This window comes from Hylobates moloch, unplaced genomic scaffold (genome assembly GCF_009828535.3).
Source record: "Hylobates moloch isolate HMO894 unplaced genomic scaffold, HMol_V3 SCAFFOLD_1, whole genome shotgun sequence".
NCBI lineage: Eukaryota > Metazoa > Chordata > Mammalia > Primates > Hylobatidae > Hylobates > Hylobates moloch.
In genome coordinates this window covers 230269504-230413022 of record NW_026652276.1, presented here as the reverse complement: position 1 = coordinate 230413022, position 143519 = coordinate 230269504, and the positions used below count along the sequence as shown (strand labels likewise).

The window sequence follows — 143519 nt, the reverse complement described above, 5'->3', positions numbered from 1 at the left end:
CCACAAACTCACCCCAGAAAAGTCCATCCCCAATTCCCAAACCCTAGCCCCACTCACATGCCTGCACATCTCCCTGCTCTCCCTCAGTCCGTGGTGACAGGAGCAGCTGGGAGGAGTGTTTCCGTTTCCTGCTGGAACAGCCTTTAGGTCTACATGTTTGATGTCTTCTTGTTTACACTACAAAATAGCAGTTTGGAGACACAAATTGAGACACATGCAGTACTGACATATAACGATATCTCTCAGTCTGGGATCTTTGCATTAAATCCAGTTCATGAAACAGTTGGTGAAGTTGGGGAAGTTCCCAGGCCCTGACATGGATCAGAGAGTAGTCCTGGGAAGCATCATGGAGACAACATAGCATGAGGACCACAGAGCTCCTCCAGGTTTTGGCCAGAAATCTCTGCTGCTAGTGTGGAAGCTCTACCCTGAACTACACCCCCATTCTCAGTGCAAGGCTATTTTAAACCTTACATATATTTTTGTTTTTATCTAAGTATCTTGTGCAACTATTTTTGAAAGTCAAATATTGCTTTTAAAGCTTATAATAAAAGAAACCTCAGTCCTTTGTATTTTCCTCTTGCCACCCAGAGGCAGCCACTCGCCACCCTTTTGGCTGTTTCTTCTAGTCTATTTGCCTCTATAATTTTAAGTAATAGAAATACGTCATAATATGGTATGACGTAATTAGACATGTCTAATTTAGACATCATTAGCTGACTTATTTTTGTAGGTGAGGATTATCACTCATGTGCCTTCTTTTCTGTTTTCCAGTATACCTACTATATATCAACTTCTTAGATAAAATGCTATATATTTACTTTCTGTTCAATTTTATCTTCCATGTTTTAATTATTATGATTAGCTAATAGTGTTTATGGCCAATGTACTTAATCCTAAGCTGAACTAAGAGTTCTGATGGAACTTTTTTTTCCCCTCAAGTTGCTGATAGCCTCACAGTTTCAACTGCTTGGTTTTCTTGGAATAGCTATGATTTTCCACAACCTTTCATTGCTCCATGAAATGCCTGTCAAGTCAATTTACCACACTGTAAAAGCTGTTAGATAATTAACATTTTTCACTTCTTGTTTTCCAGTAGCTCTCCAGCTTCCTGCTCTGTTTGTTCTGGTTGCCCTGGAAAGCCTGCTGCTCAGCCCATGCCCCGGGACTTCCTCCACCCTCACCAGGACATTCTTTCCATCTCTGTCTCCTGTGTGCAAGTCCCGTTTTCCTGGATTCCGTGTCTTGAATGTTTCTTCATTTGCTTCCTCATTTTGGCAGAGGATGTCCTCCAGTTGTTTTCTGGGAATGGTGAGTAGAGGTGAATTTTTTAAGACCTTACATGCCTCAAAATGTCCATAATTCCACCTACACACTTGATTAGCAGTCTGGACAGACACAGATTTCTAGTTTCAACTTATAATCCTTCATATTGTGAAGGATTGTTTCTGTTGTCTTCTGGTGTCTAGTATTGCTATAGAAAAGTCAAGTGCCATTGTGATCCTCTGTCTTTTGTATATCACCTGTTTCTTTCACTCTTTAAGTTTTGAAGATCTTCCCTTTTGTCCTGTATTCTGTAATCACACTATGATGTACTTGATGAAGATAATTTTTTATTCATTTTGTTGGGCATTTGGAGAATATTTTCTAATGCATAGCCAAGTCCTTTCATTATGAGTAATGTTCTTGTATAATGTCCTTTCCATCATGTTCTCTTTCTGGGACTTTTATTAGTTTTTGTTTGTTTTGAGACAGTGTCTTGCTCACCATAACCTTGAACCTCTGACCTCAAGCAATCCTCCCACCTTAGCCTTCTGAATGGCTAGGCTTACTGACACACCCCACGATGACCAGCTGATTTTTTTTTTCTTTGTAGAAACAAGGATCTCACCATGTTGTCCAGGCTGGTCTTCAACTCTTGGCCTCAAGTGATCCTCCTACCTGGACCTCCCAAAGTGCTGGGATTATAGGTGTGAGCCACAGCACCAAGCCTATTAGTTGGTTTTTACATATCTTGGTTTTAACCTCTAACTTTCTTATTTTTATCTCTCTTACTGTCTTTTCCTTTGTCTTTTTGTTTTATTTTACTTTCTGGGAAACAGCCTCAGCTTTATTTTTCAAACTTTCTATTTAATTTTTTCTATCTTCTATACTTTTTTCTTAATTTCTAAGTTATCTGTTCTATAATTGACCCTTTTATGTTTTTGTTTAACAGATGGAATATTTTCTCATATTTCTCTCAGAATATTAATTAGTTTCTTTGACGTTTTCCTCTCTTTCCAGCTAATATACAAGTGAACAGTGACCTGCAGTTCTGCCCACACAGGGTTAATGACCAATCAGATTCTCTCTTTTCAAGATGGTTAACATAACAGACACCAAGAAAGGGAAGAGGAGCTGACAGCAGAGGGGGAAGCTGAAAAGATGCACAAAGAATGGCCATAAAAGATATGAGTATGTTGAGTGATTAATGATCGGAAACTACGAGTGATATGGTACAGGTGTTTGTAGAAGAACAGTAAAGCCATTGATCAGGTCAGCTATCAATGAACTCTTGCTAGAGAAAGAGTGGTCTAGGCCTGAGTCCTAAAGCTTTGTTAGTGATGTCAAAAGTCACAGTCCTTTTGAGGCTTCAAAGGCCTCAGTTGTCTGATTATTTCTGTATCTCCATGCAAGGCCCATGACTCCTGTTTTACTCTCACCCCTACCTGTGATGAGCCTGAGACACTCCATGCCTTGTAACCCAGTGGCAATATCATCAGGGTGGGGGCTGGCTGGCTGCTCAGGTGGGCCCCCCAAGCAGAGTCTCAGCATAAGTACCATGTTTAGGTCTAACCTTTCTGCAATGTTTGAATTTCACCCAAAGCCACAATTTCAAAAAATGAACATTATTTCACAACTCTAGATCTTCCCAATTATAGGACTATTCACACTCCCTAATCAGGACCCCTTCCCACATCAGCACAGGCAGGGGGGTCTGCAGCAAGGCTGATGTTAGGATGGAGGTGGCCTGCAGCCCCAGAAGTGTTTGCTGCACTGGGCCAGAGCATCCTGTCCTCTGCCTGCCCAACAGCAGAGCCCCCTCTCCAGGGATTATTCAGGTCCTGCTGGGAGGAACAAACACCAAGTCACAGTACCTTTCCCCTTCATATATGTTTGTAGGCAACCCCAGCTTTCCAGACGGTCGCTTTTCCCAGTGGTCATATCTGGTCTGGAAGATTCCCCATCATCTCGAATAAAGGTAAGCACTTCCTAAGTCCCCTTCAGCAACACATGCACAAACTGCCTCTTAGAGCACATACCTTCTGCAGAGAGACACGCCCAGCGGGTGAGCTGATTTTTAAATTACAGTAGCTCCCTAGCTACCAGAAAAGCCCAAGTAAGATCTGAGGAAGTGGTTCTAGCTTCTCTATCCACCCGCCCTCCAAGGAGCTGAAGACTTCAGGCTGAGGAGGGCTGGCTGAAATGGCCAGAAGAGGGGACTGAAAGGGAAGCAAGGTGTCCTCTTAGCAGGGGAGCAGGCCTGCTAGTAAACCAAAGCCACTCTGGGTGTGAAGAAAGAGCCGCAGGCAACAAGAGTGTGGGGCTCAGCTCCCAGAGTCAGAGATACTGCTCAGCCAGCCCAGGTGCCAGTGCCAGGGTGCAGTAGCTGAGTGCAGACCAAGAGGCCTTGCTTCCAGTTCAAGCGCCCTTCATTTGGGCTTGCGTTTAGTCAGCAAAGATGGTTCTGCACTTCTCATTGCTTTGACCCAGGAAGCCTGGTCCTGAATCTGTAAAGTCTGTAAGTAAAACTACAGTTGACTTTGAACAACACAGGTTTGAACTGTGGGTCCACTTAACAGACAGATTGTCTTGTGTCTTTGCTGCCCCCAAGACAGTAAGACCAACCCCTCCTCTTTTCTTCTTCAGCCTACTCTGTGAAGATGACAAAGATTAGGACCTCTATGATGATTCACTTCACTTCTACTTATTCTATAGGAAATAAATTTTCCCTTCCTTGTGATTTTTTTAATATTTTCTTTTCTCTAGCTTTATTGTAAGAATACAGTATATAACACATAGAACATAGGAAATATGTGTTCATTGACTGTTTATGTTATCAGAAAGGCTTCCAGTCAACAGTAGGCTATTTGTAGTTACATTTCAGGGGAGTCAAAAGTTATATCCGCATTTCTGACTGCAAGTTGGTGGGCAGAGGTCGTAGGGGAAAAAGAAGTCTGGAGAGCTGAAAAAGGATGAAGGGTAGCTCTGAGCTGCATTCCATGGAACCAAATTCTGTGTGGTGACTACAAAGCCCTTCCATCTTTAGCATCCGGTTCCCCTGCTACTCCCTGCCCCACCTTCCCTGCTCCACTTCCCAGGCTCCCCGTCCTCAGGCACTCCAGGGCCCGCACTTGATGCTGGCCTCTGCTGAGGCTCCTTCTGCCTGCACGGCTCCTGCCTGTAGCTCTGCAAGAGCAAGGCCCGGCTTCCTACATGAGGCTCCGACTTCTGCACTCTTCAAAACTTGAAAAGAAATTGACTTGCACCTTAGAAAGTGGCAGTGTTTGTCTCAGGCTAATATTTTATGGGAGTAAGCAGATTGCAGCTACAATTATGTTATTATGGACTATTATACTCTTGTTCAGGGAGAAAAAATCTGCTAGGGATTAAGCAGAATTGGGTTCAGATCTTTGCTTTTTTTTTCTTTGTTTAAAAATTAATTATTATTTTTTGTTTGTTTCAAATCTTTGCTTTTAGCTGTTGTTGCTTTTAACTCCATGGAGAGACCGAATGGAGTGAGACCAACAGGGCATGCTGGGCAAGAGAGGTCTCCCGAGTTCCAAATAAGAATTGCAGGTAGTATAAAACGAGGCAGCAAACCCACACGTGGAAGTCTGATACCGCTTGCAGAAGGGAATTGAATAGATGTCTCCCAATTGGTAAGGATATGGTTTTATTGACTTGAAAAAAGAAAGCCTGCAAGCAACAACAGATCATCTGTGGGATACTGCCACAAGGAATAATTGAGCACTCAGACACAGGGGAAACCACTGCCTCTTTCAGTCTTTCTCCCAGATTCCAACAGTCAGTGTTAAAGCATTTCACCTTGTTCACCTCCCTGAGAAGACGTTGCAGCTCACTCACCCCAGTGGGCACTGGGAGCCTCTGCTCAGGTGGGAAACAGATGCCCCCCACATGCACATCTGGTGTTTATGAAGCAGATACTGGGGCTTCATAAACACACAAGGGGCAGGGAAGTATCCCCAGGGCACAGTGTGGGGCCTCCTGACTAAAAGTAGCTTGCAAACCCCTGCCTATAACAGCCACTTCCTGGCAGTCATTGTGCCACTTATGAGCGCTCCTCACCGCTCTTCCTTTAGTTCCTTCACTCTGTATAGACCCTGCCAGAGCAGCTCAGGGTGGAGCAGCTGCAGCCATGGGACCTGCTCCAGGCAAGGCCCTATGCTACACAGTCCCTGGGGGTGAGGATTCCAGAGGAGTCAATTCCCTACCCACCCTTCCAGGGGATGGCCCTGGGTGGTGGAGATGAGTGTTCCCACAGCGAAAGTGAAAGTTGCAAGGCTGTTACGGAAACACCAGGGGTTCCATCTAGGTCTTGCTGCTCATCTCACAGAAAGCCAGTCACTGAGACGAGTATTGTCAGGGAAGAAGGCTTTATCCAGGTGCTACAGACAGGGTGAACAGGAGATCAGTCTCAAATTCATTGTCATCGACTGACTAAAATTAGGGGTTTATATAACAGGGAAGAAATGTAACTACATGTGGGAAAACGGATTAAGGAGGGGCAAGGAAGAGGAGTTGGTCAACAGGCAGCAGGTGGTCACCTGGGCAGTCATGATGGGTAAGGGGTCTGGCTTCTCACTTTCCAGATGTGGGGATCTGGTAAATTTCAGTTTCTTGATACTGCCTGGGAGGATTGCTGGCTGGTTTCCTGAGAAAGGAATTCAGATAACACAAATGTAAATTTCCCCTTGGTTTTCAAAATTGAGAGGGTCAATTTCTAGCTTTATTCAAGAGAAACCATAAACATCAGTTCTATGGGACAATTGGGCCCATTTCAAGGCTCTGAGGATAAGGGTTAATGAGGGGACAGAGTCACCTGGAGACGTTCACTGGGGCCTACAAGAAACTAGAGAGGCGGCCGGGCGCGGTGGCTCACGCTTGTAATCCCAGCACTTTGGGAGGCCGAGGCGGGCGGATCACGAGGTCAGGAGATCAAGACCACGGTGAAACCCCGTCTCTACTAAAAACACAAAAAATTAGCCGGGCGTGGTGGCGGGCGCCGGTAGTCCCAGCTACTCGGAGAGGCTGAGGCAGGAGAATGGCGTGAACCCGGGAAGCGGAGCTTGCAGTGAGCCGAGATTGCGCCACTGCACTCCAGTCAGGGTGACAGAGCGAGACTCTGTCTCAAAAAAAAAAAAAAAAAAAAGAAACTAGAGACGCTTCCTGGCAAGGCTCTATGCCATCTATTCTCTCTTCTCTCCTTGCAGGAAGATTCCAGTATAATAGACCCCAGAGGTGAAAAGGCTTTTGTTCAATAAGTAGAAAACTGAAGGGGGGTGGGAGGCACATGGATTTGAACCAGAGACCGCTTGGCCTGCAGGCAAATGCTGTAACTTTAGTTGCACCCCTCACTTGTTACAACTGTTTCTGAGAAGCACTTGTGCAGCCCCATCAGCACCTGGATTTCTTCTTGGTGAGTCCATGGGAACAGCCCCACTGCAAACAACCCATTCCTGCTCTCCTCTTTTCTCTAAACCCCAACCTCCTCCCACCTGGCAGTCCACAGGCCTACAGCTTCTCCTCAGTGGGAAAGACATCAGCTTGAGAAACCACTTGGAAAGCCAACGTTATTCTATAAAAGCTTTTTAAATGACCCAGCAGGACAAGTCCCCGGATGGCCTTGGCCAACCCAGTGCCTCCCTCTTTTCTTGGTTGTAGTTCTCAGAATAACTAGAGAATGTACTGGGAGTGTTGTCCTGAGATAAGGAGGAACTGTCCTAAACCCGGACTCTGTTCCCATCACACCTAGTACAGGATGTCCTGCAGCGCTTTAGCCCAATGATCCAAATTGCCCTTGGGGTATAAAACTGAGAGCAGAGGGCGTTCAGGGTCCCTCAGCTGCAGTGTGAAGTGGGACACACAGGTGAGACTCCATCTGCCCTGGGCAGCTTCCTGAGCCTTAGGGGAGCAGCTCACCCTAAATCCCAGGCTTCTGTTGTCCCTTGCCTGCCTGTAAGGAATAAAGTTGCTTTGCTTAACTTGCTGTGTGAGTGTTCTGCGTCACTGGACTCGAGCAAGTGGTACAAACTGCAGATTAATAACTGGTACATGGTGAATCTGCTTCATAAGTGTTTGCTGAATTTTGCAGCCCAGGAGATCATCTGGTGTTTCTGTGATGTGGGAGGATGAAATGAAAGAAAAATGAAACTTCTCACACCTAACAAATCAGAATCTCGAGGTGGGACCCAGGGCATCTGTATACTTCACCACCCTCCCAGGTCATTCTGGTTCTCAGACATGTTTGGCAACTTTGATTTTAGTCTATACTTGCATGTTATATGCCTGAAAGAAAAAACAAAGACTAATTAAAGGCCTGCCTAAGTTCACACATCACCTTAATAACAAGATCATAGCTAGAACCACATTCCTGGTTTTGGGACTTTCCATTGCCCCAGCTCAAAAGATGACTAGATTCCTTTCCATCTCTTCTCCCTCCACTTCCCTCCCAGGAACCTCCCCTCAACCTGCCATAGGACCTGGGACAACCTGAAGGTACCAATTGGTATGTGGTACTAAAAAGAGACTCTTTCCAGGGGACATCTGGATTTGAACCAGGGACCTCTTGATCTGTAGTCAAGTGCTCTACCCCTGAGCTATACCCCTTTGGCTTCTAGGAGTCTCTACTAAATACCTTTTCACCTGTGTTGCAATACTCACATCTATGCACTGAAATTTACATTGACTCTTAGAAAGTTTTAGAGATTTGGACATTTTGCCTCACAGCAAATTAGCCCTTTTGGCCCTCTTCTTCCTTATTAATCCCTCCCTACTTGGTCCCCTAGAAGCCTCCTCAGCTCACTTCCATCTTATCTTCGGACCACTTCGAAGACACCTGCTTGAAGAATCATTGCCAAGAGCAGGGCCACTCCTTTCTTCTTTCATCTCCTCCTTGAAGTCCACTAACTTGAATGTGTGCCCACATCCTTTCTTTCCACCCTCACCCCTACCCCAGTGGATGGATTTAGGGGCTTTTCTGCTCATCTCTTTTTTTATTCTCATCTCAGCTATTCTTGGTCTTTTGCGTGGTCTTGACTGAACCCGGGAAAGCCCATACCAATAATTCGAATTATTTGAATCCCATCATGGAGCTCAGGAAGCTTCCCCAGCTGTTCCAAGGGGCCTCAGGCTAGAAGCACAACTGAAGCAGCAAGGACCAGAAATGTCTCCTCTGCTGGGCAGACCCCTGCCCTGAGGCACAGCACCACAGGTCCTGCAAAGTGAACCTGGCCCTTGGCCAACATCCTACATCAGGGCCATTTATGGCCGGGCGCGGTGGCTCATGCCTGTAATCCCAGCACTTTGGGAGGCCGAGGCGGGCGGATCACGAGGTCAGGAGAGCGAGACCATCTTGGAACACGGTGAAACCCCGTCTCTACTAAAAATACAAAAAATTAACCGGGCGTGGTGGCGGGCGCCTGTAATCCCAGCTACTCGGGAGGCTGAGGCAGGAGAATGGCGTGAACCTGGGAGGCGGAGCCTGCAGTGAGCCGAGAGCGCCACTGCAGTCCGGCCTGGGCGAAAGAGCGAGACACCGTCTCTTAAAAAAAAAAAAAAAAAAAAGAAGGCCACTTCTGACATTAAAAGGCCATACAGATCTCAAAAATGTAGAGAAAGGACACCCACCCAAAGGGTCACATGAGATGGTGGCAGTGCCTGTGATAACCATCACGGAGACCAAAGCCCAGAATGTACAGAGGCTCACAAAGGAAAATGCAATCTCTTTTTGTCTTTCTACAGTGCCAAACACAATATTGAGCATAAAAGTTGGGATGCAACAAATATTTATTGGGGGGAAGTAAAGACAGCAAAATTGGCAAGGTTAATAACTAAGGATAATTAATATAAATTACTTGAGGTAGCACCAGTCAAATGAACTCTGTTGCTATTTTGGTGTTCAGTTCTCCAAACCTGAGCATGCATACTCTTCTGAGCTCAGATTCCATCTTTCTTGCTGGAGGAGATAAGTCAATTCACAGACACGTGGAGCTCTGTCACTGGCTACTCTTGTTGGTCTTCTGGCTCCCCCAGCAATGGTCCTCTCTTACTGAAAAGGGAAAAGACAAGGAAGGAATTAAAGAAATCCTCATGTTAAAATTCTTCTTGTTAAACAATAAGACTCTAAAAAGTCCAAAAGTCTACAACCAGCCACCGTCATACTTAATGGTGCAACGTTAGAAGCATTCTCTTAAAAACTGGAAACGACAAAGATGCGTGGTAGCTTTGTTTCTATTTAAAACCACCAAAAGCTAGAGGTAGTGCATTTAAGACCAAAAAAGTAGGGTTTTTCAGTGGAATAGAAGAAACAAAACACCCATTATTTCAGTGACACTGTGATTATATAGAAAACACAAAGTAATCTACAAATTATCTGAATTACTAATTTTAATAAATTCAAATTAGTTATACAATAAACTTATTTTAAATCAAATATATTTCCACACACCAGTAACAAATTTCTTAATAGAGTAAAAAAAATACAGGCTCCCTAGGAATAAATACAAGGTGTACAAGACCTTTGTTTAGACTGTTTTACAGCTTCATTGAAAGATACTTAAAGGGCACTTAAATAAGTAGAGAAGTATGCTTTGTTTTTGGATAGGACAAGACAATTTTGTAAAGATACTGCTCTCCAAATTTACAGATTTAGTGCAATTGCAATCAAAATCCTAATAGTGATTTTTATAGTAATTGACACACTAATGTTAAAAATTATGTGGGAAAAGAAAGAGTTGGGAATAGGTAGAGTTTATCTGAAGAAAAATAACTAGGCAAAGAAACTAGCTCTACCAGATATAAAGACTATTATAATGCTATAAGACCGCGAGTATTGGCACAAGGGTACACAAACAAAGCTAATGAACAGAATGGGGATTCTAAAAATTGACCTATCCATAGACAGAAACCTGATATATGAGAGACAGCATTGTAGACCAGTGAAGAAAGGGTGTACTTTCTGATAAAAGGGTGCTAGGACAATTAGATATTCATTCACAAAATAAATTTCAAGAAGATTCAAGACCTAAATATAAAAAAATTTTAAAAATTTAGAAAATATGAGAAAATTCTTATGATATTGGAGTAGAAGAAGGATTTTCAAATTAAGACACAATATAAAAAAATTTGATAATCCATGTATTAATCCATTCTGGTTCATTGCAGTTAAGAAACATCTGTGTTCTAAAAGTCCTCAGAGAGTGAAAAGGTGAGTGACATAGCAGGAGGAGAAGTTTGTGAATCATTGTATCAGCCACGGTAGAGTAAGAAATCAGAAACTACACTCGGCATTTCAACAGAAAGAATTGATTATAAAGTATTGGTTAAATAGGCATTCATGAAATGGAAAGGCAAAGAGAACCCCAAGGTGATGCAGAGATAGTAATGCCTGGAAGCAGCTTTCTCCTTCTGCTAGTTTTGAGAGAAAAAGTGAAGAGGCTGCAGTTATCAGAATGGAGAAGTGTGGAGCAGGGGCTCTGAAGAGTTGGACCTCACACTTGTGAGGATGAGGTGCTGCCCAGCTGGTGCCAGTGACTCAGGAGCTCAGAGGGTGGGTCTTCCAAGGTAGAGCACTGCCAATGAGGGTGGTTCCAGGAGTGCCATAAGAAAGCTGGCACTAGACCCAGTGCTTCCAGCATTAAGGGTCATTGCTGGGGCTGTGCTGATGGGAACAACAAATGGAGCAAAAGCATGTCCTGTTCTCTTTCTGCCTTCGCATCCTCATCTATTGCTTCAATCAGCAGAACCTGCAGGAAGCCAGCAGGTAGATGAGAAATGTGGTTTGCAGAGTGCCACAGCCTCAGTAAGCAGGGTCAAGAAGGGTGGGCTCAGAGCTAAGAGACAATATAGTTTAATTTCTGGCACAACCAGGTAATCAACAAAGGACTTCTATCCAGAATACAGACTATATTGATAAGAAAATAGCCAAAAGGAGAGGAGAAAAATAAGCAAAGAACTTGACAAGCATTTCTTAGAAGTAACAGGAAAGACCAGTAGACATATACAAAATGCTTAGCCTCAGTGGTAATCAGGTAAATGCAACTTAAAATGGAATACCATGTTACAGTCATCACCAAATTGGTAAGAAATTAAATTTCCTGGCACTCTGTGGTGTCAGAGTACATTTTCTACTCCAATGATGTAAACCAATGAGAGCTCTTCTACACTGCTAGTAAGAGCATACACCTGTATAACTTCTTTGAAAAACAGTTTAGCATTATTTAGTAAAGCTACTCATGCATATACCCTCATTTCTGTCTTGCTCATATGCCCTATAGAAACTCTTCTACATGTGCACCAGGAGACACATTCATAGATGTTCATACTCTGTATGATTTAAAGCTTTTAAAATTGATTCAGACTTGTTTTATGGCCCAACATATGGTCTATGTTGGTAAATATTCGATATGCACTTGAAAAAAAATGTGTATTGTGTAGTTGTTGGATGTTGTGTTACATAAGTGCAATTTAAATAAGTTGGTTAATAGTGTGGTTTAAAGCTATATTCTTACTGACTTTTTGCTTGTTTGTGTTACTTGTTACTAAGGAAAGTACTAAAATCTCCAGTTATAATTGTGAATTTGTCAATTTTCTTTATGCTTGGTTTTTGCTTTATGTGTTTTGGAACTCTGTAATTAGGCATGTACACATTTAAGGTTCTTACATCTTCTTAATGAATTAACTGTTTTATCATTATGAAATACCCATCTTTATCACTGGAAATATTTCTTTCTTTCTTTTTTTTTCTTTTTTTTTTTTGAGACGGAGTCTCACTGTGTTACCCAGGCTGAAGTGCAGTGGCGCAATCTCAGCTCACTGCAAGCTCTGCCTCCCGGGTTCATGCCATTCTCCTGCCTCAGCCTCCTGAGTAGCTAGGACTACAGGCGCCCGCCACCATGCCCGGCTAATTTCTTTTTGTATTTTTGGTAGACACTGGGTTTCACCGTGTTAGCCAGGATGGTCTCAATCTCCTGACCTCGTGATCCACCCGCCTCAGCCTCCCAAAGTGCTGGGATTACAGGCGTGAGCCACTGCACCCGGCCAATATTTCTTATTATAAAGTCTACTTTGTCTGATAATATAGCCTCTCTATCTTTCTTATAATTAGTGTTTGCATAGTCTTTATTTTTGTATTTGTTTACTTTTAACTTATCTGTATTTTTATGTTTAAAATGCATCTCAGCCTGGACAACATAGTGAGACCCTGTCTCTTAAAAAAAATACAATAATTAGGCCAGGAGCAGTGGTTCACGCCTGTAATCCCAGCACTTTAGGAGCCCAAGGCAGGCGGATCACGAGGTCAGGAGATCGAGACCATCCTGGCTAACATGGTGAAATCCCATCTCTACTAAAAGTACAAAAAAATTAGCTGGGCATGGTGGCGGGTGCCTGTAGTCCCAGCTACTCGGGAAGCTGAGGCAGGAGAATGGTGTGAAGCCAGGAGGTGGAGCTTGCAGTGAGCCGAGATCACGCCACTGTACTCCAGCCTGGGTGACAGAGCAAGACTCCATCTCAAAAACAAAATAAAACAAAAATTAGCCAGATGTGGTAGCATGCCCCTGTAGTCCCAGCTACTCAGGAGGCTGATGCAGGAGGATTGCTTGAGCCTGGGAGGTTGAGGCTGCGGTGAGGTATGATCATGCCACTGCACTCCAGCTTGAGTGACAGAGCAAGACCTTGTCTCAAATAAATAAAATGCGTTTCTTGAAAGTAGCCTATTTAACAAAGAAATGGAATCAACATACGTGCTTATCAATGGTGGATTGGATGAAGGAAATGTGGTACATACACAACATGAAATACTACACAGCCATAAAAAGAATAAAATCTAGTCCTTTGCAGCAACATGGATGCAGCTGGAGGCCATTATCCTAATCAAATTAATACAGAAACTTTTTTACTGCATGTATTTAGAATCTCTGTTAATAAGGGGCCTCAATTTTTAGGATTGTTATGTTCTCTTGATCAATTGACCCCTTATCAATATGGAATTACTATCTTCATCTATGGTAATATTTGTTCGTCTAAAAACCAATTTTTGTAATGCTAATGTAGATAATCCAGCTTTCTTTTGATTACTGTTAGCATGCTATATATTTTAGTTTATGTTTTTATATTAAAAGTGTATTTCTTTGGAGCAGCATGTAGATGTTTGATTTTTTTTTTTTTTAAGTATCCATGTGCCATTTTTCCTGATCTTAATCGTCTTTAGATTAGGTGTATCTCCTGGTGTCCTCCTCCCCCCACCCCACAATCCCCTTCCTGTGTCCATGAGTTCTCATTGTTCAATTCCCACCTATGAGTGAGAACATGTGGTGTTTGATTTTTTGTCCTTGCGATAGTTTACTGAGAATGATGTTTTCCAGTTTCATCCATGTCCCTACAAAGGACACGAACTCATCATTTTTTATGGCTGCATAGTATTCCATGGTGTATATGTGCCACATTTTCTTAATCCAGTCTATCGTTGTTGGACATTTGGGTTGGTTCCAACTCTTTGCTATTGTGAATAGTGCCGCAATAAACATACGTGTGCATGTGTCTTTATAGCAGCATGATTTATAGTCCTTTGGGTATATACCCAGTAATGGGATGGCTGGGTCAAATGGTATTTCTAGTTCTAGATCCCTGAGGAATCGCCACACTGACTTCCACAATGGTTGAACTAGTTTACAGTCCCACCAACAGTGTAAAAGTGTTCCTATTTCTCCACATCCTCTCCAGCACCTATTGTTTCCTGATTTTTTAATGATGGCCATTCTAACTGGTGTGAGATGGTATCTCACTGTGGTTTTGATTTGCATTTCTCTGATGGCCAGTGATGATGAGCATTTCTTCATGTGTTTTTTGGCTGCATAAATGTCTTCTTTTGAGAAGTGTCTGTTCGTGTCCTCTGCCCACTTTTTGATGGGGTTGTTTGTTTTTTTCTTGTAAATTTGTTTGAGTTCATTGTAGATTCTGGATATTAGCCCTTTGTCAGATGAGTAGGTTGCAAAAATTTTCTCCCATTCTGTAGGTTGCCTGTTCACTCTGATGAGTTTCTTTTGCTGTGCAGAAGCTCTTTAGTTTAATGAGATCCCATTTGTCGATTTTGGCTTTTGTTGCCATTGCTTTTGGTGTTTTAGACATGAAGTCCTTGCCCATGCCTATGTCCTGAATGGTATTGCCTAGGTTTTCTTGTAGGATTTTAATGGTTTTAGGTCTAACATATAAGTCTTTAATCCATCTTGAATTAATTTTTGTATAAGGTGTAAGGAAGGGATCCAGTTGCAGCTTTCTACCTATGGCTAGCCAGTTTTCCCAGCACCATTTATTAAATAGGGAATCCTTTCCCCATTTCTTGTTTTTGTCAGGTTTGTCAAAGATCAGATAGTTGTAGCTATGCAGCATCATTTCTGAGGGCTCTGTTCTGTTCCATTGATCTATGTCTCTGTTGTGGTACCAGTACCATGCTGTTTTGGTTACTGTAGCCTTGTAGTATAGTTTAAAGTCAGGTAGCGTGATGCCTCCAGCTTTGTTCTTTTGGCTTAGGATTGACTTGGCAATGCGGGCTCTTTTTTGGTTCCATATGAACTTTAAAGTAGTTTTTTCCAATTCTGTGAAGAAAGTCATTGGTAGCTTGATGGGGATGGCATTGAATCTATAATTTACCTTGGGCAGTATGGCCATTTTCACGATATTGATTCTTCCAACCCATGAGCATGGAATGTTCTTCCATTTGTTTGTATCCTCTTTTATTTCATTGAGCAGTGGTTTGTAGTTCTCCTTGAAGAGGTCCTTCACATCCCTTGTAAGTTGGATTCCTAGGTATTTTATTCTCTTTGAAGCAATTGTGAATGGGAGTTCACTCATGATTTGGCTCTCTGTTTGTCTGTTATTGGTGTACAAGAATGCTTGTGATTTTTGTACATTAATTTTGTATCCTGAGACTTTGCTGAAGTTGCTAATCAGCTTAAGGAGATTTTGGGCTGAGACAATGGGGTTTTCTAGATATACAATCATGTCATCTGCAAACAGGGACAATTTGACTTCCTCTTTTCCTAATTGAATACCCTTTATTTCCTTCTCCTGCCTGATTGCTCTGGCCAGAACTTCCAGCACTATGTTGAATAGGAGCGGTGAGAGAGGGCATCCCTGTCTTGTACCAGTTTTCAGAGGGAATGCTTCCAGTTTTTGCCCATTCAGTATGATATTGGCTGTGGGTTTGTCATAGATAGCTCTTAATATTTTGAGATACGTCCCATCAATACCTAATTTATTGAGAGTTTTTAGCATGAAGGTTGTTGAATTTTGTCAAAGGCCTTTTCTGCATCTATTGAGATAATCATGTGGTTTTTGTCTTTGGTTCTGTTTATATGCTGGATTACATTTATTGATTTGCGTATGTTGAACCAGCCTTGCATCCCAGGGATGAAGCCCACTTGATCATGGTGGATAAGCTTTTTGATGTGCTGCTGGATTCGGTTTGCCAGTATTTTATTGAGGATTTTTGCATCAATGTTCATCAAGGATATTGGTCTGAAATTCTCTTTTTTGGTTATGTCTCTGCCAGGTTTTGGTATCAGGATGATGCTGGCTTCATAAAATGTGTTAGGGAGGATTCCCTCTTTTTCTATCGATTGGAATAGTTTCAGAAGGAATGGTACCAGTTCCTCCTTGTACCTCTGGTAGAATTCAGCTGTGAATCCATCAGGTCCTGGACTCTTTTTGGTTGGTAAGCTATTGATTATTGCCACAATTTCAGAACCTGTTATTGGTCTATTCAGAGATTCAACTTCTTCCTGGTTTAGTCTTGGGAGGGTGTATTTGTCGAGGAATTTATCCATTTCTTCTAGATTTTCTAGTTTATTTGCATAGAGGTGTTTGTAGTATTCTCTGATGGTAGATTGTATTTCTGTGGGATCGGTGGTGATATCGCCTTTTTCGTTTTTTATTGCATCTATTTGATTCTTCTCTCTTTTCTTCTTTATTAGTCTTGCTAGCGGTCCATCAATTTTGTTGATCTTTTCAAAAAACCAGCTCCTGGATTCATTAATTTTTTGAAGGGTTTTTTGTGTCTCTATTTCCTTCAGTTCTGCTCTGATTTTAGTTATTTCTAGCCTTCTGCTAGCTTTTGAATGTGTTTGCTCTTGCTTTTCTAGTTCTTTTGTGATGTTAGGGTGTCAATTTTGGATCTTTCCTGCTTTCTCTTATGGGCATTTAGTGCTATAAATTTCCCTCTACACACTGCTTTGAATGTGTCCCAGAGATTCTGGTATGTTGTGTCTTTGTTCTCGTTGGTTTCAAAGAACATCTTTATTTCTGCCTTCATTTCATTATGTACCCAATAGTCATTCAGGAGCAGGTTGTTCAGTTTCCATGTAGTTGAGCGGTTTTGAGTGAGTTTCTTAATCCTGAGTTCTAGTTTGAATGCACTGTGGTCTGAGAGACAGTTTGTTATAATTTCTGTTCTTTTACATTTGCTGAGGAGAGCTTTACTTCCAACTATGTGGTCAATTTTGGAATAGGTGTGGTGTGGTGCTGAAAAAAATGTATATTCTGTTGACTTGGGGTGGAGAGTTCTGTAGATGTCTATTAGGTCCACTTTATGTAGAGCTGAGTTCAATTCCTGGATATCCTTGTTAACTTTCTGTCTCGTTGATCTGTCTAATGCTGACAGTGGGGTGTTAAAATCTCCCATTATTATTGTGTGGGAGTTTAAGTCCCTTTGTAGGTCACTGAGGACTTGCTTTATGAATCTGGGTGCTCCTGTGTTGGGTGCATATATATTTAGGATAGTTAGCTCTTCTTGTTGAATTGATCCCTTTACCATTATGTAATGGCCTTCTTTGTCTCTTTTGATCTTTGTTGGTTTAAAGTCTATTTTATCAGAGACTAGGATTGCAACCTCTGCCTTTTTTTGTTTTCCAGTTGCTTGATAGATCTTCCTCCATCCCTTTATTTTGAGTCTATGTGTGTCTCTGCACGTGAGATGGGTTTCCTGAATACAGCACACTGATGGGTCCTGACTCCTTATCCAGTTTGCCAGTCTGTGTCTTTTGATTGGAGCATTTAGCCCATTTACATTTAACGTTAATATTGTTATGTGTGAATCTGATCCTGTCATTATGATGTTAGTTGGTTATTTTGCTCGTTAGTTGCTATAGTTTTTTCCTAGCCTCGCTGGTCTTTACAATTTGGCATGTTTTTGCAGTGGCTGGTACCGGTTGTTCCTTTCCATGTTTAGTGCTTCCTTCAGGAGCTCTTTTAGGGCAGGCCTGGTGGTGACAAAATCACTCAGCGTTTGCTTGTCTGTAAAGTATTTTATTTCTCCTTCACTTATGAAGCTTAGTTTGGCGGGATAGGAAATTCTGGGTTGAAAATTCTTTTCTTTAAGAATGTTGAATATCGGCCCCCACTCTCTTCTGGCTTGTAGAGTTTCTGCTGAGAGATCAGCTGTTAGTCTGATGGGCTTCCCTTTGTGGGTAACCCGACCTTTCTCTCTGGCTGCCCTTAACATTTTTTCCTTCATTTCAACTTTGGTGAATCTGACAATTATGTGTCTTGGAGTTGCCCTTCTCAAGGAGTATCTTTGTGGCGTTCTCTGTATTTCCTGAATCTGAATGCTGGCCTGCCTTGCTAGATTGGGGAAGTTCTCCTGGATAATATCTTGCAGAGTGTTTTCCAACTTGGTTCCATTCTCCCCATCATTTTCAGGTACACCAATCAGACATAGGTTTGGTCTTTTCACATAGTCCCAAATTTCTTGGAGGCTTTGTTCATTTCTTTTTATTCTTTTTTCTCTAAACTTCCCTTCTCTCTTCATTTCATTCATCTTCCATCAGCGATACCCTTTCTTCCAGTTGATCACATCTGCTACTGAGGCTTCTGCAATCTTCGCGTAGTTCTCGAAACTTGGCTTTCAGCTCCATCAGCTCCTTTAAGCCCTTCTCTCCATTGGTTATTCTAGTTATCCATCCTTCTAATTTTTTTTCAAAGTTTTTAACTTCTTTGCTATTGTTTTGAATTTCCTCTTGTAGCTCAGAGTAGTTTGATCGTCTGAAGCCTTCTTCTCTCAACTCATCAAAGTCATCCTCCATCCAGCTTTGTTCCGTTGCTGGTGAGGAACTGCGTTCCTTTGGAGGAGGAGAGGTGCTCTGTTTTTTAGAGTTTCCAGTTTTTTTGCTCTGTTTTTTCCCCATCTTTGTGGTTTTATCTACTTTTTGTCTTTGATGATGGTGATGTACAGATGGGTTTTTGGTGTGGATGTCCTTTCTGTTTGTTAGTTTTCCTTCTACCAGACAGGACCCTCAGCTGCAGGTCTGTTGGAGTTTACTAGAGGTCCACTCCAGACCCTGTTTGGCTGGGTGTCAGCAGCGGTGGCTGCAGAACAGCAGATTTTCGTGAGACCACAAATTCAGCTGTCTGATAGTTCCTCTGAAAGTTTTGTCGCAGAGGAGTACCCGGTTGAATGAGGTGTCAGTCTGTCCCTACTGGGGGGGTGCCTCCCAGTTAGGCTGCTCAGGGGTGAGGGACCCACTTTAGGAGGCAGTCTGTCCGTTCTCAGATCTCCAGCTGCGTGCTGGGAGAACCACTACTCTCTTCAAAGCTGTCAGTCAGACAGGGACATTTAAGTCTGTGGAGGTTCTTGCTGAGTTTTTGTTTGTCTGTGCCCTGCCCCCAGAGGTGGAGCCTACAGAGGCAGGCAGGCCTCCTTGAGCTGTGGTGGGCTCCACCCAGTTCGAGCTTCCTGGCTGCTTTGTTTACCTAAGCAAGCCTGGGCAATGGCGGACGCCCCTCCCCCAGCCTCGCTGCCACCTTGCAGCTTGATCTCAGACTGCTGTGCTAGCAATCAGCGAGACTCCGTGGGCATAGGACCCTCCGAGCCAGGTGTGGGACACAATCTCCTAGTGTGCCGTTTTCCAGGCCCATTGGAAAAGCGCAGTATTAGGATGGGACTGACCCGATATTCCAGGTGCCGTCTGTTTCCCCTTTCTTTGACTAGGAAAGGGAACTCCCTGACCCCTTGCGCTTCCCGAGTGAGGCAGTGCCTCGCCCTGCTTCGGCTCGCGCACAGTGCGCTTCACCAACTGTCCTGCACCCGCTGTTAGGCACTCCCTAGTGAGATGAAACCGGTACCTCAAGCAGAAATGCAGAAATCGCCCGTCTTCTGTGTTGCTGGGGCTGGGAGCTGGAGACCGGAGCTGTTCCTATTCGGCCATCTTGGCTCCACCTCCACTCTTTTTCGATGTTTGATTTTTTAAAATCAAATCTGACAATCTCTGTCATTTATATGAGTGTTTAGACCATTTACATTTAATAAGATTTATGACATAGTTAAATTTAAATATATTATCTTTGTACTTTCTGTGTGTTTCATGTGTTTTTTAATTCCACTTTTCCTCATTTCTACCTTCTTGTATATTTATTGCGTATTTTTAAATGATTTCACGTTCCCCCTTTGTTATCTTATTAGCTACAACTTTTTGTTGTGTTATTTTAGTATTGTTTTATGGTTTATACTATACACCTTTAACTTATCTCAGACTATCTTCCAGTGATATGATACCATTGCATGTTTGGGACCTTCACAATGTTATACTTCAATTTCTCCCCTCCCAAACTTTGTGTTATTGTTATTGTGTATTATACTTTGATATGTGCTACAAATATTACACTACATTGTTATTATTTTTGCTTAAACAGTTGGTTATCTTTCAACAGATCTAAAGTTTAAGAAAAAGTATATAGATGTACCCACATAGTTACCATTTCTGATGCTCTTTATTTCTTTTTATAGATTCGTATTTCCACCTGGTATCCTTTTTTTGAGATGGAGTCTTGCTCTGTCACCCAGGCTGTAGTGCAGTGGTGCATTCTCAGCTCACTGCAACCTCCAACTCCGTTCAAGAGATTCTCCTGGCTCAGCCTCCTGAGTAGCTGGGACTACAGGCACACACCACCATGCCCAGCTAGTTTTTGTATTTTTAGTAGAGACAGGGTTTCACCATGTTGGCAGGGATGGTCTTGATCTCCTGACCTGGTGATCCACCTGCCTCAGCCTCCCAAAATGCTGGGCGTGAGCCACCGCGCCTGGCCTGGTATCATTTTTAGTCTGCCTAAAGAACTTTAACATTTGGCTCACTGTGAGTCTCCTGGTGGTGAATTCTTTCAACTTTATTATGTCTAACATGCTTTTATTTCACATTTGTTTTGAAAAGGTGTCACTTTGGGAGGCCGAGGTGGGCAGATCACAAGGTCAGGAGATTGAGACCATCCTGGCTAACATGGTGAAACTCCATCTCTACTAAAAGAAATACAAAAAATTAGCCGGGCATGGTGGCAGGCGCTTGTAGTCCCAGCTACTCAGGAGGCTGGGGCAGGAGAATGGTGTGAACCCAGGAGGCGGAGGTTGCAGTGAGCCGAGGTCGTGCCACTGCACTCCAGCCTGGGCCACAAAGCGAGACTCCACCAAAAAAAAAAGAAAAAGAAAAAGGTGTTTCCACTCAGTATAGAATGAGGTTGAGAGTTCTTTTTCTTTCACTATTCTAAAGATTTTGCCCTACTGTTTTCTTGCTTGCATTGTTTCCAATAAAATATTTGTCATTATTTTGGTTCTCCCATATATAGCATTTTGCCCCCCTCTGGCTGCTTTTAAGATTTGCTTTATTACTGGTTTTGAGTAATTTGACTGTAATGTAATTTGGTGTTATTTTCTTCACATCTCTTGTGCCCAGGTTTCATTAAGCTTCTTGAATATGTGGGTGTAGAGTTGGTCTAAAATTTGGAATTTGGGGAGCATTATTTTTTCAGATATTTTTCTGCCCTACACTCCAACTTTCAGAAATTCTTTTCTGCTCACTATGCTGTGTTCTTTTTTCTTTCTTTTAAAATTCTCTTTTCTCTAGGTATTTCACTTTGAATAGTTCTGTTGCTATGGTTTCAAGCTAATATTCTTCTACAATGTCTACTCTTTTGTTAATCAAACAGTGTCTTTTTTACTCACCATTGTAGTTTTCATCTCTTTCATTCACTTTTAGTCTTTGTGACATAATTTAAAAAAATACATATTTGGTTTCTGCCTCCATTTCCTGGCACACAGCTCCTAAAATCGTTGGGATCTCTGAAGTGATAAGTGTCTGATGAATATGGTAGTAAGAGGACTGATGGCTGGGGGGTCCTGGATAGCCTCAGGATCAGGGATAGTTGCCAGGAGAATCAACTGTGATTAAAGGGTTGGAAATTTTAGCCCAATCCCCCTACCTCCAGGGAGGGGAGAGGGACTGAAGGTTGAATAGAATACTATTGACCAATGATTTAACAATGAAGCCTCTTTAAATATACCTGCATAAAACCCCAAAAGGATGGCCTTCAAAGAGTTTTCAGATTGCTGAACATGTGAAGGTTCTGGAAAGGTGGCATGCCTGGAGAAGGCATGGAAACCCCATGCCAATTCCCATGTACCTTGCTCCATGTACCTCTTCATCTGGTTGTTTATCTACATCCCTTGTAATGTCCCTTAAAATAAAGGGGTGAGTTTAAGTAAGTACTTCCCTGAGTTTTTTGAGCCATTCTAGCAAAAGACCAAATATGAAAAGGAGGTCATAGGAACTCCCAGTTTATAGCCAGCCTGTCAGAAGTACTGGAAGTTTGCACTCAAAATCAGCAACTGAAGTGAGGTCAGACATGTGTGACTAAGCCCTTAACCTGTGGCATCTCATTCTAACTCCATTTAAATAGAGTCAGATTAGTTGAATTGTAGAACATCTAGCTGGTGTTTGTAGAAAATTGGAGAATTGCTTTATGGGGAAAAACAGCCCCGCATTTTCCTGACGAGAAGTGTTTTATGTGGAGTGTTGAGAGTATAATAGAAGAAAATAGTTTGGTTTTTTCCCCTATTATATACTATTTTTTTTAAAGCTTCAATGAAACTGCTTGGTTTCTACAACACACTACTAGAGACAGAGTAGTTTATAAAGAAATGTATTTCTCATGGTTCTGGAGGCTGGGAAGTTCAAGATCAAGTCACCAGCAGATTCCATGCCTGGTGAGGGCCCATTCCCTGGTTCACAGACAGCCATCTTCTTGCTGTAACCTTACATCACAGAAGGCACAAGGGTCCTCTCTCAGGCCTCTTCTATAAGGGCATGAATCCCTCATGATCTAATCACTTCCTAAAATTCCCACCTCCTAATACCATCACCTTTGGGTTTAAAATTTCAACATACGAATTTGAGGGGGATACAAATATTCAGTCTATACCACTACTTAACTTTTTGAACATATAGAATGCATTTATAATGACTTTAAATGTTCTTCCCTCTAATTCTAACATCTGTGTCACTTCTGGGTCAGTTTCTATTGGTTGACTTTTCTCTTAATTATAGGTGCTGTTTTCATACTTCTTTCATACCTAGTAATTTTTGGCTGCAGGCATTGCGAATTTTATCTTGTTGGCAGCTGGATATTTTAATACTTGCATAGATATTCTTGAGCTTTGTTCTGGAATTTAATCAAGCTGCTTGAAAACAGGGCAAGGCACTTGTGTATTCTCTACCCAGTGCCCCATGAATCATGAGGTTTTCCAGTCTGGCTGGTGAAAATAGGTACTATTTCCAGTGTGAACACCGTGCATTGTTACCACTTATCCTTTCAGATGGTTCTTTCCTTGGCCCTGGAGAGTTTCCTCGTGTGCATGTGCTGATCAGTGCCTAGCTGAGCATTTGTGCATGATCCTCTGCAGAGCTCCAGAGTTCTCTATCTCTGGGCATCTCTCTTCTCTCCAGTATTCTCTTTAGCAAACTCTGACTGCCTTTATCTCTCAAGGCTCAGAGCTCCATCTATTTAATTCCTGGAGTCCACAGGGCTTGGCCTGGGTTTCTCTTCTCTATTCTGTGTCCTAGAAGCTTTCCCAAGGCAGTCAATTGCAGCATTCATAGGATTTATTTTCCATTGCTCAGGGATGTCCCTTGCTGCTTGATGTCCAATGTCTTAAAACTGTTGTTTCCTATATTTTTCAGTTTTTTGGCTATTTTAGATAGGAGGATAAATCCAGTCACAATGAGGATAAATCGTCATCATAAGCAAAAGCCCATTTAAAAAATATAGTAATATTTTTGGGTCCTAATGTATATCTTCACTTGGAAGCCCCACCACCTTCTCAGAATCAACATGGGCAAAACTAAATGCCCTATCTTTCTGCAGCCATCATCTCCACGTTCTCCATCTGGGTCTTTGCCTCAGTCAATGGCACCATCACCCACACAGCTGTCTAAGTTAGAGCCTGAGGGTCATTTTAGATTTCGCTTTCCCTCATTATTCAAATCTAGTTTATTAACTAATCTGATCAATTCTAACTCATATACATCTCCCTAATCTTTCTCCTTTTCTCCATGTCAACAATCACTGCTCTAAGACTGTTATCATCTCTCTGGTGGCAGTTTGTACCGTGTCAATTTGGTATAGCTAAAACTACTTTCCCAGAATTATTTCCTCGTCGAAATTTAGGTTAGAGTTGGACAAAAGAATTTGAGTGATATTTGGGAGGTAGAAGAGAGGCCACAGCCATTACTCTCTGATGGCTGTTGTTGCTAGTTGTTATGACATACAAACAGATACCAGTGGATTCCAGCTCATTCTGCTCTCCCTCACTCTGTGTTCAGCCCTTCCCAATGGCCAGCCCTGTCCATTAGCAGTAGCCCCAATGCCACCACCAGATACTTGTCTGAGGACCTACAGAAGTGGTAGCTAAATTTCTTTGGAGTTTTTCTCTAGATACTTTGTAGCCCCACCCTAGCAGCTGAATATGCTTGGATTCTCAGGGTCCCCGGCAATCTCAGTTTGTCCACCTTGCCATACTTCAGAAAGGTTGGATAGTGACTGCTCTTTGATCCTCCATCTTCCCTAATTCATCCTATAATTGTGCATGGTCTTAGTCCTATAACAATTCCTGATTCAATAATACTTAAGTGATTCTGCTTCCCTAATTGAATACTGACTGACACATCTCATTGGTATTTTTAAACTTTTTCACTGTGAAGCATACAAAAAAGCACAAATAATAAGTGATCAGCTCTAAGAATAAGAAGAAATAAATGTACCTGTGTAATCTCACCTCCAGATCAAGAAATAGAACATTACTCATGGATAGATGCAAATGAAATGCAAGGAATGGAGCAGGGAATGACTATTCTCTAAGTATACATTTTTATATAGCCTTGACAGTTGAATCATTTTAATATTTTACATTTCCAAAAAATAAGTATGAGGAGATAAACCTAAAAATAAATATAAATAAAACCAATAAATCTAATGATATATTACATTGATACAATGCCTACAAAGAATTAAAAAACTCTCAGTGGTGTATATTCTAAGGAAAAACTTGAGACATTGAAAAAAATTAGATATTGAACTTAAGTTCATTTGATACAGCTTACAAAACCTATATGTTGATATTTTGGGGTGCTAGTGTTCCATTTGTGGAAGACAGGAAATATAAACATGGGATGGAGGTGTTGCAGTCTTGTTGTCTGAGGTATTACCCGAGCTCTTTGTCTAATGACCAAGAAAATTAAGGACCACGGACACCAAAGGTGAAGCTGGGGCAAAGGTTTAATAAGCAAAATAGGAAAGCTCTTCGCAGTAGAAGAGGGACCTGAGAGGGTTGCCCTTTTTTCAGTTCAATACAGGTGCTTTTATTAAAAAAAAAAAAAAAAAAAAAAAACTTCCCCTATCTGTGTAGCTGTCTGTGTAATTGCCCTTACCTGTGCAGCTGCAGGCATGTCTCAGGCAAGCCTCCTTCCCATGCAAGTTTCCATGGATCCCACTGTGTGCATGTTCACAGAAGAGGAGGAAGCTTTTCCCTGGGAGCCCACCAATTACACAAAAAACAAAGGTGTTTCTATATTGGGCCTTGCTCCCTTATCTGTGCAGCTGCAGCTTGATTTTTCAGGTTTTTTTCTCTGTTTAAAAGAATTCTACTGAGGACTGGCCTTAACTGTCTGCTTACCTGGGTTTTTTTTCCTTTTTCTGCTCTCATTTCCCCACTCAGGACTGGAGACCCCAAATGCTTTTAGGGAGGTTGGGTGATGATCTTCCTGGCTAATTCTGGCTAAATAGTGGCATCGTGTGGGGGACTATACCAGTCAAGGCACCTCCTGAGGTTAATTTAAGGGTCCCCAGAAGAATGGTGTGGCCATGTGTGGTTCCATTTGCATTACCATTTGAAATTCAATGGCCTGTAAGTGAGAAGAAACAGTTTGGATTATTAGAGGACATGTATCAAAACAAAACAAGGTGGGGGTAAGGACAGCTCAAAAATCCCAAGGCTGTCAACACTCCCAGTAACTGGTGGCTATAGTTATGCCTGTTAAAATTTGGGTGCATGGGACTTGACTTTGGTTAGTTTCTTGGTCTTATTCTCCCAAACAAACAAACCTCTGAGTTATGGGCACCCTATCTATTCCAATCACCTGGTAGGATTTGCAGGATAATTGCTCAGAATTAAAATATTGATCCAAATTATTTATATTACCTATCCCTTTTGCTTCTTCTGAGCTGCAGCCATAGATCACTGGTTGGTTTACAGGAATAAGCAAGGTGAATCTATGATGTAGACAAAAACTTAAAAACAACTGAGATTAGAATTAATTGACAAGTGTATATGTCTTGAAACATAATTTTTCTCCATTCAGTCCTCATTTTTTCTAAAACAAATCATGATAAGACTTAGTTGTTTGCAAAATAAACTTTAGTTTTATACTTGGCCTGATTATTTGTGTAAAGTGCAGCAAGAATACCAATCCTTCATAGAGGCTTTTAAATTGGCCTTGATGGAACTCTGCTCCACAAAAAAATCTAAGATGAGACCTTTTAAACCTGAGCCCACCCATGGGTTTGTACCCTTAAATATCTATGAGTTGGGTAAATTGCTCTCTTCTTGAGGTCCCAAGAATATGGGGCTCCTGCGCCTGTTAGAAAGTGACATTCTTTACTCACCACAGGTTAGGAACCCTGTACAGGGACTATGTAGACAAGGTATGAGGTTAGTTTTTCCAAGGGGCTTTTATTGACTCTGCAGGTGAAGCTTGATTCCTTAAAGGGAAGCACACCATTCTGGTCAAAGCCTTGGTAAAATGACCAGTATCTCCAGTTGTGTCTTGTTGCAAAAGAAAATGGATTCTTATTGCACTGATGCAAATAAGTATATTGCCATAATTTAGGAATACTCACGAATAGTTTCCAAATTCTGGAGATGCCAGGCAGAGATAAACAAACATGCTTCAAATTTTGTTTACAGGAATATACCTCACTCAATTATTAAAGGCTGTAAATAGCTCAAGATAAGTTTTCTTGACTGAAAAACAAAACAAGGATCAGTAACGTTTTAAGCAAAAAGGCTAAAAAGGTTACTTCAGTTTTCTGTTAGTTCAGTCCCTTCTGTTAACTCTTGTTTTGCTTAATATTCATGAACATTTCAGCTCATCATGAGTCCTGTACATTTTTACTTTATTCCAATGTTATAATCTCCAAAGTTATCAGATACTTGCATTTGAGAGCACCTGTCAAAGTCCTATAGCTGTCAAAGTCCCATCTTTTGAAGAGGATCAAAACAAGACATCAATTGTCTGTGAAATGATAAAATGTCCATGTTATTTACAGTCAAGAACATGATTGACAAAGAAATTTGGTTATTTCTGTGGTTTTCAATAACTTAACATAATATCCTTAATTATAGTTGGTAGCATATATTCAGACATTATAATTTTTAAAATCCCATACAATGTTGAAATATATATTGATATTATTTACTAAAATATAACCTGAAGAATACTAAACATCATTTTGACAATCCCAGCTGGGCACGGTGGCTCACGCCTGTAATCCCAGCACTTTGGGAGGCCAAGGCAGATGGATCACCTGAGGTCAGGAGTTCAAGACCAGCCTGACCAACATGGAGAAACCCCATCTCTACTAAAAATACAAAATTAGCCAGGAGTGGTGGCGCATGCCTGTAATTCCAGAAGGGTGTCCCCCTTCTCTTTCTTTTTGTCTCCTCTGGGTCCCAGCAACCATCATAGGTGCTGCCCATGGATGCAAGCATGACCTTCACCCATGAATCTGTAAGAGCTAGTCAGCATGAGTAGTCATGCTTACCTACTTGATGCTTTAGCTCTCTGTCTGTCTCTGGGTTTCCCAAACCTACTCGACCCAAAAGGCTTCCAAGGTACCCCATGAGCCCAGGAGAGATTGTGCAGTAACTGGATTTGGGCAAGACTCTTTAATGGAGGGAGTGTCCTGACTCTATACCTGGCTTCTCTTACTGTGGCTCTAATGAAGTACTGAATTCCCAAAGAATGGAACTGATGGATTTCTAAGCATAAAATCCCCTTTTTGTTTAAATGGCAATGTAGCTGGATGTAGAACAGGTGCCTCAAAAGAACATAAGGATTAAATGTCTGTCATCCCTTCTATGGGGACAGTACTAAGCTAGAATTTGTCTCTTTAGGGTGGTTTCCTCCCAACTATTGAAAGTGGAGTTTACCTGCCTATAAATAGGGCATGGGGTCTGACTACTGATAGAGGGATGTAGGAGGGAAAGGATTTGGGGAACTAGAGGTTTGGGCAAAGGGCTGATAAAGCCCCCTATGAAGAAAAATTCCATTTCACTAGGTGGCATGGCAGGGACTGAAGTGTTTGGTTAAAACTTTGACTCCAAATTATTTCCAGGCAGAGGTTAGAGAGGTGTGAGGCTTGGTAGGCTGTCCCCACAATATGCCTACTGGCAGGAAAAAAAATGATTTGTCTCATGGAGGAACTTTTTGAATTCATTGGGCAGTGCTGAGTTCTTACATGGAGGGAAAAAAACAACCCAAATGGAGAAGAGGGTATTCACTCAGGGTGAGATATCCCCCTATACAGTACCATGAATGACTACCACTGGTGGACAAAAAGGCCCTTACTAGGTGAAAGTTTAGAATGAAATCTTGAAATCACCCCATCCCAAGAAAGTCACAGAAGCAGCAATTCTTTCAGTTACATTCCTGGTTACTAAGACATTTGCTAACTTTACCCAACAAGATTATCTCCCCAGGCTGTAAAAACTCTCTTACTATAGCATACGAAAAAGGGATAGGAGACATGAAAGCCACAAAAAAGAAAGGAAGAAAATGTGATAAGAAGATCTGGAAGTCCTGGTGCCAATATCCTGATGGCCTGCTGAGGACTGTAGTTAGTCCAGGGGCCTTCAGGTAACACTGAGGTGTAGCCTTGGCCAGAAACCTTCAGTTGCCCCAGGACCTCCTTCCAGCCCCACGCAATTGCTAGGCCCTCCATGAAAGGAAACTGGATTGGAACAGAGCCAACATTCCCACCACCTGAGGGTGATTGGGGATTGACAAAGTCCTCTCCAGCATGTCTGTCCCCTTAATCTTGTAAGGCTGGCAGCCACATTATTCATCTTTAACTGGCTGACAGGGTTCCAGTGTTTCGTTTGATTTTTAAAAACTGAGAATGAGAAGTCTCAGAAATGAAAGTAGAGTTGGAAGTCAGCTCCTACTCACCATTCCAATATATCCTTTCCTGGCCAACACACCACAATGTTGCAGTCTTGTTGTCTGAAGTATTACCCGAGCTCTTTGTCTCACAACCAAGAACATTAAGGAGTGTGGACACCAAGGGTGAGGTTGGAGCAAAAGTTTAATAAGCAAAAGAGGAAAGCTCTCCACAGCAGGGGGTCCAGAAGCATTGCCATTTTTTCAGTTGAATACAAAGGCTTTTATAAGAAACTTTCCCTATCTGTGTAGCTGTCTGTGTAATTGCCCTTATCTGTGCAGCTGCAGCATGTCTCAGGTAAGCCTCCCCCAACATGCAAGTTTCCACAGAGCCCACCATTTGCATGTTCATAGAAGGGGACGAATCCTTTTCTTGGGAGCCTGTTGATCATACAAAGAACAAAGGCATTTCTTTATTGGGGCTTGCTCCCATATCTGTGCAGCTTCAGCTTGATTTTTTTTTTTTTGAGACAGAGTCTCACTCTGTTGCCCAGGCTGGAGTACAGTGGCGCAATCTTGGCTCACTGCAAGCTCTGCCTCCTGGGTTCACGCCATTCTCCTGCCTCAGCCTCCTGAATAGCTGAGACTACAGGTGCCCGCCACCACGCCTGGATAATTTTTTTGTATTTTCAGTAGAGACAGGGTTTCACCTTGTTAGCCAGGATGGTCTTGATCTCCTGACCTTGTGATCCACCCGCCTTGGCCTCCCAAAGTGCTGGGATTACAGGCATGAACCACCACGCCTGGCCTGCAGCTTGATTTTGCATGCTATTTCTCTGTTTGAAAAAATTCTACTTAGTACCTGCCTTAACTATCTGCTCAACTGGGTTTTTTTCCTTTCTCCTCTCTCAGAGGGAGGCAAGGAAGTACCACAGTGTTGGACTGACATTGTAAGTAGTGGTGTGAATACACACACACACACACACACACAATTTCATAACTGCCTTCTGAAAGGGACCAGAAACAATCATTTAGTTGCAATGAGCACTCTTAATGCCCATACTTTAGAATTAAATTCCCTTAAGAGGAATCAGGAGACCAGGCATGGTGGCTTACGCCTGTAATCCCAGCACTTTGGGAGGCCAAGGCAGGTGGATTACGAGGTCAGGAGATCAAGACCATCCTGGCTAACATGGTGAAAACCTGTCTCTACTAAAAAAAAAAATACAAAAAAAAATTAGCTGGGCATGGTGGTGGGCACCTGTAGTCCCAGCTACTCGGGAGGCAGAGGCGTGAACCCGGAGGGTGGAGCTTGCAGTGAGCCGAGACTGTGCCACTGCACTTCAGCCTGGGTGACAGAGCGAGACTCTGAAAAAAAAAAAAAAGAGAGAAAAATAAAAGAGAGAAAGGAAGGAAGAAAGAAAAAGGAAGGAAGGAAGGAAGGAAGGGAGAAAGGGAGAAAAGAAAAGAAAAAAGAAAAGGAAAAGAAAAGAAAAGAAAGGGAAAGAAAAGAAATCAGGAACTCCTGAAGCAATGTCTGATTCCAGGGCTGGACAGGAAACCTAAAAGGTAAACAATGGAACATCTTGTGCCAGAAGAAAGTGCTTAAAAACTGATGGAGTTATGTCAATAGAACACAGGAGCCAGCCTGAAGAGACTCACTCCTAGCTAAATTTAGGGCAATTTAAGCATTGCCACAAATAAAGATAGGAATATTTTATAGCTCATTAAAGAGTCTGCCAATCCATATTAGTAAATTTATTTTTTTATTTAAGGTAAAGAGAGAAAGAAAATCTCTTCCTTACCAAAAAAATTAACTAAAAAATATAGATGGAATGATGGAAATATAAAACATCATTTTATAAACATCATTGTAGTAATTGACTTGGGTAACAATCATTATCAGATGCTAAATTTGTTAGTTGAAAATTGTTGGAGAACAGAATTTTTAAAAATGTGTCAAACACCATTTAAGTTAAATAATCAAATTCAACTCCACCAGTCGTGGGACAAACTGACTTCCTTGCCTCCTGATGTGTTGCATTGAGAAGAACACAAACCCATCTCTGTAGTAATTTTACCAAAATACTGAACTTTATTTAAATAATGAGAAAACAATCAGACGAATCCTCTCCAAAGAAACTAATATACTAATTTTAGCATATTTTGGGCCTATTTTTGACTTTACATACCCTTATGTTTGTGAGATCCAGTTATGCTGCTGTATGGATATTGAATACAAGGACATTCTGCAAAACAGCTGGCTCAGACTCCTCAAAAATGTCAACATCATGAAAGAAAACAGAAGTCTAGAGAACTAGTCTAGATTAAAGTGATCTTAAAATGCATGGCAACCATATACAAACGAAAGCCTTGATTGGGTCCTGCAGTGGAAATAAAAGACTGTCAATGATATTATTGGGATAATGAAGAAATACAGAATGTGCATTGCATAACAGCTGATTGTGTAATTTATAAACTTTCTGAGTATATTGTGGTTATATAGGAGAATGCCTTTGTTCTTAGAAGATATATGTAGAAATATTTAGGGGTTCCAGGATTTCTCCAACTAACTTTCAAATGATTCAGAAAAAAAAAATATATATATATATATATATATCTACATGTACACACACACATACACACACACACACACGTGTATATATAGAAAGAAAGAGAAATAGCAAATGTAGCAAAATGTTAACAATTGGTGATCCTGGTAAAAAGTATAAGGATTTTCATTATACTATTTTTATAACTTTTCTACAGGTTTAAGATTTTCAAAATAAAAATAAAAAATTGTATTTTTATTTTTATCTATTTATGTTTTCAAGACAGGGTCTTGTTCTGTTGCCTAGGCTAGAGTGCAGTGGCATGGTCACATCTCACTGCAGCCTTGACCTCCTAGCTCAAACAATCCTCCTGTCTCAGCCTTGTGAGTAGCTGAGACTATAGGCACACATCACCATGCCTGGCTAGATTTTTAAAAAATTTTTAGGGACTAGGGCTCACCATCTTGCACAGGCTAGTCTCAAATTCCTGAGAATTTTTTTTCTATCTATCATCCCATCTCAGCTATCCTCCCATCTCAGCATCCCAAAGTGTAGGGATTACAAGTATAAGCCATTGCACCTGGTCTAAAAATTATTTTTAAAACTAAAAACAAAAAAACCATTACCAGCACCCCAGAAACCACTCTTGTGCCTCCTCCCATTTATAATATCTCTCTCCTAAAGTAACCACTTTTCTAACTTCTAACACTATTTTTGAATTTTATGTATCTTTTTCCTCATATTATTTTTGTGATATCCAGCCATACTAATGTATGTAAGAATGGTTGACTCATTTTGTTTGCTGTATAGTATTCTACTATGCAAATGCATCATGACTTATTCACCTAACATCCTGTTGAAGTATTTGGGTTGTTGCCAACTTGTGGCTATTAGGAATATTAAGGCTATTCATAGCAGCTATGAATATACTCATATGTGTCTTTGAGAAACACACGTACACATTTCTATTAAATATATGCCTAGTAGTAGAATTGCTGGATCATAAGTATGCAATTGTTCTGTTTTGGTAGTCAATAAAATACAATTTTCCAAAGTGGTTGTGTGTATCAATTTATGGGCCATTTGGATATGATTTTTCTATTCCAGTCTCATTTTTCTATTGGGTTTTCTGTCGTTTTTCTTATTGGCTTGTAGGTATTACCTTTATATTTGAATGTAAGTTTTCTCTTAATTATGTGCACTTCAAATATCTTTATTTATTTATTTGTTTATTGAAACGGAGTCTCAGTCTGTCACCCAGGCTAGAGTACAGTGGTACAATCTCGGCTCACTGCAACCTCCACCTCCCGGGTTCAAGCGATTCTTCAGCATCAGCCTCCTGAGTAGCTGGGACTACGGGCGTGTGCCACCATGCCTGGCTAATTTTTTGTATTTTTAGTAGAGACGAGGTTTCACCATGTTGGCCAGGCTAGTCTCGAACTCCTGACCTCATGATCCGCCTGTCTCGGCCTCCCAAAGTGCTGGGATTACAGGTGTAAGCCACCGCACCCCGCCCAAATATCTTCTCTTTGACCTTTAGCTTTCTTAGTGGTGTCCTTTAATGACCAGAATTCTTAATTATAATGGTCTCATGAATCAGTCTTTTCCTTTATGTTTAGTGTTTTTTATGTTCTCTTTAGTAAATCTTTACCTTTACACCAGGACACAAGGATATTATTTTATGCTTTCTTCCAGAAGCACATTGTTTTATTTTTTTATATTCAAGCTACAATGCATTAGGAGTCAATTTTATTGTACAGAGTGAAAGTCTAAACCTTTTTTCTATACAGTTATCTAGCTAACTCTGCATCAGTGACTGGAAGAACCATTCTTCTCCCCAAACTCTGCAGCACAAAGCTTGTTATAAATCAGGTGCCCACATAGGTGTGGGTCTGTGTCTGGACCTTTTCTTCTGTTCCACTGATCTACGTATTTACACAAGCACTAATGCCACACCAATTATTGTAGTCTTTTTTTTTTTTTTTTTTGAGACGGGGTCTCGCTCTGTCGCCCGGGCTGGAGTGCAGTGGTGCAATCCCGGCTCACTGCAAGCTCTGCCTCCCGGGCTCACGCCATTCTCCTGCCTCAGCCTCTCCGAGTAGCTGGGACTACACGCGCCTGCCACCACGCCTGGCTAATTTTTTGTATTTTTAGTAGAGATGGGGTTTCACCGTGGTCTCGATCTCCCGACCTAGTGATCCGCCTGCCTCGGCCTCCCAAAGTGCTGGGATTACAAGCGTGAGCCACCACGCCCGGCCTGTAGTCTTAATTACTATATAGAGTGTATCTAGTAAATTCTTCCAACTTTGTTCTCCTTCTTCATGAGTGTGTTACTGTCCTTGGCCTTTGAAATGTCCATTACAATTTTAGAATTAGCATGTCAATATCCACAAAAAAATGTGATTTCTGAGTCTATAAAGATGAGGGAGCAACTGATATTGTTACCACACTTAGTCCATCATTCCACTAATTTAGTATATCCTATCATTTTTTAAATAAAATATCATGTTCAATGACATTTTATAGTTTTCTGTGTAGAAATCTTGCACAACTTCACTTTCATTCCTCTGTAGTGGATTTTTATGTTGTAAATAGAATTGTTTGAAATTTTTCTAACTTTCATATTTCTGTCATACAGAAATAGGACTAATTTTTGTGGCTTCATCTTGTGTATAATGATCTGCTATGTTCACTTATTAATTCTAATAGTTGATCTGTATATTATTTTGGATTTTCTGCATGCACAATATCATCTGTGAATAATGACAATCTTATTTCTTCTATTCTTATCATTCTTGCTTTTCATTCCCTTTTGAATATAAATCGTAACCCCAGGTATCAGTTCCTTTTTCCCACTCTCAAAGAATACCTTTCCAATATTTCCTCCTTGAGTGTGGTACTTACTATAGAAGTTTTATAACACCCTTTATCAGATTAATAATGTTGCCTTCAATAGTAGGCTGAGTAATGGCCCCCAAAAAATCAGGTCCTAATCTCTGGAACCTCTAACTGTCACCTTACACAGATAACGGGTCTTTGCAAATGTGATTAAGTTAAAGATCTTGAGATGGGGAGATTATTCTAGATTATTTGGATGGACCCTAAATGCAATAAATCAAGAGTATTTGTATAAAAGACAGGCAAAGAGAGATTTACAGAGAAGAAGGCAATATGACCACAGAGGCTAAGATTGAAGGGATGTGGGCACAAGCCAAGAAATGCCAACAGCCACCAGAAGCTAAAAGAAGCAAAGAGTGGGCTTTCCTCTAGGGACTATGGTGGGAGTGCAGCCTGCTGACTCCTTGATTTAGGCCTGGTGAAACTCATTTTGGACTTCTGGCCTACAGAACCTGTAAAATAATAAATGTGTACTTTTAAGCCACCTAGTCTGGTTATTTGTCACATCAGCCATAGGAAACTACAACTTCTATCCATATTATGCTAATAGTTTTTAATCATAAATAGATGTTGAATTTTTCAAATGCTGTTTGTGCATTGATTAAGAAGACTGTGTGATTCTTCTCCTTTATTCTATTAATGTAATGAATTATATTGATTTTCAAATGTTAACCTTTAATTCCTGGAATAAATCTGATCAGTCATGCTTTACCCTTTTAAATATTGTTGGATTCATCTGTTAATATTTTGTTTAGGATATTTTCATCTAGTTCACAAGATAGATTTACCTACAATTTTCTTCTCTTGTCTTTATCAGGTTTTAATATCAATGGAATATTGGCCTTATATAATATGTTAAGAAGTATGTCCTACGTTTCTAATTCCCTGAAAGGTTGTACGTAAGATTAATATTAGTTCTTCCTTACATATTTAGGAGAATTCACCAGTGAAGCCATCTGAGAATCAAGTTTTCTTTCTGGGAAGGCTTTTAGTTAGAGAGTTTATTTAACAGATATAAGTGAATTCAATTTTTTATTTCTTCTTGGTGAGTTTTAATAAATTATGTTGTTAGGAATTTGAAAATTCCTTGAAAATTACATCTATTTTTTCAGATGTATTGGCATCAACTTGTTCATAAAATCTCTCTTTTATCTCTTTGTTGTCTCCAGGATCCGAAGTGCTCTTCCATTTTATTATTACTGATATTAGCTATATGTGCCTTGTTTTTTTCTCTCTCAGTCAGTCTTGCTAATGACTTATCAATTTTGTTAGTCTTTTTCACTGACAAACATTGGCTTTGTTGATTCTATCTATAAATGTTTTGTTTCTGTTCTTCATTATTTATTTACTTTCTAAATCTTTTTTACTGATATATAATAGTTGTACATATTTTTGGGTACATGTGATATTTTGACACCTATAAATAATGTATAATGATCAAACCTGGGTAATTTCACTATCCATCGCCTCAAACACTTATCTTGGGAACATTACAATTCTTCTCTCATAGCTATTTTGAAATCTATAATAATTATTGTTAATTATAGCTTCCCTATTTTACTATCAGACACTAGATCTTATTCTTTTGATGTAAGTGTATTTTTATACTCCTTAACAAACTTCTCTTCAGCCTTCCCTTCCTTCATCCCTCCCCAACTTCTGGTCATCACCACCCTACTCTCTACCTCGAGATTCACTATTTTAGCTCCCACATACGAGTGAGAAGATGCAGTATTTGTCTTTCCATGCTTGGCTTATTTTACTTAACATAATGACCTCCAGTTCCATCCATCCTGCTGCAAATGATAGGATTTTATTCTTTTTTTAATGGCTGAATAATATTATGTTGTGTATGTAGGCCACATTTTCTTTATCCATTCATATGTTAATGGCCACTTAGGTTGATTCCATATCTTGGATATTGTGAATTTTGCTGCAATAAAGATAAGAATGTGGGTATCTCTTCAATATACTGATATCCCTTCTTTTGGATATATATACAGAAGTGGGATTGCTGGATCATATGATAGTTCAATTTGTAAGTTTTAGAGGAATCTCTACACTGTTCTCCATAATGGCTGTGCGGCTTCACACTCCCACCAGTAGTAGATGAGGATTCCCCCTTCTCCATATCCTTGCCAGAATTTTTTCGTTTTTTTTGCTTGTTTGTTTGTTTGTTTTTCGAGACGGAGTCTCGCTCTGTCCCCAGGCTGGAGTGCAGTGGCGTGATCTCGGCTCACTGCAACCTCCACCTCCCAGGTTCAAGTGATTCTCCTGCCTCAGCCTCCCGAGTAGCTGGGACTACAGGCGCAGGCCACCATGCCCAGCTAATTTTTGTATTCTTAGTAGAGACGGGATTTCACCATGTTGGCCAGGATGGTCTCAATCTCTTGACCTCGTGATCTGCCTGCCTCAGCCTCCCAAAGTGCTAGGATTACAGGCGTGAGCCACCGCGCCCAGCCCTTTTGTCTGTTTTATGATAGCCATTTTAACTGGGGTGAGATAATATTTTATTGTGCTTTTGAATTGCGTTTTCCTAATTATTAGTGATGTTGAGCAGTTTTTCATATACCTTTGGCCATTTGTACCATTTTTATGTCTTCTTGTAAGAAATGTCTATTCGGGTCTTTTGTGTGATTTTTAGTTAGGTCATTTGGTTTTTTTGCTATTGAGTTGTTTAAGTTTCTTACATATTCTGAGATATATATATATATAGATGATTGATAGATAGATAGATAGATTGCAAATATTTTTTCCCATTCTTTATGTTGTTTCTTCATTTTGTTGATTGTTTCCTTTGCTGCGCAGAAGCTTTTTAGCTTAATGTAATCCCATTTATCTGTTTTTCCTTTTGTTGCCCATGTTTTTGAGTTCTTACCCAAAATCATCTTTGCCCATACCAATGTCTTTGTAATGTTTCCCCAATGTTTGCTTTCAGTAGTTTCATAGTTTTTGGTCTTACCTTTAAGAATTTAATCCATTTTCATTTGACTTTTGCACATGGTGAAAGATGGGAATATATTTTCATTCTTCTTCATATGTATATACAGTTTTCCCAGCACCATGTATTAAAGAGACTATCCTTTCCTCAATGTATGTTTTGGTGCCTTTGTCTAAAATGAGTTGGCTGTAAGTGCATGGATTTATTTCTGGGTCCTCTATTCTTTTCTTTGGTTTACATGTCTGTTTTTATGCCAGTATCATGTTCAGGATCTTTTTTGGTTCCACACAAATTATAGGATATTTTTGTTATTTATGTGAAAATGTCATTGGTATTTTGATGGGGATTGCATTGAATCTGTATATTGCTTTGGGTAGCATAGACATTTTAACAATATTGATTCTTCTAATTCATGAGTATGGGATTTCTTTTCATTTTTTGGTGTCCTCTACAATTGATTTCATCAGTGTTTTACAGTTTTCCTTGTTGAGATCTTTTACTTCTTTGGTTAAATTGAGTTCCAAGTATTTTATTATTTTTTGTAAACTGTTGTAAATGGGATTTTTTTCTTGATTTATTTTTCAAGTTGATTACTGTTAGTGCATAAAAATATTCCTGACTTTTGTATGTTGATTTTGTATTTTGCAACTTTACTGAATTTGTTCATCATTTCTAAGAGTTTTTAGTGGAGACTTCAGGTGTTTCTAAATATAAGATCATATCGTCTTCAAGAAAGGATAATTTGACTTCTTCCTTTCCAATTTTGATGCCCTTTCTTTCTTTATCTTGCTAACTTGCTATGCCTAGGACTTACAGTACTATGTTGAATAGAAGTAGAGAAAGTGGGTGTCCTTGTCTTTTCCCAGATCTTAGTGGAAAGGCTCTCAACTTTTCACTATTAAGTATGACATTAGCTGTGTGTTTGTTATATATGGCCTTTATCATGTTGAAGTACATTCCTCTATATCCAATAGATTTTATCATGAAGAGATGTTGAATTTTATTGAATGCTTTTCAGCATCTATTGAAATTATCATATGGTTTTATCCTTAGTTTTGTTAATGCAATGTGTTACATTCATTCATTTACATATGTTGAACCATCCTTGCATCCCTGGTGAATGATTTTTTAAATGTGTTGTTGAATTCCATTTGCAAGTATTTTGTTGAGTGTTCTTGCATCTATGTTTATCAGTGATATTGGCCTATTGTTTTCTTTTGTTGTTATTGTGTCCTTGTCTGGTTTTGGTATCAGAGTAATGCTGGCCTCCTAGAATGAGTCTGGAAGTATTCTCGCCTCTTAAATTTGTTGAAATAGTTTGAGAAGAATTGGTATTAGTTCTTCATTAAATGGTTGGTAGAGTTCAGCAGTGAATTCATCATGTCCTGGGATTTTCTTCAATGAAAGAGTTTTTATTACTGTTTTGATCTCATTACCTGTTATTGGTATGTTCAAGTTTTTTTGTATCTTCATGGTTCAACTTTGGTAAGTTGTATGTGCCCAGGAATTTATCCTTTTCTTCTAAGTTTTCCAATTTATTGGCATATATTTGTCCATAGTAGTCTCTAATGGTCTTTTGTATTTCTGTGGTATCCCTTGTAATATTTTAATTTATTGATCTGGGTTTTCACTCTTCTTTTTGTAGTCTAGCTAAAGGTTTGTCAATTTTATCTTTGCAAAAAAACAACTTTTTTTCATTGATTTTTTAAATATTTCTTTTTAGTCTTAATATCATCTTTTTTGCTCTGATCTTTATTATTTCTTTCCTTCTACTACTTTGGGGTTTGCTTTGTTCCTCGTTTCTAGTTTGTTGAGGTGCACTGTTAGGTTGTTTATTTGAAGTCTTTCCATTTTTTAATGTAAGTGGTTATGGCTATAAACTTCACCCTTAATACTGCTTTTGCTGTATCCCATAGATTTTGGTATGTTGTATTTCCATTTTCATTTGTTTCAAATTCTTTAACAATTTCCTTCTTAGTTTCTTCATTGGCCCATTGGTCATTCGGGAGTATGTTGTGTAATTTCCATGTATCTGTACAGTTTTCATGGTGCCTCTTGTTATTGATTTCTAGTTTTATTCCATTGTGGTCAGAAAAAATACTTGATATGATCTTCACTGTTTTGAATTTGTTGAGATTTGTTGTGTGGCCTAACACATGGTCTATTCTGGAGAATGTCCTATGGACTGATGAGATAAATGTATTCTGCAGCAGTTGGTTTCAATGTTTTATAAATGCCTGTTAGGTCCACTTGGTCTACAGCAAAATTTAACTCCAATGTTTCTTTGTTGATTTTCTGCCTTGATTATATACCCGTTGCCAAAAGAGGGGTGTTGACGTCCCTTACTATTATTGTATCGCAGTCTGTCTCTCCCTTTAGATATTTTAATGCTTGTTTTATATATCTGGGTGATCCAGTGTTGAGTGCATATGTATTTATTATGGCTATATCCTCTTGCTGAATTGATACCTTTATCATTACGTAATGACCATTCTTGTTTCTTCTTACAGGTTTTGATTTAAAGTCTATTATATCATTCTCAGTAAACTATCACAAGGACAAAAAACCAAACACCGCATGTTCTCACTCATAGGTGGGAAGTGAACAATGAGAACTCATGGACACAGGAAGGGGAACATCACACTCCGGGGACAGTTGTGGGTTGGTGGGGGGGACATACCTAATGCTAAATGACGAGTTAATGGATGCAGCAAACCAACACGGCACATGGATACATATGTAACAAACCTGCACATCATGCACATGTACCCTAAAACCTAAAGTATAATAATAAAAAATAAATAAATAAATAAAGTCTATTATATGTGATACAAATATATGATATACACTTTAGTTACTCCTGCTATTTTTTGTTTGTTTGTTTCCATGGCATATCTTTTTCCAACCCTTCACTTTCATTCTATCTGGGCTTTTATAGATGAAGTAAATTTCTTGTAGGCAATATATACTTAAGTCTTGTTGTTAAATCTATTCAGCCACTCTCTGTCTTTTAATTGGAGAATTTAGTGCTTTTACTTTCAACGTTATTATTAAGGACTTACTGCTGCTATTTTGTTACTTGTTTTCTAGTTGTCTTCTAACTCCTGTCTTCCTTTGTGGTTAAGTGATTTTGTCTAGTAATATGTTTTAATTTGTTGCTATTTATTTATTTATTTATTTATTTATTTATTTATTTATTTTTGAGACAGAGTCTCGTTCTGTTGCCCAGGCTGGAGTGCAGTGGCAGGATCTCGGCTCACTGCAATTTCCACCTCCCAGGTTCATGCCATTCTCCTGCCTGAGCCTCCTGAGTAGCTGGGACTACAGGCGCCTGCCACCATGCCTGGCTAATTTTTTTGTATTTTTAGTAGAGACGGGGTTTCACCATGTTAGCCAGGATGGCCTCGATCTCCTGACCTTGTGATCCGCCCGCCTCAGCCTCCCAAAGTGCTGGGATTACAGGTGTGAGCTACCACGCCTGGGCTGCTTTTTATTTTTAATGTGTCTAGTACACATTTTTGTTTTGTGATTACAATTAGGCTTACAAAAAATTCCATAGTTATAACAAGTTTTTTAAAACTAATACCAGAATGGGGGTTGAAGATGGCAGATAGGAGGTGAGACTAGCTTGCAGCTCCCACTCAGATGGACAGAGCGGCATGTGGAGAATCACCTTGTGAACTTTTGCTCCAAGAGCTACCACATAAACATACCAAGAAAGCCAAGAGAATCCACAAGCCCACTGAAGGAACTGAATCAGTGCCGCAGACTCCCTGAGATGCCAAAAAACTGTAAGTCTGCTTGCTTTCTCAACAGGGAGGCTTGTGTTCTGGGGAAAGTTCTCAGCCCTGGTCACTGGCTGCCTTGAAATAGACTTGGTGCTGTTGGGGGGCACGATGGGAGTGAGACTGACCTTTAGGACTGCAGGCTGCATGGGAGCAGGGTGCAGGGTGAGGCCTGTGACTGCTGAGAGAATGCTGAGAGAATTTGCCATTACCAAGCCAGCACTAGAAGAACTGCTAAATGTAGCTCTAAATCTTAAAACAAGTCTTCAAAATACATAAAGCATAAATCTCACAGGACTTATAAAACAATAGCACAATTTTAAAAACCTAATAAGGTATTAAGGTAACTAATAGCACAATGAATAGAATAGTACCTCACATCTCAATACTAACATTGAATGTGAATGGCCAACATGCTCCGCTTAAAAGATACAGAATGGCAGAATTGATCAAAATCCATCACCCAAGTTTCTGCTGTCTTTAGGAGACTCACCTGACACATAAAAACTCACATAAGGTAAAGGGGTGGAAAAAGATATTCCATGCAAATGAACAGCAAATGCAATCAAGAGTAACTATTCTTATATCAGACAAAACAAACTTTAAAGCAACAGCAGTTAAAAGAGACAAACAGGGAGATTATATAATGATAAAAAGACTAGTTCAACAGGAAAATATCACAACTCTAAATATATATGCACATAATGCTGGCACTCCCAAATTTATAAAACAATTACTACTGGACTTAAGGAGTGAGATAGACAGCAACACAATAATAGTGCAGGACTTTGATACTCCACTGACAGCACTAGATAGGTCATCAAGACAGAAAATCAACAAACAATGGACTTAATCTATACCCTACAACAAATGGACTTAACAGATATTTACAAACCATTCTACTCAACAACTAAAGAATATACATTCTTTTCATCACCACATGGAACATTCTCCAAGATAGACCATATTATAGGCCACAAAACAAGTCTCATTAAATTTAAGAAAATTAAAATTATATCAAGTACTCTCTCAGTCTACAGTGGAATAAAATTGGAAATCAACTCCAAAAGAAACCTTCAAAACCATGCAAAAACATGGAAATTAAATAACCTGCGCTTGAATGATTGTTGGGTCAACAATGAAATCAAGATAGAAATTTAAAAATTCTTTGAACTGAACAATAATAGTAACACAACCTGTCAAAACCTCTGGGATACAGCAAAAGTGATGCTAAGAGGAAAGTTCATAGCATTAAATGCCTACATCAAAAAGTCTGAAGGAGCACACATAGACATCTAAGGTCACACCTCATGGAACTGGAGAAACAAGAACAATTCAAACCCAAACCCAGGAGAAGAAAAGAGATAACAAAGATCAGAGCAGAACTAAATGAAATTGAAACAACAGCAACAACAAAAATACAAAAGATAAATGAAACAAAAAGCTGGTTCTTTGGAAAGATAAATAAAATTGATAGTCCATTAGCAAGATTAACCAAGAAAAGAAGAAAGAAGATCTAAATAAGCTCAGTAGAAACAAAATGGGAGATATTATAACTGATAGCACAGAAATACAAAGGATTATTCAAGGCTACTATGAACACCTTTACATGCATAAACTAGAAAACCTTGAGGAGACAGATAAATTCCCGGAAATGTACAACCCTCCTAGATTAAACCAGGAAGATACAGAATCTCTGAGCAGACCAACAACAAGCGGCAAGATTGAAATGGTAATTTAAAAAATTGCCAACACAAAAAAAAGTCCAGGACCAGATGGGTTCACATCAGAATTCTATCAGACATTCAAGGAATTGGTACCAATCCTATTGACACTATTCCAAAAGACAGAGAAAGAGGGACCCCTCTCTAAATCATTCTATGAAGTCAGTATCACCCTAATACCAAAACAAGGAAAGGACATAACAAGAAAAGGAAACAACCAATATCCCTGATGAACACAGATGCAAAAATCCTCAACAAAATACTAGCGAACCAAATCCAACAGCATACCAAAAAGATAATCCACCATGACCAAGTGGGTTTCATACCAGGGATGCAGGGATGGTTTAACATACATAAGTCAATAAATGTGATATACCACATAAGCAGAATAAAAAACAAAAATCACATGATCATCTCAATAGATGCAAGAAAAAGAAAAAAGCATTTGATAAAATCCAGCATCCCTGTAGGATTAAAATGCTCAGCAAAATTGGCATAGATGGGACATAACTTAATGTAATTAAAGCCATCTATGACAAACCCACAGCCAACATTATACTAAAAAGGGAAGATCTGAAAGCATTCCCCCTGATAATTGGAACAAGACAAGGATGGCACTTTCACCAATTTTCTTCAACATAGTACTGGAAGTCCTAACCAGAGCAATCAATCAGACAAGAGGAAGAAATAAAGGTCATCCAGATTGGTAAAGAAAAAGTCAAACTGTTGCTGTTTGCTGATGATATATTTGTATACCTAGAAAACACTAAAGACTCATTCAGAAAGCTCCTAGAACTGGTAAGTGAATTCAGCAAAGTTTCAGGATACAAAATTAATGTACACAAATCAGTAGCTCTGCTATACACCAACAGTGACCAAGCTGAGAAACAAATCAAGAACTCAACCCCTTTCACAATAGCTGCAAAAAAATAAAATAAAATAAAATACTTAGAAATACACCTAACCGAGGACGTGAAAGACCTCTACAAGGAAAATTGCAAAACACTTCTGAAAGAAATAATAGATGACACAAACAAATGGAAACACATCCCATGCTCATAGATGGGTAGAATTAATATTGTGAAAATGACCACACTGCCAAAAGCAATATAAAAATTCAACACAATTCCCATCAAAATACTGCCACCATACTTCACAGAACTAGAAAAAACAATCCTAAAATTCATATGGACCCAAAAAAGTGCCCACATAGCCAAAGTAAGACTAAGCAAAAGGAACAAACCTGGAGGCATCACATTACCTGACTCCAAACTATACTATAAGGCTACATTCGCCAAAACAGCATGGTACTGGTATAAAGGCACATAGACCAATGGAACAGAATAGAGAACCCAGAAGTAAAACCAAATACTTAAGGCCAACTGATTTTTGACAAAGCAAACAAAACCATGAAGTGGAAAAAGGACACCCTTTTCAACAAATGGTGCTGGGATAATTGGCAAGCCACATGTAGAAGAATGAAACTGGATCCTCATCTCTCACCTTACAAAAAAATCAACTCAAGATGGATCAAAGACTTAAATCTAAGACCTGAAACCATTAAGATTCTAGATGACATTGGACAAACCCTTCTACACATTGGCTTAGGCAAAGACTTTATGACCAACAACCCAAAAGCAAATGCAACAAAACCAAAAATAAATAGATGGGACTTAATTAAACTGAAAAGCTTCTGCATAGCAAAAGAAATAATCAGCAGAGTTAACAGACAACCCACAGAATGGGAAAAAACTCTTCACAATCTACATATCTGACAAACGGCTATATTCAGAATCTACAAAGAACTCAAACAAATCAGCAAGTAAAAAACAAATACTCCCATCAGAAAATGGGCTAAGGCATGAATATACAATTCTCAAAAGAAGATATGCAAATGGCCAACGAGCATATGGAAAAATGTTCAACATCACTAATTATCAGGGAAATGCAAATCAAAACCACAATGCAATACCACCTCACTCCTGCAAGAATGGCCACAATCAAAAAAATTAAAAAAAAGATGTTGGCATGAATGCAGTGAAAAGGGAACACTTTTACACTGTTGGTGGGAATGTAAACTGGTGCAACCACTATGGAAAACATTGTGGAGATTCCTTAAAGAACTAAAAGTAGATCTACTGTTTGATCCAGCAGTCCCACTACTAGGTATCTACCCAGAGGAAAAGAAGTCATTATACAGGAAAAAATACTTGCACACACATGTTTATAGCAGCACAATTTGCAATTGCAAAAATATGGAATCAGCCCAAAAGTCCATCAATCAACAAGTAGATAAAGAAAACGTGGCATATATATACCATAGATTAATACTCAGCCATAAAAAGGAAAAAATAATGGCATTTGCAGCAACCTGGATGGAATTGGAGACTATTATTCTAAGTGAAGCAATTCAGGAATGGAAAACCAAACATCATATGTTCTCACTCATATGTGGGAGCTAAGCTATTAGGACACAAAAGCATAAGAATGAAACATTGCACTTTGGGGCCTTGGGGGAAAGGGTGGCTGGTGGTGATGGATAAAAAACTACACACTGGGTACAGTGTACACTGTTCAGGTGATGGGTACACTAAAAACTCAGAAATCACCACTAAAGATCTTATTCATGTAACCGAACACCACCTATTCCCCCCAAAACCTATTGAAATATAAAAATTTAAAAATTTTAAAAATAAATTTAAAAAATAAAAATAAGTAAATAAATAAAACATCTGAGGTAAACTATTATCATCCTAGCATGTAGACTTCTGGTGGTCTAACTTGATCCAGGACAGAATTTGGAAATCTGAAAAAATGAATGACATGAACCTTGAAAATTATGCTAAGTAAAAGAAGACATTCACAAAGGACCACATATTACAAAATTTCATTTATAGAAAATGTTCCAAATAGGCAAATCTATAGATAGAAAGTAGATTAGTGATTGTGTAGGACTGAGGGATTTGGGTAACATACGGTGATGGCTACAAGGTATGGGTTACTTTTGGGAGTAATGAAAATGTTCTAAAGTTGATTGCAGTGACAGACGCACAAGTCTGTGAATATATTAAAACCATTGTATACTTTAAGTGAGTGAATTTTAGGGTATGTGAATTTAATCTCAATAAAGACATTTTTTAAAGTGAAAAAAAAACTAATACTCTATTAGTTCATTCTACCCAAGACAGGGTAATTTATAAAGAAAATAGGTTTAATTGACTCACAGTTCTGCATCTCTGGAGAGGCCTCAGGAAACTCACAATCATGGAGAAAGACACCTCTTCACAGGGTGGCAGGAGAGAGAATGAGTGCTAGCAGGGGAAATGCCAGGCACTTATAAAACCATCAAATCTTGTGAGACTCAGTCATTATCATGAGAACAGCATGAGTGAAACTGCCCCCATGACTCAATTACCTCCAACCAGGTCCCACCCTTGACATGTGGGTATCATGGGGATTACAATTCAAGGTGAGATTTCGGTAGGGACAAAGAGCCAAACTACATGAATACCAACTTAACTTTTATCAAAAAAAAAAACAAAACTATACACATTAACTCTCTCCCTTTTTGCCCCACATTTTGAATTTGTGATGTCACAATTTGCCCTTTCATATTGCCTATTTCTCAACAACATGTAGTAGATATCTTTTTTTTTTTTTTTTTTGAGACAGAGTCTCACTCTGTTGCCCAGGTTGGAGTGCAGTAGTGTGATCTCGGCTCACTGCAACCTCCTCCTCCCAGGTTCAAGTGATTCTCCTGCTTCACCCTCCTGAGTAGCTGAGAATACAGCCACCTGCTACCATGCCTGGCTAATTTTTGTATTTTTAGTAGAGACAAGTTTCACCATGTTGGCCAGGCTGGTCTTGAACTCCTGACCTCAGGGGATCCACCCACCTCGGCCTCCCAAAGTGCTGGGATTACAGGTGTCAGCCACCATACCTGGCTTAGTAATTATCATTTTTAATAGTTTTGTCTTTTAGTCTACTTAGTAAAGATATAAATGGTTTATACACCACAATTACAATATTAGTGTAACAATTACATTAGCATCCTTTCCTTTCAGTTTGAAGAACTTCCTTTAGCATTTCTTAGAGGACAGTTCTGGTAATGATAAATTTCCTCAGCTTTTGTTTGTCTGGGAAAGTATTTCTCTCTTCTTCATTTCTAAAGGACAGCATTCCTGGGTATAACATTCTTAGTTTATGGCCTTTTTTCTTCAGCATTCTGAATATATCATTCCACCCCTTTCTGGCCTGTAAGTTTTCTGCTGAGAAGTGTGCTTCCATGCATACTGCATCTCCCTTACATGTTACTTGCTTCTTTTCTCTCACTACTTTCAGGATCTTCTCTTTTTCTTTGACCTTTGAGAGTTTGATTATAACAAGTCTTAGGATATTCTTATTTGGGTTGAATCTCACTGATGACCTTTGACTTTACTGTACCTGAGTATTTATATCATTCTCCAGGTTTGGAAAGTTTTCTGCTATTTCTTTGAATAAGCTTTCTACACCTTCATGTTTCTCAGTTTCCTCCTTAGCTTCAACAACCTGAATGCTTGCTCTTTTGATGTTGTCCCATAGGACCTGTCAGCTTTCTTCATTTTTTCAAACTTTTTGCTCCTCTGATGTGTACTTTCAAATAGTTGATCTTTGAGCTTGATTCTTTCTTCAGTTTCATCAATTCTGTTATTGATGATCTCTATTGCATTTTTCATTTTATTCACTGTGTTTTTCAGCTCCAGGATTTCTGTTTGGTTTTTTAAAATTATTTCAATCTCTGACAAATTTCTGAATTGGCTCTATGTGCTTTCTCGAAGTTCATTGAGCTTCTTTTAAATAGCTGGGGTTTTTGTTGTTGTTGTTGTTTGTTTCTTTTTTAGATGAAGTCTCACTCTGTCGCCTAAGCTGGAATGCAGTGGTGCAATCTTGGCTCACTGCAACCTCTGCCTCCCGGGTTCAAGCAATTCTACTGCCTCAGCCTCCCAAGCAGCTAGGACTACAGGCACACACTGCCATGCCCAGCTAATTTTTGTATGGTTAGTAGAGACAGGGTTTCACTATGTTGACCAGGCTGGTCTCGAATTCCTGACCTCGTGATCCACCCGCCTCAGCCTCCCAAAGTGTTGGGATTACAGACATGAGCCACTGTGCCTGGCCTAAATAGCTGTTTTAAATTCTTTGGCTGAGAGATTACATATCTTCATCACTTTAGGGTCAGTCTCTGTCACCTTATTTTGTATGTTAGTAAGGTCATATTTCCCTGAATGTTCTTGATGCTTGTGCATGTGTGACAATGTCTTTGGATTAAGGGGTTAGGTATTTATTTTAGTCTTTATAGCCTGGCTTTGTTCGTGCCTGTCCTTCAGGTCTTCCAGGGATTCTAAGAACTAACTGTTGAGTTTCCTTAGACTGTGACCACTGCAGCCATCTCAGCAACAGAGGATACTCTAAACTCAGGCTTACCACAAGTCTCACAAGGACTTCTAGGTTGATGTGGCTTTCCAGGTCCGATAAACCTGGGTAAGATCCAGCATTCCTGGAATGCTGGCCAGGAACCTGAGTCCACAAGACTGTCCCGGTGGCCCAGATGGGCATGCTTCCCAGCAGGCCTCTGCATGGGTAGGATGGGTCCCCAAAAATAGTGAGATGGGCTGAAGTTGAGACTGCCCCCTGCTCAGGATCTTCTGTGGGACACAGGCTGGTCGGCCTGTCTCATTGGCTCAGATGGGCATGCATCACCCAGCAGGTCCCTGCACAACCAGGGTTATTCCTTGACTACAACAGGAGGGACCAGAGCTGAGACTTGTTCCCCTCGGGATCTGCAGTGGAACAGAGGCTATCACACTGGCTTATAGAGGCAGGCATCTCCCAGCAGGTCCCTGCATAGACAGGATAGTCTCTCAACTGCAGCAGGAGGGGATAGAGATGAAACCAGGCCCCCTGAGGATCTGTTGTATGGCAAAAGCTGGAGAGCCTACCCTCACTGGCTTAGGGGAGTATGTGTGTCCTGGAAAGTCCCTGCACAGACAAGATAGTTCCTTGATTGCAGCAGGAGTTGCTGGGGCTAGGATTGGGCCCCCTTGGGATGTGCTGTGAGACAGAAGCTGGAGAGCCTGTCTCGGTGGCCCAGACAAGTATAGGTTTCCCAGCAGATCTAAGCACAGAGAGGATCATTCTCTGATTGCAGCAGGAGGGCCAGAGCTGAAGCTGGATCCCCTTGGGATCTCTGGTGAGATGGAGGTTGGCAAGCCCAACAAGGAGGCCCAGACTCCTGAGTTGTGAGATATGGGCAAGTCTCCCTCCAGATCCTTGTGTGAGCAGCTCTGAGCTGGGATTTTAGCTAAGGAGAGCTGTAGCTGAGTTACAGGGCAACTTTCAGGTTCACCGCCATAACCAATGTCAGTGGGCAGATGAGCTTTTCCACCGAGGCAGTAGTGTATGCAGTTCCTCCTGGCCCCTTAGCAGATGGTTTCTGTTACAGGCTCAAAGCCAAATGGAGCTATAGCCAGGACCTTGGAGGACAGTCATTTCAGAGCTTGAACCCAAGAGCAAGTTTGATGAATCAGCCACCTGGGTGTTAATCTGTACTCTCAAAATGACCCTCCAAGGTCTTCGACTCCACTGAGGTTTCACAAACACCTACCTGAATCCTGAGGCTCCCACAGACAGATTTCTGACTGTTGATGCATGTAGAATTATTGTTGTTGTTTTTGTTGTGGGGGTATATGAGTGGATTACCTTCTGTTCTGCCATCTTGGTGATGTCGCTCTGTTTTTGTCTTTATTATTTCATTTCTTCTACATTGTTCAGGTTTAATTTGTTTCTTTTTCTAGTGTAGTGGTATGGCTACTTATATGGTTTTTTAGCCTTTCTTCCTAATATGTCAATTTAAGGATTTAAATTTCCCTCTAAGCATGGCTTGAGCTGTAATGTGCAAACTTTAGATATGTTTGATTTTCATTTTATCGTTTTCTTCAAAGTATTTTCTAATTTCTGTGAGTTATTTAGAAGCGTATTGTTTGATTTCCAAACATTTGAGGATTATCTCATCATGTTTTTGTTATGGATTTCAAGCTTATTCTACTGTGGCCAAGAATATAGTTTATTAGTTCAGTCTTCCAAAATTTGTTGAAGCTTGCTTGATGACCTAACATATGGTCAATTTTGGTAAATTTTTCATGTGCACTTAAATGAAAGCTTATTCTTCAATCATTGCATACTGTTTTATACTTGTAAAGTAGATCAAAATTTTTTATTTGAGACAGGGTCTTGCTATGTTGCCCGGGCTGTTCTCAGGCTCCTAAGCTCAAGTGATCCTCCCAACTCAGCCTCTGAAGTAGCTGGACTACAGGCATGCATCACTGTGCCCAGCTTAGAAAAAAATTATTAACTGAGATTTTTCAGGCCCCCCATCTTTTCTAATTTTCCCCACTGTTTCTATCAGTTATGGAAAGAGGTTGTTAAAATCACCCACTCTTCAGAACAACTGGCTTTGAATATCTAATTTTGAAACAAATAAAATAAAATAAAATCACCCACTATGATTATATATTTAAACACTTTTTCTTTTAGTTCTCTTAATTATTGCTTTATCTATTTTGAGACTGTGATATTCTGTGCACTAAAATTTAAATTTGTTTTAATGTTTCTGATGAGTTGACCTTGGTATCATTATGAAATATCTCTATAGGAATGCTTCTTGTTTAAAATATAATTTGTGGACTATAACTTTACCTACTTCCTTTTTGTTAGGTTTGCATGGTACATATTTTCCCCATTATTTTATGTTACATATCTTCATCTCTAAAGTATGTCTCCTATAATTTCATTTTTTGGAAATTACATTAATGCTAATTTTAGAAATTTTTGTTTTTAATTACTTCATTTCACTTAATTACTGATATATTTTCTTTTATATCTGTTATTATTATAATTTGTTTTTCATTGTCTCAACTCTTCTATATTCCTTTTTCTCTACTTTTTAAAATCTTCTTTGCTAGTTATTGTAGTGAGCTAAATAGTGTTCCCCCAAAATTCATGTCCATCCAGAACCTCAGAATGTTACCTTATTTGGAAATAGTTTTTATAGATGTAATTAAAGTAGAGCTTAGAGTGGGCTATAAGTCAAATGATGATAATGCCCTTATAAGAGACAGAAAAGGACACACAGACCGCACAGACACATAGGTAAGGCCATGTGAAGACAAAGGCAGGGATTGGAGTGATGCAGCCACAAGCCAAGGAATGCCAGAAGCCACCAGACAAGGAAGCACCCTCTCCAGAACCTTTGATGGGAGTGTGGCCCTGCTCCCAAAATGCCCTGATTTGGGTCTTCTGGCCTCCTGAGCCATAAGAGAGTAAATTTCTGTTGTTTTAAGCCACCCAGTTTGTGGTAATCTGTTATAGTGTCCCTAGAAAACTAATTAAGTTATATGTTCTTTTACTATTCCTTCAGCGTTTTAGGTGTTACAATACACAACCATGACTTATTAAAATCTTATTTAAGTTACTACTCTTAACACTTGGACAATATAGGATGTTACAACATTTTAAGTCCATTTACTCTCTATCTTGCCTTTTCTATTATTTTTATCATATTTTGAAAAACCTGACATATAATTTAAAGATAAAACACATTATTATTATTATTTATTATTATTACTTTACATAGTCGAAATTAATGCAGACTTACATGGATATTTACTTTTTTTGTTGCTCTTCATTCCTTTCTGCATTTATGCCTTCTTTCATCTGACTCATCTTTCTTTTACCTTAAAAACTCCCCCTCTTTATTTTCTTTAGTAAGGATATGCTGCTAACAAATTATCTGTTTTTGCTTTTTGGAAGTGTCTTTATTTTATGTTTGTGTTTGAAGGATACTTTTGTTGGGTATAGAATTGTAGGTTGTCAGTTATTTTCTTTCAGTCCTTTCAAAGTGTCATTCTGTTGTCCTTTGGCTTCCATCTTTCTGTTGGAAGTTAGTGACAGGTCTTATTTTATGTTATTTTGAAATGAATATGTCCTTTTTTATCTGGCTACATATAATATTTCCTTTTGTCCTTTGGTTTTCAGTTGTTTGTCTGTGAGTCTAGGCCTATTTTCCCTTTTTTGTAAGTGAGGGTTCTTTTTTTTTAATAGACTATTTTTAAGAACAGTTTTAGGTTAACAGCAAAATTAAGCAGAAAGTACAGAGAGTTCCCATGATAAATAAACCATACTGTGTTTATCAGTTCACATCATTCCCTTTTTACTTATTCTAATTGGAATTTGTAACTCATGCAAGTTGCACTTGTCTCATTTCATTTGTTTTGAAAAATTATTGGTCAATATCTCTTTATGTATTACTCCTACCTCTTTTCTCTTTCTCCTGTCTTTCTGGGTTTCTGATTATGCATATGTTAGGCCATTTCTCCATGTCCCATATTCTCTTTTAGATTTTATGTATTTTTCACTATTTGTCTCTCTCTGTGCATCAGTCTGGATATTTTCTTCTGACCTGCATTCTGGTTTGCTAATTCTTGCTTCAGCTGTGCCCACTGTGCTGTTAAACTCATCTACTAAGTTATTTATTTATATTATAGAATGACTGATTCTTTTTATCATCTCTAATTCTCCATTGAAATTATCCATCAGGTCATTTATTAATCACATTGAAACTTATAAATAACAGTTAACCTAAAGTCTATGTCTGGTAACTTTACTATGTGGCTTTCTCATGAATTTGTATCTATCATCTGTGTTTCTCTTGATTCTCACTCAATTTTATCTTTTTGCATATTTAGTTGTCTTTGATTGAGTGACAGATACTATATTTGAAAATGTAATATTTTGAGGTTGTACAAGATATTATCTTCTTTCAGAGAAATTTGCTTTTCCTCCTGTCAGGCAGTTACAGTAGAAGCAGATTATCATAGATCAATTTGGGAATTATATGATTCCAAATTGGATGTGAGTTTTTATGAAGCTGATCTAGCCCTGCAAGGGTCAAAGCTGAAAGGGTGGTGTGTTTATCAGGGCCTCTTTTCTCAACAATGAGAGCTCCAATTTGTCCTCTTGCTATCTCACCTGAACTTTTGTGCTTATCTCTTGGTATTAGCCACACTCCTTTTACAGCAACCAGTCATAAAACCTCAAGAGTAATCTTTCAAAATACCTAATTCTCCCTCCTCAGAATTTATCAGCTACTCTCCAATTCCTAAATCAGTGGTTTCCAAAGTGTGTTCTGTGGAAATTCTTCTAGAACTTCCAGTAGGGATATGGAAGTGCTGCCAGGGGGCTTGTGAACTCCCCCTTCACACACACACATACACACACACACACAGAGAGAGAGAGAGAGAGAGACTCCCACAGGGCAGTTTCTCATTGATCTGATTTCTATATTGCACTTCTCAGATTTTTATTTGAAGAAAGGGGCTTGGAGCTAAAATGATTTGATAGCACTTGACTTACATATAGCATCTAAATTATGTACATGAGGCCGGGTACAGTGGTTCATGCCTATAATCCTAACACTTTGAAAGGCCAAGACAGGTGGATTGCTTGAGCTCGGGAATTCAAGACCAGCCTGAGCAACATGGCAAAAATCCATCTCCACCAACAAACAAAATTAGCCAGGTGTGGTGGCGTATACCTGTAGTCCCAGCTATTCAGGAGGCTGAGGCAAGAGGATTGCTTGAGCCCAGAAGGTTGAGGCTACAGTGAGCCAAGATCATGCCACTGCATTCCAGCCCAGGAGACAAAGTGAGACCCTGTCTCAAAAAAATTGTAAAAATTACAATAAATTATGAACATGGTATACAGAACTACTTATGATCTCAACTCAGTCTTATTTCTCACCTCTCATCCCTCACCCCATCCTATGGCCACCCACCATTCTAACCATACTGAATTTTCTTGTCATTCTCTATGCATGGTCCAATTCCCCCATATTTCAGACATTCTATTTCCTGTCTGGAATATTCCTTGACCAAAGTTTGCTTAGCAAACATCTACTGATCCTTCTCTGTTCAGTTCAAGTTACCTGCTTTGAGAAGCGATCCCTGACTCCCAGGCAAGACTTAGCACTCCTTATTCACTCTCCTGAATTTTGTTTTCACATCTATCCCCTTATTTTTGTGGATTTGCACATCCATCTCTGACTAGACAGTGAGCTCTTTGAGGCAAGGACTGCAGCTTTCATCTTTGTGCTGAACCCTGGGCAGTTTTTGTCGAACAAAGGACCATGCATACTTGGACAATCATAATTTCACATATTCTCTTTTATTCAAATGAATGCATAAATTGGCCCATATTTTTCTATATTTGAGGTCCAAATTGCATCTCCCAGACTATCTCTTAGCACCAATAAATGACATAAAGATCTTTTGTTATATCAAAAACCCCGAGTTTTCTGTTTAGAAAATACTGTCACCTTGATTACATATGTTTCACGTATGTAATCTGGCTGAGGACCCAGTAAGTCCCACTGAGGACTCAGTATAGACTTGTTGACTAATTTCTACTGAGGGGTTTTGTCCCTAGCCAAGCTCAAAAGGACTCAGTGTCCCTATAAAATATTCTTCATTTCATCTGGCTAGGCTTTGATGTGACAGGCTTCCCCCACTCTGAAAGCCATGAGGGACTATTGTGAGGTCCTCAAAAATTGACGACTCAAAGGTCAGCACTATAAAACTTCAAAATCTCTTGTAAATATGAGTCAGTATCTGAGTAATAAGCTTGTTTCTATTATAATTAATAATATTGCTGGAGTGGGCCATGTTCTGCACAGTAAGTACTCCTTAAGAAATCTAATTTTTGTACTTAGAACACTATTTTCAAAAGCTGTGGAGATTTTACTTATGGGAAAATTCAATAACTTTAGTTATTAAAAATTTTTAATGAATCTAAAAACAAAACTCTGATGCTTGTTTCATATGTCTGGATTTTTCCATATTTCCATATTTGGAGCAAACTCCAAATATGGAAATGCCTCCTATATTCTTTTACCATCCACCTCATCTCCACTGGCACAAGGTGACCTCACTCCTACCCTGGAGAGCTCAGGTGCAGAGACTTGCACTCTGCTGAGGGCGTCTAGAATGCCCTGTTGTTCATTCCTGTCGCTCAAAGCTCTGACCCCAGAGAAGATGCCAGGGCCCTGGGATGGGTCACTCTCTAAGTTGTTGTCAGTCATAAACACCCTTGGTGTAGGCAGGTTTTAACATCACCATATCAGAATAACTGAGGCTACAGAAGCTTCTAGAAAACTTGTAAGGCAATCATGGACGCCAGGGCACTGAAACTTCCTCCACACATTTGCCACTTGCCCACCTTGCCTCTGGCTTTCTAATGCCACATCAGGATCTTACCTCCAAGTTGGCAGAGGGTGATGCCATCATGGTGGAAACTCAGCAACACCTGAGATGCCTGTAGCTGTGCTTCTCAGATGGAGGCACGGACCCCCTGAAAGGGAGGTCCAGAGTGAGGAGGGATGTGGGAGTGATACAGGAGGGAGGCAGGAAAGTGCTGGGTAGAGAAAGGCAGGGTCCCTGGCAAAGGCTCTCCCCTCAGGCCCGTGCCCGCTGACCTAGGTGAGGACAGGTATTTCTGTTTCTATGCCCAAATGTTGCATTTCCAAGACCACCCTGGCCTGCCACACACCCCATCCTGTGCCTTTAAGAACTCTGAGACCCTAGTGGGCACAGACACAAGCAGTTGGACATCGAGAGAAACTCAACAGCAGAAGAACACACTGGCAGACACCAGCAGACGCCGGCAGGCCGTCTATGACGGGACGACATGGAGTTCAGCCGAGGCCAGTCAGAGGAGGGCCCGGCCACTGGGCAGCCCGACTCCAGGGAAAGGCCACCTTCACACTCCATCCTCCTTCTGGCCTCTCCATCCACCTCACTGAGAGCTACCACCACTTAATAAAAAACCTTGCACCCATCCCCCAAGCCCACGCATGATCTAATTTTTCTGGCACACTAAGGCAAGAACCCCAGGATACAGAAAGCCCTCTGTCCTTGTGATAAGGCAAAGGGTCTAATCGAGCTGCTGCCTGTGGATGGATAAACTGAAAGAGCGCACGGTAACACACACCCACTGGGGCTTCAGGAGCTGTAAACACTCTACCCTAGATGCTGCTGTGGGGTTGGAGCCCCACAACCTGCCTGCGTACATGCTCCCGCTAGAGGTTTGAGCAGCGGGGCACCGATGAAGTGAGCCACAGCCCCCATCTCACAGCCTGAGAGGGGGATGAGGGAATTGTTCCCATTTCAGGAGCAAGAGAGGGGTTTTGAAACATCAAATAAATTTTTTACTGTGGTCAATAAATCAAAATAATCTTTTTAAATTAAAACAAGCACAGAAGTTTTATAAAGGAGACAAGATTTACATGGATTGTTAAAGTATGACAATTCATCACAACTTCTGGCTCACCGAGGGCCATTTCAGGCAGCGTCCAGACCCACAGGACATACATTCACTTTTCTCTGTATGCAAGGGCTCTGGTATAGAATATTTTTGAGGCACTGGCCTCCAGCCAGCCAACCCCAGACGATTGTGTCTCTCAGCTCCTAGCAGAAGAAGGCAAGGAGGTAGCTCCTCAGAGCCATGGTCCTGACCATCCCCATCTGCAAATTTCACTGAGGGATTTGATGCAGGAACTTGGCACTGGCTCCATGGGAGAGACTCCAGGGTCAGCCGCAAGTTCTCCAGCACTTCACCACATCTAACCGCTGCAGGGTAACGCTCAATGTGAAAGCACTCAGACAGTGTAAGTGAAGTTAAGCTCGAACAGACACCATCTGGAGCCCAAGGATGCCTGCTGCAATGCCTGGCCAACTTTCACCATGCCTTTGTATCTGTCCGGATAGGCTAGGTTAAACTGTGGAACAAGCAACCCCCAAACCATGTTACAACAAAAAGTTTCATGTCCATGCTGTAAGTAGCTCATCATGGGGTGGCTGGGGATTCTACTCAATGTCCCCTGCCTCCAGGATGCAGGCAAATACAGCACCCACCTCCTCAAATATTGCTGGGTTACCATAGTAGAGGGAAAGAAAAAACATCAGCCAGAACTTGTCATATGGTCCAACCCAGCCAGAAGAAACCAGGAAGTGCCATCTAGCCATGTTCTTCAAGGGAAACCAGCTGGAAATATTTAGTGGGCAGCAATGATTACCACAATCTTTTTGAAAACCCCAAGCCTGAACTTTTAGGTTGTGTGCCTGGTCCCAGGGGAAAAGTTCAGGCCTAAGGGAGCAGCTGGAAGAATAGAGGTCCATCTGTTCTGCTGTACCTGCTGGAGTATAGGAAGCACTCACAGGGGTGCATGGGTCCATAGCCCCTACATTTACACAGTCTGCACGCAGTCTGAACCACACACTTCCTGCCTCCCTGACACCTTGAGTTGACATGTGGTCTCATGTTCTCCAGCCCTTCCAGGCTCCTTCTGGGTGTGTTGAAAATGCTTTATGACTTTTTTTCCAGGAATACTCAGCAGGAAGGTGGAGACTGTAGGGGCTGCAGAAGTATTAGGGCAGAGGAGGGGGATGATTCTTTGGACCACAGTTTATCATACCACACAGAGCAATCAATTAAGACTTGTACTAAATCATTACTTTATGTTGCCCAAACCTGCCCAGTATTAGACACTGCAGGAGAGAAGAGAAATAAGATATAGTCCCTGCTCTCAAGGAACTTATAATCCAAGAGGTGAGTTAGGAACTATTACCTTGTATTGTAATTTTTTTCTCAGTGCCAAATGAATGGCACCGAGAATAAAAATTATTAGAGTTGGGACAATGCAGAGCTTGCTGCAGGTGTGATTGGCATGGAGAGACTTAACTGGAAGAATCAGGGCATATGCTGGTCTGGAAAAGGTGTGAGAACTTTGGGTGGGCAAGAGGAGAGGGGAAAAGCATGAGGAAAGGCACAGGAGTGAAAACTCTCATGCCTGCTTTTGACACCTGTGCCCAAAATGGAGGGAAAGGCTTTGGAAGCCTCATATATCAATCCAAGGAGGTTTATCTTCGTTCTTTTTACAAATAGAGGCTGGAAGACCAGCACCAGAGATGCTTTGCGATAGAACCCTGTCTTCAGTGGAGGACAGAGCAAGTCATCATTACCCTAACTTGGCTGTCTGCAGAGCCCCACCTTCACCCTTACCTCGACCCCTACAAGGAACTTGTTAAAAACAGACCTTCTTTTTTTTTTTTTTTTTTTTTTGAGAGAGACAGAGTCTCGCTCTGTCGCCCAGGCTGGAGTGCAATGGCGCGATCTCGGCTCACTGCAAGCTCCGCCTCCCGGGTTCACGCCATTCTCCTGCCTCAGCCTCTCCGAGTAGCTGGGACTACAGGCGCCCGCCACCACGCCCGGCTAATTTTTTTTGTATTTTTAGTAGAGACGGGGTTTCACCATGGTCTCGATCTCCTGACCTCGTGATCCGCCCACCTCGGCCTCCCAAAGTGCTGGGATTACAAGCGTGAGCCACCGCGCCCGGCCAAAACAGACCTTCTTTTAAAATAAGTTTTCTCCACAATACTCAGGACCCATCCCAAATACATTTTGATTCAGTAGATATGAGACAAGATCCAGAAATCCATATCCTTCACAAGCTTCCCCAGAGACTGATGCAGCTGCTCTGAGCGCCAGGCTTGGAAATTACTACCTAGAGATGACGCTGGCATATCCGACTCAGCCTGTCAAAAGTGGACTTTTTAAATTGCATACTAAAAATGTCTCTTATTTCTAATCACTGTATTTCTGTTGCAGGTGCACTCTCCGTCCATTTCACCCAATGCCTTAGGGCTGTTCTGGAATTCTTTTTTTCTTTTCTTTTTTAAGATAGCGTCTTGCTCTGTCGCCCAGGCTGGAGTGCAGTGGTGTGATCTCTGCTCACTGCAACCTCTGCCTTCTGGGTTCAAGCGATTCTCATACCTCGGCCTCCCTAGTAGTTGGGATTACAGGTGCGTGCCACCACGCCTCGCTAATTTTTTCTATTTTTAGTAGAGACGGGGTTTTGTCATGTTGCTCAGGCTGATCTCAAACTCCTGAGCTCAGGCAATCCACCCACCTTGGCCTCCCAAAGTGTTAGAATTAGAGGCGTGAGCCACTGCGCCCGGCCCTAAAATGCTTTGTATCTTCCTACATGAATTTTTTTTAGGCTGTCATCCAGCTCACACCTCTACTACCACCCTCTGGTCTGAAATGCTCTCTGCCTATCGATATTTTGCCAATTCTTCAAGATCCAGCTCCAATTTTATCTATTCTGTAAGGTCTGCCTTCTTTGAAAAAGATTACAGATCTCTCGCATATTTTCTTATCAGTGTGTGCTAGGCAGTTGGCTAGTTAGTCTTGGGGAATACACAGATGAGCAAGTCGTGTTCCTGAAAGGCAATGAGCCTCTGAAACTACGTGGGGACCCGTCCAAGCTACCCTCCTTCCCCTGCTCTGGTTGGCCTCTTTGAGAACATTTAAATTTTTATTTTTCTCTCCTTGTTTAAAAATACTATCCTTGTTAATGGAAAAATAAAAACATGAATTGGAAAAAATTAGAAAAGGCATAAAAACGGCCTGTGGTCTATTAAAGGAAACTACTGAGGCCATGTTGATATATATGCTTCCAAACTTTTCAAAACTATGATTATACATGTACACAGTATATAACGCTACATATGTCCTATATTGTTTTAAAATGTTATTTTTAAAGCAAAGACAGGATTGTCCTGGACAGGCTTTTTCTCTTAAAACATCATGAACATCTGTCCTTACCAAGACCTTCACCGAAATAATTTTAAATGATGGTATTGCGTTCCATTGCTCATGCCATTAAAAAATATTTACTGTAATAAACCCATTACAGAAAATGCTAAGTGGCTGCCTACCGGGGTTTACCGAACTATATTCCTGTTGTTGGAAGTATTTATTCCATGTCAAACACAGGTGGGCATGAGTTACATCTGATCTCCCCAAAATAGCCCAAACCTCCAGACCCAGGACCTCGGGCAGCAGAAGTGCCCCTGGGGCGGGGGAAGGGGAGCCGGGCCTCCCAGGGCGAGGGGGCCGCCCTGGCCTTGGTTACCCGGGGGACGCCCTGCCCGGAAGCCCGTGCTCGCCCGCGGGTGCGGCCAGGCGGGTCCCATGAGGGGGACCCTTTCGGTAACCAAGTCCTCGGGCTGGGCCGCGGGGCCAGCGCAGTGACATCTCCCCGCGCTCGGCAGTCCGGCAGGGGTCGCGGGGTCGGCCCGGGGTCGCTAGGTCCTCCCGTCGGGCCCCGCGGGCGGGGCTGGGCGGGGCCGCGGGCCGAAGGGCACCGCGCCTGCCGTTCGCCTCTCAGGCTGCAGGTGGGGCTGTGCGGCCGCGCTGCCTCCAGGAAGCCTCACGGGCCTTCGTCGGCCGGGCCGCGGCGCCGGCTCCCAGGATGCAGTGTGGACCGGCCGGGCGCTGACGGAGGCGGCGCGACTGCGGGCGGCGCGGCGCAGGGGCAGCCAGCGAGGAGCGGCGGCAGAGGAAAGGCCAGGCAGGCGCCGCCTGCGGAGAGCACCGGGCGGCCGGGCCTGCGTGGTGCCGCGCGCGGCGGCGGCGGCGACGACTTCCTCCGGGCCGGGCGGGACAGCGCAGGGCCATGGCCGAGGCGGTCGCGGCTCCGGTAAGGGCGACCCGCGCGCGCACGGACTCGCGGCCTGGGGGGCCCCAGGCGGCCCGGCCCCGGCACACGGCGCCGCAGGCCCTGGGGAGGGGTTCTGGGGTCCGGGCCGGACCACCGGGCCTGGGGCTCCCGCGAATGGGGCGCGGGGTCCGCCGGGGCCTACTGCGCACGTCGGCCGGGCCCCCACTCCGAGCCGAGCCCGAGCGCTGGCGGAACGGTTGTCCCCGCGCCGGGGCCGCCCCACGCCAAGTTCTTTGGGCCCTCCGGGGCTTCCTGCCCCCGCCCCAGCCGCTGTCCCCTCCTTCTGGGTGCCTCCCCACCCGCGGCTCCTTTCTCTGCCTGGCGCTCGGCCTGTAGGTCCCTCTCCATCTCCCCCGCAGCGGCCTGGTGGCACCTGGGAGGTGTCCGACTTCGAATCCGCATACACCGACACCCACTACGTGCCCAGCTTCCCGGGGTCGGCGCGGAAGGGAATATAGAGCCACGCACTTCAACAAGCCCTGTTGAGGCGTTAGTCTGTCCTCCAGCAAGCCTGTGGGGTGGGTACTGGTGTTAATCTCTGTCATACAAAAGAAAAACCCGGGGCCTAGAGAACTTAACTTGCCCAGGATTACCCAGCTGGAAAGTGTGAAAAGACACACAGTGGCTGTGTCTTCAAGGACCAAGCAGACAGGTACACGGGCAATAATCGTGCAAAACAGAAAGGGGTGAGGGCTGGCGCCCAGGTGGAAGCTTGCGGTGGGCTCCGAGGGAAGGAGTGTCAGGGGGCCTCTTGGTACCGCTGCTCACCCCTCCTGGCCTGATGCTCTGCACCTCTGTGATTTGAGCCGGGCTTTTAGGGAAGGCTAGGATTTCAGGCCCAGCTAGACCGGTGGTGCTTCCAGGGAGGGAGGAGTGCCTGGGCAAAGGTGTAGAGAGACGGGACAGTGCAGGGCGTGTACAGGCACCAAAAGGAGTCCATGAGCCTGGAGAAGATGGTTTTGGTTTGGAGGCAGTGGGAAAAGAGTCTGCAGAGAGAGACTAGGAAGGGGCTTGCATGCCTGGACTTCATCCTGCGGGTGGGCAGTGGGTGAGGGATCGGGCTCCTCTTACCATCAGCTCCTCTCAAGCAAAGAGTTTCAGCTCCCCTGGCAGGAGTCCAAGGACAGCCCCACATATTCCAGTCACTTGTCAGTAAGAAGCTGGGCTGGAGTGAGCAGCGCACAGTCGCCACCGCCCACCACATAGTGTGAAGGCCTTACACAGAGTTTCCTGGGCCCATCAGAATTGTAAGAAAACCAGGCACCTTGTTGTCCATGAGTAAAAGACAATATTTTCTTAATAAAGTAGTTTATGCAGAGGTCCCTTTCATGCCACACAAAGACTGCAATAATGCACGTGGAGGATGGGTAGGATTTCAGTGGATGGGGAGCTGGTGACCAGTTGAAAGGAAGCTTCTGGAGTAAACTCTTTGCGTCTGGGATCACGTGACAGGGATTGATCTGAGAAAGGAGAGGTGACGGAAGGAACAGTGGCCTTAGGTGGAGGGTGTACTCAAGCCCAGAACCACGCTAGCCCACCCAGGTGCTGTGGGACCACCTACTCCTTGAGAGCAAGACTCCCACCCACATTGGGGTTTTCGCCTAGAAACAGTTCAGCTTGTCCAGAATCTCCCAGCCTTGAAGACCCCTTAGAGTCCTACCTTTTTTGGGTCCTGCTTCCTTCCAGATAGACAGTATCTTAAGCACTGTCCTAGACAAGTTTGTTTCTCCCTCTGCTCAAACTCTCCTTTTGTCTCTATTTTTTTAGCTGTCCATCCACATTCTAGTTCTCAGTGACTTTCTCTAAGTGAATCCACACTGGTTTCTAGTAGCCACTTCTTCATTTTGGAAATAGTCACCAACCTTTTGTTGAGGAACTATTTTGCAGAATGTTGTAAGAAGGTGTTGATCCTCAGGTCCTGATACCAGGAGTGCCTCTCTGCCCTGTAGGTCCCACATTCAGATGTGGGTGGCTCAAACAGTCCAGCTCCCTACCCACCGCAAAATGTGCCCATTCTTCCTTGTCCCAGCTGCCGGTCACTAATACGCCATGTGAACGTTTCCAATGACAGGGAAGCCCCCCATCTCTAATTAGATGGTTGCTGCCCATATACAAGTCTAACTGTGGCATATATGTACTTTCCTCACCAGACTGCAGGGTATGTCACTGCTCCTGGTACAGCTATAAAAATGTTGGAGGCCATCATTTTTACCTTGAGGGGGTGGGAACTGGGAAAGAGAAAGAATCTTGTAGTGCTCAGGCAGTGTCAAAAAGCCTAACTCTGGACTGATGGAGATTTGCAATCATGGGGATTTTAGCTTGTGGGGGAGGAGCAGATGGGAAGGTGACAAAATGAGACTGTCCTGGGGGAAGAGGAACTGGCCATTAGATTTTTATGTTTGTTAAAAGGGGACATGAGATGCTTTAAAAAAAAAAGAAAAAGAAAAATTGAGCAATACTCTTGTTTGTGCCGTTTCAGTGAACCAGCTGTTTTTTTTTGCTGGGTCATCATCAGTAGACAGTTCCTGTGTAATCATGAGGGGAGGTGCAGGCTGGGCTCTAGTAAATCTGCAGTTTACCATTTCTCCACTAAAATGCCCAGCAATGCTAAGTCACTGTTTACGTAGCAAAATTGCACTGGGTACCTGCCATGTGTCAAGGACCGTGGTGTGAAAAGGTGCAATACAATGTTCAGGGAGCCCACAGTGTAGGCGTGGGTAGGAAATTACTGTGTAGGGTGGTGAGCACCGTGATAAGGGTCTGCATTGCCAACCTGAGATCTGGCATGTGGTGCAGGATAGCCCCACTTGTCCACACCTATGGGCTCCCAGCCCAGCTCCCCCGTGCCTAGGGAGAGAGGGGCTCAATGAAGACAGTGGATGGAATGAATGATGCCAGTTTCTCTTTTGTTTCTGAAAGATTTCTCCGTGGACAATGGCAGCCACAATTCAGGCCATGGAGAGGAAGATTGAATCGCAGGCTGCTCGCCTGCTTTCCCTAGAAGGTCGAACCGGGATGGCTGAGAAGAAGCTGGCCGACTGCGAGAAGACAGCTGTGGAGTTCGGGAACCAGCTGGAGGGCAAGTGGGCCGTGCTGGGGACCCTGCTGCAGGAGTACGGGCTGCTGCAGAGGCGGCTGGAGAACGTGGAGAACCTGCTGCGCAACAGGAACTTCTGGATCCTGCGGCTGCCCCCGGGCAGCAAGGGGGAGTCCCCCAAGGTAGCCCTGGGATGCCTTGGGGTGTGGGAGCCCAAGCGGCCAAACCTGTGAGCGGGTGGGTGAGCGAGTGTGACACTTGTGGTTCCAGGTGCCCGTGACCTTTGATGATGTGGCCGTGTATTTCTCCGAGCAGGAGTGGGGCAAGCTGGAGGACTGGCAGAAGGAGCTCTACAAGCACGTGATGAGGGGCAACTACGAGACACTGGTCTCCCTGGGTAAGGCCTGACACTCATTTCTCTGTTAAATGGGATTTTGCAAGTCCTCAGACTTCTCCCTCCACATAGTTGTTTTCATGTCAGTGTTATATAAATCACCAGAAACATTGTTGACCTTACAAGTTGTTACCTTTTGTGAAAGATGAGCCCTGGGTGATGGAGTTAAAAGCTCCCTTCTCCCTGTGTTGAGTTTCCCAGAATGCCAGTCTGGGAATGGCGGTGGCGTCTCTGCTACGCAGGCCCAGGATGTGGACCTTTCTGTTCTTGCTGACTTGGAGCGGGGAAGGCCCCTTCTACTCTCAGATCCAGTATGTAATTGACTCACATTTGAGAAAGACTCTTTCCTTCAGCCTTCTGCTACAAACATGCGTGGCCGTTATGGCAACATGCCTCGAGGTCAGTGGAGAACATGGGCAGACGGTGCTGCTTGCAGCAGATGTTTTCTTCATGCCTCAAAACTTTGCTTCCCTCAGCCCCTGGGGCTACTGCTCTTCTCCTTGTTTGATCCTGCCCAGGAAGGGCCTGGACTGTTTCTTCCTGGGCTGGCTTCCTCTTCCTAATGGTTTCTGTGTGACTCCGGAGCCGAGGGCAGTGAGACCTGTTAGAGAGGGCAGGAGCAGGTGCAGACGTGAGGTTATGTTTCATCAGCACAAGTGCACTGCTGTTTAACGTGCACGCTCTGTGGCAGTTTCTTCACCCCGGCACTGTTGACATTTGGGACTAGGTGATTCTGTGTGTTGGGGGCATCCTCTGCATCGTAGGATGTTGAGCAGCAGCCCTGGCCTCTCAGGGCATCTCCAGATGGCAGTCACCTCTCCCCCAGCCCTGGGCACGACAATCAGAATTGTCTCCAGACTTTGCCACATGCCCCCAGGGAGCAAAATTGCCGTGGTTGAGAGCTACTGCGCTATGACGATCAGGAGATTTCGTTTCTAGACCATTGTTGGTTTTCCGGGCTGACTGTCCTCAGCTCTGACTGGAACGTGACAAAAACTAACCTTCTGTCTTTCCTCAGACTATGCCATCTCCAAGCCCGAGGTCCTCTCCCAGATTGAACAAGGGAAGGAGCCCTGCAACTGGCGCCGCCCTGGCCCCAAGATTCCAGATGTTCCTGTGGACCCCAGTCCAGGTAAGGGCTGGGAGAAGGCCAGGGAGGCATCAGGTGATGTGCGGGAAACAGAGACGGAAAGGCCAGGAAGGGTGTGATCTTTCCAGAGAGAGCCGAGGAGAAACATGAAACTTACAGGTTTTATGTCTGAGTTTTTCATAGTTGGGTTTTAATCTCTACCTTAGTCAACTAATGCTCCAGAAACGAACGCTTTCTATCGGGGAAACAGGTGGCAAACCTAATCTTTTAGGAAGAGACAAAGGCAGGGCACAAGATGAGGGGAGGGAGAGGAGGACATTGAGAGGGAAGGCAGGAGCATAGTTGACCCTTAACGCAGGGGCCAGGGGCACCAGCCCCCAGTCCCACGCAGCCAAAAATCTATGTATAACTTTTGACTCTCCAAAAAGTTAACTACTAATAGTCTCCTATTGACCAGAAGCCTTACTGATACTATGAACAGTCAATAACACATCTTTTGTATGTTCTGTGTGTTACATAGTGTATACTTACAATAAGCTAGGGAAAAGAAAATGTTACTAGGAAAATCATAAGGAAAGGAAAATATATTTATTACTCATTAAGTGGAAGTGGAGCTTCATAAAGGTCATCCTCCTCATTGTCTTCTTCAGATTGAGTAGGCTGAGGAGGAAGAGGAGGGGTTGGTCTTACTGTCTCAGGGGTGACAGAAGCAGAAGAAAATCCATTTATAAGTGGGCCTGCATAGTTCAAACCTGTGTTGTTCAAGGTCAGCTGTATATTGACAACAAAATTAATTCAAAGCTGTGCAAAGAGTCAGCCTTGCCTCCAAGAACCAACCTTAATTTAAACCAGTAGCAGTTGTAGAGCTACTTTGGTCTACATTGGTCAGCCTTACGGTTTGGTATTATTAGAAGCACACATTTATTTAAGGTGAATCTGGTTACCAGATATCAGTGTCTCAGATTTCCCTGGAGCCAGTCAGCACCTTTGAAAGTGAAGGGAAGGACAGGTGGACACAGCAGAAAGACCAAATTCCTAAAGTGAAGACCTGCTGGGTCATTTGACCAGGGAGACCACATCTCTTGCAGGCTCAACCCCTGATTCCTCCAGAAGACCTACCCTTGACCGTCCCACCTGCCTTGGTTTTCCCTTTCGTCTGACACTGAGAAAGGTGGTGATCCGCAGAGGCCCTCCTGTGCTCCACTTGTGTGAAATTAAATGCATCCCCCATGTTCGTCATCTCATCTCAGTCAGATTTGCACTTTCCTAAGGGCAGAAGCATGTTCCGGGCTGGCCGCATTGCTAGTCGTCATCAGGACATTGACGGTTTAGTTCTACAGATGCATTTTTGAGAATCTTCTAGGTGTCAAGGACAGTGCTGAATGCTAGAGGACAGAAAGATGGCTGAGAACACATACTATTGGGCTGGAAAAGAGGGTTACAACCCGTGCGCGTCCAGCTTCCTAGCCTGGGTGGGAGGTTCTGGGTGGGTGGGTTTCGTTGTATTTACACCATGTGTGGAGGCTTCCCTCACTTCCACAGCATCATTAAATGAGAGTAAAGAGGGACCTGGAAATATGCTGGTTGCTGGTAAGACCCCGTAACACTCTCTGGCTGCATCGTATGATGTTCAGCAGCATCCGTGGCCTCTACCCACCAGTAGACAAGATGAGTAGACACAAACTCCCCTGTCCATTCTGAGCCTGTCGGCAGGGATCCTGTGTGGCCTTTATCCCTGTCCCCTTTGTTTGAGAAGCCAGGACTCCCAGCTCATCCCTTGCCACATTTGGCCTGACCCATCCCCTTGTGAGACCTCACCTCCTGTTCTCCTCACCTCCTGCACATCCCTCCATTGAGCCTTGTGGGACTCAGGGCTCAGCAGACCCACCGAGTCCTGAGTGTTCCCTGCTCGGACTGAGCTCCAGGGGACTGCAGCCCTCTGAGTGCTTGTCATCCTCTTCCCTGCCTCCCTCTGAGCCCAGGCCCACCAGGGACAGGGTCCTCACCCCTCAGATTGTGCCTCTGCCAGCCTCAATCCCTCTCTAGAGAACCTGCCTTTGGGTCTCAGGCCTTGTCTTTTTGCTGCTTCTGCAGACCTTCCCTATCTTATCACTCTTCCTGCCCTCAGTCTTGGCCATGGCAGCCTTCTTGTTGATGGTCCTGTGCCCCCTCCACCCATCCCACGGCCATCCGTGACTGTGACGGCAGTGACTGCACCATACCCACCATCTCCATCTCCAGCACACCACTCCCTGGCCGCCTCCTGCCGTCCCTTCAATTCCGTCTGATGTCCTGATTCCAGCAGTTTTCCAGTCCTTCAAGACCTGCAAGCCATTGACCCTGCTGCCTTTTCACTGCCCTGGCTCATCCTCATTTCCCTCCATGCCCACCATTGTGGTCCCCCCTTGCACACAGCCTCAGTGCTCTTGCCCGTTTTGTTCACTTTATCCACCTGGTGAAATCCATCGGTGTTCTGCACCTGCAGCCAAGCAGCTGCACGTGGCTGCGGAGAACCAGGTAAGCTGGCTGCTGGTGTCACGTGACATTCACAACCAGCGACTTCAGTGGGCACTCTGCCACGCAGTCACACTGTGTCTCCTTAGCCCAGGGGCCAGCAGACTGTGGCTGAGGGCCAAACCTAGCTCATCTGTTTCTGTATGGTGCACAACTGAGAGCAGTTTTATATTTTAATCCTTTTTTTTAAATTAAAGAAAAACACACCACTCGCACAGCCCTCTCCACGCCATCTGCCTGTACCTGTGCTCCCTTCTCTGCCTTCACTCCTGTGACTGCTAAACTGTCAACCCTCCAGCCAAAGCCCACCTTTGATCTGGCGCCAGATCCCACCTCATGCCACCTTCTCAAGGGCAATACAAGCAATCCTGCCTTGACCTCTACCCCTGCAGCCACTGCCCGCTTCTCTGTTCACCTTTGTGGCAGAGCCCCTTGGGGACATCTGTACTTGCTGTCTCCTGCACCTTCCCTCCCACTCTGTTACCCTTCCACCGAAACCTCTCCCACCTCGGTTATCAGGGCCCTCCATGGTGCTGAATGGTCTGTCTTCTTCCTTGGCCTTGTCCCCTCTACTCTGCCACGTAGGCCCATCATCTCCTGCCAGCCCCTCTCCTCCTGCCCTGATCCCCCAGAGTCTCGTCTCAGCCCAGCAGAGTGATACCTTTTAGACCCAAGTCCTGGCTTTCCATCTGACCCGCACCGTCGGCTCACCTCCTCCACTTTTCTCTCACTGTCTGCCCAGCTGCACCATCCCTGGTGCTGTTCCTTCCGCCCTGTGCCAAGGCCTTTGCAGTGCCCTCTGCTGGGAGTGCTCCTCAGGCAGGTCCCACCTGCAGGCCTTTCCTGTCATCGACACTGCAGGCCCTCCCCACCCAGGACTCCGGGCCTACTTTCCTGCATTGGGTCTTCCGTGTTAGACAGCGTCACGTAATATATATGTCTCCTATTCATAGATTCATCATATGTCCATTAGAATGTCAATTTCAAAAGTATAAAAATTTTTATCTGTTTAATCATTCTAGGAACCTAGAATATTGCCTAGTACAGAGTAGGAATTCAATAACTATTTGCTGAATGTATGCTGTTTCAAAATTTAAAACGTGTGTGTGTGTGTGTGTGTGTGTGTGTGTGTGTGTGTGTGTAATAATGTATTTCTGATACCATTTAAATCCCTTTTTAGGTCTCCCAGGCCTCCCTAGGAATTTTCTGTTTATTCTTTATATCCACATTTTAAAACGTCTGCTGTGTACTTTGGTAGCTGTAAACAATATATAATATGGTTTTTTGTGTTCTGGAAAATTGCATAGATGTCATTATATTTATCACTCATTATTCTGTATTTCAGACCTATCCATGTTGATACATATAGATCAAGTTCATTCATTTTAACAGATGCTTAATACTCCAGAAGCAACTATATCGTAATTTATTTTCCATTCTTCCACTGATTGGCACTTAATCTTTTTCTGATTGTTCACTCTCACAAGCAATACTGTAGTGAGCGTTCTTGCGCCTGTTTCTTTGTGCCCCTGTGGGGATGCCGCTCCAGGGAGTAGACCCAGCGATGGCCTCACCACGTCGTAGGCTTGATTTCATCTCTTCCGTTACTGTATGGCCCTCCCCAGGGGTACCCAGTGCCAGCGGGTGCTCCTAGAACTTGCTTCCTAACGTCTGTCCAATTTCCATAATTACATTTTTGCCAACCTGATGGGAGTGAGATGGCCTCTCATTTCAACTTGTATTTTCCTTACTGTTAGTGAAGTTGCACGCCCTTTTCATATGATGATTTGGCTGCTTCTCCAGTGAATTGTCTTCTGTTTTTCTATTGAGATATTCTTCATTTTCTTCTTGATTCAGGGCTTCTTTGTATGTGTTCTAGATACGAATCCTTTGTCTATTATTTGCATTACAAACATTTTCTCCTTGTCGGTGGTAGGTCTTTAACGTTGTAGTTCTTGTATGGAAGTTTTCACTGTTGAAAGAGTCAAACATGTCAGTCTTTTCCTTTATGATCTGTGCTTTTTCTGTAGTGAGATATCCTTGCTTACCTCACTCAAGGTCAGAAGGATACTCTTCTCTATTTTTTTATAAATTTTTAAAGGTTTTGCTTTTCAAATTTAAATCTTTAATTTATCTAGAATTAAAATTTGTGTAGCTTGCAAGGGAGGGTTTCAGTTTTTTCTCCCACAACGATGGACTGATTTTCCAACAAAGTTTGCTGAATGTGTTAGCTTTTCTCCACTGATTTGTGATGCGATTCTGTCCTGAGCTGGTTTCTGCTTGTGCACAAGGCAGTTTCTGGGTGCCTGCTTCTGTGTCATTGGTCTCTTTGTCAGTCTCTGCACCAACACCTTGCTCTTTTAGCTTCATAATAAGCATTGATATCTAGTAGACTAATCCTTCTCTGCTTGTTCTTCAAAAAATTGTCTTGGTTATTCTTGGATCTTTGTTCTTTTATGTGAATTTTGGGATCTGTATGTCAAGTTCCTAAGAAAATCCTGTTGGAAATTTGATTGGAATTGCATTGACTTTACAGTCTAATATCTGGAGAATTGCTTTCATGACAACATTAGCCTTTCTACTCATTGGAACACTCATTTATTGAAGGCTTCTATGTGCTTGAATAAGATTTTACAGTTTTCTTCTGATAGTTGTTTTTCATTATAAATGGGATTTTTACAGTTTATTACATGTATTAGTTATTGCAGGTGTACGGGTATGCTGTTGACTTTTGTTTATTAAAAAAAATCTTGCTCTCATGTCTAATAGTTTGTTTCTTTATATATTCTCTTGGATTTTTTATGTAGTTAATTATATCCTCTACAAATCACACAAAGATTGTGTCTGTTTTTTTTTTTTAGCTTTTTATAAATTTATTTTTCTTATTTCGCAGTTTGACTAGGACATTGTTGAATAGCAGCAGTGATAGTGGCATCCTGTCTGTGGACAAGGTATATTTCTAGAGTTTCAGCCCTAAGTATGATTTTTGCCTTTGGCTTTTGAAAATACTGTTAAAGACATTTCCTACTAACCACGCTACCCAAAAGTTTTTATTGTGAACAATTGTTATATTGTATCAAATGCTGTTTTTTTCCTTTTTAAAAATACTGTGTTTTGTTTCTTTTAAAACAGTAGTCCCGAACCTTTTTGGCACCGGGGACCAGTTTCATGGAAGACCGTTTTTCCACCAATGGGGGACCGGGAGGATGGTTTGGGGATGAAACTGTTGCATCTCATAAGAAGGGAGTGTGACCCAGACCCCTCGCATGCACAGTTCACAATAGGGTTCGCGCTGCTGTGAGACTCTAATGCCACCACTGATCCGACAGGAGGCGTAGCTCAGTCGATAATGCCAGCGATAGGGAGTGGCTGTAAATACAGATGAAGCTTCACTTGCTCGTCTTCCACCCACCCCCTGCTGTGCAGTCCAGGTTCCCCGGGGCATGGGGACCCCTGTTTTACAACATTGTTACTGTGTATTATACATAACAAACAAAATACATACAGAACAAAATTCACGTGATGTTTAGAGATTGGTAGTAAACCCCGTATTCCCAACACCCAGCATGAGAGAGATACCACAGCTTGAACCTCCTGGACCCCCATCCTTCCCTGATCACACCCCTTCCTTCCTCTTATAGTATACATAAACTGAAAATTCAGAAATAGAGTCCCTTGCCTTTCTTTACATTTTTATTCCCTCAGTATGTATCCTAAGTAACACATTTAGTTTTATCTGCTTTTGAACTTTTTATAAATGGAATCATACCACATATGTTCTTCCTTAACCTGCTTTTCTCATTTGCCGTTATGTTTTTGAGAGCCATCCATGTTAATGTAGTATAGCTGTAGCTCATTCATTTTCATGATTTTCACCACTTTACGGTTTTGTATTTTATGACCATAACACAATGTATTTATTCCTTCTACCATTGGTGGGTGCTTGTGTTGTTTCGTTTCTTTTCTTTTTTTTTTGCTGTTGTGAACATTCTTATGCATATGTAAAAGCTTCTCTAGGTGTAGATCCAGGAGTGGAACTGCTGGGTTATAGGAAAGAAAAGACACATATTCAAACTTTTCCAGGTGATGTCAAGTGGGGATACCAACTGATATCCCCAAGAGGGCCTGGGGGTTCCAATCACACCTCATCCTCACCACCCTGGAAAATGCTGTTTTTATTTCTGCCCATTTGGTGGGAGTGAAATGGTTTAAAATTTATGGTTTAAAACTTGGATTTTCCTAATTAATAAGATTGAGCATTACATCCTCTACTGGTGAGCCATTTGTCCCTCCTCTTCTGTGAAATGCGTGTTTATGTCTTCTTTGCATTTTTTAAAGTTGTTTTTTGTTGACAGAGTCTTGCTCTGTTGCTCAGGCTAGAGTGCAGTGGTGCAATCTTGGCTCACTGCAACCTCTGCCTCCTGGGTTCAAGTATTTCTCCTAACTCAGTCTCCCAAGTAGCTGGGACTACAGGTGTGCACCACCACGCCCAGCTAATTTTTGTATTTTTAGTAGAGACAATGTTTCACTATGTTGGCCAGACTGGTCTCGAACTCCTGACCTCAAGTGATCTGCTGCCTCAGCCTCCCAAAGTGCTGGGATTACAGGCATGAACCATTATGCCTGGCCTGTAAGTGTTCTTTACATATTCTAAATATTAACCTTTTTGTCAACTATGTGTGTTGCCGTTATCTTCTCCATTTGTGGTATATTTTAAGGAACAGATGCTTTTCATTTTAAAGTACTTGGATTTACTAGTGTTTCCTTTATGGTTTGTCCTTTTTGTGTCTTAAACAATTAAGAAATGTTTACGTTCTTCAATGTTGTAGTACACCAGTGCACCTTCTCATATTTCCTACTAAAGGTTTTCAGAGTTCGTCTTTCATGTTCAAGTTCTTCATCCTTCAGAAATGGACTTTTGTGGTGCTATGAGGTGGAGACCCTGCTTCTTTTTCACTGCACTTTGGTTCTTCTTTTCCTTTGCTCTTTCAGATAAACCCTCCAATTGCCTTGTCAAGTTCCATGAAAAATTCCATTTGGGGTTATGGTTGCAATTGCATTCCATCTATTAACATTTTGGAGAGAATTGACACTTTTACTATATTCAGTTATGTTATCTGTGAATGTCCTAAGTCACTCCATTTGGTTTGTCTATAATGTCACAATGAAGTTTTATATTAAGGTCTTGCACATATTTTGTTAGATCTATTCCTAGGTTATTTTTTTTTTTAAATCGCTTTTGTCAGTGGTATCTTTTTTTAACTTGCATTTTCTGTTTGTTGCTGTTGGGGACTTGAGGGCAGAGGATACCCCTCTCCAAATGCTTTTTCTCCTATCACAAGAACTCATTCCAATGTCTCTGCCCTTTATGCAGAATTATGCGCTGAATTATCAGCAATAAAAATAGATTAGCTTCACCTGTTTGTTTTATTTCTGTGTTTGTTAAGACCCTTCATAAGGAAGAAAAATTGTAATTGATAGGCTTTCTCAAAAACCTCACAGTATTAATATATAAAAATGTAGTTGTCTTTCATTTATTGATAATAATCTAGGCACCCTACTAAAATTTTCATTAATGCTAATAACCTTTCTATTAATTGTCTAATCATTCTCAGATTTTCTGAAAAGTTAATCATATCTATGAGTAATAATTTTTTAAATATTTAGGGTTTTTTTTCTTGTTTTATTGTGTTGACTGAGAACTCCCAGAAAATCCTTAAATAGAAATGTTGTGTCCTATTGGTTCATGATTTTAAAGAGAACACTTTTTAACTTTTCACATTGAGTATAATATTTGCTAAAGATTTTGTTTACAAATACCCTTTATCTGGCTAAAGAAGTTTCCTATGTCTGTGGTTGGCTAGGTGTTTCTAACAGTAATGACTTGAATTTTATATTTCTTTTGGTATCCATTGAGATGATTATACATTTTTTTCTCCTTAACCTGCTAGTGAGGTAAATTATGTTACTTTCTAATGTCGAACCAACCTTGCAGTCTTGGAATAAACCTAACTTTGTCATGATCCTTTATGAACATTGCTGTATGCTAATTATTTTGTTTAGGATTTTTGAATCTTTGTTCATGGATGAGATGGGCTTGTAATTTTCTTTTCTCAGACTGTTTTTGTCTGGTTTTGGTATTAAAAATAGGAGCTATGATGTATTCATTCTGTTTTTAATTTTCAGAGTGTTTTTGTAATGTTGGAATTATCTATTCCTTGAACGTTTAGTAGAAAACACCAGTGGGGCCACCTGAGCCTTAAGTTTGCTTGGTGGGGAGGATTTTTTACTACCGATTTAATTTATTTTAGTTATAGGACTATTCAGGTTTTCTATTTCTTCTTTAGTTTTGGCAGGTTGAAATTTTCCTAGGAATTTGTCCGTTTCCCCAGAGTTTTCAAATTACTTGGAATAACATTCATAATATCCTCTATATCTTTTAAATCTCTGCTGCATTTATCAATATGTTCCCTTTTTCATTCTTCCAATTGGTTATTGGTGCTCTCCCATTCTCTTGATAATCTTGCTAGAGGTGAATTGATTTAATAGTCTCTTCAAAGAACCAACTTTGACTAACTGTATTCTATCTTTGTCTTCTCTTTTATTAATTTATGATACTCATATGTATTATTTCCTTCTACTTTTGAAAAGGTTCTTAAATGTTATTTTCTAATGTCTTGCATTGACTGCTTAACCCATTAATTTTTGACCCGTGTTATTTTTTTTTTTATTTTTTTTTTTTTACACGGAATCTCGCTTGTCGCCAGGCTGGAGTACAGTGGCACGATCTTGGCTCACTGCAATCTCCACTTCCCGGGTTCAAGCCATTCTCCTGCCTCAGCCTCCTGAGTAGCTGGGACTACAGGCACATGCCGCCACACCCAGCTAATTTTTGTATTTTTAGTAGAGATGGGGTTTCACCATGTTGGCCAGGATGGTCTCGATCTCCTGACCTCGTGATCCGCATCGGCTTCCCAAAGTGCTAGGATTACAGGCGTGAGCCACTGTGCCTGGCCCCTGCGTTATCTTTTTTAATATAAACATACAAGGCTATAAAATTTCCTCTAAGTACCATTGTAGCTGTAGCCCATACATTTTGATAGATAATATTTTCATTAATATTGGGTTCCAGAAATCTTCTAATTTTCATTGCAGTTTTTTTCTTAGACTCAGATTATTTAGAAAGCAATATATTTTAAAATTTTAGTATGTATGGGGGTTATTGATTTCAAACTTAATTGTGTTGTAGCTAGAAAATGCAGTGTGTAAAATACTAGTCGTTTAAATTTTGCTGAAGTCTGCTTTATGACCTAGAAAGTGTTCATTTTTCCTTAACGCTCTGTAGCTTAAAAAGCTTGTGTTTTCTCTGTGTTTGGAATCTGCTTAGGTCCCTTTAATCAGGTTTGTTAGTAGAGTTGGTCAAATTTTATATAACCTTTAGTTGGCTAGATTTATCAATTACAGAGAGATATATCAAAATCTGCCACTGTAAAGATGGATTTGCTCATTTCTCCCTAGAGTTTTATCAGTTTTGCTTTATTATTTTGAAGCTATATGATAAGCTTAAAAAATTAGAGTTATTGGCTGGGTGTGGTGGCTCACGCCTGTAATCCTAACACTTTGGGAGGCTGAGATGAGTGGATCACCTGAGGTCAGGAGTTTGAGGCCAGCCTGGCCAACATGGCAAAACTCTGTCTCTACTAAAGATATAAAAAATAGCCAAGCGTGGTGGCACACATCTGTAATCCCAACTACTCGGGAGGCTGAGGCAGGAGAATTGCTTTAACCTGGCAAGTGGAGGTTGTAGTGAGCCGAGATTGCACCATTGCACTCCAGCCAGTGCAGCAGAGCAAGGCTCCCATCTCAAAAAAAAAAAAAAAAACCTTAGAATTATTTTATCTTCCTGGTTAGTTTACTATTATGCAGTAATTCTTTTTTATTTCTATGAATATTTTTACCTTCAAAGTTTATTTCATGTGATATGGTATAGCTACATCATTTCTTCACATTGTTCTGGCTTAGTACATCTTTAATTCTTTTACATTGCTTTCTGCGTCCTTCTGTTTAGGTATGTCTCTTGTAAACAGCAGATAGCTGGGGGATTTGTTTGGTTTTAGTCTGAAAATCTTTACCTTTACCTTTTAAATATCCAAACAGTAGCCACTATCCACCTGTAGCTACTGAGCACGTGAAATGTGCTGTAAGGATAAAATACATACCGCATTTCAAAAACCGTGTACAAAAACAAGCCATGTGTACAAAATATGCATGTATAAAATAATATAAATCATTTTATATTGATTATATGTTGAAGTAACATTTTTTATATCTTGGGCTAAATAAAATTTACTGTTAAAATTTATTTCACCTGTTCGTACTTTTTTAACATGACTACCAGAATACTTAAAATTAGATATGTGGTTCACATTCTTTTTTCTTCTTAGTTCTGGTCTGGACCATTTACATTGGTTATGGTTATTAGTTTATTTGGATTCTTTTTACCATCTTAAATTGTGCTGTTAATCTTTAGTTCTGCCTTTTCTGTATTTTTCCTGCCCCTCCTTTGGGAATTATTCATTTAGGTTTTCTCCTTTTCAAACTATTGTTATTTTAAATTAATTTGACAGTTATGTATTCTATTTCTATTGTTATAGAGGAATCTTTAGAAATTTTTTCTTCCTTTAGAAGTTTTTTTTTGTGGGTCTGATAGTAATGAACCCTCAGTTTGTGTGTGTATATGAGTTTATATGTGTTTATATGTGTGAAAATATCTTTATTCCATCCCTATACAGTGAGTCCTCTGTATTTATGTGTTCCACATTTGTGGATTCAAGTAACTGCACATTTGAAATATTCAGGAAAAAAGGTATCTACTAAACATATACAGACTTTTTTCTTGTCATTATTCTCTGAACAATACAGTGTAACAACTATCTATATAGCGTTTACATCGTATTAGGTATTATAAGTAATCTAGAGGTGATTTAAAGTGTACAGGAGGGTGTGTGTGGGTTATATGCAAATACTACACCAGTTTATATAAGGGACTTGAGTATTGTGGATTTTGGTATCCATGGGGTGCCCTAGAACCAATCCCCCACTGACACCAAGGGACAGCTGTAGTGGAAAGACATAATTTTAGCTTGAGTGTTATTTTCTCTTAGCTTTTGAAGGTAATTTGCCCCTTTTTTCTGGCTTTTGTTGTTGCTATTGAGAATCTGCCATCAGTCTAATCAGGATTCCTTTGTGGATGATCTGCATTTTTTCTTTCCCTGCTTTTAGGTCTCTGTCTTGGGTGATCTGCAGTTTTAATACAATGTGTCTAGATGTGGATTTATTTTCTTTTATCCTGCTTTAATCACTGAAATGTTTCCCCAGTTTGGGAAAATGTGTTATCTTCCCTCTTTGAATTTTGCCTTGCCCCCTTTCTCTCTAACCTTTTATTCTGGAACTTTTTCATATTATCCTTTATAACTTCGAACCCCTCTTTATATTTTTAGCTCAGTCTCTATGTTAAGGTTGGAATAATTTCTTCTATCTTCTAGTTAGTTCACTATTCACCATTCAGTCATTTCCATTCTGTTGTTTAACCTACATATTGGATTTTAAAATTTCAGTTATTAGCCAGGCGCAGTAGCTCAACACCTGTAATCCTAGCACTTGGGGAGGCCAAGGCTGGCAGATTGCCTGAGCTCAGGAGTTTGAGACCAGCCTGGGCAACACAGTAAAACTCCATCTCTACTAAAATACATAAAAATTAGCTGGGCCTGGAGGCGTGCACCTGTAGTCCCAGCACTACTGGGGAGGCTGAGGCAGGAGAATTGCTTGAACCCAGGAGACAGAGGTTGCAGTGAGCCAAGATCGCGCCACTGCACTCCAGTCTGGGCAGCAGAGCGAGACTCCGTCTCAAAAAAAAAAAAAAAAAAAAAATTCAGTTATTTTTTCTTACCATTCTAAAGTTACATTTGATTCTTTTTCAAAATTTGGTCAGTTTTGATAGTCTTATTTCCTCATACTTTCACTCCGCCTTTTTATTTCTGTAAATAATTGAACTTTATATTCTTTATATGATAATTTTAATATCCAAAGTCATGGGTCATATTCTCCAGTTCATGATTTCTACTGAGTTTGTGGTGCTGGTTTTCTTGAGATGGTGATGTGTAATTGTGAGCTCATTGATTATTTGAAAGCTATGTTTAAAATGTTTTCCTCCTGAGAATGTGTGTATGTTCCTCAGCTGGTCATCTGATGCCAGTGCAGACTTAGGACCACTTCAAGCTACAGTCTTGACTTGGAAGTTTTTGGGCCACAATGGGCCTCCTGAGTAGCTGGGACCACAGGGGATGCCACCATGCCTGGCTAACTTTTTTTTTAAACTTTTTTTTTCCCCTCTGTGGAGACAGGGTCTTCTATGTTGCCTAGGCTGGCTTTTTTTGTTTGTTTATTTGAGACAGGGTCTCACCCTGTCACCCAGCCTGAAGTATAGTGGCACAAACATGGCTCACTGTAGTCTCAAACTCCTGGACTCAAGAGCTCCTCCCACCTCAGCCTCCCAGACTGCTGAGATTACAGACATGAGCCACTGTACCCAGCCTACTCAGCAATTTTAGATATTCCACATTGGGAGGAATTTCTGTTTCTCTGCACATCTAGCCAGCCATATGTCAGAAATAGAAGAGCTAAATGCTGTTTTTACATCTGTTGAGATGATTATATTGTTTTTGCTATTAATCTTATCTTTGTTCGTTATAATATTATATTTTCTAGTGTTATCCTTGAGCTCTCAGAATAAACCCAATATGTTCATAATATATTATGTCTTTTTCTTTTTTGAAAATATATTGCTGAGTTTGATTTGTAATTCTTTCATTTAGAATCTTTGTATATCTATTCATATATGAGATTATTTTTTAAATTTGTTCATATATTACCCCTCTAGTTTGTGCAATAAAAATTGTCTTAGCCTCATAAAATGAGTTGACAGATGTTTTCTCTCAACATTTGAAGATATTCCATTATCTTCTGATATCCTAGTTGCTGAAGAATATCTAGTCCGAATGTCATTATTTTCTCTTGGGTACCTTTTAAGATTTTTCTCTTTGTCTTTGCTGTGGTTCCATTTCACATGAATGTTGTCTAGGTTTGTTTGTTTTATTACCTACTTGGGAATTGGTCTGTTCCTTCAAACTGTGGACTTACAATGCCTTCAGTTTTGGAAAATTCTCAACCATTATTTCTTTACCTATTGCCATTACTCATTTCTCCATTCGCTTCTTCTGGGATTTCTACCAGCATGTGTTGGAATTTCTCATTCTGTCCTCCATGTCTCTTAACTTTTTCATATTTTTCATTCTTTATCTCTCAATGTTGTACTCTGGGTTATTTCCCTGGATCTCTCTCCCAAGTCACTAATATTCTCTCTAGCTGTGTTCAGTCTGTTGTTGAGCCAGAGCCATCCATTTGAGTTCTTCATTTCTACAACTGCCTCTGTCATTTCTAGAATGTTGAGTTCTTTTTCACATCTACCTTTTTCAAAATAATTTGCTGTTCTTGCCTTAAAGATTCTGTTCTTTATCTCTTTGATGATCTTAGACATACTTAGGTTACTGTATCATTCAGCCTCTCCTTTTTTTCTGTAGCTCTTGGGAGTGAACTCTGCCATGACTCTCATGGCCATTTGGCACCTCTTCTGTTTTGTAAGTTTTAGTTTTTCTTCTGGTTTTAGTTTTCCCTTAGGAGCCCCCTGTGGACTGCATTGTGTGGGTGCCCCTCTGAGGCAGATTTGCATTTGCCCATGCTGGGGCCTCCTGAGTTGCCATGGCTCTCAGCCAATTTTTCTGTGAATTTCTCAGTTTATGGTGTCTGCCCGTGTGGGTAGTGTGAATTCTGTGTGGACATGGGATTCCAAGTTTTTATGGGTTTCTTTCCCACACATAGCCCTGGACAAGTAGGCTGCTTCCTGGTGGCTCCTGCAGGCAGATGGAGTTTTCCTAGTCCCCATCTCACAGACAGGCCAGAGCCTATGGCTCATGGCTTCAGGCAGGCGGCTCGGCCACACTCCCAACCTCACATGGACATGAAAGCCCAGCCCCTAAGGCCTGTATCCTACTCCAACTCTAGGTCACTTGCCTTCCACTGTAACTCTTGATTGACTTTGTGTGTTCTCTGTCATTCTTGCCTCTGGGATCTTTTCTTTTGTACTCACTTAAATATATGAGGGGGGGAAGGTTTTGGGGGGACTTGGGGTTCACTTTTGTCCAGCATTTCTTGTGTTTCAAGTGAGGGCAGGCCATCCCCAGGGCAACTCAGTCTCCCCCTGGACCAGCAGCCTAGCCCTGAGAATGTACTTGTGTATTCTTCCCCTCCCCCACCTCACCCTTTCCTACCCTACCCGCATTCCCAATACAATGTGACCTCAGGCTCTGCCCCAGGCTCCCATCCTGTTTGCTGCTGCCTCCCTTCCCACCAGGCTCTTTTGCTGTTGGACCCTTGTAAGGCCCCTGCGTCTACCTCTCCGGCTGGGTGCGTGTCTGCCCCAGGGCTGAGGGGCCGTGATGCTGTATCCTCACACTCACTCCCTTTCCTAGGCTCGGGTCCCCCAGTTCCCGCCCCAGACCTCTTGATGCAGATCAAGCAGGAGGGTGAGCTCCAGCTCCAGGAGCAGCAGGCCCTAGGCGTGGAGGCGTGGGCAGCTGGGCAGCCAGATATCGGGGAGGAGCCCTGGGGCCTCAGCCAGCTGGATTCCGGAGCAGGAGACATCTCCACGGATGCCACCTCTGGTAAGTGACTGAGACGGGGACATAAGGAACAAGTTGCAGGAATCATGGGAGGGACAGGGGAGGGCTTGTGGCAGCATGGGGGAGCTGTGGGCCCTCAACACTTCTGGCCTGACAACTTCAGAAATTTTCCCATCTTGAGGTAGGACTGTACTAAAGGACTGGTCTCGAGCCTGTCTCGGGTGGCTGATGCTGTCCCTGGGTGTCTCTCTGGTTCTATTCCAGTGGCCCCTATATCACCGTGCGGCCGCTCCTCCTGCCTCAGCATTGGGCATGGAAGTCGCTGGCTGCCTCTATTCGAGAGGGGCCCGTGGGATGATGCCTGAGCTTCTCAGTGCCTCAGAAAGGGGGACAAAAGACACTGGGTTCAGAGAGGCTGGGTCCTCGTGCTCACTCAGAAAAGCCCCCAGTGGGGGGACCTCAGAGTTTAGCCTGCTCTCCTCCCCAACAGTCTTCTGTCCTCCCCATCCGTCCCCTAACCCACTGGCTCTGCTCTCCCCTTACCGCAGGTGTCCATTCCAACTTTTCCACCACCATCCCGCCCACCTCCTGGCAGGCGGATCTCCCTCCCCACCATCCCTCTTCAGCATGCTCGGACGGGACCCTGAAGCTCAACACAGCAGCCTCCACGGAAGGTACGGGTGGCGAGAGGAGGAAGGGAAGGGCCATGCTTGCCTGTGGGGAGTACCTGGGTCCAGGCGTCCCATTTTCACTGGTGAACTGCTCTGACCTTCCAGCCAACAGACATTAGGGTGTCTGCACTCTTATGACCCTTTGCACATTCTGTTCTTTATCTCCTTCCCAAATCATAGGCGTCAGCAGCCCTTCTTGAGGACATCCATGTTTCAGTCTGTTGCTTTTTCATATGGTGTTAAGTGGTCTATTCTAATAAGCCGATCTCTTGAAGGATATACCTCCTCCCCAGCTTAAGCAACTGTGGCTTCTCTCTGGCGTGGAAGAAAACAAAATCGAACTGAAATCACTTCTTAGATATTGGTACTACCAAAGACAGGTGTCTGAAGGCCAATTTCAGAAGAACCACCACCAAATTTATCTATTAGCTTTCTGTTTACTTCTGTTTTGAAGACCAGTCACCTGTTACTTTAATAACGTCATATTTTAGTACCCAAAAAACGTGCTAATAGCCAAGATCCCTGATGTGAAACCTCAGAATGTGAAGTTGAAGTACGCTTATATAAAATCAAACACATTCTTTTTTTTTTTTTTTTTTTTGAGGCAGAGTGCGGTGGCGCGATTTCGGCTCACTGCAAGCTCCGCCTCCCGGGTTCACGCCATTCTCCTGCTCAGCCTCCTGAGTAGCTGGGACTACAGGTGCCCGCCACCATGCCCAGCTAATTTTTCATATTTTTAGTAGAGATGGCATTTCACCATGTTAGCCAGGATGGTCTCAATCTCCTGACCTCATGATCTGCCTGCCTTGGCCTCCCAAAGTGCTGGGATTACAGGTGTGAGCCACCGCACCTGGCCAAACACATTCCTACTCACTGATATTTGTATCATTAGCTAGTGGGTCCATTTATTGAATGCTGCTGCATGTCAAATAGCTCACTAAGGTGCTTTCAGACATGTTGTCTGGTTTAATCCTCACACCAGTGAAGTGGGCATTCACAGATGAGCCGTGGGTTAGGAACTGCCTGCAGCCCACAGCTGGTATGTGGCCGAGCTGTCTGAACCCCCATTCCTTGCACTGCAGTGGGGCACAGTGCCTGCAGCAGTCTGAATTCCGTTCTGAGGATCAATTCATGCTTAGCCTTAACAGCCAAACTGAAAAATGGAACCTGGGGAGCAGATATGATGGTGGCTTGTCCTGTGGTGAAGGTGCCAGAACACTGGTGTCCTCCGGGGAGAGGCAGCCTCACAACCACCAGGCTGCCCTGCTGAGCTGCCTTCTGGGCTCAGCCACGAGGGCCTGGGTGGAGTTTGGCCACGCAGCTGCTGAGCAGATGATGGTGGCAGATCGTGGCTCGCTCAGCAGGTAAGGGACAGGTCAGTATCTGTCTTTCTGTCTTTCTCAGCAGATGTAAAAATTGTCATAAAAACAGAAGTCCAGGAAGAGGAGGTGGTGGCCACACCCGTACATCCTACTGACCTAGAGGCTCACGGGACCCTGTTTGGACCAGGGCAAGCCACACGGTTTTTCCCTAGTCCTGCCCAGGAAGGAGCCTGGGAAAGCCAGGGCAGCTCCTTCCCCAGCCAGGACCCTGTGCTGGGGCTGCGAGAGCCCGCCCGGCCTGAGAGGGACATGGGTGAGCTCAGTCCTGCTGTGGCCCAGGAGGAGACCCCTCCTGGGGACTGGCTCTTCGGAGGGATCCGGTGGGGCTGGAATTTCCGGTGTAAACCGCCGGTGGGCCTGAACCCGAGGACGGGGCCCGAGGGGCTTCCCTACTCCACCCCGGACAACGGAGAGGCTGTCTTGGACCCCAGCCAGGCCCCAAGGGCCTTCAACGAACCCTGTAAATACCCTGGCCGGACCAAAGGCTTTGGCCACAAGCCAGGGCTGAAGAAGCACCCCGCGGCGCCCCCCGGGGGCCGGCCCTTCACCTGCGCCACGTGTGGGAAGAGCTTCCAGCTGCAAGTAAGCCTGAGCGCACACCAGCGCAGCTGCGGGGCGCCCGACGGGTCGGGCCCGGGCACAGGCGGTGGCGGCAGCAGCAGCAGCGGCGGTGGCGCCAGCGGTGGGGGCAGCGCACGGGATGGCAGCGCCCTTCGGTGTGGGGAGTGCGGTCGTTGCTTCACGCGCCCCGCGCACCTCATCCGCCATCGCATGCTGCACACGGGCGAGCGGCCCTTCCCCTGCACCGAGTGTGAGAAGCGCTTCACCGAACGCTCCAAGCTAATTGACCACTACCGAACGCACACGGGCGTGCGGCCCTTCACCTGCACCGTCTGCGGCAAGAGCTTCATCCGCAAGGACCACCTCCGCAAGCACCAGCGCAACCATGCGGCGGGCGCCAAGACCCCGGCCCGAGGCCAGCCACTCCCGACGCCGCCTGCACCTCCTGACCCCTTCAAGAGCCCTGCCTCCAAAGGACCTTTGGCCTCCACAGACCTTGTGACTGACTGGACTTGTGGCCTCAGCGTCCTGGGACCCACCGATGGCGGGGACATGTGAGCGCCTCCAGCCCCATAGCCCCTGCCGGCGGCACGTGTAAAAAGTCCCGTGTGCAGGCAGCAGGGCGGCGTGGAAGCTTCAGGCAGACGCGGGACGGGGAGAACCAAAATGTCCAAGTTGCTGAACTGATGATCACTGGAGAAGGAGAAACTATCCACCAGGACAGCTGCCACCTCTAAACCAAGTAGAATTCTCTGTGAAATGGGAGCGCTGTAGAATTTTAAGTAATTTAATTGCAAACTTTTTTTTTTTTAATTCTTGAGGAAAAAGCTGGAAAATAGTAATAGGGCCATTTAAATTTTGTAGGTACTTTTGGTTTTCAGGGCGTGCATTTCCGTCACTATCTCACTGAGTCTGATAGTGTGTTGGAAGGTTGGCCAGTTGGGGACCCCTGGCCCACTGATTCCTGGGGATGGGGTCCCGTGTGTGCCCCTGCTCTGCCCAGGTGGGCTGAGTGGGCCTAGCGCGCCAAGCCCCTGGGCAGTGAGGGCCATTGGGTCCCTTGGAGCACACCTCAGCGCAGCAGGAAGGACCCCTCCGGGAGTAGCAGTTGCATTTCCCAGCTTGCCTCTCCTGAAAAGGCCCCCCAAAAGTGCTGGCCCCAACTTTTCTCTATTTTGGGCCATCTGCGGTACTCGTCCCAAGGGCACTTGGTGGTGTCCCCTAGTGTGTGACTCCCTGGCCTCATAAGGACGAGTTGTCTGAAATGACAGCATTGGGTCTGGCGAGATGGAGAAGCTGAAACTGGGGAGCTGCACCACAAACGTCTAGCTCTCAGCAGAGCCAGGAGCAAAGCCTGGCCGCCCACCCCAACCTGGGGCTGCCTCCCACTCCGTGAGATGCTTCTTTCTCCTGTTCACTTTGTGTGGTAGTTTCTCATTTTCAAAATGCATCTAATTTGATCATTACTGTGACCTTGGGAAGCAGCAGGACAGGGATTTCTTTTTAGAGGTGCAAACTGCTCAGAGGGGACACACCTCAGCCTCTCACTGTGGGTACACGTGGTGTGCCATGAGTGGGGAAGAGCAACAGACAAGACGCCTCATTCTACTGGAACATCATTGTGGGGGAGCAGAGATTTCCAGGTTTTCCCTCTTAAAATATTTGTCCCACACCGACAAGAGTCCAGTCACCAGGCCTCAAAGGAACTTCTGCTTGTAGCAGCTGCCTTCCCTGTGCCCCAGCCTCCTTAATGTGTGCACTCTCAGAGGGCACAGCTCGCGAGGCTGGGTATGGGGGCCAAGTGGCTTGTTCATTCCCGCATCTAACATCATAAAGGTGGGCCCAGATTTCTTGATTCGACCACAGTGCTGTTCCTACCACACAAATATCCATTCCTGTTTTGTTGAAGCAGCCACCGGTCCTTTTGTTTCCCCTGCAGAGGGAGGGACCTGGCAGCGCCAATTCATTCAGCCCCCTCATGCATACTTTTATTAGGCGATAGACTAGTTAAGAAAATTGTTTCTATGTACTGTATATTTTGTACTTGTTTACACTTCTAATATTGATATAACTGATATTTTGAAAAATAAGAGAAAACATCCTGTTAAAATAAAACCTAACCAGCACCAAGGCAGTTTGTTGGGTTCCATTCCTAGGCATGTGTCTTTGTCACTGATGCCCCCAAACATGCCCTCCAAGGGACTGTCCGGTCAGCTTTCTTAGTGCCCTCCTGGGCTTGGTCACCTTGGACCCAGACAGGTAACTGACCTTGAGAACTAGGAATGGAAGATTCCAGAGAAATTTGACTCTGTGAAGAAAAAGTGACATTTAGAGAGAGAATCAAAACACATCAAATCACTTTCCAACAGGATATAAACATGGTTTATGTCATTACGTTGTATATGATTTGAGATGACATACATGAAGATAGGAAAATCTGGGAGAAAAATTGCAGAGTATCCAAGATAAATGGATGTTGGATGCTTTCTTCTTGCATCTTTTTGGGGTTTTGTTTTGTTTTGAGACAGAGTCTCGCTCTGTTGTCCAGGCTGGAGTGTAGTGGTGCAATCCCGGCTCACTGCAACCTCCACCTCCTGGGTTCAAGTGATTCTCCTGCCTCAGCCTCCCAAGTAGTTGGGATTACAGGCGCCCGCTATCACACCTGGCTAATTTTTGTATTTTTAGTAGAGACAGGGTTTCACTATGTTGGCCAGGATGGTCTCAAACTCATAATCTCAGGTGATCATGGGTTTTCCCCATGATCTTCCTCCCAAAGTGCTGGGATTACAGGTGTTAGCCACCACACCCGGCCTCTTCTTGCATCTTTTCTTGACTGGGCAGGAGATGAAGAAAGGACCATGATGCCTGTAGTTGTAATCCAGATCTTAGAGCAAAGTCTAGCCAATAGCAGTTGAGCCAGGCTAGCACCCATATTCCCATCAGCCAGAGTTAATAATCATTACCCTTTTATCTCGTGTTTTCAGTCTTCTTTCGGTCATAGCCTTTTTAAGAAAATGAAAATGTCAAATCCACCTTAATTTTTGCCACAGCGGGCATGGGAGAAGATCTGCCCTGGCTGCTGTGAGGATAGCTGGGGATGGGAACGCGCTGCCCTCCTCACCAGCCCTGACCTCTCTGCTGTGCTTCTGGTCCACCTGCCCCCTGGATGGGTCTCCAGCACATGGAAGCTGGCTGGGGTAGCCTCTGGTGTCTGTCCAGCTTGGGGCACCTCTTCACCCCATACCCTCCCCAGTGATCTTGTGTGCTCTCACACTCCCTCTTATTCACACACCACGTGCAGAAATCTTGAGTATCATGGCCAGAATCCTGGCATGTGGTTTCCTAAGTGAAGGACTCCTTGGTCTCTGGTTTGGGTGCCACTCACCAAGACAGAACACAGGGAGGAGCAGGTTTGGGCAAGGGAGTTGAGTTCTGCTTCATACATCCAAAGGAGGTGCCCGGTCAGTTGTGAGGGAGACCAGATGAATACCAGTGAATGAGGGGGCCACCACTCCCCACGGACTTCCTGGGAACCCTTGCACTACTACTGTCGCAAAGCATCATGCTTGGCCAAGCACAGGGTTCCCTTCCTCTAGTAGTTTCCTGCTGCTGCTGCTGCTGCTGCTGTAACAAATGATAACAAACATAGTGGCTGAAACCACCACACGTTTATCTTACAGTTGTGGTGATCAGAGTCCAGAATGAGTTCTGGAGCCAAAATCAAGGTATCATGAGGGCAGAATTGCTTCCAGAGGCGGAGGCTTCAGAGAAAAATTCATTTCCTTCCCTTTTCCGACCTTTAAGTCTCCCTCCATTCCTTGGCTTGTGGCCCCTTCCTCCAACAGGAATCACTCTGACCTCTGTTTTTATTGTCACATCTTTTTCTGACTGTCACTGTTCTCCCTTCCTTTCATTAAAGACCCTTGGGATTACATTGGGCCCATTCAGATAATCTCTCCCTCTCAAGATTCAAATTTAACCACCTCTGCAAAGTCCCTGTTGCTATATAAGGTTAATACATTCACAGGTTCTGGGGACTGGGATGTGGACATCCTGGGTGGGGGTGTGGGGGTGTATTATTCAGCTTACCACATCTCCCAAAACTCAGGGCAACCCTCATTGCTTCTCTGAGGCCAGGCCAAATACTCCCTGGGACATCATGTATGTTCTGGTACCGAAATAACTTGTGCCAAAATGAGAACATTTGAGGTTCATCATTCCAGCCATTCCTTCATCTTGGCCACCCTCTGTTGCCCATCAAAAGGTGCTCATTTGCTGTTACCTCCTCTTGACATCTTTTCCTTCATCTTTTTACAGTTTTGTTCTCTTATTCCCGATGCTTCTGAAGATGGCCCCCTCCCTCCAACTCTTTCCATTGTTAAGTAGCAATGCTGCATCATTGTCATGTTCACAGGCAGATTGAAGACAAGATGGGTTAAGCTGCACTTTAACCATCTCAATAGCAGCAAGATCTTTGAAGAGTGCCCTGACCACTTGTAACTATTATGCTGACTTTCCTCTGACATTCATCGATCATTTTTCCACATTGAAGCCTTGTTAGAGGTCTCTGGGCCTTAAGTGTATAACTCCTACCCTCACTCTGCACCAGTCCATCCTTCATACTGACCCAGGGGGCCTTTTTAACTGGGAAGTCTGCTTACTGAGGCTCCCTAATCTAAAGTACTCCAGTGGCTCCCCGTCATCTACTGGCTGAAATCCATACTTCAGCACAGCACATCCAGCCTCTCATGAGGGCACTCCTTCCTTGTTCTCCTCATCTCCTGCTCCTCCACTTGCATCTCACCCTCTAGACAAATCGAACTGCCAGCCTCTCCCTGAGCACCATGCCGTTCCCACTGCATGTGGTGTCCTCCTTCCCCTTCTCATGGACCACTTGGTGCACTCCCACTTTCCCCCAGGTCTTGGCCCAAGGCATCACCCAGCCTTCCCTGATCTCTCCAGGTGGAACTGATACCTCCCCTGTTTTTCCCACAGACCCCTGCTCAGGCTGTATCTGTCATCTCATGAGACTATTTCTCACTTTGTGTGTAAAAGTTGTTTAAAAATGAGGCAAGAGGCTGGGTGCGGTGGCTCATGCCTGTAATCCTAGCACTTTGGGAGGCTGAAACGGGCAGAACAGGAGTTCGAGACCAGCCTAGTCAACATGGTGAAACCCCATCTCTACTAAAAATACAAAAAATTAGCCAGGTGTGGTGGCAGGCACCTGTGGTCCCAGCTACTCGGGAGGCTGGGCAGGAGAATCGCTTGAACCCAGGAGGTGGAGGTTACAATGAGCCAAGATCACACCATTGCACTCCTGCCTGGGCAACAAGAGTGAAACTCCGTCTCAAAAAATAAAAATTTTTAAAAAGAATTAAATTAAAAAATAAGGCAAGAAACTTAGAAGTCATAAGGAGGCCTTCATTCCCTGACAGCTATAAAATGGAAGTTTCTAATTTTGTTGTAATTGTCAAGTTTCTTTTAGCCTAGAGTTGTACAATTGTACCTGATTATTTAAAAACATTAAAAACACAGTTTAGACATGAAATACATACACTTAAATAATTATGTTTTATAAAAAATTTGGTCAAAGAGTCAAAAATGCAAATATTATGGATTGTATGACCCAATTACATCTGGAAGTTCCAGATGGGACCTAATAAACATAACTTTAAATATAGAGCTAAGATAGAATGAAATAAAAGGAAACTCCAGTATGCCCCAAATGAAGGCAAAACTGTACACCCAAGTTGTCAGCCCATGGGTTGCTGCTGGGCCTACCTGGAGTGGGGTGAGGAGAAGGATATGTAGGCCTTGGGCCAACAGAGGTAAAAACTGGCACCTCCTCATGAAGCCCCTTGAAGGCCTCATTTTCGAGGTCCTCATCTTCATTAAATACATGGTTCAGAAAAAAATGCATCCCAACACCAAAGGATGATGTGTTAGTTGTATCTCTGGGAAGCAGACACTGAGACATGGCTTGGAGTTCAGGAGGTCTACTGGGGAATACGGCCTGTAGACGATAAATAGAGGAGGAAGCAGGATCTTTCAGGCAAGTCTTAGGCCACAAGGCAGGGCCAATACCTGTGAAAGGAAAGAGGTAAGGAAGCAGGAACAGAGCAGGATGTGGATCTGAGTTTCAGCCAACCCGACGAGGAGCTCTAGGGCAAATATTGCCTCTCAGAGAAGTCCTGTGATGGGCAGAAATAACCAGGCCCTAGGACCCCACCTGCACAGCCATGGGCTGGGGCTGCCCAAGAAAAGCATGAAAACCAAGGCATTTCCTGAAGGGGTTCACTACTTGAGCTGTCAGTTAGCAGGGCTCCTTGCAGCTGAATGGTAAGTTCCTGAATGGAGATGTGAGTGGCATAGCTCCATGGCTGCCACGGATGACAGAGAGTTTATCTGTTTCAGGCCGGACTCTGGGTGATGGCACCAGAGGGGGCAGTATCTTCCTTGAGAATTCAAAACCACAGCTAGTACCTCACACAGGTTTGTGATTCAAATGTACATTATCCACTGGGCTAATAAATTGACATAAAAATTGGCCTTAGCCCAATGATTGCACTTGAGGTTTCTGGCTGAAGTAAATTCAAAAACAGGAGGAACCATCCCACAATCCAGACCACAAGCCCTGCTCAGTGTAAGCTCATAGTCACATGTTGCAAAATCCACAAGGAAACAATCCACCATCAGTGAAAACACAAGCAGCGGATTAAAATCCAAGAGCTTGAATTCATGTAAAGATATTTCAGAAGATAATATAACATGAGTATTTTTGTAATGTATAAAACTAATAGATGGCACAAAGTAGAAAAAGCAGAGTGGGAAAAGCATAGAAATAGAAATCACCAAACACTAACATAAATTAAGATACTAGGAGTGCAAGACTCTTTAATTTTTTAAAAAATCAAGATATTATAAAAAAGAAAGTAACATTTGAAAAAGAAAAACCAACAGAATTTCTAGAAATAAAATATATACTCATTGAAAAATTTTAATGGACTGGTGAAACTTCAGAACTAGATACAGCTGAAAAGAATTAGTTAAATCAAAGATAGACAAGAAAAGTACCCAGAATGAAGGGCACAGAGAGAAAATTATAGACAGAAACACGACATGTTAAGAGCATAGGCTAGGAATATTTACCATGCCTCTATCTAATCAGATGCTCTCATCTAGAAAGCAATGATTAGGAAATCTGGAGAAAAACTTTCTTTAAAAAAAGAATGGCTAACAATTTTCAAAATTCGATGAAAGATATAAATCCTCAAATTTAAGAGGCACAAGTCCTGAATAAGGTAAATAGAATGTAAACCAAAAATAAAATTCTAAGCTCCCCAGCTGACTGATGGACCCTTCCCTCGGCCAAGGGCATTCCAAAGCTAACCTGAAAAACTAGTTCAGGCCATGATGGAAAGTGGAGGTTGGACATGCCTCATTATACTCTCCTTCTTTTGGAATCCAGGCACAGCTGACTAGCATTAACATTAAAATGGAGATCCTAAGACTGCCAGAAAAGACTTTTTGTAGCAATAAGACACAAATTCTAGCCTGACTCTAGTATGGCATCACATGAAAAATAGCAGGCCCTGAAAAAATTGAAGTATTTTATCCCAAAACATATTGCTTTGACATATTTTGAAATGGCCCTGCCAAGCTGTCTCTTGAGGGGAAAAATCTACATTCTATAGAAAATCTGTTTCTTTCCAGGTCTTTTCCCTGATCCAGGAGACAATTAACTAAGAGTCTGGCATCTTTTTAGGTCTCATAAAAGCTCTGAAGCCTGCTAGCTGGAGGTTTCATCTACATGATAAAACCTCGGTCTTCACAACCCCTTATCTTAACCTAGACATTCCTTCCTATTGATTCCAGGTCTTTAGATAATAACTCTTTCAGCCAATTGCCAATCAGAAAATCTTTGAATCCACCTATGTCCTGGAAGGCCCTGCTTCCAGTTTTCCTGCCTTTCCAGACCAAACCAATGTATATCTTACATGTATTGGTTGATGTCTTGTGTCTCCCTAAAATATAAAAAACCAAGCTGTAGCCCAGCCACTTTGGATCCCCTGGGGCTGTGTCATGGGCCATTGGTCACTCATTTTTTTTTTCTTTGTTTACTTCTTGGTCACTCATATTTGGCTCAGAAAAAATCTCTTCAAATATTTTATAGTTTGACTATCTTCATCAACAAAAGGTAAAGTCACATGTAAAAATATTGTGATAAAACTATCAAACACCAAAAACAAAGAGGACATCCTGAAAACAACCAAAGGAAATAACCAGATTGGCTTCTAAGGAAAACGACTAGATTGACAATAGACTCTTCTACGGTAAACATGGAAGTCAGAAGACAATGGACTAACATCTACAAAGTGGTAAGGGAAAATAACTGTCAATGAAGATTTTATACCCTGATCAACTATTATACAACAGCAAAACCAAATAAAGATGTTTTCAGAAAATAAAAACTGAGATATTCCATTCATAGACCCTCACTGAAAAAAAACTACTAAGGACTATCTTTTGGGAAAAAGAAACTTGAACTCAGTAGGTAAATCCTGTAGGAGAAGGATCTAAGAAGAAACAATGGTGAGAAAAAAGATCAGTAAATGTGGGTAAATCTTAACATGCACTGACTTTATAAAACAATACAAATTTTAGGGATACAAAAAAATGGAACTAAAATACTAGAAAACAATCACATGTAAGGTGGATGGAGTATGATTAAAATGAAAGCATTCTATGGTCCTTGTGACTTCAAGAAAAGGGCAGAGATATCAATTACATATAGACTTTGTGAGTCAAACACACGTTTAAAATGTTCATTAAAACTGCTAGATAAATAGAATGTTGCCTAGCAGAGGGAGAAAATTTGATTGAAGACAGTTTCATTAATCTAATAGAAGGTAGGGAAAGGGATAAAGAAGTGATGAAAAGATGACAAAATAAAATGATGAAAAAAATCTAAATATATCGTATTCACTACAAATATAAACAAAATAAGCTTTCTAGTTTAAAAACAAGTTGTCAGATTATAAAAGAAAACAAAAATCCAGCTCTATGCTTTTAAGTTTTAGGAGGAGTACTAATTCATAGGAGCATAACCATAAAATAGTTTTCCTTTTTCTTCATGACTACCCTGTAATTGTGCTATATCAACCCTTCCTTGCTTTCCAGCTATTTGATACCATATGACATCTTGTCAAAATTCTAATACTGTATTTCATCGTTTTCTGTTATAAGAAAAGTCTCATTTCAGTCTTAGTGTGAGGCACATTTGAACTTTAAGTGAAGCTCAACACAGAACTCAGGTCCCCTCAACTCCAGTTCAGGCTAGATCTACCTAGACCACTAACAGCTTGGGGTGAAGAGAACATGTGGTCTGCTCTTCAGACCCTGTCTTGCTTCCTTCACACAGACACCAGCCTAGGCCTTCACAAAGCTTCACTTTTGGCTTTATAAGGTCAAAAAGGAGGTAGAGGAGAATGTGCTTACATGTGTTGATGGAGAACCTTCATTCAGCTTGGTTCCACCTATGACTGCAGGCATCTGCTGGTATGGTGGTGTCCAGGTAAGTGGGGTAGTGCTCAGCTTCACCCTCACCCCCTCTGACACTGAGAATCACTCCTAAGAGAGGGATCTGGAAAGTATTGACCCTAACTCTTTCTCAGGGGCAGACATCTCATCCTGTGGCCTATGGCCCACAGCAGCCACAGAGTCCCTGCCCCTCCCATTCATCTCTGTGCTCTGTCCTAGGGAGGCAAGGAAGCTGATGAGGTCTCATCACACCATCGGGTTGAGAGGAACTGGGATGGAGTGGGAATAGCCCCACCTGCCCCCTATGTTGCTTTAAGCCCTACTCTGATGAGTTACTTCTTCAGAAATCGACATGAAATACTGTCTGTTTCCATGATTCAGTACATCCACACACTTCAGGAGACACATATCAAAAGGCCTCCTCTTCTTCCCTACAGTGGAAGATGGAGACTGAAAAGGCTCATGAGCCATGTCCTGGGCTCCCACAAAAGGAGACCAAGACTCTCATGTGGTGGAAAGGGAAGGAATAGCCAACAACCTCCCTCTCTTGAAGTCTTCTTTTTCTGTGTATAGGGAGGAGGGGTGTCAGTGGTGGGCCAGTCCTGAGGTGGTACCTCCTGGTCAGCTCTGTGAGTAAGTGACTGTCTCAACTCCTTTTGGCCGCATGAAGTTAAAATGCGGGGTTCCTCACATCTTTTGTCCTTAGTATTGAGCCTTAGCCTCAATTCCCAGACACAGGCAAAATGATGCTTAACATCCTGTCACATGATGTTTGCAAGCCATATACCTAAAACTTGAGGGCACAAAATAGTTCAGAGTAACTCACTGGACAGAAAAAGACATACCAGCAAACATTAACCAAAAGAAAGCTGGAGCATTAATATTACTGGACAAAACAGGCTTTAATGCAAAAAGCATTACTAGGATAAATAAGATCACAATGTTATGAAAAAAATGAGGTTCAATGTTCCTAACAACATGGTCTCAAAATACATAATGCAAAAAACGACAGAATTACAAAGAAAAAATGGAAAAATCACAATGGGAGATTTCTACATACTTCTCTCTGTAATTGATAAACAAAAATTAGTAAGGATATAGAAAATTTCAAAAGCATATTCAACTAGTCTTATCCAAACAATTAGAGATTTTGTTCTTTTCAAGTATACACGGAATATTTACAAAAATAGGTTGCAAGGCAAATCACAAAAAATTCCAAATAACCTATTTTACTCAGGCTACTCTTTAAAACCACAATGCAATAATCAGAAAGAAATAATAAAATAATATACAAAATGTTTTTAAAAAGAAGAACCATTTACTGAAGAAAATACAAAAGACTTTTTGCTAACAATTTAATACTGTTTTTGAAACAATTCCTATTGTGATAAATTCATAACAAAAATCTGCAGCTGATTACACAATATTTAGCATTAATGTGCAAATATACAGTTGGTAATCTTGTGGGGGAAAATAAACCAAGAGTATACACAATTATAGGAGTAAATTCATATTAAGCATGTCATTTTATGAAATGAAATATGTACTACTGAGAAACACAAAGGACTGAACTACTGAAAATGCAACAGCATGACTGAATCTCAAAAACAGTATGCTGACTAAAGGAACCTACATACAGAAGAGTGTATATGTATGATTCCATTTCTATGAAAAGGCAAAAGTAATCTACCATGGCAGAACACAGATGCATGGATTCATCAGAACTCAAAGATTGAAAAAGAACATAAGGAACTTTCTTCAGTAATGAAATGCTTTATATCTTTATTTATTTTTTTTGAGACAGTTTTAGCTCTCTTGCCCAGGCTGGAGTGCAGTGGCATGATCTCGGCTCACTGCAACCTCCACCTCCCAGGTTCAAGCGATTCTCCTGCTTCAGCCTCCAGAGTAGCTGGGACTACAGGCGCCCGCCACCATGCCCAGCTAATTTTTGTATTTTTAGTAGAGATGGAGTTTCACCATGTTGGCCAGGCTGGTCTCGAACTCCTGACCTCAGGTGATCCACCCACCTCGGCCTCCCAAAGTGCTGGGATTACAGGCATGAGCCACCATGCCTGACTGAAATGTTTTATATCTTGATGGCAGGTATGGAGTACATAAGTCTTTGCATTTGTCAAAGCTAGACAAGCCATAAACTTGAAATCTGTGCATTACACTGCATATAAATAATACTTTAATTTTAATGTTTGTGCAACATTTACCATGAAACATGTTAAAAGACAGGCTGGGAGAAGATATTTGCCATCTGCCCATCTAACAAGGTATTGTGGAGATTATATACATAAGCATAAAATGTATGCCAACAACAGTATAAAAGATGGTAGGGATAACCTGTTGTAAGGTTATCGCACCATATGTGAAGTGGCATAATTTATGTAGACTGTTAAAAAATTAAAGATGTATATTGTAAAACTGAGGACAACCATTTAAAATTATATGTAACTAGAAAGAGAAAGGTGAAAAATAGAAATTACTAAAAAATAGAATACCAATATAAAAATAGAATTAAAAAAAAAACAAACCTCAACCCCAAAGCAGGCAGAGAGAGAGAGAGAGAGAGAAGTATCACTGAACACCTGGAACACAGAAAATAGTAAGATGATAGATTTAAATGCAATCCTATTAGTAATTACATTAAATGTTTGGTGATATGATTAAGATCCAGAATAGATTTTTAATGAAATACCTATAAGCCAATAAGAAAAAGATCTCACAACAGAAACATTAGCAAATGATATGAAGAGGAAATTCACAGAGGAAGAAACCAAATGTCTAGTAAACATGAAAAGATGCCCAACCTCATTAATCAGGGAAATACAAATTAAAATAATGAGCTACCATTTCACACTCATCATGTCGGCAAACGTTCTGAGTCCAGTATCAGTAAGTATGAGCCAGGATGGGAAAAGAGAAAATTACACGATGGTGGGTGTGTAACTGGGCACCATCCCTTCAGTGAGCAGTTCGGGAAGACCAGGAAAGATGAAGGTGCTTTTGCCATCCAGAGTCCCATGTCTAAGCGTCTCTAGAGACGCACTTTAGCAGCACATGCATGCAGATATCGCTGGCAGCAGGTTTGTTCTCATTCCTCTAGAGGGAATGGAACGTAAACTGTAGTTTATGTATTCAATGAAATACTATATTGTGGGTAAAATGAATGAACCAGATATTCTTGTTTAAACATGTCTGTATCTCAAAAACAAAATGACCCATGGAAAAAAGCAAGTTGCAACAGGATAGAGACTGGAATATCATTCACATAAAATGTAAAAATACCAAAACCAGTAGTGTGCATTGTTTACGAATGCACACATGTTAGGAAATGCATAAAGCCCTGTGTGAGAACTCTAGCCTCCGGGAAGGGAGGGGACAGGATGCATAACTCTGGCCTTACCTCTATCTGTAACTTTCCATTTTTTTTTTTTTTTTTGAGATGGAGTCTTGATCTGTCCCCTAGGCTGGAGTGCAGTGGGGTGATCTCGGCTCACTGCAACCTCTGCCTCCCGGGTTCAAGAGATTCTCCTGCCTCAGCCTCCCGAGTAGCTGGGACTACAGGGCCGCGCCACCACGTCCAGCTAATTTTGGTATTTTTAGTAGAGACAGGGTTTCATCACTTTGGCCAGGTTGGTCTCGATCTCTTGACCTCGTGATTTGCCCACCTCGGGCTCCCAAAGTGCTGGGATTACAGGCATGAGCCACCGCGCCTGGCCATAATTTTCCATTATCTGAGCTGCCAGCATACTGAGTCCCGTTGCCTTCCAAGACCAGCTCCACTCCTGGGGTTCCATTAGATAAACACAATGTCCTCTGCTCCCCTCGTCTCCCCCCACTTAAGTTAGTTCCATTGGGCGCTAGTAACCAGGACGCCTGCCTATAGTTTCTTCTTTTTTTTTTCCTTTTCAGTTCATCCCCAGTTCTCGCCACCTCGTAGGTATTCAATTAATACATGTTTAAGTGGACCTGTCCAGGAAGGGGAGTCCTCAGCTCTAAGCTCTTGCATTTCTTTTGGGACTTCTCATGGTTACAAAGAACATTCATTCATACTGTGACTGAGGGTAAACAATTCGCTGCCCACTCGGCCTCAGTTTCCTCCTAAATGACCCGTCTGGCCACTTCCAGCCCCAGCAGGGTCTGATTCTAGGAATTCGGTCCTTTCATGTCGAAAACAACACTCGGGCATTTCACAAAAGCACCCAACCCCCTGGCTCCCCTTGGAAGCACAGCCCGCGTCCCTGGAACCCGGGCTGCACTGAGCTGGTCACATGAACTCCGGGCTTTCTCTGGTGTGACGGGTTTCTTAGATCCCTTTGTGAGCGCAGGTTTTGAAAGGGAACGACCCCGGGTTCTGGGTGTGAGAGGCACAGGGGATCGGCGGGAGGAAGGCTGTCGGAGCCAATCAAGCCGCCTCCAGACCCCAGCACGTCGCCTGGGCTGCGCGCTCCGACTTCGCCTCCGCCCGCGCGCCTCCCGGCCTCGCCCGAGGGTGCCTGGGCAGGCGAGGACCCCAGGTGAGAGGCCGGAGGGTCCTGGAGGGTGGGAGGCCCCGGCGGTTCGGCCCGGGCTCCACGACGGGCTGGCCCGGGCTCAGGGCGTGTCCGTCGCCGCCGGGCGGCTCGCTCGACACTGTTCGCTCCTACCGGCTGTAGATGGAGCTGTCTGGGTTCCGGCAGCCTCCGACGAGCCTCAGAGTGTTTCTCTTTAAACGGCCTGAGAGGGACATGCCTCCCAGGATGCAGTTTGTAGCAACATGGCAGCTGCTGTGCAGCTCCCCTGCTGAAGAGGCGCCGGGACGGCAGCGCAGCTCGCAGCCGGGGCCGGGGCCGGAGCCGGGGTCCCAGCCGCGGCCGCAGAGGGGCGGCGCGCGGCCGGGCCCGACGCCCCCGGGAGCACTGGCCGGCCCCCCAACGGACCCCCCCGACCCCCATTGCGGGCCCGGCCCCTCCCCCCCGACAGGCCGGGGCCCGACGCCCCGACCCCGCGGGGAAACAGGGTCGGCCCCCTCGGAGACCCGGGCGCGCACAGCAGCGGCGGCGGCGACTCCGGGGGCCCGGGCCGGACAGCGCAGGGCCATGGCCGAGGCGGCCCCGGCTCCTGTGAGGGCGGCCCGCGCGCGCACGGACGCGCGGCCTCGGGGCCCCGGGGACGGCCTGAGTGTCCCGGGCTCGGCGGCCCGGCCTGGGATCTCGGTAAGGGGCAGAAACGCTGCGACGTTGGCGCGGGGGGTGGGGGCGCCCTGGAGGGGCCCGCGCGTCTTGACCCGGGCGGTGGGGGAGGGCTACGGGCCCCGCCGCCGTCCGTGTGAGGCTGCGCTCACGCCCGGCCCGGCACACACGCGGCCCCGAGGTGGGGCGCCCGGAGGCGCGCTCGCTCCCTGCGGGGCCCGTGCTGCGTCCGTCGGGGTAGCCGCCGGCACGTTTTCCGCAGAGCTCGGCCCCGCGGAGCCTTCCCTGGCCCGGGCGCGGCGCTGACGCGGCTCTCCCATTTCGCAGAACGGAGACACTGAGGCACAGACACCTGGCGGCGACCCGCCCTGCCGGCCCCAAGGTCACGTAGCAAGGCATCCGTGGCACGGTGCGGTAGCCCCAGAAAGGCCTGCCCAGCGGGCTGCGGGCCTGGACGGGGAGGGGGTGGCTCTGGCTGCGGCCGCCCCTGGGTGAGGGGCCTGGGCCGCCTTGGCAGCAGACACGGCCCGTCGGGGGCGGCGGGGGAGGCCGGGCAGCGCCCAGCTGGGCATCTCCGCGGTGGGAGCAGGTGACCCTCTGAGCTCCAGCCTCTGCCTCCGGTCTCTGCGTCTGGAAGGTCGCAGGCTAAACTTTGGGTGCCCTGACAGATGGTGTCTGGGGAGTAAGCTTCTCAGGGGTTGGGGGCTGGTGTTCCTCTTCAGGGAGACACTCTTAAAAAATCATCCCTCAGATCCTCCCGCAGACCTGCTCTTTGAGACGCCCTGGCCGTGCTAGTGAGAGGATTACTGCATGGGAGTCAGTGCCTTTGAGCCTCAGTTTCCTATTGTGTACACAGGAAGGAGGCAGGATATATAGCTTTCTAAAAAGCCTCCCAATTCTTTAATTTAAAAAAAAAAAAAAACTCTTGAGAAAATAAAATCAAACGAAGATTTTTACATGCCTTACTCTGGGCTCAGGCCTTCGGGGCCCTTGAATGGTATATAATGCTGGGTGAACCATACTGGGTCATTCAAAAAAATGCCACGACTTTCTTAATAAGTCAGATACTGTGGTTATGGATGCTTCTGCTAATGTGGCATGAATCCTGGAGACTCCGTCCACTCCTAATCCATGGGGGAAGGAGGGACGGTTAAATCCTATAAATATGGTTCAGAAGAATTCTCCCTCCAACCCCCTACCAGCAATTTGAGAATTTGAGCTTATTCGTTTTAGATATATTTACAGCTTCCTCCCTCTCTTTGGTCATTTCTTTCTGCTTAGGGTAAGATAAGCCGCAGGTTTACCGGGATGGATGAAATTATAGCAAAAGGCTTTTATTTGGGAGGCGAGGGAGGGAACACGCTCCTGTGGCCCCTCTACAGTCCTCCAAATCCGGAAATGGAGAGAGACAGTCTAATAATAGCAAAGAAATAGTATTTTCCTTTGAGCTCTGATTTGTCTAGCTGGTAAAGATGCCTTGGTCTGCTGGCTCTGTTTACTATACTGGGTTTTGTTTGTTTGTTTGTTTGTTTGTTTTTTATTGTTTCAGTTAAACCTCTGCATTACTCAGAGAGACTAACTTGCTCCCCAGGGATTTTTTTCCCCTTCTTCTTTCTAGTGCTAGGCAGATACCCTAATCTCCCTCTGAGGCAAGGGCTGTAATGTGCCTATTGTGTTGCGTTAGGCAGTCACTTTCCCTGAGAGCCAGGCGCCTAGCCTCGAGGGCCCCCAGCGCTTCCTTCACAGGGAGTGAAGAGTTGAAAGGTGGCTTAGCTGTTGATGAGCCTGCAGGTTTAGGGGTCTGTGAGTTCCTTGAAGATGTTTGCAAAATTCCGTGTATGTGCCCTTGTGTCTTTTTTGAGGACAAGAACCCAAAACTTTCATTAGGTTTTCAAAGAGGTCCCTGACCCCAACTTAAATTATAATATCTCTAAAGGCAAGGCCTTCCTCCCCACCTCTCCCAACCCTATCAAACCTGCCACAGGTCTTTGTGTATAAATAATATCCAGGCCTTGGGATTTTAGAGGTAAAAAGGATTCAAAGCACACACCTGCCTGGCCAGCTGCCTCAGTTGACAGTTAAGGCCTCAAGGTAGCCTGCAGGCTGTGGAACCAGACCACTGGGTGACCTGGGGCAAGTTGCTTAGCCTCTCCTGTCCCCAGTGTCTTCCTGTACTAAGTATGGATAGTAACTCTAGTAGTACCTGTTTCATAGATTTTGTGAGGATTAAATGAGATAATCCTTTAAAATGCTTAACACAGCTCATGGCACATAATAAATGCTGGATAATTGTTAGCCATTCTCAGCTGATTAGCGCTCATGTCTGGTTCGAGGCAGAGACTATTAGACGATACTATCTCAAAAACCTTTTGTGAATAGGATCTTGAATATTCGATCCGTGGCTTAAAAGTGTGATGCTGTCACAGTTAAGTCACGTATAAATGAACCAATAAAAGAAAAAAAGCTGTAGAAGATATGGAATAGCTTTAGATAAGTCTCTGATAGGTGACTAAAGGAATGTCATTATTCTAATAATTTTTTTGTAACTCAACAATTTACCCTTCAGCAGGCATTTATCGAACACATACTATATGTCAGACTGAACACTGGGGCTATGCTAATTTTCAACGGAAGAAAATTGAAATTTTAATTAAAGACCACTTGGATATAGAGCATAGTGACTGAGCAGATTGACTGAAGGAAGATGATGAAGGAGTGGACAGAAATTGTTACAGGAGAAATTGTGTTAGGTTCCAGTAAAGATATTGATGATTACGTAGGTAAATACATAACTAGTTACTCACAGAAGATCATGGCTTCGCCTCCCCAGTGATTCAAGAATTCTCTCAGTGTGAGTATGGCAGGGTGGGGAACAAGGAGAGCATGGGTCATTGAGATCCCAGAAGGACTCCAAGTCTTTATGGTGATCTAGTCTCCCCAAATCTGGATACAAGTCACCAGTCCAGCTGACTTCTGCTCTACTTCCCCATCCTTCCAGGCTTCAACTGCTTCCTCATTCCCCATGTTGGAAACCCCAGGGTGGAACCCAGACCACCCGAGTACACCTACTGCAGTGGACTGCTGCCCACTCCTAAGAGTGGTTGAATTGCCTGCCTTCACCTGCCTCGATGTCTCACTCTGCTTATAGCAGAAGCCAGGCCAGAATACCCAGAAGCTTGTTCAGCCTCTACAGCAGGGGCTGGGCACGTAGAAGATGTTTCCAAGTCAAACATATACCATACTGACTCATTGAGATGAGTCTGCAATGCAACTGTTATCAAAGAGTAGGAGTCTGGGAAACTTCAGATAATGTCGTGTCCTCACTTTTGGACCGAGCGAAGGCAGGAACCCAGGGCACCACAAAGGCCTAATGCTGATAGAAGTGGTGGTGGCTGGATGCCAAGTCCACCTTCCAGTTAAGAACATTAACAGTTCTGGCCCCTGCTGGTGAGCCCCCCACCCCTGCTGGGAGGTGTGGGATAGTAAGTGCTTGGCTTTTACAAAATTCTGCTCTTTTGTTTCTCAAAGTTTTATGTTCAGTGCTCCAACAACTCAGGGAGGTAGTGTGTGTGTCAGATATTATTATCCTTGTTTTATGGATGAGGACACAGGACACTAAGAACAGAGAGGTCAAACGACCGATCCAGAGTGACACAGGTGGCAATAGGTGTAGACAGGGCCAAAAGCCACATGTTCTAACAGGAGTCGAGAACCCTTCCCCTCTCTCATACTGCTGTTCGTAAGGTACCCGTGCAGTGTATGTTGTGAAAAAGGAGATGGCTCTGTAAGAAACAAAAGATGGCATAATCATCTTTTGTTTGCGGTTCATAATAGTGTTATAATTGATGTCTAAATTGGTGTTGTGGTCTCTAGAAGAGATTCACATATGAGGGGCACATGTTATTGCTACCAAACGGAAGCACTTTTTATGTGTATACTTGTCTTTGGGATTTATGAGACTGTGGCCTTCAATCCTCTTTTCCTTTCTTCCCTGAACACAGGTTCAGCAGCTGGACATGGAGAACCAACGCTCATCACCTCTGTCGTTTCCCAGTGTTCCACAAGAAGAAACCTTACGTCAGGTCCCTGCTGGACTCCCCCGAGAAACTCTGTTCCAGTCCCGCGTTCTTCCTCCCAAAGAAATTCCTTCTTTGTCTCCCACCATTCCCCGTCAAGGCTCCCTGCCCCAAACTTCCAGTGCTCCCAAGCAAGAGACTTCTGGCCGGATGCCACATGTGCTCCAGAAGCGACCCTCACTCCTGTGTTCTGCCGCTTCTGAGCAAGAGACTCCTCTCCAGGGCCCCCTGGCTTCCCAGGAAGGGACCCAGTATCCACCCCCAGCTGCTGCTGAACAAGAAGTCTCCCTTCTCTCTCACTCCCCCCACCACCAAGAAGCCCCTGTTCACTCCCCTGAAGCTCCTGAGAAAGACCCCCTGACCCTTTCCCCAACAGTTCCCGAGACTGACATGGACCCCCTGCTCCAGAGCCCGGTCTCCCAAAAGGATGCCCCCTTCCAGATCTCTTCTGCAGTCCAGAAGGAACAGCCGCTCCCCACGGCAGAGATCACCCGCTTGGCTGTGTGGGCTGCCGTCCAAGCAGTGGAGAGGAAGCTGGAGGCCCAGGCCATGAGGCTACTGACCCTGGAAGGCAGGACGGGGACAAATGAAAAGAAGATAGCCGACTGCGAGAAGACAGCCGTGGAGTTCGCGAACCATCTGGAGAGCAAGTGGGTCGTGCTGGGGACCCTGCTGCAGGAGTATGGGCTGCTGCAGAGGCGGCTGGAGAACATGGAGAACCTGCTGAAAAACAGAAATTTCTGGATCCTGCGGCTGCCCCCCGGCAGCAATGGAGAAGTTCCCAAGGTAAGCACATCCCAACTGGGGCTTCCCAAGGAAGTGATCTGAATTGGAGTGTGGTTTAGGAATGTAGTGTCATATGAAAGAAAGGGGTGGTTGAGAAAGGAAAAAATATAGTGATCCCAATTGCTAGGACGTGCCAAAATCAAATTATTTCTCCTGTTGATGAGAGTATAGGCTAGAACAGAAATGCCCCTGGGATCGGGGGTTGTCAGTTTGGAAGCGTGTTCAGCAGAGCCGTCCATGGTGTGAGAGACCACGAAGGCAAAGCGAAGGCCGATGAGAGCCGTGGAGAGCCTTTACCATCAGTCACTGAGGGTGCGTTAGCTTCACGATTGCAGCAGAGGAAGGAGCTTGGGTTAAACATCACAAGGATCTGTCCTGCTCCACATTGTTATGAGTTCACTTATAAGCCATGTTAGTGCCAGGAAAACTGATTCCAAGAGGTTTCCTTTCAAAAGCTAGAGAAGTTAGGTTTCCATATTATTTTCCAGAAGGTTCTGAAAGAGCTTGAGTGTGGACTGGCTTGCTTTCTCTTCTTCAGTGCACTGCCCCTTCAGTGCTGCTGCCCCCTTTCACAGCCATATGTAGGGAGAAAACAGACTCTGTTCTCTAGCCCGGCATATCGCAAATTTAACTGTGCACATGGATCTCCCCGGGATCTTACTGAATGCAGAAGCTATTTAGTAGGTCTAAGGTGGGGTCTGAGAGTCCGAATTTCTAGCAAGTTTCCTGGTAGCACCATTGCTGCTGATCCACAGACCATGCTTTAGAGCTGCAAGAATTATATCCTGAAGGGGAGGAAAAGGATCGGACAAGACAGGCCCCTCACTCTCTGGGGCCAGGACAGTGGCCAGACTTCTAGAAAAGTCCTAGGTGAAGGCCCAGAGTCAGGAGTTTGGGCCTTGGGATTGGCCAGCCGTGGGCCTGTCACTGCCTTCCAGCAGGTCTGAGCCGAGTTGTTGTGGTTTCAGGTCCCTGTCACATTTGATGATGTTGCTGTCCACTTCTCGGAGCAGGAGTGGGGAAACCTGTCTGAGTGGCAGAAGGAGCTCTACAAGAACGTGATGAGGGGCAACTACGAGTCCCTGGTTTCCATGGGTAAGGAGAAGCCTTCGCTCACTGGGGGCTGCCTGGACACCCGCTCAAGGTGCATTCATAAACTTAGGGAGTTCTGAACCCCAGCAGAGCCAATAGTCGCAAGCAAGGAGAACAGAATTTTAGAGATCACAACAGATTAAAGCAAACGCCCTCATATACCCACACACATCAGTGTGGCCCAGGCCAGAATGGCTTGTAAATTGAGACCCCACTCTCGGAGAAGCTGCTGGGGCAAGGAGAAAGAGAAAGACCTAGACATCAGTGGTCTCTCCATCATCATATTTTTCCCCATGGGGACCCCTTTTTAAATAAATTAGTTTGTCCAGCAAACTATTATTAAGGAAGGAAAAAAGAATGAAAGAAAAGTGTGCTGAGTGTCTACTGTGTACCAGCCACATTTGAGGTGCTGTACAAGAATCACCTCCTTGGACCCGCACAGCCAAGATGTTGGGGAGGCTAAGACAGGCGTTCACACTCCTGTTTGATGATTCAGGTGCCTGAACACTGAGGCTGTGATCAGGGAGGTTAAATGCCCATTTCATGGAGATCTGTCTTACCCTGAAGTCTGTAGATTCTTGTGATTTTAGTTAAGAATATTTAAGGATGAAAACCTGGAAAAATGTACTTTACTTACGTGTGTGTGTGTGTGTGTGTGTGTGTGTGTGTGTGTATCTGTTTCTCTGATATGGAGAACTTTTTGGGCATATACAAAAAAACGTTATCTTAAACATTTAAATGTGTTGTCACATAGAAACTTTGATTCCAGCTAGAACTGATAATTTTATACATACCTTTCCATAGGATACATTCCCTTCCTTTTAAAATTCTTTTTTCTTTTTTTAATTGTGTTTTTTAATTGTGAAAATTCAACAATTTAAATGATTTATATAATTAAGAGCAACCACCACCCATTCACCAGTACCACTCCCCAGAGGTAACCACCATGAACACTTTGGCCTGTGTTCTCTCTCATCTTTTTTTGCATGTGCAGTTATAAGCATGATACATGCACTGATGCACATGCAGTTTAGGGTTTGCACAGAGGGGCCCGTTCGCTTATTTTACCTAATGTAGGGGTATAGAGAGTGTTCCATGTCAGCACACGTAGGCCTCCTTGGAAAGACAGTGCAGTGTTACACGTGAACCGTTAGGGCTTTTGACCTTTCTGCTGTTGCTGAACAGTAGGTTGATTCTGTTTTTCTCACTGTTACAAAGTGTTATGATAAACATCTCTGTGTATTTGTGCACTTCTGTGTGTTACAGTAGGACAGATACTAAGAAGTGGGATTGCCAAGTAAACAGGATGCACATTTACAGTTTTATGGCTACTGCCTGGTGCCCTCCAGAAGGCTGAGCCAGTTGATATTTCTGCAAGGGTGTGTGAAAATGCCACTTCATACCCTGGCCTGAGCTGATGTTCTTCTATTTTAAATATTAGCCTTTTTTATAGATGAAAAATGATACCTTATTTATGTATTTATTTATTTACTTACTTTTTTTTTTTTTTTTTTTTTTTTGAGACGGAGTCTCGCTCTGTTGCCCAGGCTGGAGTGCAGTGGCACAATCTGAGCTCACTGCAAGCTGCGCCTCCTGGGTTCACGCCATTCTCCTACCTCAGCCTCCTGAGTAGCTGGGACTACAGGCACCTTCCACTGCTCCTGGCTAATTTTTTTTTGTATTTTTAGTAGAGACGGGGTTTCACCGTGTCAGCCAGGATGGTCTAGATCTCCTGATCTCGTGATCCAGCTGCCTCAGCCTCCGAAGTGCTGGGATTACAGGCGTGAGCCACACGCCCAGCCTACCTCATTTATTTAAATATGTATTCTTTGATGATTAGTGAACTTGTGCGTCTTTTTTTTTTTTTTTTGAGGAGGGGGGGAGCTTCTATCTCCCGGGCTGGGGTGCAGTGGCGCGATCTCAGCTCACGACAAGCTCCACCTCCCGGGTTCACACTATTCTTCTGCCTCAGCCTCCTGAGTAGCTGGGACTACAGGTGCCCACCATCGCGCCCAGCTAATTTTTTGTATTTTTAGTAGAGACAGGGTTTCACCGTGTTAGCCAAGATGGTCTCGATCTCCTGACCTTGTGATCCGTCCGCCTCGGCCTCCCAAAGTGCTGGGATTACAGGCGTGAGCCACCGTGCCCGGCGAACTTGTGCATCTTTTTATATATTTATTGGCCATTCATATTTCTTCTATGAATTACCTATTTATAGCTTTGTAATTTTACTAGTTATAGAAGTTCTTTATGTATAACTATGGATATTAACCCTTTGCCATATGTCAAACATGCATATATATGTATAATATTTCCTCCAAGTTTCTTCATCTTTTAACTTTATTTCCAAAGAACTGCAAACTCATTTTATGTAAGAAAATTTATTGATATTTTATGGCTTTTAGATTTTTATCAGGATTAGTTTTTTGTTTTTTTCTTTTTTTGAGATGGAGTTTCACTCTTGTTGCCCAGGCTGGAGTGCAGTGTGCGATCTTGGCTCACTGCAACCTCTGCCTCCCAGGTTCAAGTGATTCTCCTGCCTCAGCCTCCCGAGTAGCTGGGATTACAGGCGTCCACTACCACACCTGGCTAATTTTGTGTATTTTTACTAGAGACGGGGTTTCACCGTGTTGACCAGGCTGGTCCCGAACTCCTGACCTCAGGTGATGCATCTGCCTCAGCCTCCCAATGTGCTGGCATTACAGGTGTGAGCCACTGCACCCAGCCAGGATTAGTTTTTTACCTTACAAAATTTCAAATATCTTCTGCCTTTGTCATGAAAACCTGGGCAGGTTTTGACCACGTCTGAGCAACATGATCCCTCTACCCCCCGCCGCCACACACACACACGCACACACACACACACACCCCCACAGTGGGCTCTTGGGAAAAGGCGGGGAGGCTTGGCAGTTTTCCACCGTAGTCTCCAATCGAGGAGCTGCTCCTGGAGTCACGCGCCCACAGATGATACCTTAACAACATCCAGTGCAACCTCATCCCAGAGCATATTTTTTTCCCTTTCTTCTGCCCAGACTATGCAATTTCCAAACCAGACCTCATGTCACAGATGGAGCGCGGGGAGCGGCCCACCATGCAGGAGCAGGAAGACTCTGAGGAGGGCGAAACGCCGACAGATCCCAGTGCTGGTGAGTGGCTAAGGGTGATCTGCAGCTCTGCATTCTAGATCTTTCAGTACTCAGGAAGCCCCAGCATGAGGCAGCACAATCCAAGGTAGGCCCTGCCAGGATATGTTAGCAGGAAGGAGGCCCGCAGGTGCCAGGACCTGCTTTGGAGTGCCATGATCACCAGTGGCCCAACTTGTTGATTAATGGGAATGCCGTTGGGTTCACTGTCTCAGGAATTTTTTGTCATGACCAAGTGTCACCTCACTCTCTGTAGGAAATAAAGCAAGAATCTCAAAGGCAGTCCCTTGTCAAGCAGTCATTAGTGCTTAAAATTCCTGGAACTTCCGAGAAAAGGGCCACATCCCTGAGTCCTGCAGGTGGTCAGTGGAGGGATAAGGGGCAGGCATGGACTTTACCAGGAACATCCTACATGCACAGCTTCAGCAGGGCAGCACGTAGGTGGAGTCAGCAGATACGCGCCCAGCGAGACTGACCACAGGCCGTGTGGCTCACGTGCACACACTGGTGTGAGGCTGCCTGTATCTGAGTACAGTTTTTCTGCCTGCTGGTGGTGGGATTTCAGTTACTTGATCTTTTTAGAGTCTCAGTTTCCTCATCTATAAAATAGAACTGGCACTAATATCTAACCGTAGGGCCTGGCACAGTGATTGGCACATAGCAGTGGCTCAGTAAACACCAGCCACTGTTGGTGTGCCTGGAGGTCGCCCCATTCACAGCGGCTGGGTCAGTGGCTCACACACTCACACTGCAGGTGCTCTCGTGGTGCGTGGTTGCTCTCTGAAGCCCCTGCTTTGGAACTGCCCTTGGACTTGCATCACTTACCTCGATGGTTGTCGGCAGAAGCTGATCCTTGTCCTTTGTGGGCAGGTGTGGTGTGTGAACATAGCTGAGTGTTACTGGCGATCATGTCTGCTGAAAGAGGATGATCCACCTGGAGAACTCTATTTGGGGCCAACAGCCAGGTCTTGTTAGGAACTAATGTCGTTGATTTGGGGACCTATCAACCGGCTCCAAGCAGATGTTCTAGGAACATGGAGTAATGTTGGCCCCATGTACTGAGTGGGAAGGTGACTTCCGGGAGAGACAGAACCCTGTAAAAATACAAGTGCTGGCATGTCCCAGAGAAATCCAGTGGTGTCACTTTCTATGGATTTGCCTAAAATTTAACTTGAGGGGAGGGGCTAATCCTGAGTTCATTCTGGCAGACAGAAAAGAGGAATTTAAAAGTTGATGAGGATGAGGGATTGGTGACAGTGTGGCACATGGCAGGGTGAACTTTTGATTGAGGAAAATCAGTCTGTACCTTAAAGATTTGAGTGGCCACATCCAAAAGCAAAGGTCAAGTAGAAATAGATTCTAGGTGGAAGAAATGAGAAAGAAGTGTTGGGAGGCAGAGAATGAGTAGTCAGGAGAGATAATTTGTAGAAAAAATCCTAAAATACAGTCTGCTGTCCCAGCGGGGCCTTGCGGTTCAGGTGCTGCTCTCATAGAATTTTCTTGGAAGGGCTGGATGCAAGAGCATGGATCCCCTTTCTCTGTCTGCTTTTCCCTGCCTCATCACAGATGGCCTCCCACAGAATGGGGCCAGAATTGAAAAGCAAATAACCCAAATCCATTCGGCCCTGGGCTGGGTTTGTTCTGACACATGCACATCCACAGGAGCTTCTTCTGGAAGAAGCAGCCTCACAGAGTTCTCCTTGTGTGGCTGAAATGTGTCATTTGTTCCAGTCACCATCTCCAGGCCCTGGAAGTCTGCAGTGGGAGGAGAGGGGAGGACATAGGTACCGCTGCCCCACAGAGTGTGCTGCACACTCGCACCTCTGTGCTAAACCAAAGGCCCCAGCCTCGCCATTGCAGGCTGGTTCTGCAGAACTGCAGGTATCAGAGCCGTAGCACTCCAGTGGTAACCTGTCCATCCAAGTGCCTTCTCCTTTTGCAGAATGGCAGCAAATCCAGCCATGGGCCAGACCAAAAGTATGAGACAAAGGGGGAAAAGTCCAGAAAGTTGAGACTTCTCATAATTCCAAATATACCAAACATGACAATTGTATGAATTGGCTAAGTAAATTCAATAAACTATCATTTAGTGGTTGGCTTCCCAAGGGCAAAGAGATCCAAAGATGATTCAGATGTCAACCCTCCAAATGCTCAGAACAGGGGCTCCCATTCATTCACGGCCCTGGAAGGGTGGCCATGGAGGCCGGAGAAGCCAGGCACCATCTTCACCTAGCAAATTAGCAAAGAGTAAAGCAAACCAGAAGGCATGGCTGAACTCTGTGTGCTCAGACATTGCCACTCAGAGGGTTCATCATTTCAGTCTCTCGAGAAAGCAATTTGATGCTTTCTAGTCTTAAAATATATATGTATTCTTTACTCTCTCCCTCTCTGTGTGTATATATATATATATATAGTTTTGTTTTGTTTTTGAGATGGAGCCTCACTTTGTTGCCCAGGTTGGAGTGCAGTGGTGTGATCTCTGCTCACTGCAACCTCCCACCTCCTGGTTCAAGCAATTCTCTTGCCTCAGCCTCCTGAGTAGCTGGGATTACAGGTGTGCACCACCACGCCCAGCTAATTTTTGTACTTTTTTTTAGTAGAGACGAGGTTTCACCATGTTGGTCAGGCCGCTCATGAACTCCTAATCTCAAGTGATCCACCTGCCTCAGCCTCCCAAAGTGTTGGGATTAAAGGCATGAACCACTGGCTTATTTTTAAGTATATTTTAAATATTTTAAATGTTCTTACATTTGACCTGATAATTGACTTCCTGGGAGTCTAGCATGAAAAAGAATCCAAAATATAGATTAAGATGTACAAATACAAATCACAGTATGATAGACTATTACACACTAAAATCACATTCATGAAGAGTTTTGAAACCATAAGTTTCACTCGTATATTTATTTAGTTCATCAGATCTCTTTGGTAGCAGGTACTGTGTCAAGAACTATATTAACCCTGAGGCCCTTGCCCTCAGACTTAACTCCTGTGGAGCGACTGACATTAACAACCAAAACACCCCCCACAGATGAAAGCACGGGCACCAGCTGTGACAAAGCTGAGACGCAGAGTATCCAGGACTGCGAGACACACGACAGGGAAGGTGCCCTTGAGTTTGGGAAGTCAGAAAGGCCTCTTTGAGGACGTGGAATTTCTAGTGGAAACCTGAAGTAAGGTTCTGGTTGCTCCGTAGAGAACTCACTGGAGGGGGTTGGTCTGGAAACTAGGAGACTACCTGGAGGTTCTTTCTGTCTTCCAGGTAGGAAACCTTGGCATCGCCCTGAGAGAGAAGTGGCTGTTGTCAAGATATATTCTGGCAGTGGACTAGGAAGGACTTAGGGATTGGTGGGTGTTGAATAGGAGGGCTGGGGAGGTGCTAAGGATGGCCCCCAGGCCTCTGGCTTAAGTAAGAGTAGAGGGAGGGTAATGTAAGGTTCAGATTTGGAGAAACACTGAGAATTCCGTTTTGAACACATTAGGTTTGAGATCCCTGTGAGACATCAAAGAGCAGGTGTTGAGAAAGCAGCTGAATAAAGGAGTCTGGAGTTGAGAACAGAGGTCTGAGCTAGAGACATCTGGCCTTGGCACATTTGGACACTTGGGTGTCGGCAGCAGAGATAGATTAGGTTGCTCAGTCTGTAGAGGGGGAAGAGAGGAGAACACAAGCCATGCCCTGCAGAACCCTGGCTTTTGGGGCAGATTCGGGGATTTGGAATATGTCGTTCATCATGGGGCCCAGATGTTAGTATTTTTTAGCTTCCAAGGTGATTTTCATCTGTAGCCAGGGTTGAAAACCACTGTTGTAGGATTTGGAAAAAGAAGGAGGAGCCAGAGGAATCAAAGGAAACAGAAAGAGTGGCCAGAAAGTTAGCAGGAAAATTAGGATAGTGCCTTCTTGGGTATTTCTAGAGAAGAATGTTTCCAGAAAGAGAGAGTATGCCCAACAGTGTTGTATTCTGCTGTGTGGTTTAGGAACAGGAAGACTAAAAAGTGTCCATTGGATTGCAAGCTAAAAATCATCAGTGACCTTAGGAAGACAAACGGTACCTTAGTGGAGGTGGCAGCCTGATAGTCAGTGGGTGAGGAGCGTGTGGGAGGCGAGGAAGTAGAGATGGCAGGTGCTGACAGTCATTTCAAGAAGTGTAGCTGTGGGGGAGTGGAAATATGGGACAGTTGAGGGGATTCTTGTTTGCCTAAGATGGGGATCGCTAAAGCCTGTTTGAAATGTTGATGGGAATGATCCAGTTGATAGGAGGATTAAGGATGTAGAAGTGGGAAATGTAACTATAGTGAGGTCAATGATGTAAGCAAAAGTAGATTAAAAAAAACTGGATGGAAACATACCAAAGCCATATTTCTCTATGTTTTTAAAAATGTTCTGATGTGAGCATATATTACTTCTTATTCAGTAAAAATATATGTTTTAAAACAGTACACAATGAAAGATTGAGTTGAGCAGGGCAGATTGAACATGTATTTATTCCCACCTTCCGAAATCCTTTTTTTTTTTTTTTTTTTTTTTTGAGATGGAATTTCGCTCTTGTTGCCCAGGCCGGAGTGCAATGGCGCGATCTTGGCTCACTGCAACCTCCGCCTCCAGGATACAAGTGATTCTCCCGCCTCAGCCTCCCCAGTAGCTGGGATTTCAGGCATGTGCCACCACACCTGGCTAATTTTGGATTTTAGTAGAGATGGGGTTTATCCATTTTGGTCAGGCTGGTCTCGAACTCCCGACCTCAGGTAATCTGCCTGCCTCAGCCTCCCAAAGTGCTGGGATTACAGGCCACCACGCCCGGCCTCCCAAATCCTTCTAAAACAAGAGTGAAGAAACTTTTAAAAAGAAAGGAGAAATAGCAACGAAGTTTTTCAGCCCTGAAGCAGGTGGATAGATGTGGTGAGCTGAATCTGAAATTGGTACTGGGGAAAACTGAGAAGAAACCCAATTTGCACCCTCACACCTGCTTGGGGCTCAAGAGTTAATAGTACCAGAGACTCTAGGGATCCCTGGAAATAGGAACGAAGTGAGGCTAAACACAGACAGCTGGCTGAACATCTTTTAAAGAGACCGCTTAACGCTCCCCTCAGCTCCCATTGCCTCCCTTAGTCCCTACTGCAGGCATCTGCTTCTGCCTAGCCCTGATATGTGACAGGCTTATTCTCTGGAGAGGGTGCAAAGGAGGCTCTCTGGACATGGGCACCAGGCTCAGTTGAGGGTGGGGCACCGTATTGAAAACAGGGGAAGAAGGAGACTTGACGTGCAGATATTGAGATCTCCATCCTTCTTCCCTAGCTCGACTCCCAAAATGTTGCCAACACCCAGAATTAAGTCCATTGGGCGGGATATGGGAAGAGCCTTATCTGGAGACTTTTGGGACCAGCCCAAGAGGTTTCTGAGTAAAATGACTTGGCCAAAGCCACCCTATGGGCCAAACAGAGTCCCATAGTTAGCAAGCCCCACCCAAATGCACTCAGCTCCCTGTTCTCTTTGAGTGTCCCCTTTTAAGTCTCCATGGACAACCAAGAACGAGAAGACATTTGGGAAAAGTCTGTAGTGTACAGAGACAAGTAAAGAAATCAGAAAAAATACATTTAGAGGAACAGAGACCATGCAGAGAGGAAAAAATGTATATATGAATACTTACATGTAAAATCCTTAAAATCAAATAAGTGAATGCGTTCATGACACAGAAGTGTAATGCTTGTTTTTTAAAAAAAGAATAGAAAGGAACTCCTGGAAATAAAAAATGTAATAGTACAAATTAGAGACTCAGGAGCAGTGTTGGAGGATAAGCACACATCCCAGAAAATAAAGCTAAAAGAAAAGAAAATAGGGAAAAAAATAAAAATAAAGGATGGAAGGGAATAGGGAAAGAATAAGAAAACTGAAGGATGGAAGCCAACGTCCAGATAATAGGAATATCCAGAAAAACAGAGTAGCAGAAACGGGTGGGAATTATCAACAAAATAATTCAAGAATAAGTCCCGCCAATTAAAGCCATAATTTTCTGGATTGAAAGAGCCAGCTGCCCAGAGCACTGGAAGAAAATAGACCTACACTTTCAGCACGGAATTTCAGAGCAACTGAGAACAAAGGAAATCCTGCGAGCTTCCAGGGAAGAGAAACAGAGTCATGTGAAGAAACAAGAATTAGAATGGCCTCAGACATTTGTAACCACATTGGGAGCTAGAAGACAGTAGAGAGTGCCTTTCAAATTCCAAAGGAAAATATTTTCCAACTTATAATTCAATATCTAGCCAGACTGTTTCGATTAAATATGAGTGAAACTGAGACATTTTGAGATATTCAAGTCTCCACAAATCCTTTATCAAACTGGGGCAGGCGCTTTGCCAAAATGAGGAAGTAAACCAAGGAGGAGGCATTACAAACCCCAACTTGAGAGAGAGGTGGAGGCACTCCAGGCACACGGCACAGGGGCATTCCGAGAGGTCAGCAGTGCACCTAGAGGCAGCCAGTCGAGTGGGGCACCTCCACAGGTCTCAGAAATTTGTCTCCAAGTAGATGAAATGGATAAATACCCAATATATTTGAATGTTTGGAGAGGAGAGTTACACAGCAAGGTAAGGTTGGGGGAGTTTGGGGCTGAGTTCATGGTAATTAGTCATAAGCTGGGCAAAAGAAAAAAGTGTCAGATCTAGGGAAAGTGAGAAGGTTTACAGGCGTAGGAAGCACTCACTGACTACTACAGAGTTTAGTTATAAATAACATTGATATAATCTAGCGAGGTAAACACCCAATATTGATCCAACTAAAATTACAACAAAACTGTATTGGCAGGATCAGTTCGGAGGAGATGATTCTGACCTTCATCCCTTGGAAGTCGATGGATGATGCTTAAAATTGAAAACTCAAAGAGTAGCAATATAAGCGTGTTACTTAGCGTTATGGAGGTAAATGACCAAAGAGTCAGCTGGAATCATTGAAGTGATTGCCTCGGGGAGCAGGAAATGGGGGCACAGGAGTGGAAAAGAACTTTTTAAAAAATAAGTTTTGGGTTGGATGTGGTGGCTCACGCCTCTAATCCCAACAGTTTGGGAGGCCAAGGCAGGTGGATCACTTGAGGTCAGGAGTTTGAGACTAGCCTGGCCAACATGGTAAAACCCCATCTCTACTAAAAGTACAAAAAATATGTATATATAGCTGGGCTGGTGGCCCATGCCTGTAATCCCAGCTACTCAGGAGGCTAAGGCAGGAGAATCACTTGAACCCAAGGGGTGGAAGATGCAGCCCTGTCTCAAAAAAAAGAAGTTTTGAAGAACTGTTCAACTATGTTCAACTAGCCTATGTGCACGTATAACTTAAAAAATATTTTTTTAATTAAAAAAACCTAACAAAGTATAGCCATGCGAAGATTGGAAAATCAGTGTCAACCAATATTTATTTACTTTGAGCTGGTAGAGAGTTAATGTGGCAATACTAGTTTTTAATTTCACAAAGTGCAGAGAGAGTGAAAGTCCCCCATAGTTTTCTCTCAAGAGTCAGCAGTTTATTCGTTCCAATTTTATGTGCATGTGATTACATACACATAGCCTTAATTATATAAGTAATACATATACACATTATCATTGTAAAAATTCAGACAATATAGAAGTATTGGCAAGTTTCTTTTTTCTTTTCTTTTTTTTTTTTTTTTTTTGAGACGGAGTCTCGCTCTGTCGCCCAGGCTGGAGTGCAGTGGCACGATCTCGGCTCACTGCAAGCTCCGCCTCCCGGGTTCACGCCATTCTCCTGCCTCAGCCTCCCCGAGTAGCTGGGACTACTCGTGGGCGCCCGCCACCACGCCCGGCTAATTTTTTATATTTTTAGTAGAGACGGGGTTTCACGGTGGTCTCGATCTCCTGACCTCGTGATCCGCCCGCCTCGGCCTCCCAAAGTGCTGGGATTACAAGCGTGAGCCACTGCGCCCGGCCGTTTCTTTTTTCAATACTATATCATTGACATTTTTACATGTCAGAGTATGTAAATTTGTCGTGTTCTTTTTCATAGCTGACAGTAGTATTCTGTGTATTGATTTAATAATTTATTTAAATACTCTCCCACTGATGTGCATTTAGGGTGTTCACAAGTTTCAGTGCTTCAGTAAAGATTATTATAAATAGATCTTCATGCACTTGTCTGGAATTTATTTAGAAATGGATTTTCTGGGTCAAAGGATACACCCACTTAAAAATTTAATAGATCCTGGCAAATCCCTTCAAATCACTTGTGTCAGTTTTACATGCCTTCACCCTTCTAAGCATGAGAATGTTTGTTTCTACACACTCTTACCAGTAATAGGTATTATTTATCTTTTTCTCATTTGCCAAAGTAATAAGTAGAAAAAACACAGTATTTGGATGTTTTTATTTGACTTTCTATAAGGGTGATGTTGAGCATATTTTCATACCTTTATTGATTACTAGTATGTCTTACTACTCTGTGAATAATCTTTGTTGTTGTTCTTTTGGATTACTCGTCTTTTTATTATTGATTTGTAAAAAGCTTTTAAAATATTAAGGTTATTAGCTCTTGTCTGACAGTATGTATGTGAATACTTTTCCCAGTTTGTGGTTTACTGTTTTTTTTTTTTTTTAGACAGAGTCTCACTCTGTTGCCCAGGCTGGAGTGCAGTGGTGCTATCTCAGCTCACTGCAACCTCCACCTCCCGAGTTCAGGCTATTCTCCTGCCTCAGCCTCCCGAGTAGCTGGGGTTACAGGCGCCCACCACCATGCACAGCTAATTTTTTTGTATTTTTAGTAGAGACAGAGTTTCACCATTTTGGCCAGGCTGGTTTCAAACTCCTGACCTCCAGTGATCCACCTACCTTGGCCTCCCAAAGTGCTAGGATTACAGGCATGAGCCACCATGCCTGGCCTGTGGTTTACTTTTATATTTTGTGTGTGTGTGTGATAGCAGTTTTTAACTTTTATGTATTCAAATTTATCCGTTTTTTTTTTTTTTTTTTTTTTTTTTTTTTGTTTTTTTTTTTTTTTTTTTTTTTTTTTGAGACAGAGTCTCACTTTGTCGCCCAAGCTGGAGTGCAGTGGTGCAATCTCGGCTCACTGCAACCTCCACCTCCTGGGTTCAAGCGATTCTCCTGCCTCAGCCTCCCGAGTAGCTGGGATCACAGGCCCCTGCCACCACGCCCAGCTAATTTTTGTATTTTTTAGTAGAGACGAGGTTTCACCATGATGGCCAGGCTGGTCTCGAACTCCTGACGTCAGGAGTTACTCCTGACGTCAGGAGTTACTCCTGACATCACCCGCCTCAGCCTCCCAATCTGGGTTTCATATCAAATGTAGAAATATTTACTCAAGCTATTTTATTTAGTAAACACTATGATCACAGATCTTAGGTCTGTGAGCATCTCAAAAAAACCTATAAAAATATTTGAAACACAAAATAAAATTTTTTTTTGCCCTAGAAAACAAAAAGAAAATTGCTGAGTCTAAGTAATTAAATGCTTATTTTAACTAAATATCTAAAACTATAGCATTATATCATTTCAGTAACTAATAAATTCAGTCTTCACAAATGTTTAATACATTTGAAAACAATTTATAGGATTTTCCCCACCTCACGAGTTCTTATGAACACGAATTATTACAAAGATTAAAAACCAATCACAGATTAAATAAGTTTCTTATAGCCAAATGATAGCAACAGCAAGCTACAAGAATCCTTTCAAAACAATTTATAGCAAAATTTATAGTTGATAAGAGTTGGGCATGTTTAATATGTTTGGCACGAATAACCAAACATCCTCCAGAAGGAATATCTGAAGTCCCATAGGGTTACAAATAGCCTGTTCCTCAGCTTAAAGTTGTAAAACTTAGGTATGAATTTCTTATTTATACATAAATTTTTTTGTTCATCAGGAATCTGATGTGAAATATGTGAAGTAGCTTTTTTCCCTTTCTAGTCAGGAAGCCAGTTGTCTCCATTCCTTTTAAACTTTTCCCCACTGGATTGAAATGTTACCTTTTTCATAAACTATATTCCCACAATGTATGTGTCTTCAATTAATTTTTTAAATGGGAGAACAAATTCCTGCTTATAAATAAATGCAGCTTGGTTGTCAATACTCTTTGAAAAGTTGTTCGGGGTGGGGAGACGTTTTTGGTGGGAAACACTGGCATTCCCTGCTATCTAGCAAGTGGAGGGGAGATGAAAGTGTGTACATACTGCCTGTTTTGGGGGAGAAAGAGTACGTGCCACAAAGAGGAGCAGGCGAATGCCTGGAGCGCAGGGAGGAACACAGCTACGTCCAGCTGAGAGCACTGAAGAGGCTTGATGGAGTGGTGGACACTCGAGTTGGGTCTTGAAGTAGGGCCAGGTGTTGAAGGCACTAATCTTCAAGGTGAGGTACCCATGCTCTTGAGGGGACAAGGGTACTCCCCAAGAGGGACATAATACAGGTGGCTTTGAGGGCACAATTTCCAGTTCTTAGTCCATCTCTTCTTGTCCAACTGATCAGCCAAAAGCACACAATGCACGTGGTCCCCAAAATGTGGCTTCTCATCTACATCTCCCATTAGTTTAAAAAACAAACAAACAAAAAAAGTCTCCTGGGCATGGTGGCTGATACCTGTAATCATAGCTCTGTGGGAAGCCGAGGTGGGAAGATCACTTGAGTCCAGGTGTTTGAGACCAACCTGGGCAACATAGGGAGACCTCATCTCTACAAAAACTTTAAAAATTAGCTGGGCATGGTAGCAGATGCCTGTAGTCCCAGCTACTCTAGAGGCTGAGGTGGCAGGTAGTTTGAGCCAGGAGGTTGAGGCTGCAGTGAGGCATGATCTCACCACTGCACTCCAGCCTAGGCAACAGAGCAAGCCCTCATCTCTTAAAAAACAAAACAAAACAGTCACTTCCTGCCCATCTCCATCTTACTATAAAGCATTTCTCAGAGGCATAAAGCCCCCAGGTCACCAAACAGAGAGAACATTCAGAATTTTGAGATACATGTCCTGCAGCGCATCACTCTGGGGCCTGGATGGCAAGTTCTCTTGCAGCTTAGGTTGTTTGCAGTATTTTACCTTTAACAAAATTGAAAGAGAACCTAATCATATTGTGAGCTGATAGGTCATTAGAAACAGTTTTTGATGATAATGTTGACCATGTGATCTTCGTGGCATATAATTCAGAAGTTCAGAATTGAGTGACAGTTCCATAACAAAGCTTCTTCCAGCCCATCTACATATTTATGTAAATGAGGTTTCCCAATGTAAATGAGGTTTCATTTATAAAAATGAAAAAGACTAAAATTGATTCTGAACTGTACATTCTACAATAAGAATATTGATTTCTAGATAAGTAAACTAATTGGAAAAAATTTCTATTCATCCTTATAAGAGATACATTTCCCAAAGTTTCTTTATTTTCTATCTTGGATAATTACTTATCATTCTATAGTGATAATCACTAAGGATAACTTAAGCCAGGAAAAAAAATGAACACTTAGAGACCTGTGGTTATTAGAAATGAAAGCAAAATTAAACTTTCAACTTACTTACATACACATTTTTGTGGCAGAGTGGTAGATGAAGTGATCAGTAAAAGTCTTCTAAGCATATAAATATGTTCTATTAGGATAAAATTCTGTGGGCAAAGTGGGAATAGAAATAGAAGTTCAGGGTGAAAAGGAATGATATAAAAATTCTAGCTATCAAAGAAGAATTTGTTCATGTATTTTTAAGTGAATAATGGTGGGTTTTAAATTGCTGGGGTTCTTAGATTCCATTGGCGACATTAAAGGGTGATGGAAGAGTTTATTTCAAAGTATCAATATTTACAATACTCCAGAAATTACATCTTTTGCAGTTACTGATGCATTTTATATATTTATTCAAAAAGGTGCAAAGGAGTACCTAGTTTTAAAAATTATTTTAAGGTGTAAGCAAGCAAAATATTTTAAGTAGTTTGTGAAGTCAGGGAAGAAGTTTTCCTGATGCTAGAATCGTGGTCATGTTTGTGGAGGGATCATAACGATTTAGCGCAGAGACAAGGATTGAAGACAGAGGAGAAAAGGCACACAACTAATGGAGCAAAACTCCAGGGAGAAAGAAATGGGCAGGGCTAAGGAAACAAGCAGAGGAGTTCAGTGACAGGAGGAGGGAAGAGAGACATTACTTTCCCTGAGACTGGAGAGAAAAGGGAGGTAAAGATGGTGACTTTGAGCCAGTGTAGGAAGTAGGGGATGGAGGTATGGATGACTTTTTCTTTTCCTTTTAATAGAGAATAGGACACAGACATCTTTGGAGAGAGTGGGAGAGTCCCACAGTTCTGAGGGAATCAAAGGTCTTCATTTAAGGCTGTGGCGGGGGGTGGGTAAACGAGAGAACATTAGAGCTGCTTTATATTCCATCCACTTCCAAACCAGTTGAGTTGGTGAATCAGAGAGGCATTAAAGGAGTGCCGCACATCCGAAGGAATCCAGCTTAGGTCATCTAGCGCCCATTTTCAGCCCGATGAGTTTGTCTGATTTCTTAGTAAGGGAATGAATGGATTTGGCAGAGGAGCATGAGGAGCCTCAGGAGGGCAGGACTGAGGCTGCTTGGTTCATTTATCTCCTGGTTTCTTTTCTCTTTTTCTCACAGCACTTGTCACCTTCTAACATACAATGTAATTTATTTATTGTGTCTACCACCTTATGTAAGGTCTATGTTTTTTTCACTGGATATATCAAAAGCCGTTAGACCACATGACACGTAGTTGGTGCTCAGTAAGTGTCTGCTAATAAACATTCAATGAATGAATGAATGAATGAATATGTTTGTACATGACATATTCTATCGTTACTGCAGTAAACATTTGTTCACCATAGCAAAACTCTGGGAACAAAAAGTGAATGTTCTTCTATTAGGGAAAGAATGAATAAGCTACGGTATTATCCTGACCATGGAATATATACAGCATTTTTAACAATGTATTAGCACTGTAGAAATTGATTTGAAGCCAGGTGTGGTGGCTCATGCCTGTAATTCCAGCACTTTGGGAGGCTGAGGTGGGCAGATCACTTGAGCCCAGGAGTTCGAGACCAGCCTGGCCAACATAGTGAAACCCCATCGCTACTAAAAATTCAAAAATTTCACGCCTGTAATCCCAGCACTTTGGGAGGCCGAGGCGGGCAGATCATGAGGTCAGGAGATCAAGACCAGCCTGGCTAACACAGTGAAACCCCATCTCTACTAAAAAATACAAAAAATTAGCCAGGTGTGGTGGAGTGTGCCTGTAATCCCAGCTACTCGGGAGGCTGAGGCAGGAGAATGGTGTGAACCCCGGAGGTGGAGCTTGCAGTGAGCCACGATTGCGCCACTGCACTCCAGCCTGAGCGACAGAGCAAGACTCTTAAAACAAAACAAAACAAAAAATTAGCTGGGTGTGGTAGCGCATGCCTGTAATCCCAGCTACCTGGGAGGCTGAGGCACAAGAATCACTTGAACCTGGGAGGTAGAGGTTACAGTGAGCTGATATCACGCCACTGCACTTCAGCCTGGGCAACAGAGGAAGACTCTGTCTCAAGAAAAAAAAAAAAAGGCAGGTGAGGAGACTCACGCCTGTAATCCCAGCACTTTGGGAGGCCGAGGTGGGCAGATCATGAGGTCAGGAGTTCCAGACCAGCCTGACCAACATGGTGAAACTCGGTCTCTACTAAAAATGCAAAAAATAGCCGGGCATGGTGGCAGGTGCCTGTAATCCCAGCTACTCGGGAGGCTGAGGCAGGAGAATTGCTTGAAGCCAGGAGGTGGAGCTTGCAGTGAACCAAGACCACGCCATCGCACTCCAGTATGGGCGACAGAGTGAGACTCCATCTGAAAAAAAAAAAAAAAAAAGAAATTGGTTTGAAGGGATTTCTACAAGATATTTGAGTAGAGGAACACAGAAGAGGCCAATAGTGACAAAAAAAAAAAAACATATAACTGTGTATGTGTTGTTTAGAATAACAACATAAGCACAGAGAAAAGTCCTGGTAAATTATAGGAGTTACCTGGGAAGTCATAGCGGTGAAATGGGAAGTGAAGGAAGGGGAAGGCAGATTAGATGGAAAAAAATACTGCACTGAAAACCAAAAATGTGTTATAATCCCATTTATGTAAAATGACACCTATGTATGTAATGATACATTTGAAATTAATCTACAGACCTATAGGCAAGTTTAAAAACAAATTTCAAGGCAGTGTGTAATAGGATGCTATTTAACTAAAAATAAACCCAAATGCCCGTGGTGTACATGCATGCGTGCTTGGGAATGTGAGTCTGTTTTTTGGACACCTCAGGGTATGGGGCCGAAGGATGGGAGTGGTCAGGAAGTGGCCTTTTCTTCATCAGCCCGATTGTGAGTGAGCAGATGAGAGAGAAACTGTGTTAACTGTACCAGTTGGCTGGTCTGACTGAGAAAGGGAATGAGCATCTCTTTAAAATAAACCCTGGCTGGGCGCAGTGACTCATTCATGCCTGTCATCCCAGCACTTTGGGAGGCTGAGATGGGAGGATCCCGTAAGCCCAGGAGTGCAAGGCTGCAGTGAGCTATGATCACACCACTGCAATTGAGCCTGGGTGACAGAGTGAGACCTTTCTCTATTGAAAAAATGAGAGTAAAAATAAACCCTGACAATGCTGAATTTTTTTTTAATTATGGAGCTCATGGAAGACAAACTTTGCATCTATTTTAACTTGACTACACTTTGTATTGGTATTCAAAGCTATAAGGTGTCCAGAAAATTCTGTGTCTACTCATTTCCAACTCAATATTACATTTCTTCAGGGTCTCTAAGATAAGACTTATTGAGATGTAAATTGTAGGGCTGCAGAAACCTGGGCAGTTGGCATGAACGTTCTGGGTTCTTTTCTCCTCCTCACCCCTGCCCACCCTCTCTCAGCACATGATGGGATCGTGATTAAGATCGAGGTACAGACCAACGACGAGGGCTCAGAAAGTTTGGAGACACCTGAGCCCCTGATGGGACAGGTGGAAGAGCATGGCTTTCAGGACTCAGAGCTGGGTGACCCCTGTGGGGAACAGCCAGACCTGGACATGCAGGAGCCAGAGAACACGCTGGAGGAGTCCACGGAAGGCTCCAGCGAGTTCAGCGAACTGAAGCAGATGCTGGTGCAGCAGAGGAACTGCACGGGTGAGTGCTGGGCGGGGACGGCCGGGGAAGTGTTGCCATGAGGCCTCCCGGAGGGCCCCTGCCCCCTGGGAAAGCTGTGGTTCCTTCAGAGAGGTAGCTGGACACTGGTGGGGCAACAGGTGGGAAAGAATTACCAAGCACGGCCTCTAGTATAGGCTCCATGATGCGGGACTTATAAGAATCCGTCTCCGACCTAGGAAAGAAGTGGTTACATCTAAAGACTGGTTCAGGCAAAGGGATCTCAGAGCTCACCTATCCCACCCCTCATTTTACAGGCAGAGGTTAAATAGATGCGGCAAGGCCACACAGAGAGTGGCAAAGCTAGAACTCTCCCAACGTGTCCTTGGTCATCTCATATCACCCTAGAAGCCTCAACTACCTTGAAGATTTCAGCCCTGGAGAGCATGGTTTTCAAATAATGATGGCACTGGCATTCTGTGGTCGAACCTAGTCTTCATTTTTGTTTTAATTATAAAACTTTATCACCATGCTGCTCACCCTTGCTCATTCTGAGTTCAAGAACAGTAAGGCACTGGGGCTCACGGTGGCCTGATCCCAGGACATCTTTTGTGATGGATTTTCTGATGCTGAACCATCCTGGCAGGCCCAGGAAAAGCCCTACTTGATCATCATGATGTATTTTTTGAATTCACTATTGGACTTAGGTAATAAATATTTTACTCAAGTTAGACAACTATTCATAAATGAAATGAACGTTTTCTTGAATTATTCTCATCTAATTTTGGAAACAGTATTATACTGGACGTATCAGATGAAATGGGCAGCTTTTGCTGTGGTTCTGTATTCTGAAAAAAAAAAATAGGAATTGAGTGTGTTCCTTGAAAAATTGGTAGAACCCACGTGGACTTTTGTTTTTGTCTGGATGTTTCGTTTATGTGTGAGTCATTCACCATTACATGTTTGTATAGTATTTTTATATTTAGAAATAGATCCACATCCATTTCTGTTTTTGAAAGTATTATATTGATTAAAATGTTTAAAAATTATCTGTAGATAATTCCTCTACAATTTGCCTTTTTGCACTTAATAAAATACTCCATGGTATTTTATTAATGACCATCTCGTTGGTCAAAAGATATGGATCTAGGCCCAGAGCAGTGACTCACACCTGTAATCCCAGCACTTTAGGAAGCAAAAGCAGGGGGATTGCTTGAGCCCAGGAGTTTATGGCCAGCCCAGGCAACATAGGAAGACCCCATCTCTACAAAAAATTTAAAAATTAGCCGAGAATGCTGGCGCATGCCTGTAGTCTCAGCTCCTCGGGAGGCTCAGGTGGGAGGATTGGTTGAAGCTGAGAGGCTGAGGTTGCAGTGAACCATGATTGTATCACTGCACTCCAGCCTGGGTGACAGAGCAAGACACTGTCTCAAAAATATGTACATATATGGATCTACCACCTTATTTTTAAGTAACTCCATGGTATTTCGGAAGTATTTTTGACATACCATGCTGTCTTTCATAAAAGAATAGTGAAAAGACATAAGGTAAATTCTGAGTATATGCTAAATTGGGACCATCATTGTATAAACTCGATTGCCTTTTGAGCAGTCCCCATTAATTGCAGTAGAACTTTAGAAAACTACTAAACAGTAGTTTGTGGAGTTTTGAGTCTTGAGTTTTAGGGCCAAATGTTTGGTGTTTATCATTCCATTAAGAAAAAAGCACCTTCGGCCAGGCGCGGTGGCTCATGCCTGTAATCCCAGCACTTTGGGAGGCCACGGCAGGCGGATCACTTGAGGTCAGGAGTTCGAGACTAGCCTGTCCAATGTGGTGAAACCCCATCTCTACTAAAAGTACAAAAATTAGCTGGGCACGGTAGCAGGTGCCTGTAATCCCAGCTACTCGGGAGGCTGAGGCACAAGAATCGCTTGAACCCAGGAGGCAGAGGTTGCAGTGAACCGAGATCGTGCCACTGCACTCCAGCCTGAGCGATAGAGCCAGACTCAGTCTCTCTCAAAAAATAAAAGAAATAAGCACCTTTGATGCGCAAGGAGAGTTTAGCGCTTCTTAGGATCTATTTTCCCCTTTGCCTTTCAGACATACTCAGTATTTTCGGGATAAACACCAGGGCAGCTAGTTACCACATTGTGCAGCTGCCTGCTCCTTGATCTTTTAGGCATCATGCTCCAAGGATGTTCGGGGTTGCTTCTTGCTGAGAGTCCTAACACTGCTGAGGCAGCCTTGACTCAGCACACCTGTGTCCTAATTTTACCACTGTAGTTCACTGGCTGTAGAGGGGGCCAAGGAAGTTCTAAGGACAGGGAGTCACTAGCAACGTTACAAGACGTTGGCTGGGTCACAAACATTGCTAGCTTCGGTCCATGTTACTTGAGGAGGTAGACCAGGTGGGTCCCAACCTGCAAGCTCTGGAAAGGCCTAGGACTTCGTTTTCTCTTTGGAAACATCACTTGATATCTCTGGGCTTGGATGACCCATCTGTAAAATGGGGAGAATTCTTGCTTGACTGCCCTATAAGAAGATATTGTGCTCATGAAAAGAGAGGACAGGTATGAGTGCTCTGAAAAGGTCTTGTTGGTTTGTTTTTAATTATTCTTCAAACATAGAGTTTTTGTGTCTTCTGTCACAGATGGGTCCAGAGAAGTGACATAAGAAGTGACTTTCTTATGTCACACAAAGCTGGTGACTAAAAATAGAACTCGCCAGTTAGTGCCAAATAAGTACAAGGCACTTGAGAAAACTCAAGCAGGAGTCGGGAGCCACTTTTTTTCTCTAAAACTTACATTATCATAAAGGACCAGGCTAGAGAGTTGAGGGGGCATCCCCGGGTGGGGCATGCACTGCCTGCACCTGATCCAGATTCAAGGGTGGTCGAGTCTGACTGTGCCGGTGCATCTTCCACCCATGAGAGGCTGCAAAAGGCTGGGTTCCTGATTCCTGGGGTGGGCACCAGCGAGTACTGTGGGCTCCAAGGAGGGGTGGCGTGCTGTAGGTTTTGATCATCAAGGCAGACGTGGAGAGGAGAGGAAAATTTCTGGAGGAAGGTGAGGAAGGGCACCAAGAGGAGAAATCTCCAAGTGGATTAGGAAAGAAGTGGGCCCGTCTGAGTAGAGTTCAGGGAGAGATGTCCTCAGAGGGGCAAAGACTGAGAACCTTAGGAGTGGAGACACTTTGGTACAGCTGGTAGAAACCCAGCCTTTAAGTAGCCTAATGGAAAAAGGGGTGTGTATCGCTCATATATAGAGAATCGTGAGCATTCCAGCATCAGGCATGGGTGGATCCAGGTGTTCCCACACCGGCTGTGTGTACTGGTTTCCTTCTTTCCTGCTGGGTCCGGCTGTACCAGCAGTTTCGCATCATAACCAACAGGAAGCGATTTCCCCCGCGGTCCTCCGTATAAAATTCAAAGAGGACTCTTTTTAGCCCCTTTTAAGTCTGGACTCATTCCTGAACCAAACAGCAAGGCCTGTCTGGGTTACGCGTCTACCCCGTTTGGGGAGGGGAGCGGACCAGGGGCCGCAATGAGGGGAATTTTCCCAAAAGAAGGAATTTGGGCCAATATTGCAATGTTTTGGTGAGGGTGAAGCAATGCTGTACCTCCATCCAGGTAGGTTAGAGGCGCCAGGCAGCAGCTAACGACTTTCTCTCTCTGTCCCTCGAGCAGAGGGGATCGTGATCAAGACAGAGGAACAAGATGAGGAGGAAGAAGAGGAGGAGGAAGATGAGCTGCCGCAGCACTTGCAATCCCTTGGGCAGCTGTCCGGGAGATATGAGGCCAGTATGTACCAGACCCCGCTGCCTGGGGAGATGTCCCCCGAGGGCGAGGAGAGCCCCCCGCCCCTGCAGCTAGGAAACCCCGCAGTGAAAAGGCTGGCGCCCTCCGTGCACGGTGAGCGGCACCTGAGCGACAACCGTGGAGCTTCGAGCCAGCAGCAGCGGAACCGGCGCGGCGAGCGGCCCTTCACCTGCATGGAGTGCGGCAAGAGCTTCCGCCTGAAGATCAACCTCATCATCCACCAGCGCAACCACATCAAGGAGGGGCCCTACGAGTGCGCCGAGTGCGAGATCAGCTTCCGGCACAAGCAACAGCTCACGCTGCACCAGCGCATCCACCGCGTGCGCGGAGGCTGCGTCTCACCCGAACGCGGGCCCACGTTCAACCCCAAGCACGCTCTCAAGCCGCGTCCCAAGTCACCCAGCTCGGGTAGCGGCGGCGGTGGCCCCAAGCCCTACAAGTGCCCCGAGTGCGACAGCAGCTTCAGCCACAAGTCCAGCCTGACCAAACACCAGATCACGCACACGGGCGAGCGGCCCTACACGTGCCCCGAGTGCAAGAAGAGCTTCCGCCTGCACATCAGCCTGGTGATCCATCAGCGCGTGCACGCGGGCAAGCATGAGGTCTCCTTCATCTGCAGCCTGTGCGGCAAGAGCTTCAGCCGCCCCTCGCACCTGCTGCGCCACCAGCGGACTCACACGGGCGAGCGGCCCTTCAAGTGCCCCGAGTGCGAGAAGAGCTTCAGCGAGAAGTCCAAGCTCACCAACCACTGCCGCGTGCACTCGCGCGAGCGGCCGCACGCCTGCCCCGAGTGCGGCAAGAGCTTCATCCGCAAGCACCACCTCCTGGAGCACCGGCGCATCCACACAGGCGAGCGGCCCTACCACTGCGCCGAGTGCGGCAAGCGCTTCACGCAGAAGCACCACCTGCTGGAGCACCAGCGCGCGCACACGGGCGAGCGGCCCTACCCCTGCACGCACTGCGCTAAGTGCTTCCGCTACAAGCAGTCGCTCAAGTACCACCTGCGGACCCACACGGGCGAGTGAGCGCGCGCCCCGCCGCTGCCGCCCGGCCAGGTGCGCGGGCCGAGCCCCCCGCGGACACCGCCAGGCCCGAGCCTAGCGGGCGGGGGCGGGGCGCCCCCTAGCCCCTTTGCCGTGAGCTCCCCTCTCCTCTCGTCCCTCCTCCCAAGGACATGGGGGCAGTGAGACCAGGTCCCTTGCTGCCGCGTTTCCCCGGGGGCCCCAGGGGGGAGGGCGCGGACCTGGGGAACCCTTTCGGGCTGTTAATTTCCTTGACAATAAAATGGATGAAACCAATCAGCACGGGGGGCGTGATTTGGCCGCCGGCCACTCAGAGGGGCGGTGTAGGGCCCATCTAGTTGGGGATAGAACTTTATAATTACCTTTTGGATACTGTGGTTCTATTTGATGATAATAATAGAGTAATTTTTAAAAGACGAGCGTTTCCTGTTTGCCGTTTTTGTTTGGTTTGAAGGGGAGGGGTTGAGAAGGCCCGAGGGACATATGCTAGTGTCAGTTGACAGGTTCTGTTGGGACCCTTTTTTGTGTTCCTTCTCCGTTTGGGTGGTGAAGGAGTTGCTGATCCCGCCGGTTCTGAAATGGAGAAGGAGAGGCAGGAGTGACGTCTAAGGGACCGCGGGAGCCCCAGACCATCGCGTCTGCCCTGGAGTCCATGAGGATGCTGGGAGCTCAGGACGGAATAGGTCCCAGTTGACTAGCGTGGTCAGGGAGAGTGACGGTCAGGTTTGGAATGAGCTGGAAAGAAGGTCCTGTAGCAAAAGCTGGGCGCTGCCTTCAGTGCCCAGGCGTTCCTGCGTAGCTTGAAATGCAGCTGGCTGAGGAGTAGGGTGGCGGGAGGGAAGCCTAGGGAAGAGGTGCAGAGGCCCCTGGTGCCAGTCTGCGGAAGCCCCAAAAGGCACCAGTCAGAACATTTTTTATTTGAATGTTGCACCAAAGCTACTCTGGACTTGCTGATTGATTGCACTGACGAACCCTGGTTTCTCTAGGTATTCATTCATTTCCCATCTGTCTCCAGCTCTCTCTTACAAAAAGAGAAACTGCAGGCATATTACATTGCCCACAGAGCGATTTACTCTGCTGATGGGTTTGGCAGTGGCCCAGAGAGAATTCAGGCCATTCGAAAGGATAATTCATGGAGGCTAGCAGAGTGCACAGCTCAGCCTCGCACACTGGGGAAGCTGGGCTGAAAGCGGACAGACTGGCCTGAGAGGAGAGCACTGCTGAAGCCAGGCCTGTCAAGTTGTGACAAGATACTTGAAGGGGGGTCAAAAAAGGGGATTTGGAGGAAGAGGGTGATACACTCTTGACTTTCAGGGGACCACAGAGATCATCAACTCCCTCTGCTTTGTATAAAGAGTTCGTAAGCTAAGCACAGAAAGGGGAAGTGATAGCACAAGATCTCACATGTGAAGCTTCTCCATTTAGACTGAATTTCTAAGTCGATGGTAGGACATAGGGATGGTGGCCAGAGGAGGGAGCAGAGGTCTGGGCTGGCGTGAAGAACTGATGGGCAGTTTCCACCAAGACCTCAAGCATCAGCTGCGAGGCTGGTGCAGATACGTGGGCAGGTAGTACCGGTAGTGTGCAGTCAGCTTCACCAGTTGCCAGGCAGAGGGGGCCTGCAGGAGGACAGCTTCCCCCAGGAGGTGGAATCTGAGCTGGGCCTGCAGGATGGAGAGGATTTCCATAGATGAGAAAAATGAGGAAAGCTTTCTTGGTGGGGGTGGTCGTAAAAGGAAAAGTGTGGAGAGTAGGCTGCATGTAAGATCAGGAGCAGTGATGGATTAAACCTCAGCTGGAGGAAAGGGCCTGTCTAGGAAAAACGGCCAAATGTTGGTTTGGAGTAGACTAGGGGTGCAGAGAGGATCTAAGACTTCAAGGCTGCAGACTTTGAATTGGATCTTGTAGGAAAAACCATTGAAGATTGCTGAGTAGGAGAGAGAGATGACACAAATAGCTATCCAGGGACTGAATCTGGTAGAAGGCAAAGAAATCTAACAGTCAGGTGTGGGAGAACCAGCTCTGTTCCACGGCCGGGTTGCAGATAACAGAACCCGTGGGTGGAGGTTGAAGGGATGGCAGGGGAAATGGTTCTTTTGAACGTGAGGATATTTGAAGTCTCAAAGAGTTGTTAGTGGAGGAATTTGGGGAGGTATTTGGTAGAGGGCTGTTGCTGCCCTGAATTTTTACTAGCTCTGGAATTGGAGGACCAAAGAGTGCCGGAAATGTCCAGCTTGAAGGGAGACGGAGGTGGTGTGGGACAGAATCCATGTGGGAGACTCAGAGAGGAACTTCATTTGTCACATGAAGTTAGCAGGACATTATGGGGTCAAATGAGAATGGTGCTTGAGAGGCTTTCTTTTCCTAGGAAATCTGGGTGGTTGTTTTGTTTTGCTTGTTTGTTTTCTGAGACAGGGTCTTGCACTGTCACCTAGGCTGGCATGTGGTGGCACGATCGTGGCTCACTCTGACCTCAACTGCTTAGGCTCAAGCAGTCCTCCTGCCTCAGCCTCTCGAGTAGCTGGGGGACTACAGGTGTGCACCACCACACCCAGCTAATTTTTTTTTAATTTTTTTGGAGATGGGGGAGTCTTTCTGTGTTGCCCAGGCTGGTCTCAAACTCCTGGCCTTAAGCCATCTTCCCACCTCAGCCTCCCAGAGTGCTGGGATTACAGGCATGAGCCATTGCTCCCATCTGAAATTTGTTTTTTAAAAGGATTAAACCAAATATAGTCAAAGATTGTTATTTCTTTTTCTTTTAACTGACAATTTATTTCATCAACTGGAACAGCCTGGTTCGTGCATCCTTACGTCTCTGTCTATTGGAATACCATTTAAAGTCTTTCAGGACACATCATAGTATGTCAAGATTGGTTCATCTTACACGTAGCTGGGCTGCCATGACTTCCCTGACTTCTACGTCCCCGTCCTTGGCTCTGACTCCCTCCTCATGCCTCTGCTTCCTAAGTGCCCAGCACCCTGTGCCCCAAATCGTCTCTCCCCTTGTCCTGACTTCTCGCCACCATCTTGAATCTCACTTTCCATTTGCCCTAATCTCTGCTATTGGTTCCTAAAGTGTAGATAGTCTCTGGTGTCAAAAAGACGTGGCTTTAAACTTCATAGTTATATGGCCTTGAACAAGTTAATTAACAGAACATCAATTTCCTCATCTGTTAAATGGGGATAATAAAGTTCCCATTGTTCTGAGGCTTAAATCACAATAAATACATAGGAAAGACACTGGCAGATACTAAGGTCTCAATAAGAGTTTACTAATTTCAAACAGAAGCTCAAGTTGGTAGTGGGCCAGTGTTACATCCTAAAAGAATGAATCTTTGAGAAAGAAATTTCAGTAGGCAAATGTAGATTATTTTGGTGTAAGAAAGTACAAATTAAACCACAACTATATCATGGTCCTTATCTAGGAGTGGACAGGGTTTCAGTTCACCCCTTGGCCACACTCCAGAGTTTGCAGGAGGTAGTACCCCACCTCGCTGGGTTTTCTGGTCCTCTTTCACAGTGCTTTTCTTGGGTGCCCTTAATTTAATTAGAAAGTCAGGCTTGTGAACTCCTAAGTTGCCTGTTGCTCTTGGCCCCATAAAGCTGTGTAGCAGAAGGAATAACTACGATTTATTGAGAGCTTCCTACTTTGGAAGACTTTACATACATCCCTTCATAGCTCTGATGTATGTTTCATTACATCCATTTTATAGGTGAAGAGCTCCAAGCTCAGGGAGGTTAAGTAGGCCCAAAGTCACACAGCAACCAAATAGTAGGGCCAGGATTTGAACTCAGTTCTTTGACTCCAAAGCCCATGTGCTTGGCCAAAAAGTTCTTTTCCTGGGGCCGGTATGGTTGCTGAAAAAAGAAAAGCCAGCACCTCTTTTAAATTATTCCATTTTGCCTCCAGATTTTTTGACTGAAGATAAAATTGGGGGAAAGAGAATATATTAAACAGAACATGCTCTGTGCATTTGCCAAAACGATGAACACAGTAAGAGGATAAAAAAGAACGTTCAAGGCAGGAAAAAACCCTTAGCGCTGAACCCTAGCATTTTATAGCTGAGAAATGAAGAGGAGAGGAGTTGGGTCCTCTGAGATCACAGGTGGGACAGGCAGAGCTAGTGCCGAGGGGATGCTCACTGTCTCACAGCCCCCCCCAGTATTTATTAAGCACCACTTGTGTGCAAAGAATTGTGCTGGGCTCTGTGGGAAACACAAGAGGATTAGGAATCCATGGCTGCCTTCACAGTACTTAGCATCTGGTGGAGACTGGCAGCCTGATTAAGCCTCTGGGGATCTGGAAAGCTGGGACCATCAGAGAGGCCTTTAGGCGGCTGTCTCTGGCAAAGGACTGCATCCCCAGCTTTTCTTCATTCCTCTTCAGTGGATGTAGCCTGAACCAGCTAGGTGTCTGTGGGAGACCTTTCCTGAAGCACTGTGGTGGCAGCTCCTCAGATTAAGGGATCAGGGACAGAGGCCTTCCAGGCCCTACTGTTGCCAGGGCAACGTTGAGTCAGGCCAGGGCCTCTCCTGCAGCGCTCTGGAAAGCATTACTGCTGCTGAAGCCTCTTGTTGCTTCCCAGTCATAGTGGCAACTTCTAGATGACAATTTGTAAAAAAAAAATCAACTTTACATCTACCATTTCTAGTTGGTTTCCTTGAAATGAGGAATTTTAGTTAAAATATAGACTTTAGCCCTTTTATTTGTTTTCTACAAAGGATAGCTCCAGGTTAAATGATTTTTCTAAAAAAAAGAAAGGAAAGGAAGGTGAAAGGAAGGAAAAAAGGGAAAAAGACCAAGATAGAAAGAAAGGAAAGAAAACATTAAACATAGTACTATTGATTGCAACCTTACGTGAAAAGTTCTGTTCAGAAGTCAGAACTAGCCATAAGTTTATTAAAGATAATAACTAAAATCACTACAGTTCATTGAGTTTTACCATGCTGCAGTCACTGTGCCAAATCATAAATGCTTTCCTTTCATATTATCTTGCAACAACCTGTGAAATTGGTATTTGTGTCCCCTTCAACAGATGAAGTTTAGAGAGGTTCAGCAATCAGCAGCCAAGGTCACAGGGCCAGAATTTAAACCTAAGTGGGTGGGAACCCCAGTTGTGTGCTATTAAGCGCTGATATATACTGCCTCACAATTTCAACATGGATCCTTAATAAAAAGGGCAAAACATGATTATTTCTCTTTGATTTGCAGCTTTCACTATCTATGGGCACAGCATGTGAGTCTGGACCTGTCTGAAAGCACAGTTCCCTGGCTGCCTGGCCAGCCAAGCCCAGGCGACATTGGGATAGGCGCTGAGGTTCACCTGACCAGGATAGAATAGGTGTTCCTGGGCACATTGGTTAGAACACCAATCCAGCCCCCATTTTAGACTGAGCCCTCTATACCTTAGGGACTTTGGGGAGAGCACTGTTATGGCAAGAGGCCACCTTTCTCTGTTTATTTCTGATGTTAGGACCTAAGAAGCCATTTGTTTATCAGTCAGAGGAGTAGTTGCATGAAGGAGATTATTATAAGGAAGACATACCTGCTCCCTAATAACATAAAATACACCCTTGACTCTAATCCTGCCGGCTCAATGCTACCTCTGAGTTCTCACCGTTCCCTCCCCGCCACTACTGCATGAATGAAACTCACTGCTTCTCTTTGTAAAATAATATCTCAAAATAACTCAAGTATTATAAGACAGGAGCATCACTGCTGTCTATTAATTTAGGTAATGGAAAATTGAATTTTAATGACAAAATGTATCAATGAAAATTTCTATCCCTGCTAGTAATTTTATTTAAAGAATGATTATCAGGACAACAGACTGTTTCTTCTTAAAATCAGTATAGTCTAATAAGCGTAAAATCTTCGTAAAAATTAAATGCAATCAGCTCTTCATTTACAGGATACACAAATAATCAAAGTATGCCCTCAAAGGATTGAAATAGCTTGGATTTAAGCTAAACTCAATTAAGAAAAGTAAACAAGTATGAAAGGTGAAATTTGCCATTTTTCCACAGAAGGTACCAGCCAAGAACTACATGGTCCCATGATCAAATTTGCTGCAGGTAAATTATGCAAATTCTAAAATTTAAGATAAACGTATTTATTTATTTTTTGAGACAGGGTCTTGCTCTGTCTCAGGCTGGAGTACGATGGCGACATCATGGCTCACTACAGCCTGGACCTCCCACATTCGGGTGATCCTCCCGCCTCAGCCTCCTGAGTAGCTGGGACCACAGGCGTGAGCCACCAAGCCTAATTTTCTTATTTTTAGTAGAGACGCGGTCTCACTACATTGTCTAGACTGGTCCCAAACTCCTGGACTCAAGCAGTCCTCCTCCATAGGCCTCCCAAAGTGCTGGGATTATAGGTATGAACCACTGCGTCTGGCCTATGCAAAAAATTTCTGCTGGGTGTGGTGGTTCACACCTGTAATCCCAGCACTTTGGGAGGTCTAAGAAGGAGGATCGCTTGAGCCCAGAAGTTTGAGACCACTCTGAGCAACATAGTGAGAATCTGTCTCTTAAAAAAAATTCTGTATATATTTTTCTATTTGGATGATAGTCATCACTATAAATCACATTAATTTTGTCCAAAAGTAAAGACACTAAGTTGGTTCCCATAGTTACCCCCTGAACAATAACAATGACTGTCCAACTAAAATTTGTATTATTTCTTTCCCACTTTAACCCAGTGGTTCCTTACTGTATCTTGAATTAATCAATGCCTTACCAAGCCAATTTATCTAGTGATGCATTCTGAAATGTTTGGGAGAAAAAAAACCTCAAATGTTTCAGAGTGCTGCTAAAAAAGCAAGTCAATATTCAGACCAATTTAAGCCAATCTCTGGTGTGTTTAATTCGTACAGTAGACAAATTGAGAGAAATAGACACATTTTCCTTGCCCAAATTGTTGCCAGCTCTTCAGAGTCTTGAAACAAACGTTAATTGCATGCAAACATGCTTGGGCGTTCATTTTACCAAAAAGATGAGCTCTCGTTAGTATGTAATAATCACATAACAGAATTCCAGAATCTTATTTAAAATTCTTTGCCCCCAAATGAAAATAGCATTTTTTTCTGGTTGTAGAAGGAATTTCTATGTTCTAAACAATAAAAACTTAAAATTGAATGAGTCCCTTATTTCTCCAAGAGAAGATATCAAGTCTTTTCCGTAACTGTGGAAGAAATCAATTTTATTTACCACCCAGTATGAGGACTTTTAACCGTCTCCACCTGTGAAATTACTTGGACGAGTTCATCCCTTCTCTGTAGAACTAAATCTGTAATATATTTTAGAATCTCTTTCAGATTCAGGACATGAAATCTTTATAAAATTTATAATGATCAGCCAAATTTTTTGCACTTCATCTGTCAGTGTTTTCAAGCTTTTGTTTGTAGCCTCTGGAATCCCTTGTTTAAATAAAACAATTTTCAGAAGCTAAATATGTAAAATAACTCGTGCCTTAAGAGGCTGGAGAGGGAGCCAAGCCTACCTGCTCTGGCGCCCCCGTCTTCCCAAACTCCCCCTGTACTGAGGGGTCTCCAAGGAGGAAGCTCACTTCAAAAACCTCTGCCCTGGGCAAGTCACCAGGGCTCCTTTTCTCTTGCTTCAACTTTTCCTAGCCTCAATCCAAACTCTGTATGTTTAATTTATCCAGTGACACACTCTATGCTTACTTAATTCGTTGATAGAACAGTTTCTTAGGTTTATTTTTTTTCCTTGTGGGATATGCATGCTTTCCTATTCTCTATAAGTTACTTGGCAGATGTTCTTATCAGAAAATGGTAAGTCTCTATAACCTTGCCAGTGAAATCCAGAGAGCTAACATCCACTGAGAATCCCTGGAAGGCCGGGGAAGATAGCAGGACAGATGTCTTAAGCCCTGTGAGAAAGCTACAAAGACGTCTCCCCCGCCCCAACCCCCATGTTATTTTTACAGCAAACGCTTCCACAGTGAAGGCAACGGGAGATTCAGGTGCAAGGTGCAGCCTTGCAAGACCCCTGGCCACACACGCATCACTGCGGGAGGTTGAAGGGTCCCCTCTACCGGGCTTTCCAGGGCTTGTCGCGTGCTCGGAGCGTGCACTCAGCGGCCATTGTGTGTTTGATTTTTCCCAAGGGCAGGGCCGGCTTTTGTTCATTTCGCGCTTGCTCCAGAGTCTGGCGCAAGGTCCTCAGAGGTCCTCAGTGCACGTGAAATGAACGGATGAACAAGCCACAGGTGACAATGTGCGGGAAGAAACACGGGTACAATCCCAAATCTCTGCCCAGCTGGGATGGAGATGATTTCCTTCGTTAAAACTGATCCAACACCTTTAAACGCTGGCTGGGCGCGGTGGCTCACGCTTGTAATCCCAGCACTTTGGGAGGCCGAGGCGGGCGGATCACGAGGTCAGGAGATCGAGACCACGGTGAAACCCCGTCTCTACTAAAAAAAAAAAAAATACAAAAAAAAAATTAGCCGGGCGTGGTGGCGGGCGCCTGTAGTCCCAGCTACTCGGAGAGGCTGAGGCAGGAGAATGGCGTGAACCCGGGAGGTGGAGCTTGCAGTGAGCCGAGATCGCGCCACCGCACTCCAGCCTGGGAGACAGAGCCAGACTCCGTCTCAAAAAAAAAAAAAAAAAAAACGCTATCACTTAAAAATGGATTTTATCATTCCTTCTGATATTTCAGCCCCAATATTAGGTAGAGTACCCGGATCACTGCCAAATCCTCTTACCACCGTTGCAGGTGGCTGGTGTGCGGCAGAAATCCTGCTCCACGGCCCTGCCCTTTGCAGCAAGGTCACCTAGCTGCCTGATAAGGAGTCCAGGGACGGGCAGCAAGCAGGACTGCGGGGACAGCGCCACGCACGCCATGTGGCACCCGACGCCCGCCCACCCTTCCTGGCTGGGTATGAACACCAGCCGCGCCCGCGGGCGGCGACCCTGGGCTTTCTCTCGTTCAGGTCGCCTGACGCGGCCGTGCCTTCCTGCTTCCCTACGGCAGCGGCACACCGGGGCCTTGGGGACCCGGGAAGGGGCCCTCCCCCAAGCCAGGCCTCTGGCCCAGTCCAGGTCCCCTCGAGTGCCCCCAGCTCACCCAGAGCTCAGCGGGTCCCGTCCTCGATCTCCCCGCCGGCCTCGCGGCTCCATTGCTGCCGCCCGAGAGGCCCTACGCGAGCTCCTAAAACCCTGCTCCCCCTATTTGGCGCCTGTGGGATGGGGCACAACCGTGTCGGTCTCAGCGGTGCTGTGAGTGCAGCTGCGAGCCAATGGAGCAAGGATTTAACACAAACGATTATAATTTTAAAGATGTATGCGTCTCCATATTTTAAATATACACATTTTCTCGATTAATTTTGATGACTTGACTTTTAGACGTTCCTCTGCCTGGGCGTTTTTTCTCCCGTCTGATGAGAACGGGAGCGCGCTGCTGGGTGCCCGGCAGGGCGCGCCGGCGGCTCACTGGCTGCCTCCCGGGCCAGCGCCACGTCGGGCCGCGCGGGGCCGCGCGCTGCCCCCTGCCGGCCAGAGCCGGGGAGGCCCCGGAGGCCGCGGCGCCCTCACCTGGCCGCTGGCGGCCGCTCTAGGAATGCGCGCGGCCTTCTCGGTGGTGGCGGCCGCCTAGCGCCAGGGACCCGCTAGTCCCGACATCCGAGCCCCAGTCCCGCCTGCCAGCCGGCTGGCCCTTAGTCGCAGTGCGGGAGCCGCCCAGCCGCAGCCCGGAGCCAGCCCTGGTTAGCAGGAGCCGCACTCAGGTTGCTTTTCTTGCACACTCTGGCCTGCCGGCCCAAGGCCCCAGCAAATCCCCGTTCAAACACAGTTAATGCAAACACAGCTGAGCAAACACAGTTGGTGCGAACAAAGGTGCGGCCGCAGGAATCTGAGAGCACAGGAAGTAAGGGACCTACCCCACCTCGAAGGCTCAACCCACGGCACAAAACAGCACAGAAGACCCGGAGGGCCTTGGGTCCCAGAAGGAGAGGGGACTCCGTGAATTGACCCCGAGCTTTAGGGTTGCTCAAGCTCCTTCCCGGGCAGCCTGCATTCTACCCACTTTTCTCGTTGTGCAGATGAGGAAACCAAGGCTGAGGCCCAGCTCCTGGCCGCTCGCTGTTTGTCCCATGCGGAGGTGGACCTGGAGGCGCTCTCTCATGATAGGCTGCACTTTTGTTGTTGTTTTGGTTTTTTTTTTTTTTTTTGAAACGGAGTCTCGCTCTGTCACCCACGCTGGAGTGCGGTGGCAGGATCTCGGCTCACTGCAAACTCCGCCTCCCGGGTTCACGCCGTTCTCCTGCCTCAGCCTCTTGAGTAGCTGGGACTACAGGCGCCCGCCACCACGCCTGGCTAATTTTTTGTATTTTTAGTAGAGACGGGGTTTCACCGTGTTAGCCAGGCTGGTATCGATCTCCTGACCTCGTGATCCGCCCGCCTCGGCCTCCCAAAGTGCTGGGATTACAGGCGTGAGCCACAGCGCCCGGCCTGCACTTTTTTTCCTTGATACATTTTCAAATGTCTGCCTAGTTTTTTCCGAAGACTAAATTCTTTAGCCCAGGCTGCGGTGGCCCCCTAATAAAGAAAACAAATGCCATACAAAGAGTAACCTCCTGGAGTGGAACTGCCTGGTCCAGGGCACGAGCGTTTTCTAAGGCGTTTGAGGCATAGGGCCAGACGATCCTCCCGCAGGTCGGCTGTCTCCCCTAGTTCCGTGTGGGGAGCAGGCAAGGAAGCCCTGCTCCGTGGGCCGGCGGGAAGGCTGGCAAGCACCCGGTGTATCTGAGTGACATGTGCCTCCGTGTGAGTGATGTGCAGGCGGCAGGGCCTCTGTCCTATTGTGGGGCCTCACTCAACGGATTTGAATGCTGTGGGAGCACTGGGTAGCCAGGGGATCTTTTGAAAAGGCAAATTTGATCATAGTCCTCTCTTGCTTGGGCGGTTCCCCATGGCTCTTAGGGTAACGTCCAAAATCTTTCAGGGCCTACTAGGCCCTGCCTGCCTTTTCGGCCCTGTCTTGGGTTGCTGTAACAAAGTGCCACAAACTGGTTGGCTTTAAACAACAGAAATGGATTCTTGCAGTTCTGGAGGCCAGAGGTCCAAGATCAATGTGTGTGGTCCAGGTTGGTTCTTAGTGGAGGCTCTGAGGGACACCGTCCTAGGCCTCTCTCCTGGCTTCAGCATTGGATGCAGCGTGCCAGCGTGCACTTGGCCTGCTCCCTGTGTCTCCTCTCTTCTGATAACAGTCATATTGGACTGAGGGCCCACCCTGCTCCAGGATGACCTGGTCTTAATTAACTATTACATCGAAAAATGACCCTATTTCCAAAGAAGGTCACCTCCTGAGGTTCTTGGAAGGACATGAACTTTGGGAAGACCCTACTCAGTCCACACAGGCTGCCCCCCAGACTCCAGCACCCTGACCTTCTCTCTGCTCTTGGCACCCCACTGCCTCAGGCTTCATCCATGCCGCCCAACTTCCTGGGCCGCTCATCTCCTAACTAACGTTCCTTCCTCCTGCACGGTGTTGTGGAAATGTCACTCCCTCAGAGAAGGCCTCTGGAATACGCCAGCTTAGGGTAACTGTGGTGCCCACTCTCCCCCTTCCCCTTTCTAGGTTCACAGAACTTAAGACAGTTATCATTGAAGTGACACCGAGTGACAGTGGATGTTCATGTGTGCCTCCTCCACCTAAATCTGCTCCTCAGGGGCAGAAACCAGGTCGGCTGGATGAACAATAACCTTAATTGCATGGCCGAGGAGGCCTACAGACTGACCTGGGAAGCCTGTCTCCACAGGACAGGCCCGAGATGATGAAGACCTGTGCCAAGCCCGGCACAGAGTCTCTGAGGAAGGGCTCAGAGCTGTGGCCCCTGCACATGGGAGGGAGATCCAAATCCAGGCTCCACTCTCCCTGGGATGACACAGTAAACAAATGCCACCTCCTGACCCGGCTCACAGGGCCCTCTGTGGCCTGACCCCACCTCACCTCCTTCACCTCTACCTCAAATCACTGTCCTGCTCTGCCCCCTCTGCTGCCCCACACTGGCCTCGTTCTTGCTTCATCCTGCCAAGCCACTTCCAAGTGGGTCACTCTGCCCAAGGCCTGGGATCCTCTGCATCCAGAATTTTAGTTATTTTTATCTACTTATTTTTTGAGACAGGGTCTCATTCTGTCACCTAGACTGCAGTGCAGTGGCACGATCACAGCTCACTGCAGCCTCGACTCTCCAGGCTCAACTGATCCTCTGGCCTCAGCTTCCCAAGTAGCTGAGACCATAGGTGCATGCCACCATGACTGGCTAATTTTTTTTTTAATGTTTTGTACAAATGAGGTTTCATTATGTTGCCCAGGCTGGTCTCGAACTCCTGTGCTCAAGCAATCCACCCACCTCAGCCTCCCACAGTGCCGGGATTGCAGGTGTGAGCCCCGACATCCATCCAGATTTTTACTCGCTGGCTTCTTATCATTCGGATTTCAGCTCCAGTCATCATTTCCTGACCATCCCTGTTGTCTTCCATCAGAATACCCTGCTTTATTTTCCTGTAGTGTTTTCAGTATCTGTGATTATTTCATTCATGCGTTAGTTTGCTTGTCTGTCACCCTGCACCTCTGGGAATATAGCTCCATGGGGCCAGGGCTGTGTTTCTTTGCCTCATTCACTGCTGAGTCCTCAGTGCCTAGACTAGACCCTGGAACGTAGTCTATTTGTTAAATGACTGAATGAGTCTCTTAGTCCCCCTGATCTGTTTCTTCAGCTGTAAAATGGGGGCAATCTTAACCATTTCCTGGGATATAACAATTGTACCTGCCTCAGAGAGCTATGAGGATTCTGTAGGATAGTGTATATGAGCCTCCAACATAAACACTCAGCACACGTGAGCCGTTATTTCTATCTCAGATTCACCCATCCTCACATGGAGAGGGCAGGACTGGGAATGAGGTGGTAACTCTTTCAGATCCCAGTGATCAGCTCTCTGTTCTTCCAGTTATCCCACCTTTACTAAAAAAGATGGAAGAAATATAGTATTGTGGAAACAGCCCTGGACTTGGACAGAGAGGTCTTGAAGTTGAGTTCCCTGGAAATTTTCTGAGGCTGTGTCCTCGTGCAAAATGGAATTAATTATTCCTATTAAAACATAAATGAGGCCTGGCGTGGTGGCTCACACCTGTAATCCTGGCACTTTGGGAGACTGGGGCAGAAGGACTGCTTGAGCCCAGGAGTTCAAGACCAGCCTGGTCAACAGAGTGAGACCTTGTCTCCAACAACAACAACAACAACAAATCCAGATGCTGTGGTGGTGTAGCAGGCCTGTAGTCCTAGCTACCTGAGAGGCTGAGATGGGAGGATCGCTTGAGCCTAGGAGTTTGAGGTTATAGTGAGCCATGATCATTGCCACCGCACTCCTGAGCAACAGGGCAAGACCTTGGTTCTTAAAAAAAAAAAAAAAAAAAAAAAAAAAGACACTTGAATGAGTATGTTATGTGTAAATTATAATGCACTTATTTCCCAAATTAGCATTCCTTGGAGTCTTTTTTGTCTTATCTAAGCGATTATGTACTAATTATGTCAAAAGGAAATGATGTTGCTTGTAATTACTAGAAGAGATATGCGTAAATTTCTAATATTTATGGGTTTTTCTGATTTTCAAAGTGATACATTTTATTGCAGAAAATGTGAAGAATATAGAGGAATATAAAGAAAAACGTTCTAAAATCACCCATAACCCCCGTATTCATGCTTTAATCTTCACATGTGTGCCTGGAGCAAACAGTGCATGTGAACGGCATCCTCACCAAACTCAGATGCCCTCAGGTGGGTGATCCGGGAAGCTGACAGGTAGGTGGCTTCCTAGAAGGCCACGGAGAGAACCTGCGCCTGTTCCACGCACTGATGCTTGTTTGACTGAGTCCTGGGAGTGGCTGGATGGGAGGGAGGGCACAAGAAGGGGCTATGGCCCTAAATAGGGCATTTAACTATAGATTAAGAGCTTCCAATTTGAATTGAGGTGCTTCTGGGGGCCCTTAAACTTAAAAAATAATTTCTTAGTGGTTTAGGAAAATAAAACAATTACTGAAAATACCGAAAAGTATAAAGAAGAAATAGTCACTAACAATCTCATCACCATGGAGCTAGGAGATATTAGCATTTCAAAATATTTCTTTTTAGCTTTTTGTTTGGTTGATTCTATTTATTTTTACCTTTGAGATAATACCCCCTCTCATTTAACATCGTGATTCCCAACCATGGCTGCACACTGGAATCTCCTGACAGTACAAACTATCAGTGTCTGGGTATCACTGTAGATACTCTGATTCAACTGATCTGCCCCCTCCTACCTGCATTAGTACTTTTAAAACCTCCCTAGGTGATTCTAAAGTACAGTCAGAATTGAGAACCACCGACTTAAGATGTAATTCACATTTTCTTGTGAATTATATCAAACATTTTAAATAGCTAGTTTTCTGTCATGTAGATATGCCATAGTTTCTTACCCATCTCTCTAATAGTAGGCATTTCTGTTTCCATTTGTTTAATTATTATTATTATTATTTTTGAGACAGGGTCTTCCTCTGTGGCCCAGGCTAGAGTGCAGTGGTGCAATCTTGGCTCACTGCAACCTCCGCCTCCCAGGTTCAAGCTATTCTCCCACCTCAGCCTCCTGAGTAGCTGGGATCACAGGCACGCACCACCACAGGCCAGCTAATGTTTGTATTTTTAGTAGAGACAGGGGTTTCACCATATTGGTCAGGCTGGTCTCGAACTCCCCACCTCAGGTGATCTACCCGCCTCGGCCTCCCAAAGTGCTGGGATTACAGGCATGAGCCACTGCGCCCTGCCATCTATTTGCTTAAATATTTTAAATAACACTTAAGAGCACTTAAATATCTTTGAGCCAACATTTGTTCATATTTCAGGCTTTTTCTGGGCTGGGTTCATAGAAATAGAATTACTACTAGGTCAAAGGGAATTGTTTTAACTTATCTCTTATTTTATACTGCCTTTCCTCTCGAGAAAGATTATACCAAGGCCAGGCGTGGTGCCTGTAATCCCAGGACTTTGGGAGGCCAAAACAGGTGGATTGCTTGAGGTCAGGAGTTGGAGACCAGCCTGGCAAACATGATGAAACCCTTTCTCTACTAAAATACAAAAATTCACCGAGCATGGTGGCGGGCACCTGTAATCCCAGCGACTTTGGGAGGCTGAGGCTGAGGAGCTCGGCTCACTGCAACCCAGGTGGTGGAGGTTGCAGTGAGCCAAGACCGCGACACTGTGCTCTAGCCTGGGCGAAAGAGCAAGACTCCATCTCAAAAAAATAAAAAATAAAAAAAATTGTACCAGTTTACAGGCCTAAAACAGTATGGTCTTACCATGCCCTTGCCAATATGAGGATTGCTACTTTAATTTTTGTGCATTTCAATACAGGAAAAATGTTAAATGGTGTTGTTTTCATTTGCATGTCTTTGGTTTTACTAAGATTTATTTTGACTTACTGAGATAATACTTATACTTTTCTATCAACTACTATTATACTATTTCCTTTTGTGAATTGTCTTTTGATGGCCTTTGCTATTACATGTGGGCTCTTTACTTATTAAGGCTATTAATTTGTAATATTTTGACTGTCATACATGATAGAAATATTTTCCCAACTTGATATTAACCTTTTGATTTTGTTTACATACCTGAACCTTTAATGCTTATGTAGCCGAATCAGTTGGTATTTTCTGTTGGGATTTGTTCCATTGCGTATCACAAAGTCCTTCAGAAATCAGTTAGATGCAATTTATACTGTCTTATGCTTTTATTTGATATTTTATATGTAATAATTTAATCCACTTGGACTTTATTTTGGTATATAATATGAAATTTAGTTGCCACTTTATTTTTCCCAAATGGCCAACTAAGTCTCCCAGTAGAATATATATAAATGACTCTTCCTTTTCCCTGTGAATTTGTGATGTGTAAAACACGGTGGTTGAGTGTATGGACTCTGTTGCCAGACTACTTGAGTCTGCATTTCCATTTACCAACCATTTGACGTTGGACAGCTTATTCAACGTTTCTGTGCCTCAGCTTTCTCATCTGTAAAATTGGGACACCAGTCCTAGCGCCTGCCTTACGGAGTCGCTGTGAACACGACTGCTCTGTAAACGTGAGTGACGCTTTCATTCAGCTCGTGCGTGGACTATGGTGTGCTCCCAGGTCTGCGTTCCAGGTGTTCTGTCCCTGCGCCGAGTCCATTCTTGTGCCCTGGCAGATGCTGATGTTTAGTGGGGCAGGCTCTCTCCCGCTGCTGTCGCTTTTTGGTTTTCTTGGCCTCCGTCGCCTATTTTGTTTTAGGAAATAAATGGTCTACCTTTTCTTCACTGCCCCAGGCCCTCCATTTTCATCGCAGATAAGCAGTTAGTTGAAAAAGACAATGCTTGCATCAGATGAAGGCCTAAGAGGGTCTTCGTGGTTTGCCGGGAGGAGAATGGGTGTGGGGGAGGGCCATGAGTGACGTCAGAGGATCTTGGGAAGAGGACAGAGGTGGAGAATAAAGATGAGGAGAGCAAAAAGGGAAAGAGCCCAAAAGGGACGGATAAAGAAAAGGTTCGAGGTGAGGGCGGCCGAAGGAGTCAACGCGGTGAGCCGGGGCTGTCACCCCGGGTTTCTTCCCAAACTCGGGGAAGAAAGTGCGTTGGAGTGTGACAGTAAGAGCGCAAAGGCCCGAACTGGCCGCCGGAGGAAAGCGCCGCCCAAAGCGTGGACCCTGCAGTGCTGTACGCGGCTTGCGTGCGGCTGACTACGAAGATGTGAGTGACGCTTTCTTCATGCGAGATGGGGGTATAGCTCAGCGGTAGAGCATTTGACTGCAGATCAAGAGGTCCCCGGTTCAAATCCGGGTGCCCCCTGCACAGTGGCTTTTAGAGGTTTCTTGGCTCTAGCAAGACCTGCATACGAAGCATCTTGCCTTCCAAAGATCTTGCCGTGTAAGTCCGCGTTGCCCTTTCCCCCTGCACGCCATGACTTTTAGAGGCTTCCAGGCTCTAGCAAGACCTGCATACACAGCACACTGATAGCGAAAGACCCTGCAGCCCCAC

The 143519-nt window shown here is 44.0% G+C and overlaps 2 protein-coding genes, 1 long non-coding RNA gene, 2 other non-coding genes and 1 pseudogene across 13 annotated transcripts; 4 read left to right on the top strand and 2 right to left on the bottom strand.

Annotated features, from left to right (window-relative positions):
* LOC116814500 (zinc finger protein 746-like) overlaps positions 1–8844 on the top strand; it is a 29499-nt pseudogene extending 20655 nt beyond the window's left edge.
* On the bottom strand, positions 7819–7890 carry TRNAC-ACA (transfer RNA cysteine (anticodon ACA)). The gene has a single exon. It is a non-coding gene; the product is annotated as a tRNA-Cys (tRNA).
* A 51152-nt stretch (positions 8845–59996) lies between the features above and the next one.
* On the top strand, positions 59997–126815 carry ZNF777 (zinc finger protein 777). Of its 4 annotated transcripts, XM_032762087.2 has the most exons (7): positions 59997–60198; positions 97258–97437; positions 101415–102275; positions 103244–103370; positions 106400–106513; positions 121395–121646; positions 125290–126815. In XM_032762087.2, the coding sequence occupies exons 2-7, from the start codon at positions 97321–97323 to the stop codon at positions 126444–126446; spliced, it is 2628 nt and encodes an 875-aa protein (XP_032617978.1). In that variant the 5' UTR covers positions 59997–60198; positions 97258–97320; the 3' UTR covers positions 126447–126815. The 4 variants fall into 4 exon arrangements, with proteins under 4 accessions (XP_032617978.1, XP_032617979.1, XP_058283712.1 ...); XM_032762088.2 differs by lacking the exons at positions 59997–60198; positions 97258–97437 and adding an exon at positions 96658–96759; XM_058427729.1 differs by lacking the exons at positions 59997–60198; positions 97258–97437 and adding an exon at positions 97662–97795.
* On the top strand, positions 60158–84827 carry ZNF746 (zinc finger protein 746). 6 transcript variants are annotated; one of them, XM_032762096.2, is made up of 7 exons: positions 60158–60286; positions 63227–63526; positions 63660–63741; positions 64757–64870; positions 79930–80121; positions 80628–80753; positions 82158–84827. In XM_032762096.2, the coding sequence occupies exons 1-7, from the start codon at positions 60263–60265 to the stop codon at positions 83249–83251; spliced, it is 1932 nt and encodes a 643-aa protein (XP_032617987.1). In that variant the 5' UTR covers positions 60158–60262; the 3' UTR covers positions 83252–84827. The 6 variants fall into 6 exon arrangements, with proteins under 6 accessions (XP_032617987.1, XP_032617985.1, XP_032617983.1 ...); XM_032762094.2 differs by having other exon boundaries at positions 82155–84827; XM_032762092.2 differs by having other exon boundaries at positions 63615–63741.
* Positions 65726–82825, bottom strand: LOC131381201 (uncharacterized). The gene is made up of 3 exons (XR_009209766.1): positions 82681–82825; positions 80807–81065; positions 65726–66213 (listed from the first exon to the last, which is right to left on the bottom strand). It is a non-coding gene; the product is annotated as an uncharacterized LOC131381201 (long non-coding RNA).
* Positions 126816–143258: 16443 nt separating the features above from the next.
* On the top strand, positions 143259–143330 carry TRNAC-GCA (transfer RNA cysteine (anticodon GCA)). Its single transcript has one exon. It is a non-coding gene; the product is annotated as a tRNA-Cys (tRNA).
* The last annotated feature ends 189 nt before the right edge of the window (positions 143331–143519 follow it).

What these genes read in the sequence shown, in the direction of transcription:
- ZNF777 (XM_032762087.2), top strand. Translation starts at nt 97,321, where the DNA reads ATGGCCGAGGCGGCCCCGGCTCCTGTGAGGGCGGCCCGCGCGCGCACG. An exon ending in GCAATGGAGAAGTTCCCAAG is followed by an intron (nt 102,276 to 103,243) that starts GTAAGCACATCC and finishes TTGTGGTTTCAG; the next exon opens with GTCCCTGTCACATTTGATGA. An exon ending in CGAGTCCCTGGTTTCCATGG is followed by an intron (nt 103,371 to 106,399) that starts GTAAGGAGAAGC and finishes TCTTCTGCCCAG; the next exon opens with ACTATGCAATTTCCAAACCA.
- ZNF746 (XM_032762091.2), top strand. Translation starts at nt 60,263, where the DNA reads ATGGCCGAGGCGGTCGCGGCTCCG. An exon ending in GCAAGGGGGAGTCCCCCAAG is followed by an intron (nt 63,527 to 63,614) that starts GTAGCCCTGGGA and finishes TTGTGGTTCCAG; the next exon opens with GTGCCCGTGACCTTTGATGA. An exon ending in TCCTGTGGACCCCAGTCCAG is followed by an intron (nt 64,871 to 79,929) that starts GTAAGGGCTGGG and finishes TCCCTTTCCTAG; the next exon opens with GCTCGGGTCCCCCAGTTCCC.